The sequence below is a fragment of the Quercus lobata genome, chromosome 10 (assembly GCF_001633185.2).
Source record: "Quercus lobata isolate SW786 chromosome 10, ValleyOak3.0 Primary Assembly, whole genome shotgun sequence".
In the NCBI taxonomy this organism is placed as follows: Eukaryota; Viridiplantae; Streptophyta; class Magnoliopsida; order Fagales; family Fagaceae; genus Quercus; species Quercus lobata.
Genome location: NC_044913.1, coordinates 12,086,951 through 12,231,129, shown reverse-complemented (window position 1 = coordinate 12,231,129; position 144,179 = coordinate 12,086,951). Strand labels below are relative to the sequence as shown.

General features: G+C 37.7%; 9 protein-coding genes across 9 annotated transcripts; 4 read left to right on the top strand and 5 right to left on the bottom strand.

Moving 5' to 3' along the window:
• Nucleotides 1-25,042: 25,042 nt before the first annotated feature.
• On the bottom strand, nt 25,043-31,147 carry LOC115965642 (spermidine synthase 2-like). Its single transcript, XM_031084904.1, has 9 exons — nt 30,741-31,147; nt 28,679-28,755; nt 28,438-28,560; nt 28,133-28,237; nt 27,618-27,690; nt 27,449-27,520; nt 27,157-27,352; nt 25,432-25,558; nt 25,043-25,308 (listed from the first exon to the last, which is right to left on the bottom strand). The coding sequence occupies exons 1-9, from the start codon at nt 30,976-30,978 to the stop codon at nt 25,204-25,206; spliced, it is 1,116 nt and encodes a 371-aa protein (XP_030940764.1). The 5' UTR covers nt 30,979-31,147; the 3' UTR covers nt 25,043-25,203.
• An 18,814-nt stretch (nt 31,148-49,961) lies between these two features.
• LOC115964346 lies at nt 49,962-51,471 on the bottom strand. Its single transcript, XM_031083681.1, has 2 exons — nt 50,440-51,471; nt 49,962-50,360 (listed from the first exon to the last, which is right to left on the bottom strand). The coding sequence occupies exons 1-2, from the start codon at nt 51,469-51,471 to the stop codon at nt 49,962-49,964; spliced, it is 1,431 nt and encodes a 476-aa protein (XP_030939541.1).
• A 3,208-nt stretch (nt 51,472-54,679) lies between these two features.
• Nucleotides 54,680-59,849, top strand: LOC115965498 (probable cyclic nucleotide-gated ion channel 16). The gene is made up of 6 exons (XM_031084740.1): nt 54,680-55,123; nt 55,400-55,612; nt 55,871-56,181; nt 57,250-57,361; nt 57,651-57,887; nt 58,996-59,849. The coding sequence occupies exons 1-6, from the start codon at nt 54,680-54,682 to the stop codon at nt 59,746-59,748; spliced, it is 2,070 nt and encodes a 689-aa protein (XP_030940600.1). The 3' UTR covers nt 59,749-59,849.
• Nucleotides 59,850-75,669: 15,820 nt separating this feature from the next.
• Nucleotides 75,670-76,254, bottom strand: LOC115964345. Its single transcript, XM_031083680.1, has one exon. The coding sequence runs from the start codon at nt 76,252-76,254 to the stop codon at nt 75,670-75,672; it is 585 nt and encodes a 194-aa protein (XP_030939540.1).
• Nucleotides 76,255-76,678: 424 nt separating this feature from the next.
• On the bottom strand, nt 76,679-77,134 carry LOC115964344. The gene has a single exon (XM_031083679.1). It carries the CDS (start codon nt 77,132-77,134, stop codon nt 76,679-76,681), a length of 456 nt encoding a protein of 151 aa, XP_030939539.1.
• A 4,149-nt stretch (nt 77,135-81,283) lies between these two features.
• LOC115963329 (aldehyde dehydrogenase family 2 member B4, mitochondrial-like) lies at nt 81,284-85,752 on the top strand. Its single transcript, XM_031082294.1, has 11 exons — nt 81,284-81,571; nt 82,241-82,375; nt 82,526-82,668; nt 82,778-82,931; nt 83,023-83,252; nt 83,342-83,431; nt 83,698-83,871; nt 83,953-84,090; nt 84,457-84,594; nt 84,681-84,742; nt 85,020-85,752. Exons 1-11 carry the CDS (start codon nt 81,484-81,486, stop codon nt 85,291-85,293), a joined length of 1,626 nt encoding a protein of 541 aa, XP_030938154.1. The 5' UTR covers nt 81,284-81,483; the 3' UTR covers nt 85,294-85,752.
• Nucleotides 85,753-110,434: 24,682 nt separating this feature from the next.
• On the top strand, nt 110,435-112,805 carry LOC115962542 (U-box domain-containing protein 19-like). Its single transcript, XM_031081396.1, has one exon. The coding sequence runs from the start codon at nt 110,524-110,526 to the stop codon at nt 112,564-112,566; it is 2,043 nt and encodes a 680-aa protein (XP_030937256.1). The 5' UTR covers nt 110,435-110,523; the 3' UTR covers nt 112,567-112,805.
• A 1,452-nt stretch (nt 112,806-114,257) lies between these two features.
• LOC115963112 (protein DSS1 HOMOLOG ON CHROMOSOME V-like) lies at nt 114,258-119,349 on the top strand. Its single transcript, XM_031082007.1, has 3 exons — nt 114,258-114,367; nt 114,465-114,581; nt 119,052-119,349. The coding sequence occupies exons 2-3, from the start codon at nt 114,491-114,493 to the stop codon at nt 119,180-119,182; spliced, it is 222 nt and encodes a 73-aa protein (XP_030937867.1). The 5' UTR covers nt 114,258-114,367; nt 114,465-114,490; the 3' UTR covers nt 119,183-119,349.
• Nucleotides 119,350-121,402: 2,053 nt separating this feature from the next.
• LOC115962507 (RING-H2 finger protein ATL74-like) lies at nt 121,403-122,569 on the bottom strand. Its single transcript, XM_031081353.1, has 2 exons — nt 122,402-122,569; nt 121,403-122,041 (listed from the first exon to the last, which is right to left on the bottom strand). Exons 1-2 carry the CDS (start codon nt 122,458-122,460, stop codon nt 121,678-121,680), a joined length of 423 nt encoding a protein of 140 aa, XP_030937213.1. The 5' UTR covers nt 122,461-122,569; the 3' UTR covers nt 121,403-121,677.
• Nucleotides 122,570-144,179: the final 21,610 nt, after the last annotated feature.

Genomic DNA, 144,179 nt, shown 5'->3' with positions numbered 1-144,179 from the left:
TTAATTGTAATGAGTTTAGTCTTAAGTGGTGAAGATTTGATCAAGACAATTGAAGGTCAGATGAGGAGCACATGCTGGAAACTGAAGAGTCAGTGAATCTCGCGACTAGGCTAACTTGCGAGATGACCTGCGAGATGCACTGATAGCTGAGATTTTAAGTGTGACTCTTATATCCTTCATCCATACTATATATACTTTTATTACCCACAAAATCGTAAGGAGGTTATTAAGATGAAAACCCTACAGAGAAATTTTTACAACGCACACACCATTTTAAAGAGAGCTACTCATTCTTAAGTGAGAATTCTCTTGTAGTCTCTTCTCGTCCCCTCTCTTATTGTTATATCTTGAGAGGAGATTTGTATCCAAACACAATCCACACATATTCAGGGTGTAGAGAGTGTTTTGGAGCTTAGGAAGCATTGGGTTTTTGCCAAAATAAGCCAGTGAGGCTTGGCGGTGCAATCGGGCGGTATTGTGGGATCTGGGAAGTTAGTGAAGACAAGACTCCGAGAAGTCCGTTAGTAGCTGGAGCTTGGAAGGCTCAAGTACTTTGGGTAGATTAGGTTTGAAGGGTCTTTTTGGTAGCGTTGTACTTCAACTTATTCACTAGTAGATCATTTCGGTTTGGAGGGCCGCGGAGAGGTTTTTACGCTGAGTTCTTCTGTTTTCCTCTTCGATAACACATCGTCGTGTTATCTTGGGGCTACTATCCTTTTCCCTACTGCCCTTTCATATTTGTCTTGCACTTATATGTTCATCCATGCAATTGTTGAGTGCTTTGATTAATTAATTTTCTAATCACATATATTTTACATTAATTGTGTTTAGATTAAAATTAATCAAGTCGTAATTAAGAATTAGGGGTCTTAACAAGCTCTAGTAGTTTTGCACTATTGAGCTTTCAGTTTTACTAGCTAATAGAGCTTAATAATTGATGAGTCATCAATTATTAAATAACAAAACATTCAATTATTATGTGGTTGAAGCCAAACTATAATATTCATTGTTATATTAGATTGTAAACTTTATATAGTAAAATTTGTAGTACATTTTGCATTTTTATTATATAAAACCGAATATGTTTCACTTTCAGTTGACTTTTATGAAAGTTTGCCATATAACCTTTTGAAACTTCACAATTTTACACGTCAATATTCAAATATTTATTTCTTAATTGAGTTTAGATTCTATTCTATATTTAAACTCTCAATTAGAATTTTGCTAAATCATGTTTTCTTTAAATAAAATAATAGGTATAACATAGTTGCTAATAATTTTATAACTCAACTAGCACCTCATAGTATTTTCAATGAAAACGTTGAAGGTTCAAATGTTTTCACCTCTAATTATGGGTCTCCCAGCCTCCTAGGTGGGTTCCCTTTTATAGATCTAAGGTCGCTTTGCTATTTTTAGCATTTCATTCATTGGAGCCGATTGTTTGATTTCATGTTTCTTATTTATGCACTAAGTGTGTTTGTTATAGGGCTGTTTTTGTATTGGCTTTAATTTCTAAATGGTTGCATTTTGGTCTTTTTGATGGAGGTAACCCCTCCATGTTTTTGTTCTTTGGTTTTTATTCCCAAGTTATACATGCATTATACTTCTCATTCAATAAAATTCTACCAATTTTTCTCAAAAAGAGGGGAGTGGGGCCGGGTTTGAACCCACGACAATGAAGAGAGGGTAAGGGACAAAACATGTGTACAATAATTTAATAACATGTTGTAATACACGCATGTTCTTCTTAAAACATGTGTGTATTACATGGCAGCGAAATATTGACTAAGAGCATTAGCATCAACAATTCTATCTCAAATGCCATTTTCACCCATTAAAACTTACTTTATCTATTTTAACATATCATTTTACAAAACAACGTGCATCACATATTTTATTTTAACATTCTCATTTTCCACTACAACTCATATACCCAATAAAAAATTATTTCAACAACCCAAATTCACCCATAAGTCCGGCCACCAAATCCACCCATAACTTAACAATCGGCCACCATGACCACAACCAAAACCCATAAAAATCCAACCAAATTTGCAACAAAAATCATCTAAAAAACCAACCATAATTACACAAAAAAAAGCATTGGAGGAAAGTAAATAAGCCCACCACCACCGGAGGAACAAAAGAAAAAAACACAACACCATCACCACCTAAAACTCACCACAACCAGAGGAAAGTAAATCAGTTGCCCACAACCCACCAACCAGACACTCAGATTGGCGAGGGGAGAGATGGTGAGGCGACGATGGCGGCGGTGGCAAGATGTTGCAGGTTCATTAGAGAGAGAGAGAGAGAGAGAGAGAGAGAGAGAGAGAGGGTGATCGAGATCTAGACAATGGTGTGAGATCAATAGCTTGTGAGGTCGGCGGTGGTGAGGGAGGAAGCGAGTGAGAGACGAAGTGGGTACGAGAGAGAGAGAGGGAGAATTAGATTTGTACAAAAGGTAGAATAAAAAAAAAGAGTAAAATTTTTTTAGCATTTCATCTGTACCATTCCAATTTTGGAACAATATTGTTCAGCCATGCTAAAGTTTTTAACATTTAGAATATTTGATGTGAGATATTTTTTGGTGTTTGGCATGCCAAATGTCAAATATTTGGTATTTGGCATACATGATGTGAGTGCTCTAACCAAACAATTATAAATAATTATAACAAAAGAAGGATTAATAGAAGCATCATAATAAATGTCCCAAAAAAATAGGGGTAAGAGAGACATATATATGTTCTATCTAGGGATGGCCATGGGTAGGGTATGGATCGTGTATACCCATACCCTATCCGAAAAGTTTTCCCATGGATACCCGATTATCAATACCCATTAGTATTCATACTCGAATCTTACCCGAATATATTATCCATGGATATCCATACCTACCTGAAACCCATTTAATTTTTTTTAATCCAAAACATTTTAACGTAAAAACTAACTAATCTTAAAAAAGAAAAAAACTAATCAATAATATATATATATATATATATATATATTTTTTTTTTTGTATTTGCTTCTTTTTTTTGAGATAGACATAGAAATTTTATTAGATAAAAATTAAAAAATACTAATGCAACGGAGAGACAGAGATTTTACTCACATCCACATCCACATGCCACCAAACCAAAAATAAAAATGAACAAAACGTAGAAATTCATATTCCATTCATCATCACTTGGTTGCAAGAAAATTTTCTTAAGAACAAATGGAAGCAAAATACAAAACTTGCCGCAAATAACTGTTCATAGAGTTCAAAAATTCATTTTATTAAATCTCAAAATTCCAATAACCCCAACTAAACCCAACTGAAGCTAACTCTCTAAAAATTAAAATCAGGATCAACATTACCACAAACATAAAATTTCACAATTCCAATGACCCAAACTAGACGAAAAAAATGAAGCAGAGCTAACTCTTAAACAAAAAAATCCCCAGATACCCAATACTACAAATCCATCAGAATCAACATTACCACGACCAAAAAAGAAAAAGCCTCAAAATTTCAATAACCCAAATGGAACCTAATCATTAAAATCAAGCATAGCCAAATCTAAACAACAACAAAAACAATTAAAAATAAAAACATAAAATTGTAATAATCCATAAAAACCAAAATCCAAAAAGTGATAAGAACCAACATTACCGCAACAAAAATATGAGAACCCAAATGAAATCCAATAATCAAAATCAACAAACCCAAAATTCTAAAAATCCAACATTTCCACAGCAAAAACCTCAAAATTCCAATAAACCCAAAAGGAATCTAACAAAATTATGAAACAACCAATAAAAAACATCTCAATATTCTAAAGCGAAAAAAACAAAAAAAAAAACCAATAGACCCAAATGGAAACCAATTAACAAAATTACATAACAGCCACCTAGTAGCGAAGTGAAACAACGTTGTCGGAATTGTTAGAGTCATTGTTGATGAACTTGTAGTCTGCCACATCTGCATCGTCGTCGCTGTCGAAAGCAAAAGCGTTGGTGGTCTCACCATCTTCATCGTCGTCTTTGTCGCCGCTATAAAAGTCGTTGTCCTCAACCGAAATAGTGACGGTGAGGAGAGGTGGAGACTGGAGAGCTCTAAGAGAGAGAGAGTGACAGTGAGGACTGAGGAGAGGCAGAGAGAGTGTGAGCGATGGTGAGAGAGGTTTAGTGTTTTTTTTTTTTTTTTTTTTTTTTTTTTTTTAATATGGGTTGGGCTTGGATAGTATCCATACCCTACCCAAATAATTCGGGTAATATCCATACCCTACCCGGTTAAGCTCTACCCATGAAGAACCGGGTATTACCCGAAATATTTGGATTGGGTAGGGTTGGATATCCATTACCCAATGGGTATGGCCATCCCTACTCACCATCTCTCACACTCTCTCTACCTCTCCTTAGTCCTCATTGTCACTTTCGCTCTCTCAAAGCTCTCCAGTCTCCGCCTCTCCTCACCGTCACTATTTCGATCGAGGACGATAACTTTTATAGCGGCGACGAAGACGACGATGAAGATGGTGAGACCACCAACACTTTTGCTTTCGACAGCGACGACGATGCAGATGTGGTAGACTACGAGTTCATCAACAACGATTCTGACGATTCCGGCGACGTTGTTTCACATCGCTACCAGGTGGCTGTTATGTAATTTTGTTAATTGGTTTCCATTTGGGTTTATTGGATTTTTTTTTTTTTTTTTTTTTCGCTTTAGAATATTGAGCTTTTTTATTATTGGCTGTTTCATAATTTTGTTAGATTCCTTTTGGGTTTATTGGAATTTTGAGGTTTTTGCTGTGGAAATGTTGGATTTTTAGAATTTTGGGTTTGTTGATTTTGATTATTGGATTTCATTTGGGTTCTCAGATTTTTGTTGTGGTAATGTTGGTTCTTATCACTTTTTGGATTTTGGTTTTTGTGAATTATTACAATTTTATGTTTTTATTTTTAATTGTTTTTGTTGTTGTTTAGATTTGGCTTTGCTTGATTTTAATGATTAGGTTCCATTTGGGTTATTGAAATTTCGAGGCTTTTTTTTTTTTTTTGGTCGTGGTAATGTTGATTCTAATGGATTTGTAGTATTGGGTATCTGGGGATTTTTTTTGAATTTTGATTTTTTTTTTTTTTTTGGTTAAGAGTTAGCTCTGCTTCGTTCTTGTTTTTTTTTCGTCTAGTTTGGGTCATTGGAATTGTGAAATTTTATGTTTGTGGTAATGTTGATCCTGATTTTAATTTTTAGAGAGTTAGCTTCAGTTGGGTTTAGTTGGGGTTATTGGAATTTTGAGATTTAATAAAATGAATTTTTGAACTCTATGAACAGTTATTTGCGGCAAGTTTTGTATTTTGCTTCCATTTGTTCTTAAGAAAATTTTCGTACAACCAAGTGATGATGAATGGAATATGAATTTCTACGTTTTGTTCATTTTTATTTTTGGTTTGGTGGCATGTGGATGTGGATGTGAGTAAAATCTCTGTCTCTCCGTTGCATTGGTATTTTTTAATTTTTATCTAATAAAATTTCTATGTCTATCTCAAAAAAGAAAAAAAAAAAGAAAAAGAAAAAAAAGAAGCTGTAGGGACACGATTTTCGTTAACCCGGTCCTGGGCGATCAGGCCCTGGCCCAAGAGGTCCCACACAATGAAATTTGTAGAGTATGGGCTGAAGAACTCGGTTCCAGTTGGCTCAGACGGTTCGTTGTATGTCCTTAGTGGATGTAGAAACGTAAATCCAGAAAATGGATGTGAAAGTGGAAGTTTTATTCATGGACAGGCTTTCATACAATGACTTCTTGCGTTTCTCTCCTTTCTCCACCCTCTTTTTCTCTCTCCTCTTTCTGGGGGACTCTTACATATGATATAGGCCCTCTTTTATCATCTAGGCCCTACACTTGTTGATCATCCAAACCCCCACTTGAGCACCTGTCCCATCAGACGCCCTTACCAGTTCTTTGTGAGTTGCAGTGACCAAGGTAACACTGTTCAGGGGTCTTCTCTTCATTAATGCGGCCAGGAGAGTAGTTGTGGTGCATTTAATGTGGTGGTGACAGCCTTTGCTGAGATATTTTGAGCCTTCTTTTCTTTTTACGTGTTTGGAGTGAGGGTTACAGTAACTGGGATGCATCATTGATCTGGACTTTGGAATGTCCGAGAAGGAGTTGCTCCTTGGACGTGTTTTCTTCACCCCAATTGGCTTGGGCAGGGGTTATGGGCCGCGACGTCTCCTCGGACGGAATCTTCCTCGGATGGGCTCAAGGCCCAGCCAACTTGTTATTCTGGGCTGGTCCCCACAATAGTCCCTCAAAACTCCGGTTTTGATCTCCCTCCGAGGAGAAAAGCGGGGTTTTGACATTTATGAAGGATGGAACGGATGAACTCTTGGTCCGCGCGCGTGGGTGGTTACTTTTGACGCGCCACAATTTACGAGGCGCGGCCATTTACTCCAGACAGCTTTATGTCTCCTTCATCCAACGGCGAGTTGTGTGATCTGACGGCTAGCATTGCCCCTTGAATTCACGAGCGGGAGGGATTTTTTCTCTCTCCCTCCTGCTATATAAAGCGTCTGAGAGGCTCCTTTTTTCTTTTTTATCCGCACATCAGAACAGAGAGCTCCAGAGAACTCTAGCGCCCAGAAATCCTTGAGCACCTCCTTCCTTCAAATCTCCATAATCGTTTCTGCGAAGCGCCCTCCATAGAAGAGATTTTCGATCACCTTACCGGTTATTTGTGAAGATATCCGTAAGTTTCGTTCGCTTCGTCGCTTCGATTTTCTCCTCGGATTTTATTTTTCTCCTCGGTCTTTATTTCCATTCCTCCAGTTCAGCTTAGATGGGTAGATTCAAAAAACTAGTAGACACTCCGGCTGCTATGGAGGCTTTTAGGGCAAAATACCATATCCCCCCGGGGGTGGTTCTGCGGTACTGTCCCCCAGAAGGAGTACTGTTAGATAGAGGAGTGGGTGAAGTAGTCATTCCCATGATTGCCTTTATTCAAGGGGGAATGACACTCCCTATGCGTAGGATTACCCGGGACTACTTGTTCCACCATAGGTTGATGCCACACCAGTGTGCTCTAAACATGTTCAGGGTATTAGGCTGCATAGACGTCTTGAATGAGCAAATGGGTCTGGGCCTGACCAGGCATGACGTGGTACGCATGTACGAGTGCCACTACGTTGAGAATGGAGGGTATTACCTTAAATCTCGATCCGAGATGGTTAGGCTAATCTCCTGTCTCCCCATATCCAATAAGACTATGAAAGATGACTTCCTCATTGCCTTAGGAGAATGGAGCGATGGTCTTCATTGTCCAACTCAGGCAGGAACCCCAGGTGCGGCACCTTTAGGCCCAATCCTTTAGGGGAGGGGCTTAGCTCCTCGGACTTATTCTCTTTTCCTCTTGTCATAAATCTTTGTTTAATTCTAATTTTCTTCTCGGCTGTATTGCAGATAGAGCTTTGGTTGCTCCCAGGCTGAGCCATGTGAATGTTCCGGCCCTAAATTATCTTTTAAGGTCAGAAATCTACGTCCACGAGGACGGGCAGCTGCGTGCGTGTCATTTGGTCTTGGGCTATCGACCACTAACCCGTGCTTTCCAACCCATTGGCCACGCCATTATAGCTGGTAGCCCCCGGTTAGCCAGGATTGACGTGTCCAAGCCTGGGTGTTTGGCCCGAGTAGATCTTAAGCCAGTCATGCTACCTGGAGTTCGGGATCCTCCACCGGTCGTGCAACTGCCTCCAGAGGACCTTGAAGCCGCCGCGCTAGCTGAGGAAGAGGTCGAATCACCTCGTCTTTCCCTTGAGGAGGAAATAGACGAGTTTTATTTTGAGGAGGAGGTTGACAAAGCTCCCGTAGTTGAGGACTTGAATCCTGAAGGAGAGCAAGATCGAAACTCCGTGGTTGGCACTCCAATCATTATAACTTACTTGGACGATTCTTCAGACGAGGAAGTAAGCAATATGGCTGGCAAGGGAAAATGTTTACGAGAACTGATGTCCAGCCGAGGAGAGGGTCAGTCTTCAAAGGCGCCTGCTAAGTCACAAGCCCAGGACCCTCCCCCGACCGCCCCTCAGGTTCCTTCCGACCCTGGCCTCAAGGTTAACCTTAACCTAAAAAAGAAAAGGCCGGTTGACGTTCCTGAGGAAGGTGAAGTGGCCCCCCGCCCGGCCAAGCAGCAGAAAGCCACTCGGGGGCAGAGGAGTAAAAGGGCTAACTCCACGGAGAGCCGAGATGAGGAGAATCGGGCTGAGGTGCGCGTTATTCCCCGTGCATGGAGTCCGAAGATGAAGCTAGACGGGGTTGCTATCCCCTACACTACCTCGGTCCGAGAGTACAATAGGGGTAGAGTGGGCTACATAGCTGAGGCCCTGGAGCAGCCAGTGCTCCTTCCTCGGGATATGGAGGCCTACAGGCGGTTCTCCCAGCCCGAGCTTTTTCTGTCCCTTAAGAGGGACCTTGCGATGGTAAGCCATTCTTGCACCCTTTTATTAAGCCATCAACGTTGTTGCATTCTATCCTAACTTTGGTTTTGTTTTGTTGGCAGATCACCCAGCAGGTGTTTGTGGCTGAGGAGTTCTGCCGCAGCAACCGCAGCTTGGCTGAAGCTGAGGTTCAATCTCGGGCTGAGGTGGAGAAGACCGTGGGGTCCCTTAAGCAAGAGATCCTTGAACTGATGGAAAAGTTCAAAGAATCGGAGAATCGGCGCAAGAGCGCGGAGGCTGGCCTAAAGAATGCTGAAACCCTAGCCGAGGATCAGCGCCAGAAATTGTACGTAATTGAAACCAGTCTTGCTACTGAGAAGCAGAATGTACTGGAACTTAAGGCCGCCCTACAGAAAGCTGGGGACGAGATACGGCGGGTTAAAGAAAAGGCCCAGCTGATCCGAGAGGCCGCAGAGGCATAAAAGAAAGCTTCTCATCAGCTCGGGATCCAAGAAACGGAGGTTAGGCTATCCGAGGAGATTCCCGAGGTGTGTAGGGAATACTGCAGCATCTCATGGGCTCACGCCCTTGATGCTGCAGGAATTCCTGCGGATTCGGCGCTGAGACTGCCTGAGAACGTCTTCTATCCTCAGGAGATCCGAGAGAATCCTGATGGCGCTCAAGCAGCTTGCGAGCAGGACTTGGCGGCGCCTGATGCCGTCCCTGTGCTGGATAAAGCGAAGGATGCTGCCATGGACTCTATCTCCGAGGCTCCTCCTCCTCAGCCAGAGTAGAAGAAGGATCCTCCTGCCAAGGCTTAGCTTTAGGCTTTTAATTTTTGTACCTTTTTTTTTTTAAATTTTTTTTTTAAATGAGAGACGTCCTGTTTTTGTGTTCTTTTATAAGGACCTCTCTTTGTATTTACCTCGGAATATTAATATAGAATGTTCTCTCTGTTTTCTATGGATGTATGATGGTACCATCCCTTTATTCAACGTTTGCGACGATATAAATAAATATAAACGGTTGAGATAGAGAGGATGCCGTGCAGCGAATTTGAATAAGGGTTGCAATGATGCTAAACCGCGCGCACGCCTTGAAATGATTTCCCTTAAGTAATAATTTCCCCTAAGTCTGCGGTCCGAGGAGCCATGCAGGACTTATGTTCTATTTAAAACTTGGATAAATTTTCATAAGTAATAATTTCCCCTAAGTCTGTGGTCCGAGGAGCCATGCAGGACTTAGGTTCTGTTTAAAACTATGAACATATTTGTCATAAGTAATAATTTCCCCTAAGTCTGTGTTCCGAGGAGCCATGTAGGACTTAGGTTCTGTTTAAAACTATAAATACTTGCCATAAGTAATAATTTCCCCTAAGTCTGTGGTCCGAGGAGCCATGCAGTACTTAGGTTCTGTTTAAAACTATGAATAGTTGTCGTAAGTAATAATTTCCCCTAAGCCTGTGGTCCGAGGAGCCATGCAGGACTTAGGTTTTGTTTAAAACTATGAATAGTTGCCATAAGTAATAATTTCCCCTAAGTCTGTGGTCCGAGGAGCCATGCAGGACTTAGGTTCTGTTTAAAACCATAAATAGTTTCCATAAGTAATAATTTCTCCTAAGTCTGTGGTCCGAGGAGCCATGCAGTACTTAGGTTCTGTTTAAAACTATGAATAGTTGCCGTAAGTAATAATTTCCCCTAAGTCTGTGGTCCGAGGAGCCATGCAGGACTTAGGTTCTGTTTAAAACTATGAATAGTTGCCATAAGTAATAATTTCCCCTAAGTCTGTGGTCCGAGGAGCCATGCAGGACTTAGGTTCTGTTTAAAACTTGGATAAATTGTCATAAGTAAAAATTTCCCTAAGTCTGTGGTCCGAGGAGCCATGCAGGACTTAGATTCTGTTTAAAACTATGAATAGTTGCCGTAAGTAATAATTTCCCCTAAGTTTGTGGTCCGAGGAGCCATGCAGGATTTAGGTTCTGTTTAAAACTATGAATAGTTGCCATAAGTAATAATTTCCCCTAAGTCTGTGGTCCGAGGAGTCATGCAGGACTTAGGTTCTGTTTAAAACTTGGATAAATTGTCATAAGTAATAATTTCCCCTAAGTCTGTGGTCCGAGGAGCCATGCAGGATTTAGATTCTGTTTAAAACTATGAATAGTTGCTATAAGTAATAATTTCCCCTAAGTCTATGGTCCGAGGAGCCATGCAGGACTTAGGTTCTGTTTAAAACTTGGATAAATTGTCATAAGTAATAATTTCCCCTAAGTCTGTGGTCCGAGGAGCCATGCAGGACTTAGGTTCTGTTTAAAACTATGAACATATTTGTCATAAGTAATAATTTCCCCTAAGTCTGTGGTCCGAGGAGCCACGCAGGACTTAGGTTCTGTTTAAAACTTGGATAAATTGTCATAAGTAATAATTTTCCCTAAGTCCATGGTCCGAGGAGCCATGCAGGACTTAGGTTCTGTTTAAAACTATGAACATATTTGTCATAAGTAATAATTTCCCCTAAGTCTGTGGTCCGAGGAGCCATGCAGGACTTAGGTTCTGTTTAAAACTATGAATAGTTGCCATAAGTAATAATTTCCCCTAAGTCTGTGGTCCGAAGAGCCATGCAGGACTTAGATTTCTATTTAAAACTTGGATAAATTGTCATAAGTAATAATTTCCCCTAAATCTATGGTCCGAGGAGCCATGCAGGACTTAGGTTCTGTTTAAAACTATGAATAGTTGCCATAAGTAATAATTTTCCCCTAAGTCTGTGGTCCGAGGAGCCATGCAGGACTTAGGTTCTGTTTAAAACTATGAATAGTTGCCATAAGTAATAATTTCCCCTAAGTCTGTGGTCCGAGGAGCCATGCAGGACTTAGGTTCTGTTTAAAACTTGGATAAATTGTCATAAGTAATAATTTTCCCTAAGTCTGTGGTCCGAGGAGCCATGCAGGACTTAGGTTCTGTTTAAAACTATGAACATATTTGTCATAAGTAATAATTTCTTCTAAGTCTGTGTTCCGAGGAGCCATGCAGGACTTAGGTTCTGTTTAAAATTTAGATAAATTGTCATAAGTAATAATTTCCCCTAAGTCTGTGGTCCGAGGAGCCATGCAGGACTTAGGTTTTGTTTAAAACTATGAATAGTTGCCGTAAGTAATAATTTCCCCTAAGTCTGTGGTCTGAGGAGCCATGCAGGACTTAGGTTTTGTTTAAAACTATGAATAGTTACCATAAGTAATAATTTCCCCTAAGTCTGTGGTCCGAGGAGCCATGCAGGACTTAGGTTTTGTTTAAAATTTGGATAAATTGTCATAAGTAATAATTTCCTCTAAGTCTGTGGTCCGAGGAGCCATGCAGAACTTAGGTTCTGTTTAAAACTATGAACATATTTGTCATAAGTAATAATTTCCCCTAAGTCTGTGGTTCGAGGAGCCATGCAGGACTTAGGTTCTGTTTAAAACTTGGATAAATTGTCATAAGTAATAATTTTCCCTAAGTCTGTGGTCCGAGGAGCCATACAGGACTTAGGTTCTGTTTAAAACTACGAAGATATTTGTCATAAGTAATAATTTCCTCTAAGTCTGTGGTCCGAAGAGCCATGCAGGACTTAGGTTCTGTTTAAAATTATGAATAGTTGTAAATAGACCAGTGGGCACAGGATAATCACGAAACAAAACATGGGCAAAGCCATTTTCATTAATAATAGTATCTTTTTAGGTTATTTACATTCCATGGTCGAGGTACAGTTTTTTCATCCAAATCTTCTAGATAATAAGCGCCTATCCCGGCCACAGACATGATGCGATACAGTCCCTCCCAATTGGGCCCCAGCTTGCCCCAAGAGGGGTTTTTTGCGCTGCCGAGAATCTTTCTCATCACGAGATCACCCGGGCCTAAAGGTCGCAGTTTAACATTGGTATCATATCCTTGTCTCAGCTTCTGATGATAATAGGCCATATGGATCGTTACTTTTTCCCTTATTTCCTCGGCTAAGTCTAGACTCCTTCCCAATAGCTCGTCATTACTGCTTGGGATAAATGAGTTAGACCTCAGTGTGGGAAAGTTGTTCTCGATTGGGAGCACGGCCTCAGCCCCATAAGTCATCGAAAAGGGGGTTTCACCGGTTGACCATCGCGGCGTTGTCCGATAGGTCCATAAGACGTGTGGGAGCTCTTCTACCCATCTCCCCTTTGCCTCATCCAGTCTTTTCTTCAGTCCATTCACTATGACATTGTTCACGGCCTCGACCTGCCTATTTCCTTAGGGGTAGGCGGGAGTGGAGTATCGGTTAATGATCCCAAACTCGCGGCAATACTCCCTAAAGTTCTTGCTGTCGAATTGGAGACCGTTGTCCGAAATGAGTGTGTGTGGAGTTCCGAAGCGGGTAATAATGTTCTTCCAGATGAATTTCTGGGCATCTACGTCCCTAATGTTGGCCAAAGGTTCAGCCTCCACCCATTTGATGAAGTAATCGGTTCCGACTATTATGTATCGCTTGTTCCCCGCAGCTTTGGGGAAGGGACCGACAATATCAAGACCCCATTGTGCAAACGGCCAGGGGCTAGAGAGGGGGTTGAGGACCCCTCCGGGTTGGTGGATATTTTGGGCGAATTTCTGGCACTGATCACACTTCTTGGCGTATTCTTGGGCCTCTCTCTGCATGTTCGGCCACCAGTATCCTTGGGTGAATGCCCTGTGTGCTAGCGACCTCCCTCCGGTGTGACTTCCACAAATCCCCTCGTGTAACTCTTCAAGTAAAGACTCGGATTCTTCTGGATGTATGCAGAGTAGGTATAGCCAAGAGTAGGAGCGCCGATATAATTTGTGGTCCTCTGATAGCCAGAACCGAGGAGCATTCCTACGTATCTTCTCGGCCTCCAATTTTCCCTCTGGTAGGATGTCGTTTTGGAGGAAGTTTTTTATGGGATCCATCCAGCTGGGACTCTTTCTGATCTGATGGACCTGGGCCGGGTTTCTTCTAATGGGACTCGCTTGGGCCAGATCTTCGACGAGGATTATTCGCGGCAGATTATGCGCCGAGGACGTGGCGAGAGTGGCCAGCGAGTCTGCATGGGTGTTTGAGCTCCTGGAAATGTGCATCAGATTGAAGGACTCAAAACTCGACTGTAGGCGTTTGACTTGTCCTAGATACTCTTGCATCCTAACATCTCTGGCTTCCAACTCGCCCATCACTTGGCCGACGACCAATTTAGAGTCTGAGAATGCCTCTATTACCCTTCCGCCCAATCTTTGAACCATCGTTATCCCTTGAAGTAAGGCTTCGTACTCGGCCTCGTTGTTCGTTGCCGAGAACCCGAGTCTTAGTGATTTTTCAATGGCAGCACCGTCCGGCGATATTAAAACTATCCCAACTCCAGATCCTCTCTGGTTGGCCGCGCCATCCACGTAGACCTTCCAATGCAAGGTCCCCCCTGCTGAAATTGTACCAACCGATTTTCCATCCATGTCTTTCTTCTCGGTTATTGTTTCTATAGAGGGTTCAGCAAACTTCGCGACCAAGTCAGCGAGGACCTGAACTTTGATGGAGGATCTGGGTATATATTTAATATCAAAGGCCCCCAAAAGCGCACTCCACATGGCGATCCTTCCTGTGTAGTCACCGCTTCGAAGCACCGCTCGAAGGGGAAGTTGAGTTAGAACGATGACCGTATGCGCCTGAAAGTAGTGAGGGAGGTTTCGTGTGGCGTGTACTATCGCCAAAATTGCTTTTTCCAAAGGTAGATATTGCACCTCAGCCTCATGTAATGATTTGCTCACATAGTAAACTGGTCGCTGCACCCCATTATCATCCTGTATCAGTACCAGGCTTACAGCGTGGGGGCTATAGCGATGTATGCAAACAGTACCTCGTCTGTCTCAGGACTGGACATGATGGGTGGTCGTGATAGGTATTCCTTAAGTTGCTGGAAGGCCCGAACACAATCCTCCGACCATTCAAACCCTTTCCACTTATTTATCAGGAGGTAAAAAGGTCGACATCTATCCGCTGATCGTGATATGAATCGGTTTAATGCTGCGATCATGCCAGTGAGCTTCTGCACTTCTTTCAGATTCCGAGGAGCTTGTAGGCTGTTAATTGCTTTGATTTGATCGGGACTTACTTCTATTCCCCTGTGGGTTACCATATACCCTAAGAACTTCCCAGACCCGACCCCGAATGAACATTTGGACGCATTGAGCCGCAACTTGTGCTCCCTTAAGATAGCAAAGATTATTTCAAGGTCTTTCATGTGCTCGGACACCCTTTTTCTCTTTACAACCATATCATCTATATAAACCTCAATGATTTTGCCCAGCTGTGGCTTGAACATCCTGGTCATCATTCTTTGGTAGGTTGACCCTGCGTTCTTTAGTCCAAACGGCATCACCTTATAGTGATAATTTCCGATGGGCGTCATGAAAGCCGTCTTCTCCTGGTCTTCTAACGCAAGGGGTATCTGATGATAGCCCTGGAAGGCGTCCAGGAAACTCATTCGAGGGTGACCCATGGTTGCATCCACCAATCGGTCGATTCGTGGTAAGGGAAACGGGTCCTTTGGGCACGCCTTGTTTAGGTCTGTGAAGTTTACGCAGACTCTCCACTTCCCTGTTTTCTTCTTTACCACCCCCGTGTTTGTCAATCATTCCGGGTAAAAGACCTCTTTAATAGCCCCCGCTTTTTTCAGTTTTGCCACTTCGTCTCTTACGGCACTAGCATGTTCCTTTGAGGGGCGTCAGGGTGGTTGCTTCTTCAGAGTGGAAGATGGGTTAACGTTCAGGTGGTGACAAATAAGGCTGGGATCAACTCCCGGGGCGTCGTAGGCGCCCCATGCAAACACATCGACATTTCTTCTGAGAAATCTGACCAGTTCCTCTTTTTCTTGAGAAGGCAACTCGGAGCTGACCTGGAAAAATTTCTCTGGATCGCTGTTGACAGCAAATTTATCTAAACTTTCACACCTTATCTCCTCGGCTAGCCCATCGTCTTGCCTTGCCGAGGTGGCTGGTTGCTATAAGCTCTCAGGGGCCGAGGACCCGGCATGGGACTGATGTAAGATGGCGGCCACCATACACTGCCTGGCCATGGCCTGATCTCCACAAATCTCTTCTATTTGTCCTCTGGATGGGTATTTTACTTTTTGATGAAGTGTGGAGGAGACGGCTTCTAGGGCGTGGATCCATGGCCTGGCAACTATCGCGGTGTAGGGTGAATAAGCGTCGACCACGATAAAATTTACCTCCACCACCTCCGATCCAGTCTGTATGGGTAGTCTGATTTGCCCCTTTGGCGTAACAGTCTTCCCTTCGAAGCTGATAAGGAGGGAGTCATAAGCTGTCAAATCCTCCGGTTTCAGGTTCAGCCCCTTGTATAGATCAGGATACATTATCTCTACCGCACTTCCTGGGTCTACCAACACCCTTTTCACATCGAAACCTCCAATTCTTAACGTAACCACTAAGGCATCGTCGTGAGGTTGGATGGTTCCTCTCTTATCCTCGTCCGAGAATCCTAGTATCAAAGAGCTTCCCTTTTTTGACCTTTTGGGTTCCTTTTGCCTGTCCTCGGAGGGGAGCCGATCAACGGCCAGTACCCTGGAGAGGGGTGGTCCAGTTCTTCCGGGTGCGGCGAGGATGACATGTATTGTTCCGGTGGGGGGTCTTAATGACACATCCTTTCGAGGCTCTTACATTGTTTGACCGGGATGGCCGCTCGAGGGGTGCAGAAGATGGCGTAGCTTCCCTTCTCGGACCAACTGATCTAGGTGATTCCATAGATTCCTGCAATCCTCGGTGGTATGCCCATGGTCCTGATGATAGTGGCAGTACAGGTTCTGGTTACGTTTGGAAGGGTCTCCAGCCATCTTTCCTGGCTATCTGAAATAGGGCTCGTTCCTTACTTTCTCCAGCACTTGTTGTACTGGCTCCCTGAACACGGCATTCACCGTTTGCGTGTTACTCTGTCCAGTCTGTCTCAAAAAATCCCTCCTCGGCTGGTTATGGTTATACCGTTCCGACCTAAAATCATTTGCTTTGGGGGGGATGACCTTCTCCTTTCCCCTTCCTTGCAGCTGATCTTCCTCCACTCTTTTGTACTTGTCAATCCTATCCATCAACTGATGAACGTTGGCAACTGGTTTACCAGTGAGGGATTTCCTTAAACCATGCTCGGTGGGGAGACCGCTTTTGAATGTGCTGATAGCAACATCATCATGGTTGTCATCTAAGTCGTTATACACCTCCCAATATCTATCCGAATATGCTTTCAGGGTCTCTCCCTCGTGCATGGATAAGGACAATAGCGAACTGAGGGGTCGAGGGACTCTGGTGTTTGTAATAAAGCGGGAGCAGAAAGCCTGAGTGAGCTGCTTGTATGAGCCTATGGAACTTGTCTTCAGGCTGTTGAACCACCTCATCGCCATTGGTCCTAAGCTGGATGGGAAGACTTTGCACATCAGGGCTTCATTTTGCGAGTAGATAGCCATTTTTTGGTTAAACTGACTCACGTGCTCTACCGGGTCTGCTCGGCCGTTATAGATGGCGAATGCTGGTTGGTTGAAGCGTCGAGGCAGCTTAGCCCCTTCGATTCTATACATGAAGGGTGACTTTGAAATCTGGTCTAGCGCCCTCTTCATAGCATCGTTTCCTGAACCCTTGCTGGATGGGCTCTCATATTTCCGTACAGGGCGTGGTTCCCTTTCGTAAGAAAAGGTTTCACTTGGGGGGGTCCTTGACCTCCATCGGTAACTCGCATCCTCCCCATTAGAGGACTCATCTGAGCTAGAGGGAGATCGTTTTCGCTGCACATGTCGTAACTTCCTTTTCAGGTCATCTATTTCTCGCTGCATGGCCTGATGACTATTTCGCCTCTGGGATACGTGACTACCTATCTGAGTGTGACTCTGGCTCGTCTGGATAGTATGCACACTTCCCTCACGATTCCCTCTGCCACCTGGGTTGGCAGGATTATTTTGCCTCTGGGGCTCAATGGGTTGTGTCTATTGGGAGTTAGCCTGGTGAGGATTCTCCTGGTGTGGACCTAGTTCTGCCATGCTCGACCGTTGTGCTAGTTGATACCCTAGTTCTTCCCACAGACGGCGCCAATTGTAGGGACACAATTTTCGTTAACCCGGTCCTGGGTGATCAGGCCTTGGCCCAAGAGGTCCCACACAATGAAATTTGTAGAGTATGGGCTGAAGAACTCGGTTCCAGTTGACTCAGACAATTCGTTGCATGTCCTTAGTGGATGTAGAAACGTAAATCCAGAAAATGGATGTGAAAGTGGAAGTTTTATTCATGGACAGGCTTTCATACAATGACTTCTTGCGTTTCTCTCCTTTCTCCACCCTCTTTTTCTCTCTCCTCTTTCTGGGGGACTCTTACATATGATATAGGCCCTCTTTTATCATCTGGGCCCTACACTTGTTGATCATCCAAACCCCTACTTGAGCACCTGTCCCATCAGACGCCCTTACCAGTTCTTTGTGAGTTGCAGTGACCAAGGTAACACTGTTCAGGGGTCTTCTCTTCATTAATGCGGCTAGGAGAGTAATTGTGGTGTATTTAATGTGGTGGTGACAGCCTTTGCTGGGATATTTTGAGCCTTCTTTTCTTTTTACGTGTTTGGAGTGAGGGCTACAGTAACTGGGATGCATCATTGATCTGGACTTTGGAATGTCCGAGGAGGAGTTGCTCCTCGGACGTGTTTTCTTCGCCCCAGTTGGCTTGGGCAGGGGTTTTGGGCCTCGACGTCTCCTCAGACGGAATCGTCCTCGGATGGGCCCAAGGCCCAGCCAACTTGTTATTCTGGGCTGGTCCCCACAGAAGCAGATACAAAAAAAAAAAAAAAAAATTATTGATTAGTTTTTTCTTTTTTAAGATTAGTTAGTTTTTACGTTAAATTGTTTTGGATTAAAAAAAAATTAAATGGGTTTCGGGTTTCGGGTAGGGTATGGATATCCATAGATAATATATTCAGGTAAGATTCAGGTATGGATACTAATATGTATTGATAATCGGGTATTCATGGGCAAAGTTTTCGGGAAGGGTATGGGTATACCCTATCCATACCCTACGCATGGCCATCCATTGGTGAGAGAGGTTTAGTGTGTGTGTGTTTATTTATTTATTTTTTATTTTTAATATGGGTTGGGTTTGGAAATATCCATACCCTACCCGAATAATTCAGGTAATATCCATACCCTACCCGGTTAAGCTCTACCCATGAAGAACCGGGTATTACCTGAAACATTTGGACCGGATAGGGTTGGATATCCATTACCCAATGGATATGGCCATCCCTAGTCCTATCATAACCAATAATAACTATAGAAGCACAAGTATAAATAGGAGTTTCACTTGAGAAAGAGGGATGATCACCAAACAATACACAAAAATTCTGATTATTTACTCTTAAAATTTAGTTTACATTAAACATTGATTCTAGTTGTTCCATCACATTAATGCAAGTTTATTTCCAATATTTTAATTTTCTATTTAGCTTAGTTTCAATTGGTTTAATTTAAACTCGATTTACTTTATTGTCATCGATTGTATTATTTTAATTACGCATATAATTACTATTAAATTCACGTCCAATTTATGTTTGCATAGTTAAACATTGGCTTAAGTCTTCTTTGCTGAGACAATACCGTACTCTCAATCGTTGAAATTTTTTTTGCTCGTACTGGAAAAATCCTCATTCTCATAAAAGGTGTGGGTCCTACCATGAGTCCCACACCTATGAGAGGAGGAAAAACTTTTTCTGTAAGAGCATCTACAGCAGTGAAGTTAAAAATTTAACTATTTAGCATCACAAAAAGTTACTTTATCTATTTTATTTACTCACATGCTGCAGCAGTGAATTTATTTGAACTTTCAACACAATAAAATAATATAAATATCACAATAAAATAATATATTTACTACAATAAAATAATATATCCATTACAATAAACAACAATCACAACCATCCGCAACCACTACTGTTGCCACTACTGCCACCAACTCTTCCACCACCACCGCCACTGCAATCGCTACTGCTGCCACCACTGCCACCGACTCTTCCACCACCGCTGCCACTTATTCAAAAATCAACCATTCAACTGAACAACTCTTTAGAGAAACAACACCAACTAATTCCTTTTTTCTTTTCTAATCATTTCATTTCCTTGCAAATTGCTCTATGTAATCAACAAGACCAACACTGATAATAATTAACAATAATAAAAATGAAATCTTTGAAACATTAAAGAAACTTTCTTCACAACCATTACACAATAAACATCAAATACCCAAACTAAACAAAAATACATGTACCCATTACTGTATCAAACAAAAAAAATACCCAAAGGAACTAGAATCATTAAACAAAAAAATTAACATCAAGCATTTAGAATCATTAAACAAAAATACCCAAAGGAACTAGAATCATTAAACAAAAATTAACAAAAAAATTAACTCAAAAGGAAAAAAAAAAAAAAAAATACCCATTACATGAAGGGTCGCCGGTTGGGGTGGGAGGTGAAAGGTCGCCGGATGGGTGGGAGGCGAAGGGTTGCTGGATGGGTGTGAAGGGAGTGAAGGGAGGTGAATGGTCAGTGAAGGGAGGCAAGCCGAGGCTTCGGCGAGCTAGATCGGCAGCAACGGCGAGCTTGATCAGCGGTGACGGCGGGCTGGGGTGAGGCGGCTATGAGGGAGAGAGTTTGAGAGAGTGAGCTTGAGAGAGTTTTGAGAGAGGTGAGACAGAGGTGAGAGCTTGAGAATATTATTTTAATCTGGTTGAGAATAAAATATTATTAATTTTTTTTAGCTCTCAGCTATAGTGCATACCCATAGATAGATGTGCACGGTAGCAATGAAGCTAAAAAAAAATAGCTTTAACTTCACTGCTGGATGGAGGTTTTTTGTGTTTTGGTGGAGCTAAAATAGCTATATACCTATTTATCTCCATTGCTGCAAGTGCTCTAAGAATGAATAATTTCTCCTCAATCGCCCCATAGAGGATATTTTACCCATTAAGCTTGAGTCAAACAGTTAACCCCATGGTTTACCTAATCCATAATAATTATTATTGGTTCTCCATATTTATGATCTTTGTTAACCCCATGGTTTATTTTATTTTATTTTTTGGATGAAATGAATGATTTTATTGCAACCAGAACATATTAAGAGAACATATTAAAAGACAGAAAGGCAAGCTGCCTCCCTCCTGATAATAGAAACGAAATAGGGGGCTATTGCCAATATCAAAAGAACCAAAATATGCTACTATTCATGTACCATTTAGCAAGGATGTGAGCAGTCTCGTTTGCTTCCCTGGCGGTCCAGAAAAAAAGACAAATCTGGGAAATGGGCAGTTATGCCTTTTAAGCTACCACCATTTGATATATCACTATTGATGCTCTGGAACGTTCATGGTTTCAAGGACACATATGGGCATGGATACGTTGCTTAAACTCAACCATATATATATACGTTCATGGTTTCAAGGACACATGTGGGCATGGACACAATTGCTTAAACTCAACCCCACAAGCGCATATATATATTTAAACTATGTTACACCTTCAACATTTTTTTATTAGATGAGAATTTTAACAAATTCATTGTTAAAATAATATTATTTTCATATATTCTCTATGTTTGAAAATTTTTAAAACAATCAAAGATCAATAACTAAGCCATCAATCAAATATTTAAAGTTCAAGTTTTTGAAGTTTAAAAGTATGTATCAAAGATGAGTTTATAGATCAAATAGTAAATAAAGTCTAATTCTAGAATATATAGCTTCATAAATAAACTCAGTTCATAATAAACACCTATAAATAATTTACATAATAATAAAATTTCATATTTAGCTTCATATACAAGCACGATCATATTATGTTAAACTTTTTTATGCATTGCATAGATTACTTACTTTCTTTTATCAATTATTATATATAGTATCAAACTACTAAACTGAGTTCTATGATTTTCCTTCTATAAATACCAATATATTTGATGTGTTCCAATTAGTTTAATTGCTAATAAAGCTTCTTATTGTCAAATAAAAAACATGGGTTCAAACTCCGCCCACATAAAAAACTAATTAGTATCTTATATAAATGATAAAAATAATTATTGTGAAGTGGATATGCTATAGATTCAAAATCTTATTGTATCTTGCTCAAAAAAAAGAAAAAAAAAGAAAAAGAAAATCTTATTGTATCTTAAAAAGAAAAAGAAAAAAACTTTCTGGGCCAGTCCTCAACTAATCACCATTAATTTGGACATTTAATGCTATGTTGTGTGGGTCAGATCTAACTTGTAAACCTCTATTATAACATGGTCCATAGTTATACACAACTATGATACTTAATGGGCCCAAAATGTAGAGCTATTTGTAATTCCTTCTCCTTCAGTATATAATTCAGTACTGCTACTAACCAACAACTACCAGAGTCAGTTTACGACAATTTTTTTGTTTTTTTTTTTTTTGAGTTTACGGCAAGAATTAAAGTCCAGATTTCACATAATTTGTCTAGATGAGAAATTATTGCTTTGGTTAACATTATGATTGTGTTTTTTACCTTTTGGCAGCCTAACATTATGATTGTAACCATAGAAGAATCTATTTAAATGTTGATTGGGTTGGTCTAAATTTCCTTTTTCTCAATCAATGTTTGAATGCTATTACGTATCAATCCCATGATTCACGAGTTATTATTTCAGCCAAATAATATAAACACAAAAAAGGATTCGTGAGTTGGTAGGATTTGTAAGCACAAAGAAATAGTTGAATCTGTTCAGTAAAGCACTTGATGTAATCTAAAACTAAGATATCAATCTCATTCCTTTTCTTTGGGTTAGAAGTAAACCTTCATTGTTTATGCATAACAAGATATCTTACAACTCTCCTCAACATGTGATTCAATTCCATTTAACATCAAAAGTTTTGGATGTAATCTAATTTTAGAAGTATGGATACTCCAAAATCTCTGATGTGTCTTTATTTAAAATGCATCAAATATAGACATGTTGAGAACAATATTACATCATGTAACAAGAGGAAAAAAAAAAATATAATCTTGTTCATTTTAACAAAAATTCCTTTTGTTAAAGATTTTGATACTTATTATTTATTTTGAAAATTTAAAATAAACATAAAATATCTAAAAATAGTTAAAATACATCTAAAGATATAGTATATATAAATTGATTAATTGTCATATTTCCACTAGGTTGTGACATAATTTTTTTTGAAAATTTTCGTATCGCCACATCATGTCGTGTTCATGCTTCTTAGAGTATTTACAAAACATTTTGGAAGATAGATAGTGAATGCCACGACCCTTTGCTAGCTAGCTTTGATAGCATCCTATCACGATTCTATGTCCTCCCACCATAAACACCACAATTTTGCCAGTATTGGTACCAGTACTACCACCAACATCATCACCATTTTTATTAGGACAACTTCTGCAACAAACAAATGGTATGATTGCCTTACCACTTCACTATATATATTCTTAAAACGATCACAACCACACCATATCACCACTATATATTGTTGCTTACTGTCCTTTTGTGATGAGTATGCCTTATCTACTACAAATCACATGTTTCCTATCTGTATGGGGGTCATACTCAAGAGACACTTGAGAGACACAATGGACCCTGTGAATTGAACGTGGTTCCAGAATTTGATCACGTTCATGACATCAACTTGGATTCTGGAAATTTTTTTTTCTTAGATTCTTCCTTTGTGATAATTGATGAAATCCAATAATTAATGGTCCCATATTAATTGTTTTGACTCCTAATAGAAAGAGCCAAGTTTCAGGTTAGGTACTCTACCAACCATAATAGTCTTCACTAAGTCATAATCTGATAACAGGGCATTCAATCATTTGGTGATTCATGCTTCATGAGGGACATAAGCACTACCTCTATGGAGTATCTGCTCCCAATATCTTGTCGGCTGAATCACATATGAATTAGATGTTCACATCCAACTATCCAAGAGTTTCACATTTTATCATCTAAAGTACATATATTTTTACATATTCAACGCGTGGTTCTTCTATTGTACCTCTAAGGTAAGTAAGGTATCTACGGTAACACTCAAAATATTGCATCAAACTTGATATATTTTTGATTGACAGCGAGCTTGACATACTCTGCCTATGGTAGAGTAGTTTGACTTCTCATTCTAACTCTTTTAAACCTTATGATAAAATTCCTTCTAGAATGGCAAAAACAAGCAGTCTTGCCTTGCTTCATCCCGCGCGGATTTTCTTTGTTCTGAAAAGGTGATAGAGCAGGTACGGGTTTTGCTTGCCCTGCTCCACCTTGAATGTATATTTTTAATTATATATTTTTCTTATTTAGTACTATCTTCAAAACACTTGTGTCTACGTTTCTCTTAATGCTCTCATGGTCATCCTTTCCTTTTTAATTTCATTTTTATATCATCAATGTTGGAGCAATCTCATTAGGATTAGTAAAAAATTTCCAACCTGACCTACCCCGACCCACTACTGCCCAACACAGATTTTTCTCGCACCAAAGAGGAGATTGGGTGGGGATGGGGCACCCATGATCTGACTCCGCCCACCCCATTGCCATCCCTACGTCCTTCTAACCAAAGGTTAGAATAAAATTTTTGTGGGATTTTTTAGATTGGTCACAAGAATGGAATATTTCGATATTGATAGTGTATTGTTTCAAAATTACTAAAATATAAATGCTTCTTCTAAAATAATATAAAAACTACATAATTCATCCCATCTCATTAGCCAATATAAAAGGTTTATATAATAATATCATGAGCAAATGGTGAACAATAACCAAATCATTTCATATACTCATCTCAAAAATTATTCTTAAAAGAAAAAGAAAATTCAATTTTTTAGAAATAACCATGTTGAGGGACCACAATTCGACTCCTTACAATCGTTCTAAAAATAGGTCCGTGAGGTGTGATATTAAATGCCATAAAAGATTTGAGTGTGTCTTCCTCGTTACCAATTGGTTTTGAGGTGGAGTGGCACAACTCACGGTTTGACAAACCCAATTAAAACTTTAAATGTACTTGATTAGGTTTAATTTAGGGAGGAAATTTATCAAAATGTTCGAAGTTGAAAAAATGAATAAAATACAACTCAGTCCCAATTCCATTTAGATTTGAAATAGAGTTTTCGCTTGGAATGATTAGAATAACCTTAATATTAAACCCATACGAAATAGATGATTAGTGCGTATGTTGATTTATGCACCAATATGGCTCATAACCTTCGCAGCTGAAACCAGGAGTTAAGGCTTATGGTTCGGTTTTAGATGAGGCTTTATCTATCCTCATATATGGAAGGATTTTCAATGCAAGCGCAAAGCTTTTCACGCAAGGTATTACCTTCCTCGTGACTTTAATGAGAAAGCTTGGGAGCTCAAGCAATTAATTCCATATTAAGGTTAGAGAGTAAAGATTGGTTCTAGGTATTTGCATTGCTGCAATTCATATGTAGCAAATATTATGATATTTGCTAAGCTAAGTAATATAATATATATGCAATATAAAAGAAGTAATGTTATATATAAAATTCTCCATGTGGAATATACATGGATTGCATATATTGTGAATTTTCTGTTTTCCAGCCAACCAAATCGATAAAATTCTAGCAAATCTAACTTTTGGCAATACAATCAAAACACAATCATGATGTCTGAATTCGATAAGATTATTGTCGAGGAATGTCTATAAATTGTGGCAAACAATGCTACTCAACTTTCTTCTACTTGAACTTTCACTTATGTCTTAGTTGTAGTTGTACCCACTCCATTCATGGTGCTACCAACTTTGGAGTCAATCATCTTCTTAGCAAAAGATGGCAAACAAAATGCAGCTGAATGAACCTGAAACGGAATGTACTAGGAGTTAAAGAAGGAACATATCAATAAAAATTATGCCCTACATGAGGAGGGGTTGTCCTCCAAATTTGAGTGGCAAAGGAATTGTAGTATTGTAAACATTGATACCTCTGAGTTGTAAAACTTCAAGGGTCCTTTTGCTACGCCATAACTATCTGGATCAATTGGGTTGATTGGACTTTTGAAATTGACAGGCGGCCCCTCGGTGGAGCAAAGCAAAAAACCAATAACCCCACTGAAATTTAAAGGAAAAAAAAAGCACAAAAAAAGAAAATAAATAAATAAATAAAACAAATTAAGCAAGAAATAGAGAAAATCTTAATAGTCACATCCTAGAACGTTTACACATTTTTATTAAAATTATTATTGCTATAATTATTAAGATTTGATATTGAATTTGAGTCAAAGAAATTGAGACTCAACTTACTAGTATTATAATGGATAAGACACAAAATGAGCTTGGATTAGAATGAAAAAATGCAATAATTTAAGAAGAATATACTTGACAAGATCAATTGGAGGTTGTTAAAGCAGTCGGCAAAAAGTAGAAAGGAAGAGAGTAAAATAACAATGTTACAAAAGTAACTTGATCTTTAATTTTAATATGTCAAATTTAGTTATATATGCTCAATTATATTATGTATATTGATTGGTTTAATTTGTCTTATTTTAAAAAAAAAAAAGTTTGTCTTACCTCACAACCTATTTTAATTAGAACAAGTGATGATAAAAGTTCCAAACCCTTCAAGAAACAAAATAATAATTACTTTGACAAATTTAGGATTTATATATTCAACAAGAAAGTTGGTGTAACATCTGGTTTTGACCAATAATGTACTATTGGATAGCGATATTATTACATGTTTATTCTTTCACACCGTAAATTACAAGTTGAGGTCTCCAAGGGCGTGTAAGTAATAAAAAAAGAAAAAGGAGGAAGAAGTGGAAATGTGCGTTGGAAGAGGGGCAAATTTGGATATATTTTGGTGTAGATTTTTGTTTGATAAGAAAATACAGCACAGGCAGGGGCAGCTTTAGGTAGAGCTCATAGCGTTCTAGATTTTTAGCACAAGCAAGACTTGCAAAATATATATATGTACACAAAATTATTTTTAAACTAACCTATTTTGTCTATATATTTAATTCCATGATTTGAGAATCTCAAAAATTCGAGTTCAATAAAGTAATCTTGACCCCCTTAAAATAAAAATAAAAAGCTCAAATAACAACTATAGCCTAAACAAGAAGAAGATTAGACCAAACAACAACAAATGAATAACATATTCAATAAAAAGCCTAGGAAAAAACAAAAAATAAAATTTTCTAATCATTCATATTCATGACTTGTTTAACCTATTCCATAAATAATCAATAATTTCATTTTTCCTAAAAAATAGTACCAAGAAAAATACTTGGGCAATGAGTTCTCCTCAGTGAAGCCAACAGATCTACTCTTTTTGGCTTGTAGTGGTAGTAGCTCTGCTCTACTCAACGGCTCGGCTCATAGTCGCAACATGTATCATTCGTTGCTCTTTGCTCCCTTCTGTTTTTTTCTCCCTCCATTTTTCTCTTCTCTATCATCATTTCTCTCTCTCTCTCTCTCTCTTACTTTTATCTCAGTATTCTTAGTTTCACTTTATCTCTCACTAGTCCCTTTTTGTCTCTTCATTTTGTTAATAGTAGGGAAATTGTAAAACTTTATATATTTGCTTTTTTTTTTTTTTTTTAATTAGATTTTGTATAATTTAAGTTTCTTGATAGCTACTATAGAAAAATTCATAGAGCCACCACTGATGCTACATATGATAGAAATGAGAGTGCATGCATATATACCTTGGATATGCAGGAACAATAGTCCATGCATATTCAACCGAGCCTTTAAATATTTGGCGACATTTTGTGACAAGCTCTTCAATGTCAAGGGAGTGAAACCAAATGCTCTCTGCTTGGATGCACAATACTCCACCAGGTCGGAGAGCTTTTGCCACAAACTCGAAGAATGAGGTTTTGAAAAGCTCATGATCAGGCCCTGAATTGTATCACACACATATGACTTCTTTAAAACACTTAACTTGAAAGGAGAAAATAAATTTCCTGAGAGAAAGAGAAAGAGAAAAAGATATACTTATTGGGTCGAATGCATCCACTATTATTGCATCATAGTTTCCTCCTGGATTAGACTCCAAAAATGCAATTCCTGTAATAAAAAAAAAAAAGAAGACAAACTGTTACATACAAAGGAACTTCCAAAGAAGGCAATATAGCAAAGCTTGCGGAAACAAAATTGGACTTACCATCTCTAACATGAAGTGTGACCCGAGGATCCTCGTATCCAACTGCAACATCTGGGAAAAATTGTTTATACACCTGAAAATGACACCAACCTTGCATGCGTATCACACAGTTTTTGTCCAAACGAAGACAGATCGAGCTACATATATATTTACACTAAGTGGAGACAAAGCTACTTAGTTTATTCACGTAATGCTCCCATGTTTAAAGGCACTTGAAATTTAATAATGATTTAAATATACCTGAACATTTTTAAAGTTTTAAGTTCATTTTTTGAGTGAGATTTTTCTATGGGGCATGGTCTGATAGGTTAATGCTTGAACAAAGACATATATATTGGGTTCCAAGATAGCAATAGATTAAAAAAATTTTAGTTCACTTTGAGTGTTCTACTTTATGATACACCAATCGAACATCCATTTTGTATTATTTATTAACTATTTGCATGCTGTGAGAGGAAGAATGCATATATTCGACATATGAGATATCTTCTATACAACTGGGTGTTTATACTTACATCAACCAACATTGTGTCTATTTCACAAATATCAATCTTCTCCACAGAAGAGTGGCGAGAGATTTCTCTAAGGATGCCACCATCTCCTCCCCCAATAAGCAATACCTAAAGCAAAAGATGATGGAGTATATTATTACAAAGTTGGTACTATTACTAGCAAAAGCATGTTTTTGACTATCTTCTACATACTTTCCGTTGTCAAATAGTTTAAATGGGTCATATTCCTGAAAAGTTTATAAGATTTGACACATTGAGTTCCCATAAGATTTTCGTGCATATCTTGAATATAATATAGAGAGAAAAACCTTTTTTGGGTTTGGAATTGAGCAAAGTGGAAGATGGCTAATCATTTCTTGGTAAGCACATTCATCTTTCTCTGTGAGTTGTAGAGCTCCATCAAGGACAAAAACTTTACCGTATGCTAATGACTGCAATAAAGTAGTCAACAATGTTTTCAAGATATGTACTTGAGTTTTGCATTAATCACACACTTTTTTACATCATAGTACTAATTTAACTCAAAGCTTGGCAAAATATATTGCATACCTGAAACACCATCATACTTTGGTATTTGGACGATCCTTGAAATAAGATTTTCTCTACCTTTAAAAAGTGAGCTTGTCCTACAAGATTATATTCATATAAAATTTGATTATGCTCCATCTGGGTGCAAGTGGAATAGACAAATTTCAAAGCCAGAATTAATAGTTAAACAACTTTTACGTTGAAACTAAGAACGCATGCGCAAGATCTTCATCAAATGTGCGATTTTTTTGGAAGCTTTGTGAGTTTTTTTCAGTATATTCTAAAAGTTTTGAGGATAAAATATTAGTCACAATCAGCTGTAATGCATCAATTAAGTTACGTCTTTGTGACGAAATAGAGGAATAGTGATTTTTCATATATATCTAGGAGCAGCCACTTGTATTGCAATTTTCTCATTAACGAATGCAGAACTAGCACTATAAGTACCATATCTAAACGTGGGACACGTGTGACACATTTATTTTTTTTTTGGATGGCTATGTGTGGCACATGTTTGAGGATAAAACCAACTACATGAAACTTTACACCATCAAAAAAAAAAAAAAAAAAACTACTAGGAAAGATGGACATGAAAATAACAGGACCAAGGTGCTCCAAAAATATTCCATCATACCACAGTACTATAATAGTACTTTGGGGGTGTGATACACTAATTATATTTGCCTTTGTCAATTCTTTCTCCGAGATGCGATGTGCCTAGACATGCATAACATTGCCTTTGGTTGAGGTGAAATCTGAGGGAGAGAAGTAAAAGGGTGTTTGGTTGAGAGGAAAAAAAGGAGAGAAAATGGTAAGGTCTAAGTGTTTTCTCTTTGAACCTACCAAAATCTTATCTCCCAAATTGGGTAAGAATTTGCTGTAAATAAAATTGCTGCACTTTTTGCATATATATGTGTCAAGATATTAGTAGGACACCTGTCCATGATCAATTTAAAGAAAAATTATGTTAATTAAATTCTGCAACTTTGTTATGGGCAGGTGTCTAATATCTTGACACATATACCAATATGTAGAAATTGCTATAACTTTATTTGCAACAAATCCTTACCCCTCCTCCAAAATTTGGTAGAAAATAGGAGAGGGAGAGAGGTTTAGATAGGAAGTTACCTATTTAACCTTCTCCTCCCTTCAACCAAACCTAACATTGTTTTTTGGTTTTTTTTTTCCCCTTTTTTCAATGCATATGATTGAGTGTTTGTTTTTTTTTGTTTTTTGATATACTAACAGTTTTTTTTTTTTTTTCCTTTTAAACTATTAATATATATATATATATATTTTTAATGTAATAGGGACATGAGAGTAAATATATATAAGTTATATTTTTTATTCTCTTATTTTTCTTCTCAACTAAATAAAAAGGTTTTCTATCCCTCTACTTTCTTATCCTCCCAAACAAAAACATATGAGGAAAAACTAAAATTTTTCCATCCCTCACTTTTCTAACCAATCAGACACTAAATATATAAGAATCCAATTATATTCCATCATTGAAACAAAATTATATCCTGTTATATACATAAATTTAATATTTTGAATTTGTTGAAAGTTTTGTAACTCAACCAGTTAACGCCTCTTGATGTTTCCAATGAAGATATCTAGGATTTAAGTTCCCTTATCCCGTTGTAACTATCAAATAATAATAAAAAAAAAGCAAAAGAAAGCTTTGAATTTGGATATAAATAATGACTTACAGTCTTCCATAATGAGGGCATGCATGGACTAATCTCCTTTTTATGGACAAAGGGGAAATCCATCATGATAGAAATTAAATTAAGGAAGTATAAAACTGATGAGAAAGTAAAAAAATAAGTTATAACCTATAAATTCAGCTAAAATTTATTAACACCATAATTCATAAATATATGTATATGAACAAAGATATAATCCAATACGTTAGAATAAATTATTTCATAGATATTGAGGCCAAAAACCTTATAGCCATATTGCCCGATACTCCCATTAAGGATTAAGAAGAATCTAGATTCAAATCCCTTATCCCCACTTAATTAGTGTAAATAGAAAACCTATAGATTTTGCAAACATCATTGAAAGTGAAGCCTACCTGGCCAAATTGGACAATACTCTGAAAACCAACCAGGAATGCTAGGATGTTTAAGATCACCGGGATTTTTCTTCTCCTCCTCCAACATTTCAGCAGGGACGGGTTGAGCAGCTGAGAATCCATTTTCTCCATTGTTGCTGATGATCACAGCTTCATCTTCTTTTGTCATTTTCAAGTTACAAATCCTTGAAGAATGCCGTAGAACAATGCTTGTCGTTTCCGTGAGTTTTGTTGACATTATGTGGGGCTCTTGGATACTCTGAACCACACAAATATGTTAAAAACTCACTCTATGCGGCTTAAATAAGATATGGGAAACTATTGGACTCTTTGACTAAATTAATGTCACTTTCTTGTGTGATTTCGATGATGATTTGATGGATTCAATGTTCTCTTTGAAAGTTGAGAGATACAAAGAAGAATTTTATTGGAAAATGGGCAGCTAGTTGGGAGAAAAAAAGAAGTATCAAATGGATCACCAAGGAAGATGCTATATAAGAGACTAGTTATATATATCATGCTTTTCTTTCAGTCATATGGTTGATTATAAGTTAAGAAGTAATAATATTACACCGCACTGAATCTAAGTACACCAATCATTGCATGCCAACAAAATTCAAAGAAATATTGGTGACAGAAAATGATAACGGACATATGTGCATTCTTGCCTTCATGATTGCTTAGGTTTGTAAACAATGGGCATCTTACACCATTTTCCCTTGTTCTGACAAAATTCTATCTTGTTGATGATCTGGTGGAAACTGTTTCCCCCTTTTTTTTTTGTATTTGATATAATGAAGAATAAAAGAAAAAAAAAAGTTTTCTGTAGTTGAGGGAAAACTAAACCAAAAGAAGTGGGAAACTTATTGTCATTTTCCAATTTGTGTCCTAATTCCGTCCATTTCTTTACGATGCCAAACACCACTATCACCACCGTTGCCACTCCAATGACACCATCACTGCTACCACTGCCCACAACACAGCTACCACCACTACCACCATACTATCTTGGACGCAGGGAGGGCTCAAGGCCAAGGCCAAAGTGCTGGGTTGGTGGGGCCAGGACATTTTCTTTTCTCTCCTCAACCCACCCAACCCTCTCACTTTGCCATCGGTGGCCATCATGTTCATCACATCACCTTTTTCAACACTGTTGTCACCACGCCTCCATCAAAGATTTTTTTTTTTTTTTTGAAAAAATCTATTTGATTAGACTAAGTAAATAAGGGGAATGGAATCCATATATTTTTTTTCATGAAAAAATTGAACATAATATCACTAAGTTACAAGAGTTTTAAATCTTAACAAGTCAAAAATTTAATTAACATCTTGGTATTGACCTCATTTATAATAATCAAAAGCTTGACTAACATCTTATCGATTCATTTTTTTTTAAGCTACAACTTGATGTGAATTTAAAAGTGAAAACTCTGTTGAGAGGGGCTTGTGCATAAAATATTAATTATGCACATATAGAATTAAGAAAATATCTGGTTTTCATCTTATTATTGTTTTATTTACATTAAAAAATGAGTGATAAAAATTAAAGCAGTTGAAAATACATGGTTAGGAATTATGATTGTTATTAGTACCATACCCTCAATATATACTATTTTTATTGGTCTCCTTGTGCCAAAATTTTCTTCATTTAATTTTTTTAATGGAAAATTTTCTTTATTATAGAATTTAATAGTTACATGAGGATGTGAGATTTCAATCCAAAGACAAAATTATGGCACAAAAACTAAAATTTTTTATTCTCACACATTCACCATTTCAAATCTATATTTATATGTAAAAATGTGAACATTTTTGCCTATTATTGATATATATATATATATATATATATGTGGAATAATATATATAAACAAGTGTAAAAGAATAATTAGCCCAAAAACTGTCTCTATAGACAATAGTGTGAAAAAGTTGGTAGAGGTTTGGTCAATGGACTTTTACATTCCAATTATAGCTCTTACAAACTAAAATCACCGTCATTAAATAGTATCACAATTTAAGTAGTGTTATGAACACAACAAAAAATCTTAACAATCTCACAAAATTTCTAAATTAGCATACCACATCATTAAAAAAAAATTTAATTAACGGTTGTGGTGGACTCATTCATAAGTTAACTTGCCAATTTAAAAATATTGGGAAATTGTTGTAGTATTTATTTATTATTTATTAATGTTTGTTTGTTTGCCCTAACACTGCTTTCACATTTTTAGGAAAAAAAGAAGAAGTTAAAAGTGGCTGCATTTAAGAAGTCGCAATCCATTGACTTTCCTATGAAAACGATGCACGTGGTTTGCTCAGCTATTTGCCTATTTGACTATCTCCAATGTTTTTGTTTTTTTTGTGATTGTCTCTACCTAACAGTGTTCGAGTGGCTTTTGTCTCTACCGTGAATTTTGGATTTTTTTTAATGCTATTCTAAGCTTCTTAGACTTTTTACCCCCGAATTAAATGAGTATACAAATCCCTGTGGGCCAAACCCATCTCTGCTTTGGCAAAAAACCCAAGAGGGGATGGCAGAGATGGGAACAAAAATGTGGGCTAGAAGGTTAGAGACTATGAATAAAATTATCATTCCGAATTGAGCAAGATGAGTCCAAAAGTGATATGGTTTCAGCAACAATCTCTAATTTCCCAATCAAAATAATTTAGAACTTGATTTATTGTATTGAACTGTAAATCAGCCTCTCCAAGATTACATATTATATTGGACTTTTGAAATTGAAATATAATTCATGTATGTGAATGTCATTTTTTTAAACGTTTGGAGAGGAGTGTCATTTCGTAAAATATTGAGAGAGATTGACATGTAATTTGTCCTTCTTTCTTTTAGTTCAATAATCACTCAAAAGCTTATGAATTTCCCACTTCTCAAATCCTGCACATCTTCCACATTGAAGTCAAATTCCACACTTACAAAAGACATTTGTAAAATTGATTTAAGGTAAAGTTCATTGTTTTCACTTTCCAATATTGGTATCAGAGTGCACTAAGTGTTTCTCATTTTACTTGCGTCTAAATGTTTTCTTGACGAGAAAACATGAAAAGAAACCATGTATTTTTAATCTGCATTTTTTTTTCTTTCAAAATGAGTCTCACAAGCACACACCCAATTTCATTGAGTTAGCCCACAATACACACACGCGCGCACACTCACATATATATATATATATATATATAGACACACACACTGTGGATAATAATGCAGAACTATGCCCTTAAAAATTTCATGGCCATTTGTGGTGTGGTTTGAAGATAAATTAGACCCTATTTTTGCAACCCAAAACTTTGTGCCCCGTTTTTGATGAAATAAATCGGTTATTTTGGAAAAACAACTGCATGGCTAGAATCTACATCCTATAAGCTTTTCCAAAGGTATATGATTTGCTTGATTTGAATAAGAATTAAGAGAGTTATGATAGATCGAAGTTAGAGTCAAAATTTGAAAATTTTCTAAAATAAGGGATTCTAGAGGTTGAAGAAGACCATCTAGAATCATGCCCCCTCTTGGCCAAGGGAGATTATGCTCCACCCCCTTGGTAGAATGACCGAATGGTTGGCCTATCTAGATTTGTAGGTTCTTGATAGACTTTCATTTATTTTTTTCATAATTTTTATAATATATTATTTGTTTGAAATTAATTTATTGTTTATTACAATTAAAGAAAGGGCTGTGAGAGCAAGTGCAACCAGAAAAGAAAAATTAATATTTTTGCATGAAAATTTCAAATGTTTGATTCTAAATATTTTGGCAGTTGGGGGGCGGGGGGTGTAATATGTTAAATTAAAATTGTTCTTGATGTAATTTTGGAAGCCTAAGTTGATGAGCATTGTTTGTTTCTGACAATGCCCAAATATAATATTTAAAAATTGAAGAGTATCATTTAATGTTATTATACTCTTGTTGAGCCACATCATTGGCAATGCCACCATTTTTTCCTCTAATCTTTTTTTATAATATTAAAAAAATTAAGATTAATGAATTGAAGTAAGAGTAATCTTTTCAAAAAAAGAAAAAAGAAGAAAGTAAAAAAAGTAAGCGTAATGAAGAAAAAGAAAAGTGAAAGTAGTTCTTTTTAAATTAAAGTAGATGAATGTGTAAAGGTGTGGGGCTAGAGAATTTGTGGTTTCGGCCCACTTTCCATTAGGGCCCAAGGCCCGTGCCAAGGAGAGTCGTTGCCGAGGACCTGCAGCGAAAGTCCAAATGGCCTAGAGATATAGCCGAGGATGACCCTGTCCTCGGCATCCCAAGGCCTAGAAGGGAAGAACGACACGTTATCAAAGGCATCACCCAAAACGCTCATAGAAGAAAAGGCGAGTAGAATGGGACTCGCATGGGGGTATGTGAGAGACCGCGCCCCCGGCCCATTTTTATAGGATGTTGGGCTAAACCCACGTGAATGGGTGGAGTCGTGTTATTGCCTCTCAAAATGGAGGTTTGACTAGTTATATTTCCCTCTTTAGAGTAAGGGTTTTACAATGGAGTCTCCACTTATTTAATTATTGGAAAAATAAGAAAATCATGAATGAAAAATTCCTCATTTTATTAATTTGAAATTGAATTTACATTGACCATAGGAAAATTACATGGTTTTGGTCCTAGATAAAATCTAAGATAAAGTACATGGCTTTGTTTCCTAGTTACAATCTAAAAATAAAAAATTACATGGATAAGCATTTGATCTACTAATCCTTGATTTAAACTCGGGGGCTATGTTACAAGGTGGGAAGGTGTTAAGCACCCACCTTGCCCGGTGAAACCGGTCTTCTAGACTATGGTGGCCAACATTCATATCACATCATCCAATATGTCAATCAATTTGTATATTGAATTTAATATTTGTGCATGTGATAAACCCTAATTCAATTTATTAAGCATGACATTTGGATTGAAAAATAAACTCTAGTGAATGTGTGTGGATAGTGATAACCTAGATTCAAGAATTTAAAAGAATTACTAAACAAACATGTTTTTCATATTTTTGATGTGGATTTAAGATTAAATCTAGTGATATGCATGAACATGTGATGAACAACTAAGAACATGTGAAGAACACATAAGAACATTCAAACATATTCAAGGGAATTATCATGATTTAATCTTAAATTCTCATCATGGCAACATAAACAAACAGTTAGGGAAGAAGATTATACCTTTATGCAAGATCCATATGGTGGAGGAGGAGACTCTTGATGGAGGCCTTAAGGGTGGAGGAAAAGAAGAGCTAGGAGAGGGAGAGTGACTCTCACTCAATACATTGAGTCTCAGGAAGATCAAGATATGACAAGACTACTCAACTTCACTAGAATTCAAGAGAAGAGAAGAGAGGGGGGTTTTTTTTTTGTCTCTTGGAATGAAGGAGATGAGGGGTTTATATAGTAGTGGTGGAGGAAATATGAATGGAAGACCATTTAATAAGGGTTGACAAAGAATTATGAACCTAGACCTTATTTTAGCCTTAGGGGAAATTTGGTGCATTAAATGGAAAGATTGGTGGGAATGAGGAGCAAGTCAAAATTCGGTTTTCCCGTAGCTGCTGTAACAGCTTATAGAGCCAACTTTGAAAATCATATCTGTCTCAATTTTGATCTTAATTGTCTCATTCTTGTGCTCAAATTGAAGCCCTGGATGTCTAGTTTCTGGAAAAATTAACGTCATTCACAGATTCAAAATATTATGAGAGATATTGATGAAATGGTGAGCAGAGGTCATTTGTTAAAAAATGGTTTCAGCACAATTAACACCAATAGGTCTCAAATTAGCTCCCAATTAACATTAAATGACTTCAATCACTCCCATTTCAGACTGAATTGGTTCCAAATTTACTCTAATTAAAAGATAATTGCACAAATTACTCATTGAATAATTAATGTTTAATTATCTAGTTAATTAGGTGTGTGCAACCCTACCATAAAATGTAGTCCTAACCAATCAAATTATGACACATCATCGATTTCAAATTGATTATGCTTATAACCAATTGAAATCAATTGTTCATAATCACATATAGTCGGACTCAATTTGTGATAGTGCATTTCAGCCATTAAAACTTGATTTGATGATAATTTTCAATCTAATGGTCCGATTAGGGCTCATGACCAGTCGATTTGATCGTTACAATATCAAGATCACTTTGGTGAAATGAGATTAATGATCTAATGACCAGAATCAAGATGCATATTTTCAATGTGAAATTACCCTTTTACCCTCTATATAAGGTTAAATACAGGTTGCAAAATAGGGTGTCAACAGGGTACAGTGTGGGAGTGGTTCAAGGAAAAGACGTTACTTCTACATTGAATGCGCTAACAAACATCCTAGCCACATTGATGGGAAAAGACCCTTGAACATTGTGACTTCGGTTATTGCAACTTGTGAGAGACAGCACCCTCGGCCCGTTTTTATGATGTGTTGGGCCAAACCCACGTGAATGGGTGGAGTCGTGTTATTGCCTCTCAAAATGGAGGTTCGACTAGTTATATTTTTCTCTTTAGATTAAGGGTTTTACAATGAAGTCGCCACTTATTTAATTATTGGAAAAATAAGAAAACCATAATTAAAAAATTCTTCATTTTATTAATTTAAAATTGAATTTACATTGATCATAAGAAAATTACATGACTTTGGTCCTAGATATAATCTAAAATAAAGTGCATGGTTTTGTTTCCTAGTTACAATTTAAAAATCAAAATTACATGGATAAACATTTGATCTACTAACCCTTGATCTAAGCTCGGAGGTTATGTTATAAGGTGGGAAGGTGTTAGGCACCCACCTTGCTCGGTGAAACCGGTCTTCTAGGCTATGGTGGCCAACATTCATATCACATTATCCAATATGTCAATCAATTTGTATGTTGAATTTAATGTGTGTGCATGTGATAAACCCTAATTCAATTTATTAAGCATGACATTTGGATTGAAAAATAAACTCTAGTGAATGTGTGTGGATAGTGATAACCTAGATTCAAGGATTTGAAAGAATTACTAAACAAACATGTTTTTTCATATTTTTGATGTGGATTTAAGATTAAATCTAGTGATATGCATGAACATGTGATGAACAACTAAGAACATGTGAAGAACACATAAGAACAATGAAGAACATTCAAACATATTCAAGAGAATTATCATGCTTTAATCTTAAATTCTCATCATGGCAATATAAGCAAATAGTTAGGGAAGGGGATTATACCTTTATGCAAGATCCATATGATGGAGGAGGAGATTTTTGATGGAGGTCCTAAGGGTGGAGGAAAAGAAGAGCTAGGAGAGGGAGAGTGAGTCTCACTCAATACCTCGAGTCTCAGGAAGACCAAGATATGACAAGACTACTTAACTTCACTAGAACTCAAGAGAAGAGAAGAGAGAGAGATTTTTTGTGTGTCTTGGAATGAAGGAGATGGGGAGTTTATATAGTAGTGGTGGAGGAAATATGAATGGAAGGTTCATTTAATGAGGGTTGACAAAGAATCATGAACCTAGACCTCATTTTATCCATGGGGGAAATCTGGTGCATTAAATGGAAAGATTGGTGGGAGTGAGGAGCAAGCCAAAATTCGGTTTTCCCGTAACTGCTGTAACAGCCTGTAGAGCCAACTCTGAAAAATCATATCTGCCTCAATTTTGATCGGAATTGTCTCATTATTGTGCTCAAATTGAAACCCCGGATGTCTAGTTTCTGGGAAAATTAACCTCATTCATAGATTCAAAATATTCTGACAGATATCGATGAAATAGTGAGCAAAGGTCATTTGTTAGAAAATGGTTTCAGCACAATTAACACCAATAGGTCCCAAATTAGCTCCCAATTAACATTAAATGGCTCCAATCACTTCCATTTCAGACTTAATTGGTTCCAAATTTACTCTAATTAAAAGATAATTGCACAAATTACTCATTGAATAATTAATATTTAATATTTAACAATCTAGTTAATTAGGTGTGTACAACCTTACCATAAAATGTAGTCCTAACCAATCAAATTATGACGCATCATCGATCTCAAATTGATTATACTTATAACCAATTGAAATCAATTGTTCATAATCACATATAGTCGGACTCAATTTGTGATAGTGCATCTCAGCCATTAAAACTTAATTTGATGATAACTTTCAATCTAATGGTCCGATTAGGGCTTATGACCAGTCGATTTAATCGTTACAACATCAAGATCATTTTGGTGAAATGAGATTAAGGATCTAATGACCAGAATCAAGATGCATATTTCCAATGTGAAATTACCCTTTTACCCTCCATGTGAGGTTAATACGGGTTGCAAAATAGGGTGTCAACAGAATGCCCCTCATTGGTAGAGCTTGAAAAGTGAATGCCAATGTATGAAAGAGACACCTAACTTTGCAATCAGTATTTAACCGTGGTGAATGTATGATGCATGCAAATAAAAATGCAGACGGTCATGTTCTAGATCAAAATGTGGACCGAATCTCGAGGGAGATTGCCTACGTACCTCTTAGTGGAAGGATCAGGTCTAAACGTAGTTCATGCATGCAAATTTTTTTTTTTTTTTTTGTATGAATACAAGATATGCTTACCTGGAGGACGACGGATTTGGGCTTTGGCTCATGCTTTCAGAGGACCAAAGGTTCTGGATCCTGGCTCATATTTTCAGAGACTAGGATTTTTGGATCTTGGCTCATGTTTTCAGAGGACCAAGGGTTTTTTGGGCTTTGGCTCATGTTTTCAGAAGACCAAAGGTTTTGGATCCTGGCTCATGTTTTCAGAGGCCTAGGATTTTTGGATCTTGGCTCATGTTTTTAAAGGACCAAGGGTTTTTGGGCTTTGGCTCATGTTTTCAGAGGACCAAAGGTTCCGGATCCCGGCTCATGTTTTCAGAGACCTAGGATTTTTGGATCTTGGCTCATGTTTTCAGAGGACCAAGGGTTTTTGGGTTTTGGCTCATGTTTTCAGAGGACCAAAGGTTCTGGATCCTGGCTCATGTTTTCAGAGGTCTAGGATTTTTGGATCTTGGCTCATGTTTTTAGAGGACCAAGGGCTTTTTGGGCTTTGGCTCATGTTTTCAGAGGACCAAAGGTTCTGGATCTTGGCTCATGTTTTCAAAGACCTAGGATTTTTGGATCTTGGCTCATGTTTTCAGAGGACTAAGGGTTTTTTGGGCTTTGGCTCATGTTTTCAGAGGACCAAAGGTTTCGGATCCTGGCTCATGTTTTCAGAGGTCTAAGATTTTTGGATCTTGGCTCATTTTTTTAGAGGACTAAGGGTTTTTTGGGCTTTGGCTCATGTTTTCAGAGGACCAAGGGTTTTTTGGGCTTTGGCTCATGTTTTCAAAGGACCAAACGTTCCGGATCCTGGCTCATGTTTTCAGAGGACCAAAGGTTCTGGATCCTGGCTTATGTTTTCAGAGGCCTAGGATTTTTGGATCTTGGCTCATGTTTTCAAAGGACCAAGGGTTTTTTGGGCTTTGGCTCATGTTTTCAGAGGACCAAAGGTTCTGGATCCTGGCTCATGTTTTCAAAGACCTAGGATTTTTGGATCTTGGCTTATGTTTTTAAGGGACCAAGGGTTTTTTGGGCTTTGACTCATGTTTTCAGAGGACCAAAGGTTTTGGATCTTGGCTCATGTTTTCAGAGGCCTAGGATTTTTGGATCTTGGCTCATGTTTTTAGAGGACCAAAGGTTTTTTGGGTTTTGACTCATGTTTTCAGAGGACCAAAGGTTCTGGATCCTGGCTCATGTTTTCAGAGGCCTAGGATTTTTGGATCTTGGCTCATGTTTTTCAGAGGACCAAGGGTTTTTTTGGGCTTTGGCTCATGTTTTTAGAGGACCAAAGGTTCTGGATCTTGGCTCATGTTTTCAGAGACCTAGAATTTTTGGATCTTGACTCATGCTTTTAGAGGACCAAGGGTTTTTTGGGCTTTGGCTCATGTTTTCAGAGGACCAAAGGTTCTGGATTCTGGCTCATGTTTTCAGAGGGCTAGGATTTTTGGATCTTGGCTCATGTTTTTAGAGGACCAAGGGTTTTTTGGGCTTTGGCTCATGTTTTCAGAGGACCAAAGGTTCTGGATCCTGGCTCATGTTTTCAGAAACCTAGGATTTTTGGATCTTAGCTGATGTTTTTAGAGGACCAAGGGTTTTTTGGGCTTTGGTTCATGTTTTCAGAGAACCAAAGGTTCTGGATCCTGGCTCATGTTTTCAGAGGCCTAGGATTTTTGGATCTTGGCTCATGTTTTTCAGAGGACCAAGGATTTATGGATCTTGGCTCATGCCGATGTATGTGGCCTTTTACACTAGTACCTGCAAAATAAACGTTTTCAATTAGTAACAGAGTTATTCATTGAAAAGAAGTTGGCATACCTGGCGAATGCCCCTAGTTTTGGACATATTCCATGCTTCGATGAATGCTGAGGGTGGACAGTTGACTTGATGTTGCACCACTGGAAAATGTGGAAGAAGATCATAGCTTTCTGTTCCTGGAGAAGAATTTAATGAAGATTTTTTTTTTTTGAATTTGGAAAACTTGAATTTTCTTGAAGGAATTGAAAATTTTGATTAATGAATTTTTTTTTTTGAAAAATTTGGAAATTTTGAATTTTTTCAAGGAATTGAAAACTTTGATTTTTTTTTTTCTTGAAAATTTTGTCTTTTGTCTCCTTTTTTTTTTTTTTTTTTGGAAATCTTGAATTTTTTTCAAGGAATTGAAAATTTTGATTGATGATTTTTTTTTTTCTTTTTGAAAGCAACCTAAGAAGTACGAGCCCAATGCCCCTAGTCCGAAGGCCCTTTTTGAAAATTTCCTCTTTTTTTTTTTTTTTTTTTTTTTTTTTGAAGATTTGTTCATTATCAAAAAGTGAAGAAGAAGATGAAGATGGAGTAAAAGTGATGAAGATTTATTCATGATGATGTTTTTTGAAAAACCTATCCTTTGAATGAGAACAACTTTGGTTGGGAGTTGATGCAGATTGCTGGATAAGTCCTTGCTTAATTCCTGCAAAAAGATAATTTCAATTAGCAATGGATTTATTCATTGAAATGAATTGGAAGTATTTACCCAATGCCCCTAGTTTGAGGCATATTCCATGCTTAAATTGAAGTTGAGTTCATTTGATGTTGCGACAATTGGGGAACATGAAAGAAGATCACGGTCCGTCATCATTGGTTCCTGCAAAAAGGCTTTCTTTCTCTAACTTGTTAGAAACCAATTAGAAAACTTGCATACAATATAAATAGGCCAATGCTCTAAGTTTAAACATGCTTAATGCAAAACAAATGAGTTTAGCCTAACATGCACCCAAACAATTTTGTCACATTATTTTGACTTTGTTCTCCAAGGTTGTTTGAGTGAAAGGGACCGAGCCTCTGCAAGGCTGCCTACGTACCTCTGTCATAGAGGATCAGGTCAAGACGTAGTTCAAGAGAACTGGATTTTGAAAAAGAATGATTTTTTTTTTTAAATTATGAACAAGAGGTGATCCTTTGAACAACCATTTTGGCAAATCAAAGTGTTTAAGAGTCAAACAAATCTCTTTGATTAGGAAGGATCAAGATCATTAAACTCATGTAATCAAATTTGCCTCTTCCTTTTGAACATCGTCAGATTAAGTCTCCAAAGGCAATCAAGAAATGAAATGTGATAATATTTATGAATCACATTGTTGGGTGCAAACAAGGAGAGTGCTCCAGGTTTGGAAGTTCTTTTGAGATTTTGAGGATTTGAGAAATTTTTGTCTTCGGACATATCATCTTGTGGGGTTTGACAATTTTAAGCATTTTTCCTTTTTAATTCAAGAGAAAATATTATTAGAGTTTAAGATGCGCCTACAACTAGCAAGACTTCAAGGAGGTCTTTACTCATGGGTTGTAATGTAGGCTGGGTTGGTTATGAAATGAAAGATATAAAAGGCTCAAAATTCCCTATGATGTTTCCCCCAAGTATGCATTACTCAAAAATCAAGTATTGGAGGAGTTGTCCCATTTCTTCTTTGTCATCTTCTCACTAGTCTTCATTGGTCACTTGTATCAACATTTGTTTTTATGCTCATTCATCTTGAATCATACCTCTAGACTTTCATCTTGTAAAATCCTTTTCTTTTTAGATTGCATCTTCAAGTTTCCAATTTGCTAGGATTTTCCATTTTTTTCTTTTCTTCTTCTTCTTTTCTTTGGCCCTAACTTTTGCCTAGATCGCCCTTTTGGGTTTTCAGCCTAGCGGTTTTTTTTTTTTTTGGGCTTTTTTTCAGCCTTTTTTTTTTTTTGGTCTTTCATCTCTTGATTGAATGAACTTTTGGGGACCTTTTGCCCTCCTTGTATTTCTTAACTTAATGATTTTCGATCATTTTGATGCACTCTCTAGAGTTCTTTTTTGCCTCAATGCACTTGCACCTTTTTGTGCTTGATGAATCTTTTCTTTTTTTGATGAACTTTCTTTTGGATGAACCTTCTACTCTTCTTGGCATGATGAATTTTAGGTTTTTCAAACTTGAAGCAAATTTCATTTTTCTTTGATGATCTCTTATCCTTAGCTTAATGAATTCTCCACTTGTCTTTCATGTCTTCTAGGAGAGCTTTATCAATTAGCTTCAAAGCTACAAGATCGACTCCTCCTCAACATGAGATTAAAGCATGCATACTTTGAATTTTCCCACCCTAGGTTTAGATTTTAGTAGGTTCATGCAAAAAAGAGGCTAAGTGTTTAAAGGCTCAAATGGGCTAGCAATGGATAATGACCATTCTTGGTAATAGGAAATCATTTGGTTTAACCAAAGATGGCCTCCTATCCCTAGTAATGCTTGCTTGTAGGCACAGTGACTCTAGCTCTTTTAATAAATTCATCTTAAAGAAAAAGAACAAATGCTCTAATGTTGTGAAACAAAAGACTTTTGAAAATTGGATCAAGTGCATGGATTCTTGGGATTTTCCACTGGATGGATTCTTTTTGATTGCCTTTTAAGACCATTTCTTCTTATATTCTAAGTCAAGTAGCAAAAGTTTTTACATGGATCGAATGAAATTAATCATTCCTTGGTACAAGTTGAATGCTTAAGCCTTTAGACATTAAGATTTAGAAAATGTTTTGTCAAAAGGATCCTCATGTACCATTTTGAAAAGGAGACTTTTAAGAATCTTGAAATCTTTGAAAGAAAAAAATGGGCCTTTTTGAAAAAGTCACTAGGAAGACCAATGCCCCTAGTTCAAAGAAGTTTTTTTTAAAAAAAATGACTTAAGGGCTCAATGCCCCTAGTCCAAAGACTTTTTTCATTTGAAAAATTTTCTCTTTTTTTGGGAAAAATTTGGAAATCTTGACTTTTTTTTGAATTTTTTTTGAATTTTTTTGTTTTTGTTTTAATATATATACACAAACAAAGCTCATTAAATGCTACATGAAAATTTTGAATTAAAAAAAAAATATAGAAACATGGAATAAACAAACAAACTTTAAGCTTAACCATGATGTTGCAAACCAAATGTGGAGTGAGGCAAAGTTGGGCCACTTGCTTCCTCTTGGTCCATTTAGGATGCTTGAGGCTTGGTGTGCTTGAACCTTGATTATGATGAAATGACTTGGGCTTGCACTTGGAAGGCTTGAACCTTGATTATGATCTCTTGGTATTTGCTTGAAACGGCTTGGGCTTACACTTGGAAGGCATGCATCTTGTGAGCTTTTGGGCTTTGATGTTGATCATGTGTATACACCTTTGATGGGCTCAAGTGTTGGGCTTATACTCATTCAAGAAACAAATTGGGCTTCCATTTCAAGTAGAGTTCAATCTTAGGCTTTTGGGTTTGAGTTCATTCACAACATACAATTTTCAAACAATCATGATGGGCTCAAGCGTTGGACTTGAGTCATCATGGTTCAAACAACGGCCAAACAAATGCGTAATGAAATGCAAATTACATGGACCGACCTAAAGGTAGGTTTTATGGGTCATTACAACATGGGTAGAAGGTAGGTTCAAGATCCCCACAAACTAGGACGTTGTACCTCCCAACTTGTGACGCCAGGAGCGCCGCGTTGGTCCGAACGGTACAGTTTGTCCCTATGAACCACCATGGCATAACCATGATGATCATTGTCGCGGTGGGTGGTAGGTTCACCGCTGGGTATGTGAGTCTCAGGAAGACCACAATCCATGGCTAATACTACCGGGCTTTCGGGCTAGCACACAAATAAAATAAATTTCATTCAAGCAAATGATGCATGAAATGCAATATAATGACATATTAGACATATTATATACAAAAAGTAATAAACAAACAATGACATGGTTGACCACTATAACCTAATTGAAGCTCAGCCCTCAATGTCCCCAGTGGAGTCGCCACTGTGAGAGACAGCGCCCCTGGCCCGTTTTTATGATGTGTTGGGCCAAACCCACGTGAATGGGTGGAGTCGTGTTATTGCCTCTCAAAATGGAGGTTCGACTAGTTATATTTTTCCCTTTAGACTAAGAGTTTTACAATGAAGTCGCCACTTATTTAATTATTGGAAAAATAAGAAAATCATAATTAAAAAATTCTTCATTTTATTAATTTAAAATTGAATTTACATTGATCATAAAAAAATTACATGGTTTTGGTCCTAGATACAATCTAAGATAAAGTACATGATTTTGTTTCCTAGTTACAATCTAAAAATCAAAATTACATGGATAAACATTTGATCTACTAACCCTTGATCTAAGCTCGGAGGCTATGTTACAAGGTGGGAAGGTGTTAGGCACTCACCTTACCCGGTGAAACCGGTCTTCTAGGCTATGGTGGCCAACATTCATATCACATTATCCAATATGTCAATCAATTTGTATGTTGAATTTAATATGTGTGCATGTGATAAACCCTAATTCAATTTATTAAGCATGACATTTGGATTGAAAAATAAACTCTAGTGAATGTGTGTGGATAGTGATAACCTAGATTCAAGGATTTGAAAGAATTACTAAACAAACATGTTTTTCATATTTTTGATGTGGATTTAAGATTAAATCTAGTGATATACATGAACATGTGATGAACAACTAAGAACATATGAAGAACACATAAGAACAATTAAGAACATTCAAACATATTCAAGAGAATTATCATACTTTAATCATAAATTCTCATCATGGCAATATAAGCAAATAGTTAGGGAAGGGGATTATACCTTCATGCAAGATCCATATGATGGAGGAGGGGATTTTTGATGGAGGTCCTAAGGGTGGAGGAAAGGAAGAGCTAGGAGAGGGAGAGTGAGTCTCACTCAATACCTCGAGTCTCAGGAAGACCAAAATATGACAAGACTACTTAACTTCACTAGAACTCAAGAGAAGAGAAGAGAGGGGGATTTTTTGTGTGTCTTGGAATGAAGGAGATGGGGAGTTTATATAGTAGTGGTGGAGGAAATATGAATGGAAAGTCATTTAATGAGTGTTGACAAAGAATCATGAACCTAGACCTCATTTTATCCATGGGGGAAATCTGGTGCATTAAATGGAAAGATTGGTGGGAGTGAGGAGCAAGCCAAAATTCGGTTTTCCCGTAGCTGCTGTAACAGCCTGTAGAGCCAATTTTAAAAAATCATATCTACCTCAATTTTGATCGGAATTGTCTCATTCTTGTGCTCAAATTGAAGCCCCGGATGTCTAGTTTTTGGGAAAATTAACCTCATTCATAGATTCAAAATATTTTGACAGATATCGATGAAATAGTGAGCAAAAGTCATTTGTTAGAAAATGGTTTCAGCACAATTAACACCAATAGGTCCCAAATTAGCTTTCAATTAACATTAAATGGCTCCAATCACTCCCATTTCAGACTTAATTGGTTCCAAATTTACTCTAATTAAAAGATAATTGCACAAATTACTCATTGAATAATTAATGTTTAACTATCTAGTTAACTAGGTGTGTGCAACCCTACCATAAAATGTAGTCCTAACCAATCAAATTATGACACATCATCGATCTCAAATTGATTATATTTATAACTAATTGAAATCAATTGTTCATAATCACATATAGTCGGACTCAATTGGTGATAGTGCATCTCATCCATTAAAACTTGATTTGATGATAACTTTCAATCTAATGGTCCGATTAGAGCTTATGACCAATCGATTTAATCGTTACAACATCAAGATCATTTTGGTGAAATGAGATTAAGGATCTAATGACCAGAATCAAGATGCATATTTCCAATGTGAATTTACCCTTTTACCCTCCATGTGAGGTTAATACGGGTTGTAAAATAGGGTGTCAACACAACTAACAGAAAGTGGGGGTTGGCGGCTGATGGGACAGGCACTTGAGTAGTTACCCACCTGATCAACAGATGGAATGTCAGGATCAACTGAGAGGGGCTATATAATGTAAGAATTCATGCGCCAAAGAGAGGGGGGGGGGACTCTTGAACGGTTGTAACCAAAAGTGAAAGGAATAATAAGAACATTAAACTCAATGGACGAGGTCCAAGGACAAACTTAGCTCACCTCTGTGCGCCCAACATGAACACCATGACTAACCACTGTCCGGTGACCAAGACTTAGCCTTTTAGCCCACTCTCTACAAATTTATTATTTGGGCCTTTAACATTCAAACCCAATAAACCAATTTGGGGTCGTTACAAATTGAGTCCTTACAATTAGCGCCGGTGGTTAGTCATGGTAGGATCAAGCTCCTGTCAAATAAGGGTCTGCGGAAGCTCCTTCATCATTTCCAGCAGCACGGGGTTGTCGTCCTAACTTAGCTCCCACTCAAGGCTGCACTTCGAAGTGCCAGTGGCGCGGGCGGTTCTAGGGGCTTCCAACATAAAGTTTATGCCCTACACACCTTTGTCAAGGGGCTAATCCCCGCGGGTCCAGTAGCCCGATTCACCGAATTCCTATAAGTTTTGGACAGAATCAAGGTCTTGTATGGTCCTCGGACTCAAACCTATGGGGAAACCAACTACTTAAGGAAAATCTAAGTTTTGGACAGAACCAAGATCTTGCATGGTCCTCGGACTCAAACCTATGGGGAAACCAACTACTTCAAGAAAAACTATAAGTTTTGGACAGAACCAATGTCTTGTATGGTCCTCGAACTCAAACCTATGGGGAAACCAACTACTTAAAGAAAATCTAAGTTTTGGACAGAACCAAGATCTTGTATGGTCCTCAGAGTCAAACCTATGGGGAAACCAACTACTTTAAAAAAATATAAGTTTTGGACAGAACCAAGGTCTTGTATGGTCCTCGGACTCAAACCTATGGGGAAACCAATTACTTCAAGAAAAACTATAAGTTTTGGACAGAACTAAGGTCTTGTATGGTCCTCGGACTTAAACCTATGGGGAAACCAACTACTTAAAGAAAATCTAAGTTTTGGACAGAATCAAGGTCTTGCATGGTCCTCGGACTCAAACCTATGGGGAAACCAACTATTTCAAGAAAAACTATAAGTTTTGGACAGAACCAAGGTCTTGTATGGTCCTCGGACTCAAACCTATGGGGAAACCAACTACTTCAAGAAAAACTATAAGTTCTGGACAGAACCAATGTTTTGTATGGTCCTCGGACTCAAACCTATGGGAAAACTAACTACTTAAAGAAAATCTAAGTTTTGGACAGAACCAAGGTCTTGTATGGTCCTCAGAGTCAAACCTATGGGGAAACCAACTACTTCAAAAAAATATAAGTTTTGGACAGAACCAAGGTCTTGTATGGTCCTCGGACTCAAACCTATGGGGAAACCAATTACTTCAAGAAAAACTATAAGTTTTGGACAGAACCAAGGTCTTATTTGGTCCTCGGACTTAAACCTATGGGGAAACTAACTACTTAAAGAAAATCTAAGTTTTGGACAGAACCAAGGTCTTGCATGGTCCTCGGACTCAAACCTATGGGGAAACCAACTATTTCAAGAAAAACTATAAGTTTTGGACAGAACCAAGGTCTTGTATGGTCCTTGGACTCAAACCTATGGGGAAACCAACTACTTAAAGAAAATCTAAGTTTTGGACAGAACCAAGGTCTTGCATGGTCATCGGACTCAAACCTATGGAGAAACCAACTACTTAAAGAAAATCTAAGTTTTGGATAGAATCAAGGTCTTGCATGGTTCTCGGATTCAAATCTATGGGGAAACCAACTATTTCAAAAAAATATAAGTTTTGGACAGAACCAAGGTCTTGCATGGTCCTCGGACTCAAACCTATGGGGAAACCAAGTACTTAAAGAACCACTACAAAAAGAAAGTGCTAGACAGATTCAAGGTCTTGCGTGGTCCTTGGACTCAAACCTATAGGGAAACTAGATACTCCAAGAAAATCTAAGTACCAGACACGGCCCAACAACACGCACTGCACCTCGGATGATGCCTTTAGTTCCCCAGAAGTATGTTTAGATACAAATTCAACACCCCATGGGCGCGGGTAAGTTAGAATTCTGGGATGTGACCCCAATTATATCATATATACAACCATTCATACATGTTAAGATAATTAGTTCAAAAACCATGAGATTCGCAACAATAGTAAATATCGGCAAGGGCAACGAACATGTAATTTAAAGGAAAAAGGAAGAAAAGAATTTCATACATATGGTCAACGAGTTTAATTATAAGCAAACTCTAAAGTCCTCAAAATAAAAGGGGAACTAATTAACAGTTAAACTAGAAACAAATACAAAAGTTGGCCGGGGCTTCTACTTCTTTAATTTCGTTTTGGCCACTTCCTGGGAAGGCTGAGCAAGATTAGCCTCGGGACCTTGAGAGACATCCCCTTCCTGGGAAGGCTGAGCAAGATTAGCCTCGATGCCCTCGGAGACATCAGCAAGGGGAATGGACTGAAAGGGCTGAACAAAGAGGGCCAACTCCTCGGCATCAGAGATCTGAGCATTGACTGTAGACTTGGTAGCCTCCTGAGGCATCTTAGGATTCAGACCTCCAGGTGCCTCAGTCACCTCATGAGGCTTTCCTCCCTCAGTCGACTCGCCAAGAATGACAATGAGCTGAGCAGCTTTATACTGAGCAGCCTCAGCCTCCTGTGGAATGCTCATAGCCTTGGAGCTGGCAGATGTGGTCTCACGGATGGCTGGAGGATAAAACACGCTCTCTGCATTCCATAAGTCGGACGAAACCTCCACCCCAGCTCATTGGAGGGCCTCATTCCAAACCTGAGAGCAGTATAGCCTGCATACACTAGGAATTTGAGCTTTAAGGATGGCCTGGGTTTCAGCCACCCCCGCATCGTAAGCCTCCTCCTCGGCCTAGTCCTTGTTAGTTTCGGCCTCAGTCTTAGCAAACTCAGCCTCTGTCTTGGCCCTCACGGCTTCATCCCTGGCCCATTCCGCCATGCCCTTAGCATTGTCTGCCTCGATCAGTTTCTTCTTTAAATCACTGATCTGCTCTTTGGCAATCTCCAATTGCTCCTCAGTAGCAAGTAGGCGCCTCGTCTGTTCCTCGGCCTGTTTTTGGGCACCAGTTAAACCTGCCTCAGCACTATCCCTGGCTTTAGTTACCTCCTTTAAGTCCTCTCTGGCCTTCGCGAGGCCAGCTTCGGAATTTTTGAGGGTTCGCGCAGCCTCTATACGTTTATTGCGCTCAAGCTCTGCGATCTTACTCTGCCCCTTAGCTTCTTCCTCCATCCTATAGGTGGTCTGGACAGCCTGCCAATTGAGACAAACACATTATGAATGAGAATCTAGGAGCAAGAGTCGACGGAGTCATAGGTTTTAGGAGCCTTACCATACCTAGGTACCTCTTCACGCTGAGGAAAATCTCCTGCATCCTCATATTCTTCATCTTTTCCATATCAGTGGGAAGCAGCAGGGCACTCTTTAACGCGTCGGCCACATAAGTGCCTTCGCCGTCTCTAAGGTTCCTCATGGATACATCTTCCATCAATGGCTCCCTGTGGAGCATTGGGGCAGGAAGCCAAGCACTCGACGTAGATTGGGCATCGATCCCTTTCCCCTGGCCTTGATGCCCGATCTTTAACTGTTTTTGAGCTCGCGGGGCTTCGTCCTCCTCTTGAGAGGATTGGGATTTCCCCCCATTCATTGGTTCCTTACCTTTGGGACTCCTCTTTCTCTTTGGGCCGGTGGGCTTAGGCCGAGGAGGCAGAGCTGATTGGGGAGGAGCAGGAAGTTTGGGGCGGGGAGATTGTGGCTGCGACCTGGAAGGAGAAGACCTATTCTTGACAGGCTGGATCTGGGGTGGGGAAGTTGGAACATTGGATTGCGACTTTCCCTGTGCACCCTTCCCCGGCTGACCCTCAATGAGGTCGAACAAGCTGGTCGGGGGCTTTCTCTTAAGGCCCATCTTTGCCCGAGAAGAGGTTCCCATTGACAACAGTTCCGCTTCAGACAAGTCAGGGTCACCCAGATCACCGGAAGGATCCTCGGATGGGTCAGCTTGGTCAAATACCCCGAATCCCTCCTCGGACAGACCCAAATCACCTTCGTCCTCCGCTGCTTGGTGAGACGGGGAAGAGCTCGCCAACGGGATGCCCTCCGGGATAGGAGATTCTTCAGAGATCAAAAACCCGTGCTCGACTACAGTGATTTTCTGAAGCCGAGGATTGTTAGCTCTAATCACGTGCTTTGGGGCGACAAATGACTTCTGGATAGGATCGTACCCTAAGATTTTGTGAGTGGCTCTGACTTGACCATCCTTGTCATTTACAAAAACCGCTGCTTGGAGAACAGTCTCCAAGTCCACCTGGTTGACCAGATGAAAGTGTCGGTGAAAGGCGTGTGGATCTGCAAAAAAAGGCATGTTCATAGTTAGTAACCGAACCACACAAAATTAAGACGTCGCAAAAGATTGGCCCCCTCTTACTCTCCACACCCCACCTGGTTCTCCTTCCACAATTGGGCAAGGAAGGCCATCATGCCACTCCCCAGATACAATAAGAAAGTCCTTGTTCAATCTTTTATTGGACTCAGGGAGGCACTGGATTAGCCGAACCCTATCGTCTCTCGTCTTCATGTAGTAGGATTTTCCCCTCAAATATTGGAGGTTGTAGTACCAATTCACATCATTATGGGTTAGTCTTAACCCTATTTTTTCGTTTAAGGCATCCACACAACCCAGAATCCTAAACACATTAGCAGCGCACTGGGTGGGAGCTAATCGGAAATGCCTAAGGTAACTCCTCATTACCGGCCCCATGGGGATTCTCATACCCCCCCTCTATGAAGGCGAGAAGGGGAATTACCACCTCACCCATCCTTCTCTTAAGATGCCACTCCCCCTCCTTGCAGTACCTCAAACTTACGTTGGGGGGTTCCTATAGTCGGCGATGAACTTTTCCATCGCCTCTTCGGTCTTAACCAACTTTTTCAATTTAACCATCTCTAGGAACTACTAAACAAACTCAGGGGATGACGGGAGAAGGAGAGGAACAAGAGAAAAATAAACCCAGAAGAGAAAAAGTACGAGTCAGTGAGAGCAGAAAACTTATAGAAAAAAGGAAAGGTTCCTCGGACAAGCTTTTTATGTTGGAGATAGACTTGAATTTGGATGAAAGTTTGATTGAACCCAGGATATGTGCGCTAGAACTCTTAAGTGCGAAAGTAAAGAGACAAATCAGTTCTAAAAATTATTTATACCTCTCATCAAAAGTAACTGCACGAATTTTCCCTCCTATAAAGGTAAGGAAATCTCCACCGTAAGATTACTATCGCGCCGTTGAACGTGGGAAGCACAGAGCCGCCCGCATTTAATGAAAACACGTTTCACCTACCAAGGCTCCAAGAACGTTTCTCGGGCAGACGAAGAGTCTCTGGAACTGATAGGTGACAAGAATTGACAAGTTATGATAGAGGCTTGATGTCATCAAAACCCTCCTCTCCGTTCGAGGATCCGGACAGTAGGATTTTGAGGGGCTATTGTGGGGCTAGAGAATTTGTGGTCCCGGCCCACTTTCCATTAGGGCCCAAGGCCCGTGCCGAGGAGAGTCGTTGCCGAGGACATGCAGCGAAAGTCCAAATGGCCTAGAGATGCAGCCGAGGATAACCCTGTCCTCGGCATCCCAAGGCCTAGAAGGGAAGAACGACACGTCATCAAAGGCATCCCCCAAAGCGCTCCCAGAAGAAAAGGCGAGTAGAATGAGACTCGCATGGGGGTACAGTGTGGGAGTGGTTCAAGGAAAAGACATCACCTCCGCATTGAATGCGTCAACAAACGTCCTAGCCACATTGATGGGAAAAGACCCTTGAACAGTGTGGTTTCGGTTATTGTAACTAACAGAAAGTGGGGGGAGGCGGCTGATGGGACAGGCACTTGAGTAGTTACCTGCTTGATCAACAGATGGAAGGTTAGGATCAACTGAGAGGGGCTATATAATGTAAGAATTCATGCGCCAAAGAGAGAGAGAGGGGGGGGGGGACTCTTGAACGATTGTAACCAAAAGTGAAAGGAATAATAAGAACATTAAGCTCAATGGACGAGGTTCAAGGATAAACTTAGTTCACCTTTGTGCATCCAACATGAACACTATGACTAATCACTGTTCGGTGAGCAAGGCCTAATCTTTTAGCCCACTCTCTACAAATTTATTGTTTGGATCTTTAACGTTCGAACCCAATAAACCAATTTGGGGTCGTTACAAATTGAGTCCTTACAAAAGGTAACACATATATAAAGTTAAAATTTTCCAAGATATTATTATTAAAAAAAAATTGTCTAAAATGAATGTGTAAAGTCAATTAGTTAACATATTTAATACTAGCAAAAAATTCGAAGAACAAATCAATAAAAAAGAAATGGTGATGTGGCCGATGATTTAGTCCATTTGGTCTAATTCGGTCCACTTCGGTCCATTGCAGTCCACAGTCTATTTGATCTATTTCATTGCACTTACTCTTCTTCGTTTTTATTTTATTTTATTTATTTTTTTATAGAATAAGTGCACTTACTTAAGAATGAGAAAAACAATATTTGAGTTGAGGGTACCTATTCTAAATCCAAATTTATTAAAAAATATAGATGACAAAAAGTAATAATATTATTTTTAATTGTTTAACTTAATGATTTGTAGTATTATCATTCTTTATGTTTTTTTTTATGTATGATATTAGTATTTTTAGTTTTTGAGTGAATTATACAATTTTAGTGTTTTCTTATGATATAATTTGAATTTGAAGATCAATTGATGATTTAAAAAAAATATATTTATAAAGGGATAAGAAATTTTTAAATTTATGATATTAAGTTTAGTATCAAGTTTTTGATGAGTTTGATATTTTCACTAAATGAAACCTTTTAGTTGTCGAAAATATTTGTTGAATAAAAAAAAGGTAATAATATTCAAGCCTATAGATATGGAAAGCATAATTTACCAAAGTGTATCGATCAAATTTTGGACTTATTGGGCCAAATTTATGAGAAATTATTAGGTCCACCGAAGGATTGTTGAAGTGATTCTCCCTGATCTTCTTAACCAATAAAACGTTGTCATTTATTCAAATGTGACGTCACTTAGTAATTTATTATTTATTATTTAGATTAGGAAGCTGACTTACACATTCACATAGGTGGCTTCATTTCATTGGTTGGAAAGATCACTTCGACAGTCCTTCCAATGGATGTAATAATTTTTTCAAATTTAGATGTAGGTATAAAAGAAATTGTTAAAATGAGTTCTAATTAACTCAACTGGTAAATTTTCTGATAATTAAATAAAAAATCTGTAATTCAATCTACACTTACATAAAAAATTAATTAGTATTTTGGTCTAATATTACAAAGTGAACAACCATTCAAAGCGAATACCATACTTTGAAATTCTATAATAATAATAAAAAATGTTGAAATAATTAATGAGTTTACATTAACAATTACCTTATTAGTTAAGTTAGCTATTTTGGCGGGCAATCCTCGTTCAAGACATCTTAACTGTCGTTTGAAGAACACCGAGAAAACCTCTGCAACTTCCATTTGCTGTCCACAATCTCTCTCTCTCTCTCTCCTTCAATGGAAAATGCATAGCATTCGCCCTCTACCCGCTGCTTCCCCTCACGTCCGACGCTTCCCGAAATCCTTCTCTCTCCGCCGCAAGGTCCCATGGTGGCACCAAGTCCTCGACCCTGGTTCCGAAATCGTGACCCGATGGAACTTCATCTTCCTCGTCACCTCTCTCCTCACCTTATTCCTCGACCCTCTCTACTTCTTCCTCCCCGTCATCGGCGGCCCCGCCTGCATGGAAATCGACTACAACCTAAGCATCGTCTTCACTGTCTTCAGGACCATTGCCGACCTCTTCCACCTCCTCCACATGATCATGAAGTTCCAAACCGCATTCGTCGCCCCAAGCTCCCGTGTCTTCGGCCGCGGCGAGCTTGTTATGGACCGTTCCGCCATTGCCGCCCGGTATTTGAAGTCCAACTTCATCATTGATCTCGCCGCCACCTTGCCTCTACCTCAGGTGGGTCATTCAATTATCATTCAAAGTTTACAAATTTAGCTGATTTTGGTTACAATGTGGTACCTAGTATCTAATGCTTCGATTCAATAAGCAGTGTTTTTTTTTTATTGCCCAGGTGGAGATTATGTTAATATTAGTAATATACAACAGATAAACAGCTTTGCAGATCTAATGTGCACCTGACTGTATCACATTTGTTAATTTGTGCATACCAAGATAGAGGAATTTTACCACACTGTTGAATTTTGTATTCATACTTTGTTTTTGATTTGGCAGATTGTGATATGGTTTGTAATTCCAGCACTAAAAACCCGGACAGCTGATTATGCGAACCACACTATTTCTCTGATTGTTTTCATCCAGTATGTTCCTAGATTTTTTGTTATTTTCCCTTTGCACCGGCGGATTATTAAAAATTCTGGAGCTATAGCCAAGACTGCTTGGGCAGGGGCAGCATACAATCTCGCTCTCTATATTTTAGCTAGCCATGTAAGCACTAAATTACATTTCCTCATTTTTGCTTCACTCTTATATGAAAATGCTGAAGTTACTGCCATTTTTTTTTTATTACAAAAAGCTTACAAATTAATGTGACAATGAATGTGATCAGTGCCAAATCAACAATAATGGTACACAAAGTTCGAAATTACTATTTTGTTGTGAAATTTATAATAGCTGTAGGATCACTCGACTTATGTATATATCTTGCTTAGTATCTCAATACAATCTCCGACTCTGTCAGTGCAGATTTTTGGAGCTTCGTGGTATGTCTTATCCATTCAGCGGCAGCATCAGTGCTGGAGTATGGAATGCAGCAAGGAGAGGAATGCCACACGCTCTCCATCTTGTAATCCTACGTTTCTTGATTGCAGTAGCTTGAACAATCCTGAACGCCGTTTTTGGCTGAGTGTCACTAAAGTGCTCACTAATTGTGATGCTCAAAATGATGACTATTTTCAGTTCGGACTGTTTGCTGATGCTTTCACTAATGATGTTGCTTCTTCCTATATCATTGAGAAGTACTTTTACTGCCTCTGGTGGGGTTTGAGGAATTTAAGGTATGCTTAGCTGATCTCACATGTTTAAGTACTGGCTGAACCTGATTTAGTTTCTGTTTCCTTTAATGCAGCCGAGTTTTATCTATTTGGATACCTTACTGTTTGTTTGTTGAGAAAGCCTTTCACAACTTCTTACGAGTGTTATTTTTTGGGTTCTGCATTTGAGTCATTGACTAAAATCAGTAGTCCTTCAATAGTAAATTGGCACTGATATAGCATAAAGAGAATTTTAGTAGTTATTTGAGAATTCATGGATTATGTTATTCAGGGCAATTTTAATGCATTTTTGGTATCTGACCAGTCCTTTCTTGTTGGTTCTTGAATAACTATATCATGATGTGTGGTTTTTGTGGTATTTTCTTTTATCAGCTCATATTGATGGAATTATTCTCATAAACTTTCAACTTTGGCACCCAGAATAAAGTGGTTATGACACAAATGCCTAAGGGTCCTTGGGTTTCTATGTCAGATTTCAGCTTGGTTTGAGGATTAAGATTCAGGGAGAGAGAAATTTTTTTACTTTTCAGTTCTTGGAATTGCATTTCTCATTATCTGATTAGAGGTTTTTTGGATGCAGTTGATGGTCAAATTTAGGTTCAACTCAGGATCAAGAAGCAAATAGTGGATGCGTATTTACATGCTTAAGCCACAAGAGTTGGTTAAAAAAAAATCAAAAGTTGTCTTGCTGATTGCATTGACTTACATTTCTAGATGCACTTACACACACTCTGGAAAACCTATGCATTTTTGTAACTTAGTTATTTAATCAATACATCTGAATTTATTTCCTATAACTGGATGATTCACAATTTTCTCAACTTTAAAAGACGTTTGACAATTATTAAAGAAAATAATGAAACCAAAAGAGTATATCGCAAATGATTTCTAGGTTTTATTGTTAAATTCAATTTGTGATTAGTTCTTAGCTTCATCTGAATTTCCAGTTTGTTACTAGAATTTCTCTCTCTCTAGCTGTCTTAGGTCTGAGAATCTGAAATTAACATCGTTGAAATACCACCTTATTTATGGTTATGCTAATAGATTGCTCAATGATGTTGTCATATGCAGTTCATATGGACAAAATTTAGCAACAAGCACTTTTATGGGTGAAATATTGTTCAGCATTCTTATTTGCTTAGCTGGTCTTGTTCTATTCTCACACCTCATAGGAAACATGCAGGTATTATTTTCCCTCTGTTGAATAATTTATCTATATCGATATGTTTTTGCTTATTCATAACTTTTGGACCACCTTCATCTTTTAGTATATGCTAGCTGAAGCTGGCATAGCACAGTGATGCAGGCATTGCATCTGAGAGAAAGGAGTTGGTAGGGGGCTAGTTTAGTTTTGAAAACAATCAGTTCCCTTCATGACACTGAAATACTAAATTTGGTGAAACAGATGCGATTATGATTTTATTTCAGTTCTGCTAGTTGTGAAATTTTGATTAATTCTGGTTTTCTTGAAGAACTATCTACAATCTACAACAGCAAGACTAGAAGAATGGAGGGTCAAACGAAGAGATACAGAGGAGTGGATGAGGCACCGTCAACTACCTCCAGAACTACAAGAACGTGTTCGTCGGTTTGTTCAATACAAATGGATTTCCACCAGAGGTGTAGATGAAGAATCCATTTTACGCTCGTTACCTTTGGACACACGGCGTGATATTCAAAGACATCTATGTTTAGCCCTTGTTCGCCGTGTAAGTCTTTTTTGCATGATATTCTTTGCAAGTAACAATGGTTTTGAGGAAAAATATGTAACTAGTAGCTGAAATTTCATTTGCACTACTTTGGCAATAATACCTTTAAAATATTAAGAGTAACAAAACCTAGCTCTATCTGTATTTTAGACTGCAGGGGAAAACTTGCTGTAGCTCATTTGTAATGAGATTTTCAGTAGCATCTTATATCATAAATGACTTTTTAAGTTGTTAAGCAACTACAAGGAAATCTTCTTTAGCGGCAACAAAAATTCATTAGCAATTATTTAATACAACGATGAAACTGAAGAGCTTAATGTACAGCCTGCTTGGATGTTAAATAAAATAGATACTAAAAAGCATATATGATAATCAGACACCATATACTTCTAGTGTCTATATAAGGTGTTTTGGTCTTATCTACTTTTGTCTACTTAACCATATAAGCTTGTCCTGCAAAGGAGGAGAAGAGTAGCTTTCTTAATTGCAAGTTCCCCAAGATTCTTGTTCTTAACAACATGGAGTTACTAGACTGTCTCAACTACATGTATCTGTCATGCTATATTACGAAAACAGCCTAGGACATGGAAGAAGGAATATGAACTTTTTACTTAGTATCCTTGGATTTGGCTATTTGGGAGTTAGAGGAATTTGACATATTGAACATGCACATGCCCGCAAAGTTTTATTTGACTGAGTAATGTTAATGTCAGCCGCAAATTGGGGGAGGATTTAAAGCTATTTAGAATTTGTATAATCCTGATCCACAAATACAAGTGGAAAGGAAAAATTCATGTATCAGATATCTAAGAATTATTTAAGTCTGATCATGACTTTTATTTTACTTGGGGGTAGCCAAAACACACTATAGTGAATTTCAGGTGTACAAATTTGTGCTTCATCCTTCACATTTATGGCAATATCATCAAGGTCCATTACTGTGGACAACTTGTTTGAGACACTAATTCACCATTTGGGTATTCGATTTGTTTAAGTTTATACCAGAACATATGGGGCAATACCTTAACTTATGTAGTTCACTCTTATTATGCTGATGATATTGCCTATCTGGATCCAGTGAATCAAAAACGAAAGTTTTATTTTTCAGGTTCCTTTCTTTGAACAAATGGATAATCAGCTCCTAGATGCCATATGTGAACGCCTTGTCTCATCCTTGAATACCAAAGAAACATACATAGTTCGGGAGGGTGACCCAGTGAATGAGATGCTATTCATCATCAGAGGCCAACTAGAGAGCTCCACAACCAATGGTGGAAGGTCAGGATTCTTCAACTCGATTACCCTCAGGCCTGGTGACTTTTGTGGTGAGGAGTTACTGACATGGGCTCTAATGCCCACCTCTAGCCTCAACCTTCCGTCCTCAACTCGAACAGTCAAGTCCCTAACTGAAGTTGAGGCATTTGCGCTCAGAGCTGAAGACCTCAAGTTTGTTGCCAGTCAGTTTAAGCACCTTCACAGCAAGAAACTCCAGCATGCTTTCAGGTACTACTCCCACCAGTGGAGAACTTGGGGAGCTTGCTTTCTGCAAGCTGCATGGAGACGGTACATGAGAAGAAAGAAGGAAATGGAGTTGGCAAGACAAGAGGACAACTACCATGGACACGTTTGGGACCAAGAATTCAGCTATTGGGATGGATCAAACGCTGATTATAAGGATGATGGCGCTGGCAGATCATCAGTGGACAAAGCACAGCAATTGGGAGCTACGATATTGGCTTCAAAGTTTGCAGCAAACACTAGAAGAGGGATTCAACAAAAAGCTGATGCCACCACCTTGCAAATGCCCAAGTTGTTTAAGCCAGAAGAGCCTGACTTCTCTACAGACCAAGAAGATAGTTGACTTGTATAAGAACCATATTATTATCACAAAATAGAGTATCCAAAATGCTAGTAATATTTATATAATCTTCTGTTCTGCATACCAAGAAGATAGCTGACTTGTACAAGAACCAATTTTTATTCATTCTCCTTGTTTTGGTCATTTACAAACAATAGAACCCTTTCACTTCTTACTTCAATTATCTTCCATGACAGGTGATTTTTCTTACATGGATATTTATATTCACATCATTTTAGGCAAAAGGAATTGTTTGGCAAAGAAGATTGCAAGATATGTGATCATCTTGATGTGGATCAGCCATGCATATGTTAGTTTTATCTTTGAAATCACTTTTTGCATTCTAGATATTCCTTTCAATGCCTTTTTTTTAGATGAATGAGAAATATTTTTATAAACTACTAAAAACTAAAAAGCAATGTACAGTTACTATCTCAACTCACAGACCAAAAGAACTCCTAGTAAAGAGCAGCTATACAATTGCATGTCACAGTAAAGGACAAAAAACACACATAAGGAAGAGGTAGCCTTTGTAAAATCACCCTACCAGCAACCAAAATCTAAACAAACCCCATTTAAGAAATGCTCTGCAAAATCTTCAAGCTGAAACTCCAAGTATTGCAATGACTCTGTTCGAGAGAGAGCCTTCATATTTCAAAATGATTTCCTCTGTGCCAAAACCCTTTCCATGGATAATTGCATTTCTCTGATGCCAAATATCGTAGATTGCTCCTAAAGCTAGCTTAAACACCACAGCTTGGAGAGATTTTCCCCTACACTTCCCCACATGTGATGTCTTCCCATACAAACTTGGGAGCCCAGAGATGGCAGTACCTCATTAACTCTTTCCAAATTCTGCTAAATAAAGAGCACTAAAAAAAAGTGATCTCTACTTTCAACATTATTTCTACAAAAAACACAATTCTGATCACCCTTATAGCCCCACTGAAGCATTCTTTCTCGAGCACTAAGTCTGTTTCCATAGCCAGCCAACGATGGAAGGACTGCCTTGGTATTGCTTGAGGGAACCAAATTAACTCCCACCATTTAACAACTGGAAGTTTGGCTCTAATGTTTTCCCAAGTCTCTGCACTTGTGTAATGACCCGATTTTGAGGGGATCCACACTGCCTGATCTGAGTCACCAATAGAAATCAAATTAAGATTGCTTTGTATTAGCACCGAATTGTCTGATCTTTCAGGCTTCCAATACAATTCTTTACTTCTTATCACACTTGAGACCCTTGCAAGTAAAGTACTAGCAGAATCATATATGATTCTTGTGCCATATTTCTGAATTAGAACTCCATCTGGATGCCACCAATCATGTCAAAGGAAAATGGTGCTACTTGTCCCCGCTTCAAATCTCACCAAGGGTCTGACTAAATTTCTAAGATTCAAGATTTTCCTCCACACCCAGGAACTATTTTGAGGAGCTTACACACCAGAAGCTTTTTCCTTTTACAAGATAGGAGTGAACTCAGGCCACCCAGATGGAACCAGTTCTTGCAAACAGGTTCCAAATGTGTCTCAGAATTGCAGCTTTGTTCTACTCCTCCACCCTTTCCAGTTTTCAAGCCTAAACCCCCTTCTCTTTTGGCTTGCACGCTCCATCCCATGAGACTTTAGCCCCAAGAGCCAAGGCATGCTTTCCATGCCACAAGAAGCTATCAAAATTTTGTTCTAAAGCTTTAACAATCTTCTTTGGCAAATTAAAGATGCAAGACCAGTATACCTGAAGGCTGAACAGAACCGATTGTTACAACTGGAGTCTTCCTGAAAATGATAAGCTCTTTGCTGCCCATGAGTCAATCCTTCCTGCTATCTTGTCCAGGAGAGGCTGACAATCTTTAGCATTTAACGTTCCTGAAATTAAGGGAACCTGAAGATATCTCACAGGTAATGAACCTACCTTAAACTGGAGAGTATCAAGAATTTATTTCTTTAAACCTTCTGTCAGTGCAGCACAAAAGACATCACTTTTCTTTGCATTTGCAGTCAGACCAGACAGATTTTTAAATTCCTCTAGGATAAGTTTTATAAGCTGAATGGACTTTAGATCAGCACCTGAAAAAGACCATTTAATCATCTGCAAAACATAGATGTGTTAGCTTCAGATCAGCACATCTTGGATGAAATTTAATCTGTGTTCCTGTACTGATTGCTGCATCAGGCTGGAGAAGACTTCCATGGCTAAAACAAAAAGAAAAGAAGGTGATAATGAATCGCCTTGTCTTAAACCCTTTGCACCCCCCAAAAGAACAAGCCAGACTACCATTAAAAGCAGCAGAAAAGTTGGGAGTTGTGATACAAACCTTCACCCAATCCACTAACCTGTCAGGCACCCCATTAGCTTTCAAGCAGTGCAGTATAATTTCCCAGTGAACAGTGTCATGCCTTCATGAGGTCACTTTTTTCTCTGTGATAATTTTTTACAAGCTCTTGAGCTAACAACACATTCTCAGAAAGACTTCTGTTAGAAATGAAAGTTGTATGGCTGCCGCTTGCTACATCATTCAAACACATGGCTTCATCCTATTAGCAGGAAATTTGGTGATACAATTATAGATGATGTTGCAGCAGGAAATAGGTCTGAATTCACCCATAATTGAATATTTTTTTACCTTAGGAATCAGGGTTATTATAGTGGCATTCACCTCTCCTAGCAACTTACCAGTTTAAAGAAAGATTGAATTGCACTCACAAAATCCTGCTGAATAATGGACCAAGCCTTTTGAAAGAACAATGCAGTAAATCCATCAGGCCCTGGGGACTTGTATCCATTAATTGAAAACAAAATTTTCTGGATCTCAGAAGGATAACCTCAGCAATCATGCATTCTCAGTGTCTGCTTGAAAATCTGCCTTGCAAGAGAGAAGATACTCTGTTTTGCATCCTCAGAAAAAAAACATTCGAAGGAGGACCCAAGAGATTTTTAAAGAAATCTACAGCCTAATCCGTCAATTGATGAGGCTCATCCACTTTAGCACCAGCACTGCCATAGAGATACCTGATAGTGTTTCTTGCATTCCTCAACTTGATCACCTTGTGGAAAAAAGAAGAATTCTGGTCACCTAAGTTTAACCACTTGTTTCTGGATTTTTGCTTCATGAAAGCCTCTTCTTCATTTCTAATGGCTGTATACTGATGAAGACACTCCTTTTCCTTATTATTAAGCTCAGCACTACCAGGTTTTAGCAATGAATTGTTATGACCCGGGATGATGTGCTGGATAATAAATTATTTTTTGAATTAGAAGTATTTAAATTTTGGCTTAGTGATAGATCTTTATCTGAATAAGGTAGTAGTAGATTAGTATTGTTATTTACTTGTATTCAAATTGATTCCTATGTTTTAAGATTTGTTGATGAGGTTCTCTCATCTTAGTCTATTTATGTAAGTTGAACCCATAATGAGTTTCAAGCAGAAAACTAACCAAAACATCTATTCTCTCTCTCAAAATTCAAGAGGGTAGTTACCTCAAATCGACTAATCTATCTTTTAACTATCCCGGTTCACATCATAAATCCTCCTGTACAAGGTCCAGCTGAAACTTAGCTTGCTCAAATTTCTGAGAAATGCATCCAAACTCGTCCTTGTTCACATTTTTTAGGATCCCTTTAACTGCTTTCAGCTTCGAGCAAAACTAAAACATAGGCACTCCAGTGACATTTATCTCCCAAGCAGACCTAATCCTGCTCAAGAAATAACAGTGATCATGCCAACAGTCGAAAAACTTAAAAGGCTTAGGACCAACTTGTAGCTTTTGACCAAAGGAAATAAAGGCTGGGGCATGGTCTGATATTCCAGGAGCTAGGAATTCTACAGTAACATATTTAAAGCAAGGAAGACAGATTGTTCAGTTTGTCATTCTAGTTCTCAAGGGGATACGTGTAAGCAAATAATATATAGATTACAATCAAACAACAATAATGATGATCAAAAGAAAGCAAGAATCATATCATGCATGCAATTGGGAAAAAGAAAGTAAGGAACTTCAAACAAAAGAGCAAAAATCATATCTTGCATGCAATTGAGAAAAGAAAGCAATGATTCTCAAAGGGAAACATGAAAGCAAATAAAGTTACAATTAAAATCTAATGAAACCATATTTAAAGCCATTATACAAGATGTCAGATTACCAGTTGAACTAATTAGAACCCACTGTATTTGACCATTAGTTGTTCTTTGTTTTTGGATTGATGTTGCTCGTAGTGCATGTATATAAGTTAAAAACAAATAATATAAATGTTTGTTACAAATGACAATTTTTTTTTTAATAGAGTTTCAACCTATAACGTTCGTTTTTAATGATTATACTCTTTATCATCGGGTCAAGACATCAATTGGTTTTTGGTGTAGGTAAAAATTGAATTTCAGATATCTTAATCAACCATTAGAGATAAATTTTATCAGTTAAGCTAACTAGAGTCCACTAACAAATGACAACTTGAGTTCAAAGAATATATATATGTCATTTGAGTTCAAAGAATATATATATATATATATATATATTTTTTTTTTAAATAAGATAAAAATTCTACTCTAACTTAATCTATGTGTATATGCGTGTGAAGCTCCCTCCTGAAGACTTGAACTCCGATCCTTGCCCCCTACACCCCACAAGTACTTATACTTGTAAAGTGACCATTGCACCAAAACTATTAATTGCAAACGTATAAGAATAGCGGCCCCTAAGGTAAATTTATGTAAGAGAAATGATATGTCCACAACATTTTTACAACAAATCCTAAGTGACAGGTTATTACCGGTTGTTATTGTTGGGACAAAAAAAAATCTTAGTGTTAGGTTCAAATTTGAACCAATAATAGCCAACCACCTGTGATTTGTTGTAAAAATGTTGTGGACGTAGCATCTGTCATTTATGTAAAAAACTATCCCGATTTTTCACAACAAATCGTAAATGGTAAGTTGTTATTGATTGTTATGGGTGGGTAAAAAAGTAATTTAAGTTATAAATTCAAATTTGAACCAACAACAACTTACCACCTATGATTTGTTGTGAAAATATTATGAACATAGCAATTCTTATTTATTTATTTATTAAGTTTGAAAAAATATCGAGGACTCAATTTAATTCCTACGGGTTGGGTTGGCTTTTAAATAATAATGGATTGAATTAGATTGTGATGGAAATTTCTCAACCAAAGACGATCGGGTTGAGTTGAAATATGTCACAAACTTAACCCAATTTGACAACAAACCGTAACTTGGACATGCCAATCACCATGATGAAAAGTAAGTCAAGCTGAACTACTTATATTATAAACATATATAATAGAGTCAATTTGTCTAAGTCAAGCTCGGGCCATTCAACACTCCCAGAACAATTTTGTGAATGCTTCTCCAATGTCCAGCATGTTTAAGAAAATTGGGTCATTCCAAATTTCTTTAAAAGACCAACAAAAACTCCCCAATTATATACAAAGCCAAAATCCATGACCTTACCTTAGTGGGCCTTTGCTAAGGAATGGCACAGTGCACCAATTAATTGCTACAAAGAAAAAAAAAATCCTTTTGGTCCACAAAAATCTCAATGCCTTTGTTTTCATTCACTTATGATGATAAAGATTTGATGTGAATTCCAAAATAAAATCCATAATGTCCACGACAATCTTTTCATTTCATATGTACAAGGGCAAATTACAACTTACCCTTGTCAGGGTGGTTTTTTGTGCGTAACCATGTGTCTCCTGTTGAAAGTGTGACTTTGCTAAGCCCGGATTTGTTTTAGGGAGTTCAACCTGGAACTCGACATTGGGCCGCATAGACCAATGACTTCCGGTGTATTTTTAAGCCTACAAAATAAATGAAACCCAAAGTCTTAGAATTATGATAATGATTGAAATAAATAAATAATATGCTTAGCATGATAGCTTTGATTAAATGGTGAGTTGATACGTTATTATTATGTATGTTAAGTGATGTCCAATATTAGAAAATAATTAATTAGGTGTCAAATGTCCAACAATGGGATGAGTCCAATAGTCCATGTCTAGTTGCGGTTTATGGTTCATGTTCAACATAACAAGGTATGTCCGGCAATGGTCCATGTCCAAATAATATATGTCCAATGATAGGTTATTTCCAAAAATATGTGTTCAATGGTAGTTCATGTCCAAATAATATATGTGCGATGGTGGTAGATCGATTTATTAATATGAATGTTCATTAATGAAGTATTAGTGAGATCATGTTCATTAAATGGTGAGATGATATTAAAATGACTTGCATCTAGCGGTAAAATAATAATGAATTAACATATACTTAATGATGTAATTTCAAAGATGGAGAAAGATTGATTTATCTTCATAGTTTGTAGCTCCAGCCGTAGAACAGCAGTGGACTTAACATTTTAGCAACATGAGAAACTTCATATTTTGCAACCGTAGAATAGCAGTGGACTTATGACATTTTAGCAGTGTGATGAAGTAAATCCTTTCATGGTGATTTCATATTTGAAAGGGGAAAATGGGTGCAACTGGAGGGAGATAGAGCATGTCCAGCTGTGTGCATCGGTTGGTTAAGTTTGTCCCTTTAATCATGCACTTAAATTATTTTCTCTATGTAATACTCTTTTAGTTTTTAGTCAAGTATAAGTGATATTGTCTTTCATAAGAAGGACTTTTAATTTCATAAGTTTGTGCTTTTCATAAAAATAGCTTTAAGCATTATAAATATATGTTTTCCATAAGAAAGGGCTTTTAGTAATAAGTTCTTGGAAGAGTGTTTGATATGTTTAAAGATGTGTGGAGATGGTGAGAAATATATATTTTGTGAGATATGGTGTTTGTAATATGTATAGGAATTATATGTAGATACTTTGTTAGATATGGATCTTGTATATGTATACTTCGTGAGATATGGAGTTAAAAGATACATGAGAAGTATGTATGGGTATTTTGTGAGGAACATGTTTGTAAAATATATGGAAATGTGAGATAGATAATATGAAAGTTAAATATAGTAAATACATGAGATTATAGCTGCTGCTGGAGTGTTTTTTGTGTGTTATGTCATGGGTTATGTTGCTTTCAAGAAGGGAGATCTTGTATGAGAAATAAAGAATGAGATGGAGATGTGTTTTTGGGCAACAAAATGATGAAATTTCAGAATATTTAGGTGTGGGAGAGATGAATAGTAATGGATAATGGTGTGTTGTAAATATGTGTGTTGTGTTGTTATTTATGAATAGAGATTTTATAAGAGAGATGAAGAAAGATATAAAAATCTTTAGAGATATGGCAGCAAAATGAATGAAGTTTCAAAATATTGAGGATGAGAGGGGGATGGATCAGCAAAGGGGATCCCTATGGTGTGTGGCTTGGTCCTCTTTATATAAAGCCAAACATGTAACTAGATTATAACTAGTTGAAGGGAAATTTAGCAAATAAGGAAAAGTCTTGGACAAAGTAAGTGGTTTCATTAGTGGGATTTTGTTTTTTAGCCAAAAGAAGCAAAGTTAGAGACTTAATGGTGCTGTCACAGCCGTTACAGTTGTTAGCTGTCAAATGATACCATCTGAAATAAAATCTTTTGCTTGGAGGGAAACTATTTGGCATTAAGTTCATAGTTTGGCTAAAAATGGTAAGATAATCTTTATGAGATCCTTCTATTTCTAGTACCACAGTTGAAGCTACTGTAGAATGTGCTAGAGCTGTTGTAGCTTCTACATAAGTTGTTTCTGCAGAAGTTGTTTCTACTTTTGCTGGAGCTGTTGTTGGTATTTTTGGCTAATTTTCTTCTTTTGGAAAATTATATGTTTAGTCCATATATAATTTCGGTAAGTTTTAGAGATGTAATTATGGTCTTTTTGTATTTTAATCAAATCTTGGAGAGTAAGGAGAACACTTTAATGCTAGATATGAGATATTAATATATATTTAGCCATGTGCTTGGAATTGATTTAGATGATAATAATATAATTTATATGAAATACTATAATTACATTTTTAAACTTATATTATATGATGAATATTAATTTTTATGTAAAAAGTATGGGGAGTATTATCATTTTAAGTGTTATATAATATGAGAGGCTTACCAAATGTTACCTATTGCACACTGACCCGTCAGAATTCAGGGAATTGGGGAAGACATGCCACGCAACATGCTTTCTTTTATCAACTTTCAACTATTGGAACTTTATTGAACATACTTCTTGGCCCTCCAAACAATGACTCCCAAAATTCCCCCGATGAGACTCATGAGTTTGGATCATGAGCCAAAAAAATGAGATGATGTGCTATGAGCTTGAACCATGGGCTTTGACGCCTTTTTGTGTAAATATGGGTTTGTGCGCACCGGAAATGAGGCTATTGGGCTTGACCTTACTTGGGCTCACAACTTACTTATAAGGTGGGCTTAGGATTTCCTACTTTGGGTCGTTCTCAGCACAGAGACTTGACGTAATTTATCCTCTCTCTTTTTGAATTGTTGTTTTGCTCTATTTTCTATCTTTTTTTTGTGAACCTCTCAAAACCCCCCCTTTTCCTTCCCCAACTTCTCATATTTATAGCTCTAAATTAGTGGAGAGATCATGATTACTGCCATAGTTAGTGCAATTGAAGGTCCAATATCATCTGTCGTAAGTGGATGTTTAGGTGAGAGTGGAGTGTGGCAAATGTGGCCTTGGAACTTGGTTCCAACTCAAGTGAATATGCTCGGTAGGGATGTTTCCTGGAAACTGCCGAGCATGCTATGGTGTGTTCGGATCTCAGTCTTTCTTTATTATTCGGGCATTTCACGCCGAGCAATGGTTAGGTGATGAGACTTGGACTTGTAGTTTGTGAGGGTAGAGTAAAAAGGGATTGAGAGTGTGGGCCGTGCTACTGGGCTTGAATCCAAGGCCCAATTGGGTTCGGGAACCTCGGTGCCGTACATTAAACCCCCTTGATTCATGCCCGGCTATCGGGAAGAATCAAGGAACCGAAAAGGCATTCTCATTTTGGGAGATGAACAGGTAGAAACTTGGGCGGTTACGGCGTCCCATTAATGCTCTCTCAAAAGACGTGTTATTCCGGGGCGCCAGGTTCAGTTGTCATTATTACCTGACGGTTCATGAATCGAGGTGACGCACGTGTCGGTTACCACTGGCATTCGTAGAATTTTTCGTTAATCGTGCCTATTTATTGCTGATTAAACGTCTCTTTGTCCTCTTTGGCCTCTATAAATAGTTCATCTTAGAACATTCTTTCACTTTTTACTCTCCTCTTCCTGAGCTTACTCTCTGCCGAGCATCCTTTTGAGTGCTTACTCACCAGTCTAGAGACCCTTCCTTCCTTAGAGCCCAAAGTAAGTTTTCTACCCCTTCCTTTTACTCCAGTTTCTTTCTTTGAGTTTCTTCCTATAGTATTAGGCTTTGAAATAGGTTTCGCCTTTCTTTTAGATACCCCGGCATTTTTAGCCACCTTTAGGCAAAAGTTTAAGATCCCCAATGATGTGGAAGTGGCATACTGCCATGAGAGCGAAATTGCTCTCCATAGAGGGCACGGTACTGCTTTCTTCCCCTTTATGGCAATTCTAGAGGGCGGGGTCAAGTTTTCCGTAGACCCTTTTTAGTCAGTACACTTAGGTATTATGGGCTGTGCCCCGACCAACTCCCACCCAATTTTTACTGAGTAGTTAGTTGTGTCAGTAGATTGAACCACACATTTGATTTGCAACTAGACCACCATGATATAAACCACATGTACATCTTTGTGGGAACAAAAATACCAATTATTACTTAAAAACTAGAGATACATAGGTACGGCTGATATCATGCCTACTTGATTCAAATAGAAATTCAGCCGGAGAGTTTGTCCGGGTGCGCGACAATTGGTTTGTCGGAGAAATTCCCTGCCTCCTCTCAATGCATGAAGTGGGTTCGTACCAATTTCTCACTTAACCATTTTTCTACTTGTGGTAGTTTTATCTGTTTGGTCACTAATATTGTATCTCGTTTTCTTGTATGAATGTATAAATATATATTTTCTTTGCAGAGGGTAAAGTGTTTGTCCCGGACGTTAGGACAGTTCATGTCAAGGACCTGAATTTCATTCTTCGGTCTGAGATATACGTGCATTGGGACGGGTAGCTTCGGGCATCACATCTAATCCTCAGAGTCGAACCAGTTTACTCCACCTGGCAATCTTTCAAACAAGCGCTCTTGGTTGATAGCCCCCTTCTGTCATACATAGACGTTCGACATGCGAACTTCCTTCCGTCGAGGTTTACAGTTGGTGAAGCTAGGGAACTGGGTAGGCGATACACTTGCTCGGACGAGCTTGCACCATTGAAGGACGAGTTAGCGGAGCGTGTGTCCCGGCATCTCCAAGAGCTCGCTCACAAGCCAGTCCAAGAAGAAGCTCCCGTTCAAGAAGAACTCGCACAGCCTGAGGAACCTGTTGAACCCGAGGCTCTCGTAGAGGAAGCCGAGCAATTTGTAGTTGACATAACTGATCTTTTAGACACTGAGCCCTTCCTTAGCGAAGACATGGTGACCTGGAGGGCCATGACCATAGATCGCTTCGTGCCCGGTGCGAGGCAAGCTACGCAGCAGCCACCCTCTCAGAGCCAAACTCAAGTGCCTCCTCCTCCACCTCCTCCTCAAACTGGACGAGTCTAGAAGAGGCAGAGGGTTACCGAGCAAATGACTATGGGCCTGGGAGATGCAGTAGCCCAGACTCCTCCCCGACCAATCGAAGGCATTGTCATCTAGGAGCCGCAAACACAAGTCGGGCCAAGCGTAGCATCCTCCTCTCAAGCTGCACATGTGTGGAAGCGTAAATTTCTGTTGGACGGCAAGCCACTTCCTGCAATCGCTTGTGTGCGGATGTGAGAGAAAGGTGAAGGGGGTTGCATTGCCCAGACTTTGGCAAAGGGCCTCTTTCTGCCTGATGATGTGCATGCCTTCAAAGAAAGGTCGGAGGAGTCCATGGAGCGAAGGCTATAGTGGCATACTGTCGCGGTAACTCTTTGCTTACTAATTCTTTACTGTCCTTTACACATTTATTATCTTTCATTTACCTTTCGTTTTGTTGCTGTACTAATTTTTGTTGTTTTGTTAGACTGCTAAACTGGCCCATATCTTGGATGGTCGCACAAAGGAACTTGCCGAGGAGGCTGACCGGGAGAGGGAGGTGCAGGAGACGGCTGTCAAAACAGCTAAGGAGAAGATAAATGCAGTTGATACTACCGAGAAAAAAGTTGCTGCTGCGGAGAAGAATAGAGCAATGGTGGACAAAGGTCCGCGAAACTCTTGGCTAAGCAAAATGAGACAGATGTTAAGCTAGCTGAGGCAATCAGTCTGAACACGACTCAAGCCGAGGAACTTGACGACTTGAGGGTGGCTTTGAAGGCTTGCGAGGAGAAATGGTACAATGAAGGGGTCGCTGATGCCGAGAATTTCGCGGAGCCAGTTGTGAATTAGGCTCGAAGGTTGGGTTTTGAGGCTGGGTGGTTTGATCCTCTGCAGATTTTGGGGGTCCCCGAGGATTCCCCTCTAAGAGATCCAGGCCAGATTCCCTTCCCGAGCTAAATCGCTGCTGCGCAGAACCCCTCGGTGCCCATTGACGAGGAAGAAACGACAAGCATGAGAGAATTGGTGGAACAGATTGATGCACATGCGAAGCCAGATGAGACAGAAGCCACCAGCATCCTAAGTGCCTAAGATCAGCCTGGTGGGGACCTGCATTCTCCTGTGGCCGACCAGCAGCAGACCGACGCAGCAGATCAGACTGGACCCTCCGTTCCATCAACTTAATTGCCAAACCGACTCTTCAATGCTTTTATTTCTTTTTTATTGCCTTTTAGTATTATTTCTTTTTTAGTAAATTTGCCTATGTCACCAGGCTGTGGTGACTGAACAATTTATTTATTTCCCGGGGATGACCCGTATACAGTTGCCGGGTTTGGCGACAAAACATTGATTCTATTTTTTTGTTAACTTTATTTGGATGATGATTTATTCGTCTTATGTATGCTTTGATCATGCCCGTGAATGCTTGGTTATTACTTTGTTCCGTATTGTTTTCTTCCCATCTTTTTTGTTGTTGCCACTTATCTTCTTGCAGGTATGGCCGGGGATGATTTACACGGTGGGATAAATCAAGTCCCCATATATTGTGTGTTTTACACAACACATTTGCTTTCTTGAGAAGATGAACGACAAGATGCCTCATGTTCTAGCTTAAGGTTTCCACCTGCTCGGTGATTTTGATCGAACCGAGAATGAGATTTTCGTCCTTAGAATTTTTTATAAGAATAAGGTTTCCACCTGCTTGGTGATTTTGATCGAACTGAGAATGAGGTTTCTGTCCTTAGAATTTTTTATAAGAATAAGATTTCCACTTGCTCAATGATTTTGATCGAACCGAGAATGAGGTTTCTATCCTTAGAATTTTTTGTAAGAATAAGGTTTCCACTTGCTCGGTGATTTTGATCGAGCCGAGAATGAGGTTTCTGTCCTTAGAATTTTTTATAAGAATAAGGTTTCTACCTGTTCGACGATTTTGATCGAACCGAGAATGAGGTTTCTGTCCTTAACGAAATCCATTAATACTAAATATGCAATTAATTAATACTTAATGTGCAATAATGAAATTGAATATGACTGCAAGAAGGAGCTTCATCATTATATTGACTAGAGCGGTATACAAGATTTAGACTTACGTTTCCGTGCACGAATGGTTACTGGTAAAACTTCTTTAGGTTGTGGACATTCCATGGCTGAGGGAGTGGCCTCTTGTCAAGGTCTTCTAAATAGTACGCTCCCGCACTTGCAATGGCAGTAACTCTGTACGGTTCCTCCCACGTTTGAGCTAACTTCCTTGCACCTACATCCCACATGTTTCCCACGCCCACATCCCATATCGTTAGGCAAGTTTCTGCTGGTATTCTGCGAGCCGTATTGTTGTTGCTTCCCGGCACTCTTCCAACCAATTCAAGTGCTCCAGCATTTAACCATCGTTTTGGATAGGGTCAAATCCTGCAACCCGTGCACTGCACAAGTTTACTTCGGTCGGTATCACGGCTTCTGCTCCATATGTCAAGGAGAACGGAGTCTCCCCTGTGGACCTTCTGGGGGTTGTATGGTAAGCCCACAAAACGTTAGGTAGTTCCTCGGTCCATCTTCCCTTTGCCCTATCCAACCTTCTCTTCAACGCATTCAAAATGGTCTTGTTCGTTGCCTCAGCTTGGTCGTTGCTTTGGGGATACGTCGGAGTAGAATACCTGTTCTTGATGCCAAGATCGCTGCAAAAGGTTTGGAAAGCTTTGCTGTCAAATTGTAGCCCATTGTCTGATATCAATGAGTCTGGCACCCCGAATCTCGTGACTATGTTTTTCCATACAAACTTCTTCACGTCCACATCTCGGATATTTGATAAGGCCTCGGCTTCCACCCATTTCGTGAAATAATCAACTGCCACCAACATGAATTGGCGGTTACCTGTTGCTCGGGGGAATGGGCCGAGGATGTCTAGCCCCCATTGTGCAAACCGTCATGGACTATTGACGAGGTTTAAATGACCTGTTGGTTGGTGAATCAAAGGAGCGTGTTTTTGGCATTGTTCACATTTTCGCGCATATTCCGTTGCATCTTTTTGCATCTGCAGCCACCAAAATCCTTGAGTCATCGCTCTGTATGCTAACGAGTGCCCCCCAACATTACTACCACACACCCCGTCATGCAGCTCGGACAGAAGCTCATTTACTTTCTCGGGATGTAAGCATAAAAGGTACGGACCTCCAAAAGACCTCTGGTACAATTTGCGATCTGTCGACAACCAATACCGGGAAGCCACCTGACAAATCTTTTTGGCCTCTTTTTCATCATCCAGAACTCTATCCTCAGCCAAGAAGTCAATGATCGGGTCCATCCAACACGACTTGGTTGTTGAAATCACGACAACGTCGACCCTGGCCGAGATACAATTATCTTCCATATCGATACTTGGCTCTCTTATAAGTTCTACTTTGATAAGCCAAGGAACCTCCTCGGTCATTGACGAGGCCAACGTGGCTATTGAGTTGGCGTGTCTGTTTTGTGCCCGGCCGACCTGGGCCACCTTCACTGTTCCGAACTTGATAATGATTTGCTTAGCTGCGCTTAGATAGGCTTTCATCTGAGAATCCCGGGCTTCAAAGCTTCCTTGGATCTGATACACAACCAGCCAAGAATCTGAATAATCTCCACATCCTGTGCGCCCAGGCATAAAACGGTCCTCAATCCGGCAAGAAAGGCCTCATACTTAGCCTCGTTATTAGAGGCTTTGAATCCTAATCTGAAGGAATGCTCCAGTCGTATACCTTCCAGAGTGATTATGACAATTCCGGCTCCGGCCCTTATAGCACTTAAAGCGTCGTCCATAAACACCTTCCACGGGCGACTCTCTACATTACAAATTATGTTCCTGTCATTCCTAGGGGAGAACTCTGCAATGAAATCAGCAAGGACCTGCCCCTTCACTGAGCTTCGTGGCCTGTACCTTATATCGAAGGAACCTAGCCGAATCCCCTACTTAGCTATTCGGCCCGTGAAGTCTGACCTTTTTAACAACGACTACAAGGGATACTCGGTCAGGACAAACACAGTATGAGCCTGAAAGTAATGCAGCAACTTCCTTGTGGCGTACACCAGAGCCAACACTAACTTCTCCAAAGGTAGATATCTCATCTCAGCATCTACCAAAGTTTTGCTTATGTAATACACCGGTTGCTGTATTCCTCGATCCCTCAGTAGCAAAGCGCTTACGGCGTGATCGGATACCGAGAGGTACATGAATAAGTCTTCTCCGGAATCTAGGGCCGTTAACATGGGCGCTTGCGTCAGATACTCCTTCAGATCTCGAAAGGCTTTGTCACACTCCTCATCCCACCGAAATCCCTTCCACTTCTTCAGAAGCTGATAAAACGGTCTGCAGCGATCAGCAAATTTGGAAATGAATCGATTAAGTGCGGCTAACATCCCGGTTAATACTTGCACTTCTTTGAGATTGCTCGGTGGCCTGAGGAGATTCACGGCTTCGATTTGGTCGAAATTGGCCTCTATCCCCTGATTAGAGATCAGATACCCCAAGAACTTACCAGCCCCTACGTCGAAAGTGCACTTCTCAACATTTAGGCGTAGCTTATGTTGCCGGAGCACCTCAAACACGCCCTGAATATCTTCTACATGCCGTGCTTCCTGTTTACTTTTCACTACCATATCGTCGATATATACTTCTACCGTGCACCCAATTTTTTCTCGGAACATCCTTGTCATCATCTGTTGGTACGTGTCTTCGGCGTTCTTCAACCTAAATGGCATTACGTTATAGTGATAGTTTGCATCCGGGGAGATGAATGCTGTATTTTCTTGGTCCTCGGGTGCTAGGGCAATTTGATGATACCCTTAAAAGGCATCCAAGAAGCTCATTCTCGAGTGTCCGTATGTAGCATCTACCAATTGATCAATCTTCGGCATTGGGAACAGGTTTTTCGGGCATGCCCGGTTTCAGTCTGTGAAGTCCACACAAACCCTCCACTTGCCATTCTTTTTCTTCACTACCACTGTATTTGCTAACCATTCTGGGAAGAATATTTCTCTTATTACCCCAGCTTCCTTCAGCCTTTGGACTTCCAACTTGACCGCGTCAACATATTCTTTCGATGCTCTTCTCGGCTTTTGCTTCTTCGGGGAGAATGACGGGTCCATGTTAAGCTTATGGACAATGAACTCGGGGTCTACTCCGGGCACTTCGTACGGAATCCATGCAAAAACATCCACATTCTGCAAAAGGAATAACAATATTTCTACCTTATCCCAGTCTTTCATACTTGTCCTTATTTGAAAATACCTGTCAATGTTTGGAAAAATTTTGACCTTCAAAAGCTCCTCGGCACAACTTGCCCCTACTTCTTCTCGGGGCTTCTGTAATTGCTATGAAGATGCTCTTTCGGTGGTTTCCTTCTGTTCAACTTGCTCGCCTTTCCACCTGACTGCGGTGACCAGGTACTGCCTAGCCACTTGCTGGTTTCCTCGTACCATGGCAATTCCATGCTCGGTAGGAAATTTAACTTTTACATGTAGGGTGGACAGAACAACCTTCATTGTGTGAATCCACGGCCTTACCAAGATTGCCGTGTATGGGGAGAACGATCTGACTACTATGAAGGTCACCATCACTTCCTTGCCCTCCATATTCACCGAAAGAGAAATTTGACCCTCGGGGATCACCGCTCTTCCATCAAATGAGACCAATGGCGTATCATACTTCATCAAGTCCTGATTTTTTAATCTAAGCCCCTCGAACAGATCTGGGTACATTACATCAGCTCCGCTTCCTTGGTCTATCATCACCCTTTTCACTAAGAAGCCGCTTATACACGCTGTTACTACCAATGCATTATCGTGGGGTTGGATCGTTCCCTCCAGATCTTCCTTGTCAAAAGAAATTGCCAGCTGGCCAACTTTCATCCTCTTTTCGAGTGATTGTCTTTCCGTGCAGGTTTCTTTGGGCGTCATTGTTAATACTCCTCCTCTGGTTATGGTCGCATCCCCAGGGCAGCATGGATGACCTCGATCACTCCTAATGGCGACGGGAGGGGGTACCCTTTCTGTTGAGCACCATGGCCGGCATCCTGGTTACCGGAATCCACTACGAACTCTTTCAAATATCTTGCCTTTACTAGTTGTCCGAGATGATCTTTTAATACCCGGCACTGCTTAGTGGTGTGCCCTTTATCTCTGTGGTATGTGCAGTACAAGTTTTGATTCCTCAGGGACGGGTCGCCCCCATCTTGTTCGGCCACCTGAAGAATTACTCGTTCTTAATCTGGTCTAAAATTTTGTGTACCAGCTTTTTGAACACTACATTCACCTTTCCAATTTGTACTTTTGGTTCCTGCATCCTGAAATCCTTCCTTGGTCTTATTGGAAAAACACCCTGTCAGGAGCAACTAAGCAACGGGGCCTTACCCTTATTCTGCAACCGATCATCTTCGAGACGTTTATACTCCTCAATACATCTCATAAGTTGCCTCATATCATCAGGAGGTCTTTTCGTCAACGACTCCCGTAGTTCAAAGTCCTCGAAAAGCCCTATCCTGAAAGTGCTTGCCGCAATCTTCTCATCACCCCCACCGATTTCATTGTATAGCTCCCAATATCGACTGGCATAACTCTGAAGGGTTTCGCCAACCCTCATTTTTATGGAAAGCAACGTGTTCGCCGGTTGTGGCACCCAGCTACATGTAACGAATCGAGCGCCAAACTCCTGGATTAGCTTGGCAAAATTGTGAATGAAACCTTTTTGTAACCCATTAAACCATCTCAAAGCCGTGGAGTCGAGACTTGAGGGGAACACCTTACACATCAGCGCATCATTGTGTGCATGCAAAGACATCATATGGATATAATGATTGACGTGTTCCACCGGGTCTGTTTTCCCATCGTAGGAGTTAACGGTGGCTGTGTAAATCAGCTCGGCATAGGGGCCCGTTCAATTTCGTTTGAGAACGGTGACCGAGTAGCTCTTTGTAAGGCTTGACTCATTGAGTCCGTGGCAGCATTGTAGGGTTGCCGTTCCTCCGGGGAATCCAAACCACGGTTAACATATCCGCGCGATCGTGAACGGTTCCGACGTTGACGCATCTCGAGGGAATACGTGTGGTTCTTGTGTCGGTGTGATTCTCGGGAAAGTGAACGGTCCCGGAATCATCGGGGACCGGACTGGCTAGACCTTTCCTCGCCTCGATTTCCCACACTACCATCCCTCTTTTCTCGGTTGTCTCAGTCCCTTCTCTGGCACCAACCCCTTGCCTCCAACTCCAAATCCCTCACTAGTCTGCGCAACCGCTCCAGCTCTTGGTCTCTTTCATCACATTGCTTGTGCCCCGAGGCACCTAACATTGTTCGGTGAGTCTGGTTTGACCCCTCCCCCAGGCTAGATTCTTCTTCTCCTCGCCCACGCTCCCTATCCTCACGCCTTTTCTGCCTTCTTTCTCGCCATGTGGAGTCCCGAGAAGATCCTACTGATCCGTTCTTGGCTTGGCCTCCCAAATGCCTTTCGGACATTTCTCGTGCTTGAGTCTCAGTCGAGCCACAGCTTCGTAGGATAGCCCCACGGTGGGCGCCAATTTTGCACACCGGAAATGAGGCTGTTGGGTTTGACCTCACTTGAGCTCACAACTTACTTATAAGGCGGGCTTATGATTTCCTACTTTGGGTTCAGCACAGAGACTCAACGTAATTTATCCTCTTTCTTTCTGAATTGCTATTTTGCTCTCTTCTCTATCTTTTTTTTTGTGAACCTCTCAAAAACCTCCCCTTTTCCTTCCCCAACTTCTCATATTTATAACTCTAAATTAGTGGAGAGATCATGATTATTACCATCATTAGTGCAATTGAAGGTCCAATATCATCTGTTGTAAGTGAATGTTTAGGTGAGAGTGGAGTGTGGCAAATGTGGCCTTGGAATTTGGTTCCAACTCAAATGAATATGCTCGGTAGGGATGTTTCCTGGAAATTACCGAGCATGCTATGGTGTGTTCGGATCTCAATATTTTTTTATTATTTGGGCATTTCACGCCGAGCAATGGTTAGGTGATGAGACTTGGACCTGTAGTTTGTGAGGGTAGAGTAAAAAGGGATTGAGAGTGTGGGTCGTGCTGCTAGGCTTGAATCCAAGGCCTAATTGGGTTCGGGAACCTTGGTGCCGTACAAGGCTCTTTTGGGCTTTAGAAGAGATTTTCCCAAAATCCATGATAGTTTTGACGTGGTGCGGGTCGCCAATGAAATGAAGCCATGTGGTGTGAAAAATTTGTCCTCAACAACCCTACACGTGATTTGACTAAAATTTAAGTTGCCAAACTGTAGTTTAAAATTTGACAATTTACCCAACTGAGGTTTGACCAAAATTTAAGTTGCCTATCTATAATTTGAAATTCCATGATGCAAGTATTCCAATGGATAGTTTTTTTTTTTTTTTTTTTAAATCTTATTTGATCTTGTATTTTTATGTTTTTTGAGAAGAGAGATACAAAAGTGAAGCAAAATTACATATTTAACTTTGTTTTTAACAGAGGTGGGTTATAGAAATCAAACTAAGTTAACTTCGGGTGGATAAAGTGTCAAATTTCAAATCACAAGTAAGCAATTTAAATTTTGGTCAAATTACATATGAGTAAATTATAATTTACCCTATTTACATTATTAGTATCCCCTTTTGATTTCTTTGGTTTGTCTAACCTTAAATTTCTGCCACATATCGTAATGTCTTGAATTTTTCGTTGCAACCAAGATGTCGTTGTCTCGTTTTCAAAAACAAAAAGATGTCATTGTCTTATTAGTCAATAACATTACCTTATCTCTCGAGTACGAAGACCACATTTGTTATTGGAAAGACAAAAAATCCTTATCAAAACCTCCATGTTTTCATCCATGATACTTGCAATTTTATTCTTCAAAAAGTAATATTAATGTACATTGTTTGTACACATTTAGTATAAACCATTTGCTTCACGGGAATTAATTATTGCATATTTAGTGTATATCGTTTATATGCATCACTTCACACGTGGGACTGTAATTGAAATCTCTTTTCTTTTCTTTTTTTAAGCTGTCCTTGGCTCCTCAACTTAGTTTTTCATCGTTCTCCATCAATAATCACTAATTTCATCTCTGCATAAAAGACAAAATGGACCCATTTGGGTCATTACGTTACTACCTAAGCTATCATGGAATTTCACCTTTTTTGGGGAGTAATTAAAGGGAGTCTTGACTCTTAACTGAGTATAATTAATAGTGGATCTAAAAAAAAAAAAAAAAAAAGAGTATGATTAATAGTGGGTTCGGTTTGGATGTCACTTTCAATTTATACGAGTCCATTACTATGAGTTCTTTTGTGTTTTTCTTTTTTTGTTTTTACATTGACTTTTAGATACTTAAGTTGATTAAGAATATATATATATATATATATATATATATATAAAAGAATTGTAACTAATGTGAAAATAAAAAAAGGCATCATAAGTAAGTTTCTTATTATTATAGATATGCATCAAAGATTAGCATTAAATTCATATATCTTTGCACTAGTGATGGATGAACTCACTAAGTTAGATTCAAGAGAACGAGCATAAGTTATGTGATAGATTGATTAAACCGACAATACTTCTAAGATTATATATTTTATCACATATTTTTTCATAACTTGCATATATGTCAATTTATGATTGGTGTTCGGTGAAATTCAGGCCATCAATAGCCTAAAGTCGGTATAATATAGTCCTCTAAATAGAGCAAAACTATTCACATGCAAGATCATTTTGGGACTATAATGACACTCTCATTAGTGGGTCAATCCAAAATAGCCTACAGCCGAGGTGCCCATCAAACTCACAAGTGATAATTTGTGCTTAGCATTATTTTGTTGATTGAAGTGAAATGTAATTGTCTTTATCCCTTCCATAATATTTAATAGTACTATTCTCATGGCTTTTCTCTCCCTTGACAAATGTGTCTCTCCCCATAAATAAATAAATTAGAATAGGTTGAAGGACAATGAAGTGATGAATCAAAAGTGGTCCAATGTATACCAACCCTTTCTTCGTGATCATCTTCCAACAACTTTACACTAAAATAAACGAATGTACAAATATTATGATAGGCCACCTTATCTCTTTTATATGTAAGCCCATGTGAAACTTACAAAGTTCCAAGCAGACAACTAGACAAGCACTAATTGGCTGTTAAAGTAGAAATTTTCTTCTATAATATTCCACTCCCAACTCTATACTAGTTTCTTAGTACTATTCACTGAGTCCTTTACCTTACAAACTAAATAGCCAAGTACTACTCTTTCTCTACCATTTTTCCATTTTTCTTGTTTTACAAACAATAAGCCAATATACTTCCTACTCAGAAATTTGGCTAAAACCAAAGTACTTATACTTATTAGTATTACTCAAAATTGTAAAATACTAAAACAAAACTAAAAACCCAGAAAAAAAAAAGTACTAGAGAAAGCAAAAGTTTGCCACTCATATGATTTGGAGGAAAATTAAAAAAAAAAAAAATTCCCCAACTTACTAGGATTAATAAAATCATCTCTTACTTTTTAGTCGGTCGATTTTTTTTTTTTAACAAATAACACGACTTTTTAAATAATATATGTAGATTGTTTTATTAATCATCACCTAATAAATCGAAGGAAATTATTTTAAAACTAGTTTGAAAAAAAAAAGTATATATAATAAAATAAAATACAATATAAATTAGTTTTGGACCTGCACGTGTAGAGAGCACTAGATAAAGATGCAAACAGACCATATTCCACAGTCTGTAGTGTGCACTATGCAGGTGAGAAACACCATTGTCGTTTCTGAGGTTTCTCTCTCTACTTTGATTATTTCTATTTCTAAAAGTCTATATTTATTTTTCCAATATATTGGAGGCCCAAGTGATTGTGATATCTAATCTATCATATTTATATACCAATAGAACCACTTCCCTTTTTTTTAAAGTTATCTCTATCCAACCCAATAATCATAGTCACAAAACATAACGTCTAGAAATGATAAAAAGTCACATTCACATTTCTGGCTCGGAGTGAGAGAGAGTGCTACATGTGACAATACATGAGTGTGAGCTCTCTGCCAACTTGAGCATAAAAACAGAGCACACTCTGTTTTCTTATCATTAAAAAAAAAAAAAAAAAGGAAGGAAAGAACTTTGAGGTAATTCTGTGTGGCCATGGCAGCTCGCAGACTCTCCTCCTTGCTTTATCGCTCTCTTGCTGCTTCTTCTTCATCTGGGTCTGCTCCTCTGCTTTCCTCTCTAGGTGATGATGATGATGATGATAAATGATGCCTTTTCTGTAATTTTGTTGCCTTTTCTCTTTCTGTCTTTTTGGTTTCACTTGCTTTTATGTTTCCTTACATGACTGATAATTATAACATCTTTGTATCTTCATGACTTGTGTTTGGTGTCAAAATTTTTCTTCTACTTATTTTCATTTGTATAGAAGATAGTTTAGAAAGCTAAAAACTTCATCGTGTGAGGGAAAACAAGATAAAATTTTTTTGAATCTGAATAATTCCTTTTTTGCTTTTTGAAAAGTCTTTTTCACTGTATAAGGACTGAGAAAAAGGAATTGTATATAACTTTTGAGTAAGCCTGGCTTGGTTGAGGTTTTGACGATGAACAAGATCAATAAAGGACTAGAGTCAACAAGTCATGGTTTTTGAGAGATGGGGTTCCTTCTTATTTGGAAAGTTTATCTAGAATGATAGAGGAAACCTATTTTTCTATTTGGTGAATATAACAAGAAGGGAACGTGTAATTTGGTGCCGATTGGAAACAAAACAGTTACCAAAATTCTTCTCCACCACTACATGCAATATTTAAGCGTTTTCCCTAGTTTTCCTTATTATTCTATAGTTTTAGTTTTGATTCTTACATCTTTTACCAAACTTGTTTGATGAAGTTATTTACAAAATTTGATCCTCAGGAAGAAGTTCTGGCTGTGGGAGAAGCATCAACAGGTTTAGCACAGCTGCAGCAGCTGAGGAATTAATCATTCCACCTGTTCAGATAAATTACACTCAGAATCTGATTAATGGGCAATTTGTAGATGCTGTATCAGGTAATTGTTATTATTTTTCTTTGAACAAGACTAATAGTTTACTTTCTTTCTTTGTTTTTCATGGGGTACTTTTACTAATTGGTATTTTACAATATTTCTGTGACTGATGATTCCTGATGGAGCTAATCTTGGACGTTCTATTGGTCGCAGGAAAAACATTTCCAACATATGACCCTCGTACTGGGGAAGTGATTGCTCATGTTGCTGAAGGTGATGCAGAAGATATCAACCGTGCTGTAGCCGCTGCCCGCAAGGCATTTGATGAGGGACCATGGCCAAGGATGACCGCTTATGTAAGAAGAATACGCCTCTGGTTTTGTTTTGCTATTCAATTAGTATGTGAGTGATTCCTAAATGTATACAAATTTTATGATACATTTGCAAACCATATATGGGTTTCAGGAAAGATCAAGGATATTGTTGCGCTTTGCTGATTTGGTTGAGAAACACAGTGATGAGCTTGCTGCTCTAGAGACATGGAACAATGGGAAGCCTTATGAACAGGCAGCCAAATCTGAATTACCACTGTTTATACGGCTATTTCACTACTATGCTGGTCAGACCACTAAAGCTAATTCTATATTTTTGCTTTTATTTCAGAGTGCATTGTGTTTTTTTCTAATAATTTTTTATTATAAATTATTCAGGCTGGGCAGATAAAATCCATGGACTAACAGTTCCAGCCGATGGAGATTATCATGTGCAAACATTGCATGAACCAATTGGAGTCGCAGGGCAAATCATTCCCTGGAACTTTCCTCTTGTCATGTTTGCTTGGAAAGTTGGGCCTGCTCTAGCATGTGGTAATACCATTGTCCTAAAGACAGCAGAGCAAACACCATTGACAGCACTCTTTGTGGCAAAGCTGTTCCATGAGGTGGGCTTGTTGATTGTTTACGCATTATTTTTCTTTGCTTTGTTCGCTCAAGAATGATCTTGTAATTTATTCTGCATCCTTTGTGACAGGCCGGTCTTCCTCCAGGTGTTCTAAATATAGTTTCTGGCTTTGGTCCGACTGCTGGTGCAGCACTTGCCAGCCATATGGACGTGGATAAGGTATATTGGGATCACTAGTATTCAGGCTACATAAATTTATAGCTGATGAATCAGTTATATAGAGAGCAACTTAACCTGTTCCTTGAAATCATTTTTCTATTCCTGCCAATATTCATTGCCAAACAGAGTTTGAGTCTGTGAAAATTCTGGCCAGTATATATTTCGTATCACTTGTCAAGGCCTTAAAACTACTGATCTGGGAAAACCTTTTTTTAATTTGGACAATTGCACCACTTGTTTTGAAACTATTACCAATGCCTTTGCAGCTAGCTTTCACAGGATCAACTGATACTGGAAAGATTGTACTTGAATTGGCTGCAAGAAGCAATCTTAAGCCAGTAACACTAGAGCTAGGAGGGAAATCACCATTCATAGTATGTGAGGATGCTGATGTTGATAAGGCTGTGGAGCTTGCACACTTTGCTCTATTCTTTAATCAGGTTTGTTCAAGTGGTTTTCCACAGCTGGATTTGTAAGACGTGGATGCTTTATTTGATAGATGAATGCTATATTGTCTCCAGGGGCAATGCTGCTGTGCTGGTTCTCGTACATATGTACATGAACGTGTACATGATGAGTTCCTAGAGAAAGCAAAGGCACGTGCTGTGAGGCGTGTTGTTGGTGATCCCTTCAAGAAGGGTGTGGAACAAGGTCCTCAGGTATGTACCTGAGGATGAAATGGTTGTCACATTCTTATTAATTCCAAAAATTCTGGTTTATCTATCTTTTGCTGTCCTTGGCAGTTTAAATTAGACCTCTAGTAAATTTCTCCAGTTCCTGATTCATAGTTTGACGTGGGAATAATACCCATGGCTTTCAATAATACAGCAGCCTTCTCTATTTTGTTTTGGCTCAATGGGATTGTGAATATAACAAAACCTAAGGACTTTTTAATTCAACTGAACATAAAAATCCATGGGAGTAATACATTTTTCAAAGGTGTTGAGACATGTTCTATTTCATCTTAGTCATGTAATGTCTAACAAATCAAGTGATGCTGTTTCTGGACCTTATGAAAATCCCAGATTGACACGGAGCAATTTGAGAAAGTCCTTAGATACATAAGAGCTGGAATCAAAAGCAATGCCACCCTTGAATGTGGAGGTGACAGATTTGGCTCCAAAGGCTACTTCATTCAGCCTACTGTCTTCTCAAATGTTCAGGTACTAATAATTCCTCTCCAATAATTTCTCTATTATGCATGAAATACCAAATGATGTAACATGAATTTGATATTTTCATCAATCAGGATGATATGTTGATAGCACAGGATGAGATCTTTGGCCCAGTGCAATCTATCTTCAAATTCAAGTGAGTCTTAAACTTCCTGCAATCTGCTAAAATTGTCATGAACACTTCCATCTTTTCCATATTCTAAGCTGATGCTATGGAAAAAAACATATGTCCTACCTGCAATGCTATTTGGTCAACAGTAAAAAACAAAGAACAAACAAAGGGCTACATTTAAAACACCATGAAAAAGAAAACTTAAAACTGGTCTCTTTATGTACATGCCAACAAAAAAGAATAATGTACTTATTTGTGTTCATACTTAAAAGTCTCCTCCAAATTTTGTACTCTATACCAGGGATCTTGATGAAGTAATAAGAAGGGCGAATGCAACACGCTATGGTCTAGCTGCAGGAGTTTTTACTAGAAACTTGGACACTGCGAACACCTTGACCCGAGCTCTAAGAGCTGGTACTGTATGGATTAATTGCTTTGATGTGTTCGATGCGGCGATTCCTTTTGGTGGGTACAAGATGAGCGGTATAGGCAGGGAGAAGGGAATCTACAGCCTTAATAACTACTTGCAAGTCAAGGCTGTTATTACTCCTTTGAAGAAGGCAGCATGGTTGTAAGTGTCTAAGTTCCGCCTTATTGTAATAGTCTCATTTATCCTAAATAAAGGAGAGCATACACAGGCCGGCTTGTAAAAATGCAAAGAAAGTATCAATTTCCCCAAGAAAACTTGCTTGTTTGAACTTGACTGCTCCAATGTTGCTGTTTCATCTTCGTCAAATCCTGGTGTTCAGTTGCCTAGAGTTGCTGCATGACATTTTGAGTGATGATGATTATGATGTTATTTTGTGTTATCATTCTCATGTGAATGGTGTTGCACCTCTTCTACCGAGTGTGAAATTTATCATGTGGTTTATCTTTAACCTGACTGCAGTTATGGCTAACATTTTCTGAGGCAAATGCCATTGACTCATTGATGTCAGGCTTAAGACATTTATTAATCTTGCTTTCCAGTAAAAATTGTACACAAGGGTTGTTTACAGTTCAAAATGGAAAATAAAGTACGCCTTGTTGGTGCAGGATCTCTCCATTTTACTTAAAATTGAGAAAGTGCATTTTAAGGTTAAGATTTTATTTCTTAGATCTTATTATTTATAGAATTTCACAAACTCCCAAAAAGTGACTCAGTTAAATTTCCAACAGTGGAAAAACAAAGAGAGTATAATTTTCCTCTTCCTCTCATTCCCCCAGCCAAAAGTTTGTTGGGTGGAAGCACCGTGTGGGTCCAGCCCACTTGTTTGCCACTCTTGTCAAAGCTCATTTATGAGCTTGTCTTCTCAAGCCCACAAAGTCTGCTCTTTGGTTTAATGCAAATCTGAGCATGCATGGGAAGGTCTGACTTCTCTTAACGAGAAGTGATGCAAAGTTTCCAAAGTCAGCATGCCATTCCTTGGGCAGGGACATAGGCGTGAGACACGCTGAAACTGAAAAGAAGAAAAGAAAGAAAATGAAAAGAAGAAAAGAAAGAAAACAGAGGCCATTCGGCCTTGAGTGGTGAGCTGAGGCACAAAGAGCAATTCGGGAGTTTTAGAGTGAGCAAGAAACACAAAAGAGAGAGCTTCAGCTCAGAGGTGCAGTCCGAAAAGATAGAGAGAAACACAGTGAGAGTGTAAGAGAGTGAAAAAGAAAAATGAGATATTTTTCTTTATTCAAGTTACACACAAGGAAAATAAATTGGTAGAGTTTTCATAAAGCTTTTGAGTGCTACAATTATAGAGAGTTGGATTATTAAGAGGAAGATTTTGCTACTGGTTTTATGGTGAGATTGTATTTACTCATTGAGATTTATTTGTTGTATATTTAATTTATTGTGAACTCAAGTTTAGTATAAACTTGATAATTATTGTAGTTGCACGATTTTCCTGGCCCAAATTCGATTGATCAGGCCCTGGCCCAAAGCGCAACCCACAATAAATATTTGTAGAGGATGGGTCAAAGAACTTGGCCTCAGCGAGTCTATTCAGTCTGATGCATGGGCAATATGGTTGCAGAAAATAAAGACACGAAAATGGATCTCTCACGTATAAGTTTATTTCTTTAGCTCCTCATACAGAATTTTTCGTCCTCTTCTCTAAGGGACTCCACTACATTATATAGTTCCCTCCTCTCATCTCAACCCTACACTTGTTGACTATCTAAGCACCTACTTGAGTGGCTGTCCCATCAGACGCCTTCATCTCTCCCCATGTGAGTTGCAGAGGCCAAGGCGGTACTGTTCAGGGTCATTTCCTCATTAATGCGGCCAAGAGGGTGGTTGGGGCGCAATTAATGTGGTGGTAGCTCTCCATGGGATATTTTGGATTTTATTCATTTTATATGTTGGGAGGATGAACTGAAGTGGTTGGGGAGAGCTCCTCGTCTGGGCTTCGTGAGGTCCGAGGAGTAGTTACTCCTCGGACAGGTTTCCTTGGCGTTTATTGGGATTGAGTAATGCTTCATACGTGGTTTCTCTTCGGACAGGACGCTCCTCGGACGGGCCTGAATTTGGAATAGCCCATCATTTCTGGGTCGGGCCCCACATTAGCCCCTCAAAACTCCGGTTTCTATCTCCCTCCGAGGAGGAAAAGACGGGGTTTTGATATTTGGGAGAGGGTGGAAATAAGGAGAGCGTGTGGCGCGCGTGCGGACCGTTACTTCTAACGCGCTGCAATTTACGAGGCGCGGCCATTAACTTCTGGAGGCGTTATGTTCCCTCATCCAACGGTGTGGCGTAGATCGAACGGCTATCGTTTTTTTCCGTATTTTTAGGCAGGAGCGATCTTTTCTCTTTCCTCCTGGCTATATAAGACGTCATAGGGGTTCAGTTTCTTCTTTTATCTGCATTTCACAAACCTTAGAGGCTTCCAGAGAACTCCATCGAACCCCAGAGATACACGAACACTTGCGACCGTTATGCCATCGTAGCCGTTTTTGTGAAGCGTTTCGTCCACGAGAGATTCCCAGGCGCCTCATTGAACGTTTTGTGAAGGTACCAGTACATTTCGTTCATCTTGCTGTTTCAATTTCCTCCTCGGAATCTACTTTTTTTTTCTGAGTCTTTACTTTTGTTCCCCGGTTCAGTCCAGATGGGTAGATTTGAGAAATTAGTTAACACCCCCGCCGCTATGGAGGCCTTTAGGGCTAAATATCACATTCCCTCGGGGGTTGGGTTGCGGTACTGTCCTCTTGAAGGAATATTGACAGATAAGTGTGCGGGAGAAGTCGTTATCCCCATGATTGCCTTTATAGAGGGAGGGATGACACTTCCCATGCGTAGGATTACAAGGGAGTACTTGTTCAACCATAGGTTGACGCCGTACCAGTGTGCCCCGAATATGTTCAAGATACTAGGCTGTGTAGATGTCTTAAACGAGCGGATGAATCTAGGCCTTACTTGGCACGATGTGGCTTATCTGTACGAATGTCATCGCCTCGGGGATGAGGGGTATTATCTTAAATCCCGGAACGAGGACGTTAGGTTGATCTCTTGTCTCCCAATATCCAATAAGACAGTGAAGAATGATTTCCTTATTGCTTCTGGGGAGTGGTTCGACGGTATTCATTGTCCAACTCGGACAGGAAATCCAGGTGCGGCGTCTCTAGGATCGGTCCCTTTTGGGATAGGATTTAGTATTGAGGGGTTACACTTTTTGCTTTCTTTATACTTGGAAGATTTCGTGGACTAATCCTCTTTTCCTTGATTGTTTGCAGATAAAATTCACGTCGCCCCTCGGCTAAACTTTGTGAACGTGCCAGCGCTGAACTACCTTCTTAGGTCGGAGATCTACGTTTCCGAGGACGGGCAGTTGCGTGCTGCCCATCTGGTTCTGGGCTATCAACCCCTGAGCAGCTCTTTCCAGGCTATCGGTCACGCCATAAGGGCTGGTAGTCCGAGGTTGGCTAGGATTGACGTGTCCAGGGACAGGCTCCTAACTGAACACGATCTGCCACCAGTTGTGTTGCCCGGTGTTAGAGATCCCTACTTGGCAGAGCAGCTACCTCCGCCAAACGAGCCTGGTGCTGCCGCTCAGGTCGAAGGGGAAGCTGAATCATCTCGTCTTTCCCTTGAGGCAGAAATAGACGAGTTTTATTTTGAGGAGGAAGTTCAACAGACCCCTTTGGTGGAATTTTCTGATCCCGAAGGAGAGCGGGACCGACATTCTGCAGTTGGTGTTCCTTCCATCGTTATCTGCTCGGACGATACTTCGGACGAGGAGATAGAGCCCATGGCAGAAAAAGGAAAAACTCTAAAGGAGCTGATGGCCTCCCGAGGGAAAGGCCGGTTGCTGAAAGGACAGTCCTCGAAGGCGCCAACTCCACCACAGGGCAAGACCCTCCCTCCTGTGGCTCCTACGGACACCTCAGACCTTGGCCTTAAGGTTAATCCGGACTTAAAGAAGAAAAGGCCGGCCGACACTCCTGAGGAGGGCGAGGTGGTTGCCCAACCGACCAAGCAGCAAAAAACCACTCGCGCGCCAAGGAGCAGAAGGGGCAACTCCTCGGAGAGTCGAGACGAGGAGACTCTTGCGGATGTACGTGCTACTCCGCGTGTATGGGGCCCCAGATTGGAACTGGATGGGGTGGCCATTCCCTACAATGCTTCGATCCGAGAGTACAATCGAGGCTGGGCGGGCTACGTGGCCGAGGCCTTAGAGCAGCCCCTACTCCTTCCTCGGGATATGGAGGCTTATAGGCGGTTCTCTCAGCCCGAGATCTTCCTATCCCTTAAAAGGGATCTCGCGATGGTAAGTAATCCTTTTACTGTTTCATTAATTTATTTGACCTTAGATTACAGCAATCTTGTTTCGTTTGTAGATTACCCAACAGGTGTTCGTGGCTGAGGAATTTTGCCATGGTAACAGTAGTCGGGCTGAGGTCGAGAACCAGGCGCGAGCGGAGGTGGAGAAAACCTTGGGGTCCCTCCAGCACGATTACGCTGAACTTATGGACAAGTTCAAGGAGTCGGAGAACCGGCGCAAGTCTGCAGAGGCTGGTTTGAAGAGTGTTGAGGCCCAGGCGGAGGACCAGCGCAAGGAGCTGTTCTCGACCCAGATTAACCTTGCCACCGAGAAACAGGCAGTGCAGGATCTCAAGACCGCTCTGCAAAGGGTCGAGGATGAGCTGCGACGGGCCAAAGAGGAGGCCCAATTGATCCGAGAGGCCACAGAGGCTGAGAAGAGTGCCGCACGCCAGCTCGGGGCCGAAGAGACGGAGGCCAGGCTATCCGAGGAAATCCCCGAGGTATGCCGGGAGTATTGCGATATCTCATGGTCTCGTGCCCTCGACGCTGCAGGAGTTCCTACTGACTCGGCGCTGAGACTGCCCGAGAGCATCTTCTATCCTAAAGAGATCCGAGCGTATCCTGATGGTGTCCAAGCTGCCTCTGAGCAGGATCTGGCGACGCCTGATGCCGTCCTTGTGCCCGATATGGCGAATGATCCCGTCGTAGACTCTACCATCGAGGTTCCGCCTCCTCAGCCCGAGCAGAAAGGAGATCCTCCTGCTGAGGCTTAGCCTTCTAGGCTTTTGATCTTTGTACTCTTTCCTTTTTTGACCGAGAGTCGTCCAATTTTCCCGCTCTTTTGTAAGGACCTCTCCTTCTAATGTATTCGGAATATTAATATAAAATGTTCGTTTTGCTTACTATGGATGCACGTCAGTAGCGCTCTTCTTTAAACATTTGCAACTATGTAGATACAGATAAACGGTCAAGATAAAAATGGGTTTTTGGGCTGCGCATCTGAGGGTTGCGATGGTGCCAGACTGCGCGCACGTATTAAAATGGTCTCCTTTAAGTAATGATCTCCCAATCTACCATAAGCAATAATTTCCCCCAAGTCTGTGGCCCGAGGAGCCATGCAGGATTTAGGTTCTGTTTAAAGCTATGAATAGTTGTCTTAAGTATTAATTTCCCCTTAGTCTGTGGTCCGTGGAGCCATGCAGGACTAGGTTCTGTTTAAAACTTATAAGTAATAATTTCTCCCAAGTCTGTGGTCCGAGGAGCCATGCAGGACTTGGGTTCTGTTTAAAACTATGAATAGTTGCCTTAAGTATTAATTTCCCCTTAATCTGTGGTCCGTGGAGCCATGCAGGACTAGGTTCTGTTTAAAACTTATATTAGTAATAATTTCCCCCAAGTCTGTGGTCCGAGGAGCCATGCAGGACTTGGGTTCTGTTTAAAACTATGAATAGTTGCCTTAAGTATTAATTTCCCCTTAGTCTGTGGTCCGTGGAGCCATGCAGGACTAGGTTCTGTTTAAAACTTATATTAGTAATAATTTCCCCCAAGTCTGTGGTCCGAGGAGCCATGCAGGACTTGGGTTCTGTTTAAAACTATGAATAGTTGCCTTAAGTATTAATTTCCCCTTAGTCTGTGGTCCGTGGAGCCATGCAAGACTAGGTTCTGTTTAAAACTTATATTAGTAATAATTTCCCCCAAGTCTGTGGTCCGAGGAGCCATGCAGGACTTGGGTTCTGTTTAAAACTATGAATAGTTGCCTTAAGTATTAATTTCCCCTTAGTTTGTGGTCCGTGGAGCCATGCAGGACTAGGTTCTGTTTAAAACTTATATTAGTAATAATTTCCCCCAAGTCTGTGGTCCGAGGAGCCATGCAGGACTTGGGTTCTGTTTAAAACTATGAATAGTTGCCTTAAGTATTAATTTCCCCTTAGTCTGTGGTCCGTGGAGCCATGCAGGACTAGGTTCTGTTTAAAACTTATATTAGTAATAATTTCCTCCAAGTCTGTGGTCCGAGGAGCCATGCAGGACTTGGGTTCTGTTTAAAACTATGAATAGTGGTCAGTAGCCCAGCAAGCAGCGGATAATCATGAAAGAAAACGTGTGCTAAGCCATTCTCATTAATAATAATATCTTCTGAGGTTATTTACATTCCATGGTCGAGGTACAGCTTTTTCATCTAAATCTTCTAGGTAGTAGGCGCCTATTCCGGCCACGGACATGACACGGTATGGTCCCTCCCAATTGGGCCCCAACTTGCCCCAAGAGGGGTTCTTTGCGCTGCCAAGAATCTTCCTCATTACCAGATCACCTGGCCCCAGAGGCCGTGGTTTGACGTTAGCATCATACCCTTGTCTCAGCTTCTGGTGATAATAGGCCACATGAATCATCGCTTTTTCCCTTCTTTCTTCGGCTAGGTCCAGACTCCGTTCCAATAACTCATCGTTATCGCTTGGGGTAAACGATCTAGACCTCAGTGTGGGAAAGTTGTTCTCAATCGGGGGCACGGCCTCAGCCCCGTAAGTCATCGAGAAGGGGGTCTCACCGGTCGATCGTCGCGGCGTCGTCCGATAAGTCCATAAGACATGGGGGAGTTCTTCTACCCATCTCCCCTTCGCCTCGTCCAACCTCTTCTTCAGTCCGTTCACTATGACCTTGTTCACGGCTTCGACCTGTCCATTTCCCTGAGGGTAGGTGGGGGTGGAATATCGGTTGATGATTCCAAACTCGCGGCAATACTCCCTAAAGTTTTTACTGTCGAACTGCAGACCATTGTCGGAAATGAGTGTACGCGGGGTCCCGAAGCGGGTGATGATGTTCTTCCAGATGAATTTTTGGGCGTCCACGTCCCTAATGTTGGCCAATGGTTCAGCCTCCACCCATTTAGTGAAGTAGTCCGTTCCGACTATTATGTATCGCTTGTTCCCTACGGCCTTGGGGAAGGGTCCAACTAGATCAAGGCCCCATTGTGCGAACGACCATGGACTCGAGAGGGGGTTGAGAACTCCTCCGGGTTGGTGGATATTCGGGGCGAATCTTTGGCACTGATCGCACTTCTTAGCGTATTCTTGGGCCTCTCTCTGCATGTTCGGCCACCAGTACCCCTGGGTAAGTGCCCTGTGTGCCAGCGATCTCCCTCCGGTATGACTTCCACAAATCCCCTCGTGTAACTCCTCAAGCAGAGATTCGGATTCTTCTGGGTGTACGCAGAGTAGGTACGGTCCAGAATAGGAGCGTCGATATAGTTTGTGGTCCTCTGACAGCCAAAACCGAGGAGCATTCCTTCGTATCTTCTCGGCTTCCAATTTTTCTTCCGGCAAGACGTCGTTTTGCAGGAAGTTCTTTATGGGATCCATCCAGTTGTGACTCTTTCTGATCTGGTGGACTCTGGCAGGGCCTCTACTGATGGGACCTGCCTGGGCTAGATCTTCAACCAGGATCACTCGCGGCAGATTATGTGCCGAGGACGTGGCGAGAGTGGCCAGCGAGTCCCCATGGGTGTTGCCACTCCTGGAAATGTGTGTCAGATTGAAGGACTCAAAATTCGTCTGCAGCCGCTTGACTTGTCCCAGATACTCTTGCATCCTAGTATCTCGGGCTTCCAGCTCACCCATCACCTGTCCGACTACCAGTCTGGAGTCCGAGAACGCTTCTATCATTTTTCCGCCCAACCTTTGAACCATCGTCATCCCTTGAAGTAAGGCTTCGTATTCGGCTTCATTGTTCGTAGCCGGGAATCCGAGCCTTAATGATTTTTCAATGGCAGCACCGTCCGGGGATATTAAAACTATCCCGACTCCTGACCCTCTCTGGTTGGCTGCGCCATCTACGTAGACTTTCCAATGCGTGTTCCTCCCTGTTGAGATCGCACCAACCGACTTCCCATCCATGTCCCTCTTCTCGGTTATTGTTTCTATGGAGGGCTTAGCAAACTCCGCTACCAAGTCTGCGAGGACCTGCCCTTTGATGGAGGATCTGGGCATATATTTTATATCAAAGGCTCCCAAGAGCGCACTCCACATGGCGATCCTCCCTGTATAGTCAGCGCTTCGAAGCACTGCTCGGAGGGGAAGCTGAGTCAGAACGATGACCGTGTGCGCCTGAAAGTAATGAGGAAGTTTTCGGGTTGCATGCACTATTGCCAGAATTGCCTTTTCTAAAGGTAGGTATCGCACATCGGCCTCATGTAGTGATTTGCTCACATAGTACACCGGTCGCTACACCCCATTATCATCCCGTATCAGTACCAGGCTTACAGCGTGGGGAGCTACGGCGATGTAGGCAAACAGCACCTCATCCGCCTCAGGGCTGGACATGATGGGTGGTCGGGACAGGTAGTCTTTAAGTTGCTGGAAAGCCTGAACGCAATCCTCCGACCATGCAAACTCTTTCCACTTGTTTATCAGGAGGTAGAAAGGCCGACATCGATCCGCCGATCTCGATATGAACCGGTTCAATGCCGCAATCATACCAGTGAGCTTCTGTACTTCCTTCGGATTCCGAGGAGCCTGTAGGCTGTTAATGGCTTTGATTTGATCGGGACTTACTTCTATTCCCCTGTGGGTGACCATATACCCTAGGAATTTCGCAGACCCTACCCCGAATGAACATTTGGAGGCATTCAGCCGCAACCGGTGCTCCCTTAATATGGTGAAGATTGTTCCGAGGTCCTTCACGTGCTCGGACGCCCTTCTACTCTTGACGACCATATCATCTATATAAACCTCAATGATCTTGCCCAGTTGTGGTTCAAACATCCGAGTCATCATTCTTTGGTAGGTTGAGCCTGCGTTCTTTAGCCTAAACGGCATCACCTTGTAATGATAGTTTCCGATGGGCGTCATGAAAGCCGTTTTCTCTTGGTCCTCTAGCGCAAGGGGTATCTGATGATAGCCTTGGAATGCGTCCAGGAAGCTCATTCGAGGGTGCCCCACGGTTGCATCCACCAATCGATCAATTCGGGGTAGGGGGAATGGGTCCTTTGGGCATGCCTTGTTCAGGTCCGTGAAGTCTACGCAGACCCTCCATTTCCCTGTCTTTTTCTTTACCACCGCCGTGTTTGCCAGCCACTCTGGGTAAAAGACCTCTTTGATAGCCCTCGCTCTTTTTAGCTTTGCCACTTCGTCTTTTACGGCACTAGCATGTTCCTTTGAAGGGCGTCGGGGTGGCTGCTTCTTCGGAGTGGAAGAGGGGTTGACGTTCAGGTGGTGACAAATAAGGCTGGGATCGACGCCCGGGGCGTCGTAGGCTTCCCATGCGAACACGTCGACATTTTCTCTAAGAAATCCGACCAGTTCCTCCTTTTCTTGAGAGGGCAATTCCGAGCCGACCAGAAAGAACTTCTCCGGGTCGTCGTTGACGATGATTTTATCTAAACTTTCACACCCTATCTCCTCGGCCAGTCCTTCGTCTTGCTCTGCCGAGGCGGCTGATTGCTATAAACTTTCAGGGGCCGAGGACTCGGCATGGGGCCGATGTAAGACGGCGGCCACCATACACTGCCTGGATACGGCCTGATCTCCTTGGATCTCTTCCACTTGTCCTTTGGATGGGTATTTCACCTTCTGATGAAGTGTGGAGGTTACGGCTTCCAGGGCGTGGATCCATGGCCTGGCGACTATCGCGGTGTAGGGTGAGTAAACGTCGACGACGATAAAATTCACTTCCACCACCTCCGTCCCAGTCTGTATGGGTAGTCGGATTTGTCCTTTTGGCGTAACCATTCTTCCCTCGAAACTAAGAAGGGGGGAGTCATAAACTGCCAAATCTTCTGGCTTCAGGTTCAGCCCCTTGTATAGATCAGGGTACATTATCTCTACTGCACTTCCCGAATCCACCAACACCCTTTTCACGTCAAAGCCCCCAATCCTCAGAGTGACCACCAAGGCATCATCGTGAGGTTGAATAGTTCCTCTCTTATCCTCATCCGAGAACCCCAGTATCAAAGAGCTTCCCTTTTTTGACCTTTTGTGTTCCCTCTGCCTGCTCCTGGAGGGGAGCCGATCAACAGCTAACACCCTGGGAATGGGTGGTCCCGTTCTTCCTGGTGCAGCGAAGATGACATGTATCGTCCCGGTGGGTGGTCTTAAGGTCACGTCCTTTCGAGGCTCTTGTGTTGTTTGGCCGGTGTGGCCACTCGACGGGTGCAGCAGGTGACGTAACTTTCCTTCTCGGACCAACTGATCCAGATGATTCCACAGATTCCTGCAGTCCTCAGTAGTGTGCCCATGGTCTTGATGATAGTGGCAGTACAGGTTCTGGTTACGTTTGGAAGGTTCTCCAGCCATCTTTCCCGGCCACCTGAAATAGGGTTCATCTCTTACTTTCTCCAGTACCTGTTGTACGGGCTCTCTGAATATGGCATTCATTGTTTGCGGGTTACTCTGCCCAGCCTGTCGCGAAAAATCTCTCCTCGGCTGACCATGATTGTGCAGTTCCGACCTGAAATCATTTGCTTTGGGGTGGATAACCTTCTCCTTCCCCCTCCCTTGCAGCTGATCTTCCTCCACTCTTTTGTACTTGTCTATCCTATCCCTCAACTGATCAACGTTGGCAACCGGTTTGCCAGTGAGGGATTTCCTTAAGCCATGGTCGGTGAGGAGGCCGCTTTTGAACGTGCTGATAGCGACAGCATCGTGATTATCATCCAGGTCATTATATACTTCCCAGTATCTATCGGAGTATGCTTTCAAAGTCTCTCCCTCGTGCATGGACAAGGACAATAGCGAACCGAGGGGCCTGGGGACTCTGGTGTTGGTGATAAAGCGAGAGCAGAAATCCCGAGTGAGTTGCTTGTAAGAGCTTATGGAATTTGTCTTCAGGCCGTTGAACCATCTCATCGCCATTGATCCCAAGCTGGACGGGAAGATTTTACACATAAGGGCCTCATTTTGCGAGTAGATCGCCATCTTTTGGTTAAATTGACTCACATGCTCTACCGGGTCTGATCGACCGCTATAGATGGCGAACGCCGGTTGGTTGAACCGTCGAGGCAGCTCAGCCCCTTCAATTCTATACGTGAAGGGGGACCTTGAAACCTGATCCAACGCCTTCTTCATGGCGTCGTTTCCCGAACCCTTACTAGATGGGCTCTCATACTTCCGCACAGGGCGTAGTTCCTTTTCGTAGGTAAAGGTTTCACTTGGGGGGGTCCTTGACCTCCGTCGGTAACTCACATCCTCCGCATTAGAGGACTTGTCTGAGTCTGAAGGAGATCGCCTTCGCTGTGCTCGTCGTAGCTTCCTCTTCAGATCATCTATCTCTCGCTGCATGGCCTGGTGACTATTTCGCTTCTGGGACACGTGACTACCTATCTGAGTGTGACTCTGGCTTGTCCGGATAGTATGCACACTTCCCTCACGATTTTCCCTGTGGCCTGGGTTGACGGGATTATTTTGCCTCTGGGACTCGGCGGGTTGTGTCTGTTGGGAGTTAGCCTGCTGAGGATTCTCCTGGTGCGGACCTAGTTCTGCCATGCTTGACCGTTGTGCTAGCTGATGCTCTAGTTCTTCCCACAGACGGCGCCAATTGTAGTTGCACGATTTTCCTAGCCCAAATTCGATTGATCAGGCCCTGGCCCAAAGCGCAACCCACAATAAATATTTGTAGAGGATGGGTCAAAGAACTTGGCCTCAGCGAGTCTATTCAGTCTGATGCATGGGCAATATGGTTGCAGAAAATAAAGACACGAAAATGGATCTCTCACATATAAGTTTATTTCTTTAGCTCCTCATACAGAATTTTTCGTCCTCTTCTCTAAGGGACTCCACTACATTATATAGTTCCCTCCTCTCATCTCAACCCTACACTTGTTGACTATCTAAGCACCTACTTGAGTGGCTGTCCCATCAGACGCCTTCATCTCTCCCCATGTGAGTTGCAGAGGCCAAGGCGGTACTGTTCAGGGTCATTTCCTCATTAATGCGGCCAAGAGGGTGGTTGGGGCGCAATTAATGTGGTGGTAGCTCTCCATGGGATATTTTGGATTTTATTCATTTTATATGTTGGGAGGATGAACTGAAGTGGTTGGGGAGAGCTCCTCGTCTGGGCTTCGTGAGGTCCGAGGAGTAGTTACTCCTCGGACAGGTTTCCTTGGCGTTTATTGGGATTGAGTAATGCTTCATACGTGGTTTCTCTTCGGACAGGACGCTCCTCGGACGGGCCTGAATTTGGAATAGCCCATCATTTCTGGGCCGGGCCCCACAGTTATAATCTCTATTTTATAGTAGATATTTTTCGAAATTGTCCCATAATTTTTCCTTTTACACTAGAGGGTTTTCTACGTAAGATTTGGTGTTATTTTGTGATTGTGTTTATGTGGTGCTTGTTGGAATTTTTTTTTGTTTCCATAATATTGTTATTGCTTGGTAGTCATTAATCTTAATTCACACATAGACATAGAGGGGATTAGGATTTTTTCCCAACAAGTGGTATCAAAGCTTTTGGTTGCTTGGGTTTGACTGTCTTGTGTTGGATTAAATGGAGAATATGACCATGAATACTATGTTTAAACTCTCGGCGTCGAATTATTCGATATGGAAGCCGATGATGGAGGATGTCCTTTATTGCAAGGATTTGCATGACTCTATTAAGGGTGATAGTGTCAAGCCTAGTGATATGTTAGATAAAGACTGAGAGAAATTAAATAGAAAAACTACTAGGTGTATTAGACAATGCATCGATGTCGGTGTTTTTCACCTTGTGTCTCAGGAAACAAATGCAGAGGCTCTTTGAGAAAAATTAAGGAGTCTTTATGAAAGAAAGATAGCTTAAAATAAAGCTTTTATTGCTAGAAAACTTGTGAATTTGAAGCTTAAAGAGGGTAAGTCCATTGCCGAGCACCTTAGTGAGTTCCAAGACTTGGTTAATCAGATGGTTACAATGAAGCTAATAATAGATGATGAGTTGCAAGATTTATTGCTTCTGAGTTCCTTACCTGACAGTTGGGAGACTTTGGTAGTGTCACTTAGTAATTCTGCTTCGAATGGTGTGTTACAATTTGCCATGGTTAAAGATAGTTTGCTTAATGAAGAAACTAGAAGAAAGGATATGGGCAAGGATATTGCACATGCTCTTGTCACAGAGAACAGGGGGAGAAGTAAGTTTAGAAATTCTAAAGGGCAAGGTAAATCTAGAAGCCGGTTAGAGTCAAAAGGAAAATTCAAGTGCTTTTATTGTGATAAAGATGGTCACATAAAAAGGCATTGCAAGGCTTGGAAGAACAAACAGAAAAAGAATAAAAAAAAAAGGTGGATGATGAGAACACTGCTGTTGTTATAGTGTTGGAAGATGAGGTCCTAGTCATAGGACAAGATGATTGTTGTACAGTTTCAGATCCTTATGTTGAATGGGTGATTGATTCAGCTGCTTCTTGCCATGTTACTCCTAGAAAGGAGTTATTCATTTCATACAAAGGGGGAAACTTTGGGAGAGTGAAGATAGGCAATGATAGTTATGTCGACATTGTGGGAATTGGTGATATATGTGTTAGGGCTAACACTGGATACACCCTGATTTTGAAGGATGTGAGACATGTTCCGAATATTCGCCTAAATTTGATTTCCACTCATGTTCTTGATAAAGAAGGTTATGACAATTATTTCCATGACGGAAAATGGAGGCTTAGCAAAGGATCATTGGTGTTTGCTAGAGAGAAAATTTGTTGTGCACTTTACAAGACACAAGTAAAGTTGTGCAAAGATGTTGTTAGTGCAGCTCAGGAGGATTCTTCGCCTAACTTGTGGCACAGGCGGCTGGCTCACATGAGTGAAAAATGGTTGCAAATTTTGGCAAAGAAGTCTCTCATTCCCTTTGCCAAAGGTACATCACTAAATCCTTGTGACTTTTGTTTATTTGGTAAACAACATAGAGTTTCATTTAATATACACTCTACTAAAATACCCAATGTATTAGATCTTGTTTATTCTGATGTATGTGGTCTCATTGATGTTGAGACTTTAGGTGGCAATAATTATTTTGTTACATTTATTGATAATGCTTCACGAAAGGTATGAGTTTATGTTTTGAAAACTAAAGACCAGGTTTTTAAGCACTTCAAGAGATTCCATGCCATGGTGGAAAGAGAAAAATGGAAGCCTTTGAAATGTCTCCATAGTGATAACGGAGGTGAATACACATCTAATGAATTCAAGAGTTACTGCTTCTAGAAAGACGTTAGACATGAGAAGACAATTCCTAGTACCCCACAGCAAAATGGTGTGACAGAAAGGATGAACCGCACTATTGTTGAGAAGATGTATGTTGAGAATGGCTAATTTGCCTAAATCATTCTGGGATGAAACTGTTGTGATTGCATGCTACCTAATTAATAGATCTCCATCAGTTCCTTTAGGTTTTGATGTTTCAGAAAGAGTATGGACAAGAAAAGATGTTTCTTACTCTTACTTGAAGGTATTTGGGTGCAAGACATTTGTACATGTGCCTAAGGAACAAAGATCAAAACTTGATAGCTTGAAGGTATTTGGGTGCAAGACATTTGTACATGTGCCTAAGGAACAAAGATCAAAGCTTGATAGCTTGAAGGTATTTGGGTGCAAGACATTTGTACATGTGCCTAAGGAACAAAGATCAAAGCTTGATAGCAAATCCACTCCTTGTATATTTGTTGGATATGGAGATGCAGAATTTGGCTACAAGCTATGGGATCCAAAAGAAAAGAAGATGATCAGAAGTCGAGATGTAGTTTTTCATGAGAATGAAAACTTGGTAGACTTTGAGAAAATTGAAAAGCCTAAAACTACAGGTGGAGGTGTTCCTGATCTTACACTTCTTCTTCCTTAAATAATGCCACAAATAGGGAAGAGGTACAAGATGAGAATTATGGTGATGAACCAACTGAATTTGATGTTGATGAGCCAGGAGGTGTTGATGGTGATGATGTGACAAATATAGATGATGTTGGGCAAGGGGAGTAGCCTCCTCCACTAGTGGTGGTAGAACCTCAGGTGAGAAGGTCTACTAGAGAGCATCGTCCATCGACTAGATACCCCACTTCTGAGTATACTATGATTACTGAAGAGGGGGAGCTAGAAAGTTTTCAGGAAGTACAGTCTCATGAGGATAAGCAAAGCTGGTTGAAGGTTATGCATGAAGAGATGAATTCTTTGAACAAGAATAAGACTTATGACTTGGTGGAACTTCCTAAAGGCAAGAAGGTACTGAGAAACAAATGGATATTCAAGCTAAAAAAAGATGGTGACAAGTTAGTGAGGTATAAAGCTCGATTGGTGGTCAAGGGTTTCAGTTAGAAACAAGGGATTGACTTTGATGAGATGTTCTCTCCAGTAGTCAAGATGAGTTCCATTCAGGTAGTTTTGGGATTAGTAGCTAGCTTGGATCTTGAATTTGAGCAACTTGATGTGAAGACTGCTTTTCTTCATGGTGATTTGAAAGAAGAAATCCACATGGATCAACTAGAGGGATTCAAAGTGAAAGGGAAAGAACACATGGTTCGTAAGTTAAAGAAGAGTTTGTATGGCTTGAAGCAAGCTCCAAGACAGTGGTACAAGAAGTTTGACTCATTCATGGTGGGTCATGGGTACACGAGAACAAATGCAGATCATTGTGTGTATGTTAGAAAATTTCCCAATGGTAAATTTGTTATTCTTCTACTATGTGTAGATGGTATGTTGATAGTAGGACAAGATGCAGGTGTGATTGGAAATTTGAAGAAGGACTTGTTCAAGTCATTTGATATGAAAGACTTGGGTCTAGCAAGGCAAATATTGGGTATGCAGATTCTACGTGACAGGAAAGCTAAAAAACTATGGTTATCACAAGAGAAATATATTGAGCGGATTCTTGAAAGGTTCAATATGAAGCATGCCAAGCCAGTCAGTATACCTCTTGGTTCTCATTTCAAGTTGAGAAAGAGATCTTGTTCTTCATCAAAGAAAGAGAAGGGAGACATAGCATCAACCATTTATTCCTCAGCAGTTGGGAGTTTGATGTATGCTATGGTTTGCACACGACCAGATATTGCTCATGCAATTGGTGTTGTTAGCAAGTTCATGGTTAATCCTGGTAAAGATCACTGGAAAGCAGTGAAGTGGATCTTCAGGTACTTGAGAGGTAGCTCTAAATTGTGCTTGACTTTTGGTGATTCTAAACCAGTTTTGGAGGGTTATGTAGATGCAGATTGGGCAGGTGACTTTGATGGTAGGAAATCTACATCTGGGTATTTATTTACCTTTGCAGGGGGAGCTGTATCATGGCAATCAAGATTGCAGAAGTGTGTTGCCTTATCTACAACTAAAGCTGAGTATATTGCAGCTAATGAAGCAGGTGAAGAGATTCTTTGGTTGAAACGGTTTCTCCAAGAATTGGGTTTGAAGCAAGATGGGTATGTAGTTAATTATGATAGTCAGAGTGCTATAGACTTGAGCAAGAATTCTATGTACCATTCATGCTCAAAGCACATTGAGGTGAGATTCAATTGGTTGAGATTAGTTGTTAAACAACAGTCATTTGAATTAGAGAAGATTCACACAGATGAAAATCCAGCTGACATGTTAACTAAGGTTGTGTCTAGAGAGAAGCTAAAGCTTTGTGTCGGGTTGGCCGTCATGAATTCTAACTGAAGAGTTGGGTTGAAGATCTCCTCCGTAGTGGGTTGGAGGGGGAGATTGTTGGGTGCAAGCACCGTGTGGGTCCAGCCCACTTGCTTGCCACTCTTGTCAAAGCTCATTTATGAGCTTGTCTTCTCAAGCCCACAAAGTTTGCTCTTTGGTTTAATGCAAATCTGAGCATGCATGGGAAGGTCTGACTTCTCTTATGAGAAGTGATGCAAAGCTTCCAAAGTCAGCATGCCATTCCTTAGGCAGTGACTTAGGCGTGTGAGACACGTTGAGACTGAAAAGAAGAAAAGAAAGAAAACAGAGGTCATTCGGCCTTGAGTGGAGAGTTGAAGCACAGAGAGCAATTGGGCCATTTTTGTGTGTGAGTTTTAGAGTGAGCAAGAAACACAAAAGAGAGAGCTTCAGTTGAGAGGTGCAGTCCGAAAAGATAGAGAGAAACACAGTGAGAGTGTGAGAGAGTGAAAAAGAAAAATGAGATATTTTTCTTTGCTCAAGTTACACACAAGGAAGATAAATTGATGGAGTTCTTATGGAGTTTTTGAGTGCTACAACCATGGAGAGTTGGAGTATTTAGAGGAAGATTTTGCTACTGAATTTGTGGTGAGATTGTATTTACTCCTTGAGATTTATTTGTTGTATATCCAATTTATTGTGGACTCAAGTTTAGCATAAACTTGATAGTTGTAATCTCTATTTCATAGTAGATATTTTTCGGAGCTGCCCCGTGGTTTTTCCCTCTACACTAGAGGGTTTTCCATGTAAAATTTGGTATTCTTGTGTGATTGTGTTTATGTGGTGTTTGTTTGAAATTTTTTTTGTTTCCATAATATTGCTATTACTTGGTAGTTATTAATCTTAATTCACACATAAACAGAGAGGAGATTAGGATTTTCCCCCAACAAAGTTCATGTGAACACATCATAATATTGAAGTCTCTAGTTTTTGTTTATAAGCTTGGTCCATAAAACTTAATTAATAAATAAATAAATAAAATTATGAACACATCATAATTACTATATTTCTATGCAAGGATTTTAGTATAAATAAAATAACCATAAAAATAAGAAAATAATGTCTTAAAATCTAAAAACTAAAAGTTATATAAAATATGAAAAAGTAACAAACCATCATTGAGGCTTTTTACCTTATTTTCTTACATACAATTTTTTTAGAGACTCACTTTTCCATCCCTTTTATAAACCCATAATTCGACTACTATATTAGACATCATGACTAACTAGCAAGTTTCAAATTGCAATGATTTTCTCACCTTTTTTTCCACATTGAAAGGCAGGCCCATTATGTTTAACTTGGAGATATGGATCTACAAGAGCTAGAGACGTGCTATTAACTGAGACCTGTGTGACCTTTCCTTTATGTGGCTGTGGTTGTTGGCATTCAGATTCAGTATTAACCCCGAGTGAATTTATAAAGAAATCAAGGCGACAAGCTTGTTAAAACAAGAATGGGACATGTACAAATCAATGGCCTAGACAAAAACCCGAGTTGCTCTCATATAGGACCTTGTCAGAGAGAGAGAGAGAGAGAGACACTGACTACTCAGTCTATGTCAAGATAATTATACCATCCTCACTAGTGAGTGTGGCGCAGCAGTGTGAATCTCTCCATAAGACCCATCACTTCGAACTAAGGGTGCGTTTGAATCGACTTCAAACGATTTTCGGAAATCAATTTCCGGAAAATGGAGCGTTTGGCTGTGACGGAAAATATTATTTTCCGGAAATCCTTTTCCTGTTGACCGAAATTTGAAGCCTTGACCACGGAAATTAGAATCTGCCTTCATTTTCACTTCATTTCATTTCCGGAAAAAGAGAGAGAGAGAGAGAGAGAGAAGAGAGAGCCCAGATCAGAGAGAGAGAGGGACGATCGCGCCGCTCGTCCGACGATCGCATCGCGCCGACGAGCGGCGCGGTGGACGATCGCGATCGTCGATCGAGCGACGCGATCGACGATCGCGATCGACGAGCACAGACGAGCGCGCTCGTCTCTCGTCGATCGCGATCGTCGATGGACGATCGTCGATCGCGATCGTCGTCGTCGATCGACGAGCGCGCTCGTCGATCGACGAGCGCCGCTCGTCGATCGACGAGCGCCGCTCGTCGGACGCTCGTCGGACGAGCGTTTCGCCGAATTTGATGTATTTTTGGTAAACTGATTAAACGAACCAAACACCAAAATTAATTTTCCGTAAAATGAATTTTGTGACAGCCAAACACATGAAAACGTTTTCCTTTCCGAAAAATAGCATTTCCGGAAAATAGCATATTTTCCGGAAATGATTTTACGCGAACCAAACACAGCCTAAGTACCAAGAAGTCTTTGAGTTCGAGTAAACATGCAAGTCGGTGAGTACATATAGAACCTTGTATTATCCATATATAATTGTTGATAATTGTACTATCAATAAGTACACAAATAATTTCTCCCTAAAAAAAAAAATTGCACAAATAATTTAGCACCTATTTAGTTGGCAAATTATTAATGGTAAATAACAAAATGATGTTAATGATAAGCTCAGAAACCAGTAAAAGTTTGTCAACTCAACTATTATGGAAGAAGCTCTGAATATTGTTTTGTATGTAGCATTACTCTTGTACTATACTAGAAGCCCCTGAAGTTTTGGTATTTTTGTAATAGTAAGATTGTTACATTGATTGTGTTGAAACTAGAAAAGGAGAAGCAAAAAAGAAAGATAGAATATTAGGGTTACATGATTTGACTTAACGACCTATGTCCACAATGAAAGCCTTTGATGCATAGTTATTAAACCCAATCAGGCCCAACAGGTCGAACTAGTAACCCATTGAACCGGTACCTAAGTCGATCTGGTTGTTTAATGGGACTACTTATGCAATTGAATTGGTAAAACCTGATAAAACCTAGAGGGTTTTTTGTGACTTGTGCAATCTAGACAAGTTGTTTCTAAACAAGACATAATGAAAATAGAAATTTTATAATGAGATTGATGTTATGTTGGACTTTTTAATGAAGATATATAGAGCTTCAAGTTTTAGCTTAGATCATAATCCATGGGATTTGAGTACAACCAATGAGATATGTAATATGAATAGAATGAGATTTTAAATTATCAGATATACTATTTTTTTAGTTAATGTTATAGGATTTTATTTAGTAAAGAATTAACTGTTATTATATGACATCCTATTAATTTATGTTTTCTAGTGTTGTTGCTTTTGGAATCTTGATTTTGAATTATATAGGTGGCTAGTTTTTAAGATTTAATTTTAACTAGTTATTTATGTATTTCCATTTTTCAATTTGCATATTTATTTTATGAGTACTCAAACTTATTTTTATATTTTTTTATCTTTTATTTTCCCTTGCAGTTCAACCAATAATCTAATGACCTAGCTCCTAAATCGGGTTAAAATCTGATCCAAGTTTAATAACCATGCCTTGACGACTACATTTTTTTTTTTTTTTTTTTTTATATAAGCTCAGGTGTATTTACAATGAACCCTAATATAGTATATATAAAGACTATTGAGGCTAAAGTTAGGTGTACATGAGCTTACAAAATAATTGGGCCTCTTGGTCATTACACATAATTAACAAAATAACCTAATATCTATAACAGATAAAATAGTAAGACAATGATTAAGTTCTAACTTCTTTTTTTGATTCAATTGAGTTCTGACCTTAATTAGTATGGTTCTTGGCTTTTTACATGCCAAACAGAGCAATGATTGGAAGCTCCTCTCACGGTAAGTGGCTAAAAATCATTTGTATGCACTTGTTATATTTATGTTTCTTTTTAAAATAGATAGATAATAGGAGAGAAGAAATGAGATTTAAACTATAGACACGACACACTATAAAAGATTCCATTATTACTAGATTATCAGTTGCAGTACACCCAATTAACATTGTAGTTAATTTTTAGTAATTTTATGCATGTCACTTTAGTTGTTATTGCATAATTATCATAGGTGATCACGTTATGATATGGTATATATACCCCTTGCACATACAATAACCCACATTATGGGTAGTTGTGGCTGTCTATAGATATTGTGACTCACATTATATTATGTGATCACCATTCTAACGAAATTGCTATCAACATTTGGGACCAATAGTTACTATATCTTTATCTTAATTAAGGACGAGTCAAAAAGTGATCAAGGTAGGTTTCAAAACTTGCATTTAGAGCCTTTAATAGCTTTTACTTTGTGAACCTGTCAAACTCTCAATCCATCCTTGCGACTTGGGCAAGCCAATTGAACCATTGGTTTTATGTCTTTATTATATGATCGAGACGCGTAGATATGTTATGCATACTGACTTATATTATCACAAAGGTAGGGTTTATTGCACGACTCTTATCTTGTCTTGGCATTATTTATTACTTCTATTGTTGTCCATTCACATCTTGTTTCCTCCGAAAACAACCTGAAACGGTTAAATAGATATTTTTATTAAAAAAAAAAATCTAAAGAATAATTTATTGATCATATAATATATATTTAAAAAAAAAAATTCAGGGTGCCATTAGTTAAAATTTATAAATAGCTTCTTATTTATTTTTTTATAAATAAATATAGAAAGAAGTGGGATGATTTTCAAAAGTCAGGAGGCCATGCTCCCTTTTTAGGGTTGGCTTGATACAATTTGAGTTATAATGCACAAATTTTGAGTAGGGTATTTTTTATTATTATATATATTTAAAATCAATTTAAAATTAAAATTTTGTACTTACGTTTTATAATCATTTACTGATTTACTTTTCAATTGATAAAATGATTAATCGACTTAAAACAAGAATAATAGAATCTAGTTTATCATAGCCACCATTGTGACTTCAATTTTTTTTTTTTTTTTTTTTGAGAGGTCCATTGTGACTTCAATTAGTAGTAGAATTACCCAACACAACCAACTGATCTAAAGAAAGAATTTAACACATAAGTCGATAAATTAACACTAACTAAACCAATATCAATTTATATAGAAGGGAAAAATCTATTGCACATAGTGCATTTTACACATTGCAAAAATACATTGAAAACGTGACGTTAAGTTACGTTTTCAAAGTTGAAAGCGTTAGTATATTTGAACAGTGTGTATTGTACACATTGTGTGTAATAAACATTGCTTTATATAGAAAGTCTAATGTCATGATCTAGTTTCTCAGCTAAAGAAAAATTTTCATGATCTAGTTGTAAAATTTAAAAAGTAAAAGAGTTTTAATTTAAGAGAGAGAGAGTTTTACTTTGAGAGAGAGAGAGTTTATGAAGCCTGGAATCTCTCACTAGATCATAGATTCATAGAATAACGAATTTCTCTCAAACAGTGAATTGGCTGCGCTTGCCGACGAACCTGTAGCAGAACTTGGGTGGTAGGTGCGAGAAGGCAAAAAGTATTGAGACAAAGTAAGCTAATATCCCATTCATAATAAACTATATTATTAATTTCTCAGTCAAATTATAGTGATGTAGGAAAAACGAGCGCGTTATATTTGTCAAAAAATAATTGGTCCACGTTAACAAATATGTGCCATCTCATTAGTCAGCATCATGCTTAATTTGTTTAAATGAAGAATCACCAGCATTTTTTGAAGGATCAAGGGCCACATATAAGAACGATTTGTCAAAGTTCCAGCTTTGAATGAGCAATGAGATTTAGATATGCATGACTGGTTGTAGTTAGCTTAACTAATAATGTCTTTAATAGTTGAATAAAAGATGCGAGGTTCAATCTCTGTTTATATTAAAAATCAATTAGTGTCTTAGTATGATGATAAATAGTATAATCATCAGAAGGAAAAAATTGGCTTTTGCCCATTTCAAAAAAATAATCCAGCATTTTACCCTCTTTCCCAAATTAATTAGAGAAATGCCCTTCTTTTGAAACTCGATTTTCTCAAAATTGAGTTAAGCCTTATAGTGACGTTTTTAAGGATTCTATAGTGATGTTTTAAGGACCTATAGTGGCATTTTGTAATCCAATTTCCATGAAGTCGAGTTATAGGTAAAAAAAAAGAAAAAAAATTGCATGTAACTCGACTTCATAGAGATCGGATTACAAAACGCCACTATAGGTCCTTAAAATGTCACTATAGGCTCCTTAAAACGCCACTATAGGGCTCCAGATTTTTTTTTATTAATTTTATTTTATAACTCAATTTTGAGAAAATCGAGTTTCAAAAGAGGAGCATTTCTCTAATTAGTTTGGAAAATGAGGCAAAATGCTAGATTTTTTTTTTGAAAGGGGCATTTGCCCATTTTCTCTGTCATCAGAAAGATTCCATAAGTTTGAAACTCTATTAAAAAAAAAGAAAAAGATTTAGATATGCATGAGATATGGACCCAAATGACTTTACTCTATATAAACGTGACACAACCACATGATCTGTACAATTTTCACTAAAATTTATGTAATGGGTTTATGTTTAGTCTTATTTTCCCACCATGCTTGGATGAATGGCTGTTTCTTATAAGAATTGTTTTTTTCGTTATGTATATGATTGCGAAGTGATTATGATTTGTGAGATTAATTAGTATTTGCAGCTTAGTTGTCAATTGTTCATATCTAGTTGTAAAATTAATGATTTTGTAAAAAAGAAATTAATATTTTATAAGAGTAACGTTGAGTACTATCATACAAATATTAAAAGAAAAATTGAAACTACAATCCACCAACCCTTTAATGTCACGTACCATACATAAAGTCATAATCATGCACCAGCATGCTTAACATCACCATCTTCCACCGACCATAGATAGCTAATTTATCCATGCCTTCGTTCTAGCTGAGTAAGTGTTATGCAAGACATCAGATTTGCCTATTAGTTTTTCTTAATATATATTCAATTCACTACTTTCAATAACATTTTCAAATTCCTATAAAAAAAAAAAAATTTAGTTATTTCAAATAACGAAAATATTTTTTTCCCTTTAATATGATAGAATTTCAATTTATAGTATTTGTTCTATGATATTAACTAGTTTTGACGTAGTTGGTGTTCAAACTCGGAATCTCATATTCAAAAGACAAGAAACTATATTAATTATAAGTTAACCGGAATCCTATGAAAGATTGTTTTAAAGAGCGTTTTTAAATATAGCGAAATTAAAAATTCTATTGGATAGATTGCTTTTTATTTAATACAACATCGTACAGTACACTGAAAGTGTTATAAGTATAATACCATTTTAAAATGTTACCTTAGACAGAACTCTAAGCTAGTATATTGCATGAACTGTACATATAAGACTTAACTATTAGTTTAGAACATAATTTGGAAATAAGACAATCTTAGAATCTTTTTCTCAAAATACGCAAAATACTTGAATACAAACAAAACTTGATCTTTAACCTTACATGTATGATGGACCATTTAATTAAAATCCGAGTTATAGCTAGGAGCAGAAACGTAGAACTACTAAAACTGTAACAGTTCATCTGTGCATGTAACACTAGTTCTGGAAAAGTAGTAGGTAAGTAAAGCTGAAATTATAAGAATGGAGACAAAACTAGCACCATCTTTAATCCTGTTTAAGCATGTTTAACAGCTAATAACATATTAAAATAATACCCAGATATTTATACTGATAAGTTTTCCTTCTCAGTAAAGATTACAACACTTTGCCAGTAGTATTTTGTTACATAATTTGAAAAATGATCTGTTCAGCTGTTTAGTTAAAAAATTAAGGTTAAATAATCACTTTCACAAAACTATTAGTTGCCTATAAACCCACCAATTTTTCTCACTTCAATTGGAAATGTCATCAAGTTACCACAAAATGTGGCAAAGTATGTGTATGCAACTATCAACTATGCATACTTTTTTTTTTTTTTTTTGATGGTCAACTATGCATACTTTCTCTCTTTACTTCTTGAAGCAGAAAATACACGTATTTTTGCTTTAAAAAATCAATTACTATATGATGATATATCCTAGTCAGCTTACGTTGGTTTGAATCCTTGGAAATCCCTATACCCTAGGCACCATGTCACTCCCCAATACGTCCACGTTTCAGTGTCGGTTTTAGGGACCCACAAGCCCATCACTTGAGGTTAACAGACAAACCGGTCCCTCCGTACTGACCCAGAAAACAAAATCCAAATTATTACTTCAGTTTTTTCATAAAATGGGCAAGATCCAAGAAGCAACACCTGCCCAATCCCACATCTCCACGTGTGCACAACACGTGTTGCCTTATTCTTTTTTTGAGAAACCCGTGTTACCTTATTCAGTTGCCAAAATCTATCCACTCCAGTCACCCTCGAAGTCAAAGCTCAGCAGTACATCAAACACCATGACCTGCCACGTGTCCCCCTAGATTTTATGCAGCCCACATTTCTCTATATAAACCAACCCAATGATAGATTGAGATTTGTATGTCAAGATAAAAACAGAGAAACATCTATGTTCTTAAAACAGAGTAAAAACAGAGCAAAACCAGAGCTCCCCTGTTTTTAATTCTCAAATTGCTATGATTCAAAGTTTCAGTCGGAATGATCGCCGGGTTTTGAAGCTTCCGGCGGTTCACCCTTGTGAAGGTGTATCCCCACAGACGCTTTTGAGCTCTTTGATCACTCTCTCAAGCAGCATATGCAATTACCAATCCAAGTTCTTTGCTACACAGCGTCGAAATGCCAGAGAAACAATTCGTGAAATCGGGATTCTTCGTATGTTTTTCGAGGAAATTCAAGACCGGAGTTTAACATTATCTTATTCCAGTGTGCTCTGCTTCTCTGAGCTCCACCTTACATTCCAGAAAATTCAGTTCTTATTTGAAGATTGCACGCGGGAAGGCGCTCGGCTTTGGATGCTAATGAAGTCCGAATTTGTCACCACGCAATTCCGGGTGCTTATACGGGAGGTAGCAACAGCTCTTGATGTTATGCCGTTGAATTTGATCGATGTTGGTGAGGAAGTGAAGGAATTTGTTGAATTAGTAGCTAAGCAAGCGTCGAAGGCCAAGTTTGAGCTCGACCCAGATGACGAACAGAGAGCAAGACTAGTTCTTTCAATATTGAATCAGTTTGAGAAGGGAATTGAGCCAGAGTTTCAAGCTATAAAGCAGGTTCTTGATTATCTTGGTATTAAGAGATGGAGTGATTGCAACAACGAAGTCAAATTCTTGGAAGAACAAATTGGCTTCCAATGCTCTGACTCCGATGAGAAAGAGGTTCCATTTCTAGGCAGCTTGGTGGGGTTCATGAACTACTGCAGGGCAGTGGTGTTTGAAGAACTGGATTATCGAAACGCCAATCAAATGGTCAATTCGGAGACGATAGGTTGCTTGAATCCTGAGGACTTTCGGTGTCCAGTTTCGCTGGAGCTAATGATTGATCCAGTTACTGTATCGACTGGTCAGACTTATGATCGTTGTTCAATTCAGAAATGGCTCAAAGCTGGAAATATGCTCTGTCCCAAAACAGGGAAGAGGCTAACAAACACGGAGTTGGTCCCCAATACCTCACTCCGAAAGCTTATCCAGCAGTTCTGCAATGACAAAGGCATTTCGCTTGCCAAGTCAAGAGGCCAGAGTCATGACATAACAAGGACTATTGCACCGGCTAGTCCCGTGGCCGCGGAAGCTATGAGGTTCCTTTCTAAATTTCTTGCTAGAAAGCTGGTTTTTGGAACAAGTGAGCAGAAAAACAAGGCTGCTTATGAGATTCGTTTGCTTGCAAAATCGAACATTTTCAATCGATCTTGTTTGATAGAAGCCTGCACAATCCCGTCTTTACTAAACCTTTTGTCTTTGAACAACATGTCAACCCAGGAGAATGCTATTTCAGCCTTGTTGAAGCTCTCAAAGCATACTATTGGCAAGAGAGAGATAATTGAAAATGGGGGATTGAGACTAATTCTCGAGGTGCTTAAAAAAGGGCTGAGTTTAGAAGCGAAGCAGACAGCGGCTGCCACATTGTTTTACCTTTCTTCAGTGAAGGAGTACAGGAAATTGATCGGAGAAGAACCTGAGGCAATCCCAGGTTTAGTAGAGCTTATCAAGGAAGGGACTAGTTGCGGAAAAAAGAATGCTGTGGTTGCAATTTTTGCTCTTCTTTTATCACCCAAGAACAGTAAAAGAGTGCTTGAAGCTGGGACTGTTCCATTGCTGATTGATATTTTAGCTTCTTCAGACAAAGCCGAGCTTGTCACAGACACTTTAGCAGTTATTGCATCACTGGCTGAGAATGCTGAGGGTGCAGTGGCTATTCTTCAAACTTCTTCTTTGCCTCTAATCACTAAAACTTTGCAGTGTTCCACATCAAAGGCAGGGAAAGAGTATTGCATTTCAACTTTGCTATCGTTGTGTACCAATGGTGGAGTAGAGGCTGTTGCTGTTTTAGCCAAGGACCCTTCTCTAATGGCTTCTTTGTATGCAAATTTAACAGATGGAAACTCTCATTCAAGCAAGAAAGCTCGCTCACTCATGAAAATTCTGCATAATTTTCATGAGACAAGCACTTCTGAATTGATGGCTTCTGCAGTTCCACACGAACGATCTGTTCACGTTTGGTAGATTTAGTTAAATTTTCCCATAAATTTTTCCTATGCGTTCTTGTAAATACACACATCCAATTCTGGTGTGAGAATGTTTGATTTAATTCTTTTGGCTTTTCATTTTAAATGTATGAAATTAGCTCAGTTTTTTCAGAAGCTAATTTCTATGTCAGCCTTTGTTTTTATACCAGGCATACATGTAATCTTTGATTCTTTGTAATGATAAATAAAATGGTGTGAGAAAATTTATGAGGATTATTGAATTTGTTTGAGCAGAGTCTAGATGTCTAATGCTATTCAATCTCCTAAATTCCAGTCCTACTTTACTAATTAGTCTTGGCCTAGCAGTAGCAGTCAAATTCAGAACTGTTATGGCTTTGTCCTTTTTTTTTCTTTTTTTTGGGTAAGTGTTTATGCAGGGGCTAGAACCCCTGAGCTTAAAGTCACTGACTAGGTACCACTTGGGCCAGCAGGCCCGGTGGTTGTTATGGCTTTGTCTAGAACTTACTAGATGGATGTTTGTGCATTTATAACTCTCCGTGAGTCCCATTTGGAAATGCATAGGAAATTTCTAAATGGGCAAGAAGATTGGGAGTAGTTCTATCCAATTTGTTACTATGACATCAACATTCTTAGTCTCAACCCATCTCTCATTGATTAGATACTGACACTTCAACTTACCTTTTTTTCTCCAAAAAAAAAAAAAAATCTGGTTCTTCAGGATGAGCTCACTCAATAATCTGGGAGTTCCAGGCTGTTTGGGATTTAATGAACTAATATATTTGCGATTAAATGGCTTGATTACCATATTACCAAATCCACAAGATTTAGAGGTGTGCATGGAATGGATTGGTTGAATTTGAAGTATTTTTTAATCCAATCCAACCATTTTAGATTGAGAAATCCTCAATCCAACACAACCTATGGTTGTTATAAAAACCAATCCAACTCAATCCGGAGGTCAATGGGTTGGATCATCACGTTGGGACAAATTTTTCATGCCCAATAAAAAAAAAAAAAAAAAAAATAGACATTCATTATACCATTTAAGTCCATTATTCAATAAATTATTACAATTTATATAATCAAGTCAAATATTCCTATTTCTTTTTTTTATAGGAAACTTCTTAAATTTCGTTGACAAGAGCTAAAAGAATTTATGTCGTTTGAAAGAGCATGTTCTAAGAAACAAGTGTTCTCCTCAATCCAAGTAAAATAATGCTCAATACCCTAAGCATGTTTTGCTAACAAATGACCTACATAATTACCATTCCTACATACACGTGAAACTTTAAAACTAAGAAAAGCATGTGCAAGGGAAATATTCCTATTTCTTTAAATTAAAACTATCCCTCAAATCTAAAGCAAATCAATCTAACAAATTTAAAATACATATACTTTTTTAAAATCATTTGTAACATGGATTTGAGTCATATTAAAAGGCTCAAAATTTTTTCCAGAAAATCCATAAAAAACTTACCCAAATCATAAAGTTCAATAAGTTCGATAAGTTGGTGAGTTAAATGCATGTCCTATAATAGATCCCATATATGTTAAAAAAGCCCCTGACTTTCAAAACAAATTTGACCGATTGGGCTCTCTCCTCTTATAATTATTCTTAAAACAAATTGGCCCATTGTTATAAACGACAAGCGTTTAACCGCACGATTTAAAAAATAGTCGGTTAGCAACAAACAAAAAACGACGCCGTTAACCGCCTCCGTTTCCTATAAATATCTCTCACTGTTTCTTTCTCTCCTATTCGGGGAAAAAAAAGTTTTAGGGTTTTGTTTTTCTCAGATCTCACTTTTACATTCTCTGTAAGTAAAAAAAATCCAAAAATCAAAGCAAAATTTTTGTTTCCTTATTCAGTTTTAGGGTTTTTTTTTTTCTAATTGGATCTTGGTTTGGTTGCAGAAAACTAGTGTGTTTGAGCTTTTGCAATGGCGGCGGAGCCCAAGGCAGTGACTGAGGACGCCAAGATCGATTTGTTCGAGGACGACGATGAGTTCGAAGAGTTTGAAATCAATGAAGGTAAAAATTTTTATTTTTTATTTTATCTTACTTCTTGTAGATGCTAATTTTATTTTTAATAATTTCAATTCCGAAATTTGTTAAAGCTTTCATCTAATTTTTGAAGCATGATGTCAATTGGGTATTGCATTTTGGTCAAAAGAGGTTTATTTAGGGTGCTGTCATGTTATAATTTTTCAGAAATTGCTCGAGTCACTGTCTCGTACCCGTGTCCGAGTTCGTGCTTCCTAGTATTTAGAGTTGTTAGTAGGTTAATAATTTTATTAGAATTGGTAAAATCTCATGAGTCACTTGAATTATTGCTAATTGTAAAATCCCATGTTTACGCAATGACAACAATTAAAAACATATCTAAAAAAGGCATTGGTGAAGAAGAACAGTAAATGCTGCTAATAACTTTGTTAGTTGGAGAAGTCTGTCTTCTAAACAGACTAAACTTCCCGTATGGTCTCCCCGAACTTTGGATAATGTTAATGTTGAGCAATGTTTCAATTTTTTTTGCCCCTAACATAAGAGAGGTAAGAAGGTTTCATCAGAATAAATCAAGACATTATAGGATTTCATCTCTTTGTCTGCTGAAAGTGCTGCCTGCATCAAGAAGATTAATAATCCACAATCATCCGATAGAGCTGTTGAGCACTTGGGTTGTTTGTGAAATTGCTCGAATGGACCACTTGGGCTTTGTTGGTGGCATTGGCAATATGTGATTTGGTGGCGGTATTTGATGTAGGACAATATATGAGGTTTAATTTTTATGGTTGGTTTGTAACTTTATGTAGTTTTCGTTATTTTAGGTTTAGGGTTATTATTTTGTGTTCAATGCTTTTCTAGTCAAATTAGATTTCTATTATAGTAGAGTATCAATTATGATTTCTTCTAAAAGAGATCCTAATTGATACCCTACCATTATAGGACCCTGATTTGACTAGGAAAACTTTGAATACACCTAAAATCAAGGAAATAATAACCATAAACCTAAAATTATGAAAATTACATAAAAATGCACAATTAACCAACCATAAAAATTAAACCCTAGACCCCATATTTTGTCCTCCATCAGTATTGGCACTTGATGGGCCTCTTAAGTTGTTGGTGGAATTGGCTAATATTTCGCTGGATCTACCAGACTCGCATTGATCCAAAGAGTGAGTTTGGATAGGTTGCGATTGTAGGTCACTGTTTACTCTGTAACAGTAACCTTGGCGGTTTGGGGTGGGTCCCATTTGTTGCGTCCATGTTGTATAAGCAAATATTTTACTAATAATTTATAAACGGTGCGTTTGCACCTTTTTTTTTTTTTTTTTGGAATTTCGGCCTGACTCGGCCGTTTCGGCCGATACAGGCCGATACGGCCGATACAGGCCGCGTCGGCCCGATTTCGGCCGCGTCGGCGTCGATTTCGGCCGTATCGGCGCCGAACTGAGCCGCGTCGGGCCGAATCGGTAAATGCCACGTGGCGGGACGCGGCACCGACGCGCGGTCTGTGGCGTCCCTCCCGCGTCGGACGCGGGTGCGCGCCCCTGGGAGCCGCGTCCGTGCATCCCAGTTCCTAATTTTAATTTGAGGGTGTTCCTAATTTTTTTTTTTTTTTAAGGATAAACAAATAAACAAAATTTAATTATTATATATAATTTTTTTTTTTTTTTTTAAAGTTCAGGGTGTTCTTGGGAACACCCTGGGACCAACGTGGCATCACCACTGGTTGAGCCTCTGCAATTGCAGTTGTTGCGCATTGCGGCTACTGTCCAGGAACAGTAGCCGCATTACTGAGTGAGTGAATCATGTGATATGGTTTTCCATGGCTTCTATCTGGAAATGGGAGATATAGTTTTCCAGTACCAACTGGTAGAACCAAAAATGGCCTCTGCTTCCTATATAAAAAGGAAGCACCACAAGTTCTCAACACCTCACCCAAGTTCTCAAGTTCTCCTTCCGATCTCTCTCTCTCTCAAGTTCTTCTTCTTCTTCTTGAAGAAGAAGAACTGAGTTACAGACCTGAGTAGAGATCGGAAGGAGGCGTACGAACTTGAGAGAGAGAGATCGGAAGGAGAACTTGAGAACTTGAGAACTTGGGTGAGGTGTTGAGAACTTTTGGTGCTTCCTTTTTATATAGGAAGCAGAGGCCATTTTTGGTTCTACCAGTTGCGTACTGGAAAACCATATCTCCCATTTCCAGATAGAAGCCATGAAAAACCATATCACGTGATTCACTCACTCAGTAATGCGGCTACTGTTCTTGGACAGTAGCCGCAATGCGCAACAACTGAAATTGCAGAGGCTCAACCAGTGGCGACGCCACGTTGGTCCCAGGATGTTCCCAGGAACACCCTGAACTGAAAAAAAAAAAAAATATATATATATATATATATATATATATAAGAATTAAATTTTGTTTATTCTTATTCTTAAAAAAAAAAAAATTAGCCTTAATTATTGTCAAATGTGCGAGTGTAGAGATGAAGGGGGAGGTCCACATTGGCAATCGTTCACTAGAATGGTGTTCATTGAGTGGTGACTCATTGGAGCATTAATCTTGGATGGTATTTTCTTGGCTAGTGTCCATATGTTCAACATTGCTATTGGGCGTGTGAGGAGTATTAATCTTCTTTGGCGTGGGCTGCACTTTCAACTGACAGCAGGATGAAATCCTTTGTCTTGAATTTTATTTATTTATTTTCCGGATTTATTATACTGAAATCCTCTTACGTTTGGGACACAAAATTGAAATATTTTTGAACATTGACATTGTCTGGAGTTTGAAGAAGGCCATACAGGGGAGCTTAAGGTGTTGAGGGTGACTTTTGTAACGATGTTGTTAGTGGTTTTTCTTGCTCTTCACCAATACTTTTTTTTTTTTTTTCATTTAAAAAAAAAAAATGATCACATATAAATTTATTATAATTGAGTAAATTTGTTTTTATTAGGATTGTTATTGTGTATGGTTCTACCTATTCTCTTATTAATATTTTATTAGAGGATATAAACATTGACTTTTATACTGAATTTTTATAGAATTTATTCTCTTATTCCATATCTTGGGGGTAATACTCCCTCTCACATAAAACTAGGTCCCACAGGTACAATTTATGGCATGGGTTGATTATTCATGTGAGATGAGAGAGTATTACTCATATTATTGAATAATTTCCCAATTTGGAGGAGAGCTTAGTGGGATATTGCATTCATACATTTGATTTCGCATATAAGGGTTAAGGTGCTACTATAATTGTAGTAGAAGTAGGGTAGTTGTGATATTAGCTGAAGAATGGATTTGCATGGGATGTTGTTATTCTGACTAAGTATGAAGGCCTTTATCCTCTTTTTTGTTTAAAATTTTTTCTGTAAGTGACTAAGTGCTCCTTTATAGTCTAGAGCCATTGTTCCTTTTAAAATTCTAGAAAGAAAGATACAAAATGAAAATTTTTTGTTTTCTGGATTCAATTTATTAGTGTTAAGATTGTACTTGCACTACTGTTGTATTGATGAGGAGGCCATCTAAGTGTAAGGGATTCAATGTCATATGTTTGCGTTGGGACTTGGGAGATTAGCAACCATGGTAAAAATAAAGGACTTGCATTTTCATCTAGATCATTATGCAAGCTTTTGTAAGCCACTGGAGAAATGGAATATATATAAGAATCTCTTCTTCTTTTACAATCTTTTTAGCTTTTGTTTGGTTCCCCACTGTAGAGATGCATGTGCAACATGTATCTTGATGCACGCTAGAAATGGAGAGAGAGAGAGAGAGATCTTGGGTTGGTTTTTAGGAATAAAGTGACATGATGATGGTAACATCAGAGAATTTGTAAGATATATATACTAAAGGGCTAGCTTAAGATTATCAATACCCTACAATTTTAATAAGGTTGTTAATTTGCAAAGTTTTATGTAGATATTTATACTAAAGGGCTGTCTCAATATTATTGAGATTATGATTGTTGCTAGATACAGATGGATGCCAGTATCTGTGGAATTTTGGTTAGATTGATTGAATTTTATCTTCTCATGTATTATTAGAAGTTGCTATGATAATGTGAATGAAACTCTTTACCTCTTTTAATATTTATGAATTTTATTGTCTTTTATTCCTCTCCCTCTCTCTCTTTCTCTCTCTCACACACGCAACCATAAACTTTTTTTTTTTTTTTCTGGGGCATTTCAAATTTTCAAGAAGTAGTTGATTTAACGCGCACAGCTTTACTTGACTTTTCCAAGAGATAGATCTTTGGATCTAGTACATGCATTCATCTCTTTGTTTCATTTTCTTGTCAGTAGATTGATTCCATACTTTCATTGTCCTGTTTTTTTGTTTTTTTTTTTCAATTGGATAACTGAGATCTTCTCCTTCCTGCCATTACAAAGAAGATAAAATTTTATGCGACTGGTTTTAGTTGCCTGTTTAACATAAGTTGTGCCTGATTTCTGAATATTTTTTCTTCCTTCTTTCTTAACTAAAATTATGTATGACAGAGTGGGAGGACAAGGAGGAAGGAAAAGAAGTGACCCAGCAGTGGGAAGATGACTGGGATGATGATGATGTTAATGATGACTTCTCTCTGCATCTGAGGAGAGAATTGGAGAACAATACAGAGAAGAACTGATCTAAGTTTTTAGACTCACATCGTTGTGATAATTTGAGCTCAAGATGGTCTTTTTCCTATCTTCTTGAACCAGGATTGTATGAAAATTATACAGTTAACAGGTCTGTATAAACTTTTATCAGATAAATGGGAAACAAAGAGTCCTTAGCATGAATTTCTTTATACAATCATTTGGGTTCTTTAGGATAGGTAAAGAACGATGCCAAATCTATTGAGAAAGTCTCTCGTGAGTCTGGTTTACGCAATGTCTCTCTCACATTTGGAGGATCTCATACACTTATGTGACTCGCATGTTATGAGGAGGCAATGTGTAAACCTGTCTCATCTTATATCCATCATCTCATTGGATTGATGTGAGCGGTAGCTCGCATGAATTACACTGTCCCGTTAGAATTAGGACACTGGGAGTGTTAATGATCAGCGGGGCTAGTATCAACTACAACTCGTATCCAGTAGTAATTCATAAATGCCATGGTCTCATTTTAGCATTGCATGGCTTGAGGCCCATCAGTTGGGTTGAAAGGATAAGAGCATTCACATTGGTGGTGTTAAATAGCTATTTTGCTATTTTTAGCACCATCAAATACCAAAATGTGCCCTACAATGGTGGAGCCAAATCTATATTTTTCAGCTCCACAGCTATAGTGTACAGTTACTTTTGGTTGTGCATTGTAGCTGAAAGGTAAATTTTATTTTTTATTTATTTATTTGTGCGTTTACACTGTTTTTTATTATTTTACTCATTTTTATTCTTTCTTTAATTCTTATTTCTCTTTTTCTGTGTTCACACTGTTATTGTTCTTTTATTCTTATATTTTTTTCTTTTCTTATACATTATTTTTTTTATTTGTGTGTTCACATTGCTATTGTAGTAGATATATTATTTTATTATGTTAAAAACTAAAATAGACCTACTGATGTTAGATGTCTTGTAATGATGTTAGATGTCTTGTAAAGTGAATAGTTAAAACAGATAAAATAACTTTTTGTGGTGTCAAATAACTAAAAAAATAGCTCCACCAATGTGGATATGCTAAGGCCTGTGTGCTTGAAGGGCTTGAACTCATAAATGCCCCACGCTTTCTAATTTTTTTTTTTCTTGTGGTTTTCCTTTTCCTCCTCATTTTTCATGCATTGACATTGTTATTTCAGGGACATGGCTCTTCTTTATTAATAAGTTTCCATGTAAATCTTTCTGAAATGATATCTGCAACAGTAACCAAGTGTTCTCACTGATTTCAAAACAATTTCGCTTATTTATACTTCAGACAATGCCCAAAAACACAGACACACACAGTAAACAATAGAAACAGTTAAAGCAAAGCAAAAACCGTGGTTTGGGCCTTTGGTGGAGGCAAGTTTCTAAAGGCTTTCATATTACTTTTGATGCTCCTTACAGCGGTCTAGGTTTCAAGTTTAGAATTGTTCGGCGTCCCATTGTTTTATTCTATACCTCACTCCCATTCCCTAGGCTGGTAAATTGTTCATAATAAGCTCCGGGTGGACTAGCAAATTGAAGCAACTTGCTTTTACTATATTTATATATATATATATATATATATATATTTGGATGTAACAGAGTGGAGTGAAAAGTTTTGGTACCCCTTATCAATGGTATCCCATCATGACCATGAATCTTAGACTACTTTGTGAGGGAGGACTTGGAAATCCATTAACTATATTAACCAAAAAAAAAAAAAAACTATCCAATATAATGAGGATATAGTAATTGCTTCCAAAAGCTTACCTCTTATCATGCAAATAATAAGTCTAGTGACACAAGATATTTGGCAATTAGTATATCATGATTAGTACATAATAAAAGTAGTGCTTGTGATAGGGGTATGTGAAAGTGACATGTTATCAATCACAACTTGTCACCATAGTATTTGTGGGGGGAAAAATTGTATCCCTAGCATTTCTTGCAAACAATGCTAAATTATGCTTGATTTCTCAAAACCTAGAGAGCTTTAGATGATGTTTATTTTTTCCCACCCTAAAACTTGTAAATTTTAAAATTTACACACCCCTAATAGTTGCTCAAATCTAATAAAAGACGTGATTAATCTTGTGATTAGTGTCTTAAGCGTATGGTTCACAACTATCAAAATGCAAGGCATCTATCACAATACAATTTCACAGCCTAAATCGAAACCTACTTATCAAAAAATAAAACTAAATAAATAAATACAAATTCACAACCTGAAATGCCATTAGATGTGAAAATATGAAAACCCACTTAATGGATTTGATTCTGCTTCAGACAATGTTATCACCACAAGAAGAAAAAATCTGAATGTTCATCAAAGCCAACCAAAAGATAGAAGGAAAAAGGAGGGCTAAGCAGACCTCATGCTCTAGTTCTTTTTGTGAAATTTGAGTGGGCTTAGGAAAACAAGATCATCTCTCTATGATCAATGGAACAAACTACTAAACATAAAGCCAAAACGACTGGGTATTAATTGAAGCTAGTATGTTAACAAAACAACCTTGCTCTATGTCAATTCAACTGCAATATTATCTGAAACACTACTTTCCTCACTTATAATCACTTCAACCTTGAGAGGAATAATGCAAGTTCGACAGATTGGACAAATGGGTGTCTTCAACAACCATGAGTCTATGCACTGAATATGGAAGCTGTGCCTGCAATTTGGCAATAACCTGCACTTATCACCCATCTTGAAGTTCTCCAAGCACACAGCACAATCAACACAGCTAGTCCCTTTCTCTGCTGCCTCATAGTCAAAGCAAGGCAGCTTTTTCAAGTCCTCATTGGAAATCATTTTGGCCCCAAATTTTCTACTTCTTTGAACCATAATATCACCATGTTGATTACTCCCTCTCCAGCTGAAAGATCTAACAATACAAACATGTATTACCACCAATACAGCAACACCCACTAACAATAGTATCACAGAGGTGACTAACTCCATTACCATACTTTTATTATACAAAAGCAGAAGAGGTGAAACTTATAGCTCTCGAGCCAATAAAAACAAAACCCAGAAATTCTTTTTTCCTCTCGTCCTAGGCAGAAAATAACAAAGTTATCTCATTCACGCTCTGTACTTTACAACTACAATGACCCATAAGCACAAAGCTTGTGAGGAATCACTGTCATGCATCAAAATCACCGATCTTATTCCGACTTGGCCTGTACAAATTTCATCAGTTAAGAAAAAAACCACACTGAAACAGAAATTCGAGAGAACTTACATGTGTTCTCCTTGAGGAATGTGTAAGTTTGGTAGGTAAACGAAAACTGAAGGAGGCATTTGGTTTCAAGTGGGACGGTTCTGTCTTTGTGTGAAATCCAACCAATAATACTGAATTTTTAAGTAAGTGCACAGAAATGTACACATTGACCCTATAGGGTTGAGACAGGTAAACTCTACTCCTCAGTGCCATGTTCAAGAACATTGAGTAAATTAAACGTACAGGTGCCGCCCAAATATAATTCACATCCAAGGTCAAACAAAAAACAAGTATTATATATTAGTAAATACTATTTGATTTTGACATATATGTATATAAAATTATGGATTAACAAATATTTTAAAATTTTGCATAAAATTCAAAACAAATAATATGCAGTATAAAGTATAAACTATGGAAAAATATTAGTTACTATCATTACGGACCTTACCCATAAATGCAAGTCATTTAGCATAAAAATATGATGTAAATTTATAAATTAATATGAAAAAGTTAATGCTTGTATTAGCTAGCTTGCATTTACTAGTGGAATAGGAATACCATGTTTGTCTCTACTTTAGGATTACTTAGGCATGTTTGCTAGACTATAATAGGCATTGTAATGTAATTATTATTTTTATGATTTAGCTATTTTGTAGTTTAGTTATTTTTTTATTATAGGAAATGGTCATTCATTATGAATAGCTATTCTTTAAAATGAGGAATAATTATTCATCTCTAAAATGATTGTAATAGCTATTTCTTAGTAAAAAATGCTATAGACACAAACTATTTTTTACAAATTATGGTGAATGGTTATTGATATGTAAAAAAGTGATGTTTGGTGGGCTTAGATGAGATCTAGTTAAATTTTTTCATATCAACAGTTTGTAAAAATGTTATAAAATAATTTGTACCAGTAGCATTACTCATTTTTAATAGGTGTAATAATTTTTGAAATTAATATATTTTTCAAATAAATATATTTTCCATATGCATATGACAAATATGAAAATAAAAAATTATCAAAAAATAACTCATATCTCTCTCAAATTTAAAAAAAATATTTTTTAGTACGAGTAATATTATTTAAAAAAATATCTCACTCTTCCTTAGTACGAATAAGATATTTTCTAAAATAAATCTTAAATTTATTTAATGTTACAACTTACAACCAAACTTATGAATATGATGAGTTATTCTATTACACCATGTTTATTCCTAATAATAAAGATTACATTTTATTCATAAATTTTCTTTGAAAAAAATAATTACTCATAAATTATAGAGAAAAATTGATTTTTTTAAATAAAATAAGGAAATATTAAGAATTATTAATATTTAGAGTACAAAGTAGGGGGGTCTATTGTACTATAGGCGGTGCATGAATACAGTAGAGATAATCATAACATGCCACTTCGAATGCCACACATCTCATACATAATTAAACAAACCAAAAAGGCAGGTCTTTTTGTTAAAATCTCATTCCCCCTCTCTTATATGTGTAATGTTTGTTTTTCAAAATCCACTAAGATGGGCTTCTTCCTTTTATTTATATATAGAAAAGCAATTTCAATCTGGATTGCATTCTCCACCCAAAATGCCGAAATAAGCAATGTAGAGGCTGGAATTTTCACTTAAAATTGAATAGAAAGTTTAATACACCTGTTTATGTACCAAAGAGTTTAAGACTTTTGAATACTTTACCTTTCTCTCAAGAAAAAACCAGAATTAGTTTTGAATGGAAGCCTAACAGTCACACCATTCACACCCAAATGGGACAAAGCAACAATTTCAGGTGATGAGTGAAAATGATGAGTTTTAGGTTGCGTATTGCCATCAATCTCCTGTGTGAGAGCTATTCCTAAAAGGCCAAAACTAGAGCATACTTTCTTGCTTGACAATCAATCTCACTGAAGAAGTTCTTGAATATAATTGCAGCAACACCAAAAAATGAATAAATCTAAAATCACCAACTACCCCAAAGAATAATCTTCATTATTGTTTCAATCTCTGTGATTGAGTTGGGCAATTGATTGAAAAAAAGTTGGTATGTGTCAATCTCAATGATGAATATTTTTTGTAAAAAATATCAAGTACCACACGTCATCATCATTTTGTGAGGTTCCAAAGATCATAATCTTAATATTATCATTGAATTGAATTGGGTGTTTATTTATTTTAGTATTTGAATTTGATAATGTTTACTCTCACTCCAATTTTTCACAACCTGATATGTCACGCAGGGAACAAGTGTCATGTTAATTTTGTTCTTGCTGATCAATTCCGTGACCTTTTCACATGAGGCGTTACATGCTTGGGAGTATAATACTATAATTTAATTACTAATTATAGCATCTTTCTTACAACTTCTTATAAGTATAAATTTTTTAAAAATAGATTACCACAACCTACTACAAAAGTGAAGTATCCGAATAAAATATATTCAACATTATGACTAATTCTTGATTCAATATAGTCAAAAATTGGAAAAGGTAATAAGCTATTGGATCAACAATTAATCAAATGTGGCTTAAGAGTTATCATGGTTTTTTAGTAGAGTTAGTAGTGTATTTTTATGTTAAAAACCTAGATATTCCCTCTCACTTTATGTGTATTTGCTTTAAAAAAAAAAAAAAAAAAAAGACGTGGCAAACAGGTTAGGCCAATTGAGTTTACGTTGAAAATGGGTCATTTAAACAGGTTGCAAACGGGTTGAGTCAATTAGTATGGGGGCCAGTTATCTAGAATGTACTATTAAAACTGTATGAATTGGGTCTATGGCCCAATCCGAGGATGGTCAAATAAGGTTATGATGAGAATGGTATAAGAAGAAGAAATAAGAATTGTATATAATAGTCCAAAATATGTCCGAGGAGATAAGTCGTCTCGGAAACAGAGATTCGAGGTCAGTAAGAATGTTTTATCATCCTAGACATCCTTCAAGATTGTATCACGAATAGAAGTCAGATATTGGATAAGGGATGAGTAAAGGAAGGCAACGAATATTTTCAAAAGCTGCTACCTCCACATTAAATACATCCCAGCTAACTCTCTAACCGCATTAATATGGAGGTGATACCTGAACAGTGGTTAAGCAGCCTTATAGCTGCTAGTTGAAGGTTTTGGGAGGTGTTGGATGGGATAAGAAGGAGTTCCTAGAACCTAACCTACATGTGTATGGTAGAGATGATATTAAGATTATAGTATATAGCATAGAAAGGTGGCCAGAAACAAGGCATCCGAAAAAACGAAGAAATCTTTGTAATAATCCTTTGAACTTCTGTAACTTTGTTCATCAATAAAACATTATAACATAGCTCCTCAGGCCGTGCCGGGGACATATTTTCTTACCTTAATTGTGTTTAATGCTCTTAAATCACAAACTATTATCGTCTTCATTATTGAATAGAACTAGTTCTTTCACCCACGTTCTACAAATTCATTGTTTGGGCTTATTAGACCAAACCCAATCCTATATTGGGTCCAATCCAAATTCAATCCCTACAATTAGATTGTGGATTGGATTGTGGTTGAACCGTAATTTTTCACATGAATAAAAAACTTTTTTTTTTAAATTTTTTATTTTTTTTATACAAGATAGAATTTTACTCTAGCCTAATCTAAGTGTATATGTGTGTGAAGCTTCCTCCTGGAGACTTGAACCCCGGCCCTTACCCCCCACACCCCACAAGCACTTATACTTGTGGAGTGACCATCACACCAAGTGTGTGCGGTGGTATAAAAAAAAAAAAAAAAAAATTTGAAAACATGTATTTGTCACTTAGTAAGTAATGCAACAAATTACCTGGTGTGAAATGCATTAATTTGGTTTAATTCATATCAAGAAATAGTACAGATCAACAAATTAATACTTGTTCATTAATAATAAAATTATACAAATTACAACATTACTGATCAAAACGAAATAGCACAAACACAAAGGAGTTTGGTTTACCGTTTAAATATCTAATTAAAACAATCACACAATATCAACATCCTAAAATACAGAACATAATTAAAAATATCTAATTGTATAAGCAAATTTGAAAAACAATAAAAATAAATAAGAAATTTACAATCTTGAAAACCTATTTCATCAAGATCTGTACATAGAAAACACATAAAAGCTCCATTCAACTAAGACTAATTGAACACAATGCAAATGATTCAAACTTTAAAATCTTTTTCTTTCATTCATTTAGTTCTCTCATCAACCAAACAGAAACTAACACATTCAAAGCTAAAAAAAAGAATTACCCAATCAACGCTTTATCTGAGGAAAGAGGATTTACGCTCTCTAATGACAAGTTGTAAATTTTAAAATGATTTGTTTGTTAGTGTCAACTTTTCATGCATCTAACTACATTTGACAAGATATAAGAACTATCAAATTAAATGAGTATTTTATTTATTTATTTATTATTAATGTTGATTGAATTCAAGGAATGCATTTGTTAGATACAATGAAATCATTGCACTCGTCACATTGTCCTTGTTTTTAGAGGACAGAGAGTTTCTCTTCAGCTTTGTCTACTCTTCCAATTTAAATAAGAACAAACACAGTAAAAAAAAAAAAAAAAAATCACAAATTATTTTACAACTTTTTATCGCTCAAGACAGGCACTTTTTTAGCATTGCAGAGGCATGGCCCCCCTGGATTTTAGGGGGAAAAAAATTTTCTGCAAGTATATTTAAGGTTCAATTAGAATTGCACCTCAAATTAAAAAAAGAAAAAAAAGAGAGGTTCAATTAGAATTTGGGCCTAAATTAAACTCCCCCCTCCCCCTAAACATATTCCTTAGTCACTTAAACCAACAAACATTAGTCCAAAAAATGCAACAAGATCGGCCCAAACTTCACCACAACGTTAGACACGAAGCCCATTTTTTAGCCTTTCAAAAACAAAAAAATTATAGTAAAAAAAAAAACCATTTAATCAGCCAATGCTTCAGCGTTCAATTAATTTCAATACAAATCCTAAAATACTAGTGCTGAATAAAGAGGGAGTCTGAGTGTGACTGTGTGAGTGTGTTTCGGTAACACTCTTGTTTGGTCCAAAGCACAGAATGTCATGCTGCTTCATCGTTCAATTATTTTATTTTTGTATCAGAGATTAATAGATTATACTTTATACAAGTTAATATATAAGGATCAACCTGTTTTGACCATTTTAGTGCAGATAGACACTAGGCACTAAAACAGAACAAGAGTGGACATGTGTGAATTGTGATGTGTGTTAAATTAAAAATTACAATACATCTATATGTCAAACTAAGAACCAGTTGGAGCACAATTGCTACTTGCTAGATTCATTCCTTGCCCAAAATTCATACACCCTCCTACCCAATACGTAGTGACTTGTGAATTCTATGATGATCCTGAAGCAGAGCAATTGCCACCACACTTGTTCTCTATATATGGTGATCCTAGAACCAACATTGTTGGACATTCACACGTTGAATCTTTGGTCATTAGGAACTACTCTACTACCAACGATCACCTGCAGGGATATTTATGAAATTCTTACGGCATTGTATTTTGCTATGACATTAACCCACGCCTTTGTAAGGTCGGATATTTTTCTTTGGGTTCGGGTCGGATTGTCGAGTCCAGGCCAATTTTGCCACTTCTAACAATTATCTTGTGATCTTGTAGTATTTCTCTCTCTCTTTCTCTTCTTTTATTTATGGAAAAAGCTTAACTGATGTCTTATGGAATTGGTTTAGAAAATATTTTTAGAAATTTTGTATGGGAAAATGAAAAAATAAAAGAAAATGTTAGAGATACAAACTTTTTTACAAAATTTTTTACAAACTACTGATGTGGTGAGTGATTATGGTAAATAAAAAAATGATGTTTTGGTGAGCCTAGATGAGAATTAGTAAAAAGTTGATCACAATAGCAGTTTGTAAAAATGATGTAAAATAGTTTGAAACTGTAGCATTACTAAAAAATAAAAGATTTTTTTACAACTTTTTATATTTTCCATAAAAGTGGTATAATTTTTTTTTCTTTCTAAAATGGTCTATTAGTAAATGCTCTAAGGTCTCCCGTTAACCGCATACTTTATCTATTAAACTTACTCAAAGATTCAATGTATATGAAATTCATGATGTCACCTTCCACCAAACACTTGTAAGGGAAAGATGTTGGGAGAGCTTTACCTTTCAAAGATTGGAATTACACTCATGATAAAGAGAGATAAATCATATTAGAAATTTATTCTATTGATTGGCCAATTTTTTTAAATAAAAAATGCCTTATGAATATTAGTGGAAATCTTCCCCCCCGGTCCCCTCCCTTTCTAAATAAGAGAATGTATTAAATTTATATTATAATAGGTGAAGTTGAGAGAAACTTAAATTAGAATTTCAAATTAGAGTTCTAATTTTGCGCCATGTGTCCTAAATTATTTATTTTTAAAAAGTTTTATTTCTTAATTTTGGAATCAAATGTGAGACCATATCATAAATATTCATCCAAGTGAGTTATTAAGTACTGTAAGGACACGATTTGGTGACGAACCTAAACAGTATTGGGTTCGTACGTAAAAGGCCCAGACAATATGATTTGTAGAGCGTGGGTGTAAAGAACTAGGTTAACTGTGGTATCTACCTCCAAGATTTTCTCTCAAGCCCATACAAGGTTTTCCTTCTTTTTCGTTGGTATAATCAGCGTTTTTTTCTTAAGTCCCAGTGTTACTCTCTCTCTCCTCCTTCTTACTTCTTTCTCTTCAGTTTTATGTGTGTTCTTCTTTTTTCTCGATCCCCCTCTTCATGTTCTTCGTTTAGTTTATATACTCCCCTTCGCGATCCATCCTCGCCGAACACGTGTAGATTGTGTCCGGGGGATTTCTTTCTGTCTCATCTGGCACCTCCTGGAACTTCCTATGGGCAGCTGTAAGGCTGCTTCCCTACTGCTCAGGTATCACCTCCACATTAATGCGGCCAGAGAGTTGGTTGAGAGGTCATTAATGCGGAGGCAGCTATAGTTTCAGATATTTGTTTGCCTTATCTCTTTCATCTTTAGTCGGCTACTCTACCCTTTGAGATGACCTAATTCTGAGATCTGATCGCGGTGAGACCACGTCCTGATCGTCGTCGGACTCGATCGTCCTCGGACGCATACTGCCGAGGAGCATGACGTCCTCGGACGGGTATACGGCCTCGGATGGGCCACTGGCCCCACAATCCTCAACCAATTCTGAATCCTATAGGCCTATCAACTGAATGATCCCCACAAGTACAAAAACCAAAGAGTCTAGAATAAATGAATTGTTAAAAAAAAAAAAATAGCGCTTCAAAAGAAAATAGACAATTTACATTTTATACCTAATAATATCTTTACAAATATTTTTAAAGAGTTAACAAAATATAAAAATGACTGATGTGCATTGATAATAGCTTAATTTTGCATTTTTATATCATTGTTAGAAAGCATTATCATACTTATTTTGAGTTAATTCATGCATTTTATATTTGGTTTTGGAATAATGCTGAATAATCAATTTTGTGTTTAATTGAATTTTATTGCGTGAATTTGTCTTTTGTAGGAGAATGGAATTAAATAATTGGATTTGTGCAAAGAATAATACTAATGGACTTTACTTTTACAAGGGCCATGATGAAGTTAAAGAAGGCCAACCCAATTAAATTTAAGTCCAATTAGAGTAAGGAGTCAAAGGAAATTTGCACCAAATCAAAGTCCAATTCGGATTAGGATTTCAACCTGCACATCAGTTAGTATTGTTGGCATAACTTTCGGCTTAGATGTCCAATCGAGATGATTCAAGTTAGGCTGAAAATTTAACTTAAAGGGCTACAACTTTGTAGTTTAGCAAAAGTCCGAATTCTGACGTTAAATGGGCCAAAACCGTCGGTTAAGTGAAGCCTAAAAATCTGGGATTTTCTCCAAACGAGAATTTAACTTGTAATAGGAGTCCTTGACCTATTCAAAGGCTCTTTAGGGCAAAATTCAGGGGGGCTGAGGCTAGTGCTAGGGCTGAGGGCTGAATGTATAGAGTGCGGCTACTTTTTTGGTTTTCTTCCATAAGAGTTAGTTTTATTTTATTTGTCTAGTTTAATGTTTAGTATTTTATTTTTTGTGTTTTCTTTCAATTACCATGTGTAGCTAAATTTATAATTAGGGTTGAGGATGAAACCTTGTTAAGGATTATTAGTAATATTTATGTGATTTTATTTTTCCCACAATAGTTGTTCTTGATTTATATCAATTGACTAAGATAGGATTCTAGATATGAGTTTAATCATGTTTTTCTCATGATTTAGGATTTGTCTTAATTAATTGAATGCTTGGTTTATTAATTCTTGATTTTAAAATTGGATATCGCTTATGATTTGTCTTTTAATGGATACAATTTATGATTTGATTTTTAGAATATCTTGTGATTTGTTTGGCTACAGATACAATTGATAATTTGGTTTTATACTTAAGAAGCGAAGAAGAATATGTTTTAGATTTTTAAACATAAGTTTTAATGATGATAATTTCCATGATAGCAAGATTGATTTCTAGATTATCATATAGTGAGTTGGGAAAAATTAATGATCATAAAAATATGTTGATATGACTTACAAGGCAAATTCCAAAACCTTAATTCCTTTCCCTTGATTGTTTACATCTTTTTATTACTTTATATATTTTGCTTAGTTTAACTATTTGCTTAATTTTATTATTTGCTTAGTTTATTTAATTGCAAACAACCAATTTTTATTAAACTAGATTAGGATTAATTTGGTTAAGGTTTAATTAATTTTCCTACGTTCATACAAGTCCCTGTGGGTTCGACCTTGTTCTTGTCCAACTATACTTCGGTACGGTTCGTACACTTGCGAGTATTTTAAAATTTCACAACAAGTGTACGAACCGTACCCAAGTATAGTTGGATAAGAACGAGGTCGAACCCGTATGAACGTAGGAAAATTAATTAAACCTTAACCAAATTAATCCTAATCTAGTTTAATAAAAATTGGTTGTTTGCAATTAAATAAACTAAGCAAATAATAAAATTGAGCAAATAGTTAAACTAAGCAAAATATATAAAGCAATAAAAAGATGTAAACAATCAAGGGAAAGGAATTAAGGTTTTGGAATCTGCCTTGTAAGTCATATCAGCATATATTTATGATCATTAATTTTTCCCAACTCATTACATGATAATCTAGAAATCAATCTTGCTATCATGGAAAATATCATCATTAAAACTTATGTTTTAAAATCTAAAGCATGTTATTCTTTGCTTCTTATGTATAAAACCAAATCATCAATTGTATCTGTAGCCAAACAAATCACAAGATATATCCAATTCTAAAAATCAAATCATAAATTGTATCCATTGAGACACAAATCACAAGCGATATCCAATTTTATAATCAAGAATTAATAAACCAAGCATTCAATTAATTAAGACAAATCCTAAATCATAAGAAAAACATGATTGAACTCATATCTAGAATCCTATCTTAGTCAATTGATATGAAGCAAGAACAATTTAAATCATTAAAGAACAACTATTGTGGGAAAAATCAAATCACATAAATATTACTGATAATCCTTAACAAGGTTTCATCCTCAACCCTAATTATAAATTTAGCTACACATGGTAATTGAAAGAAAATACTAAACATTAAACTAGACAAATAAAATAAAACTAACTGTCATGGAAGAAAACCAAAGAAGTAGCCACACTCTCTATACATTCAGCCCTCAGCCCTAGCACTAGCCTCAGCCCCCCTGAATTTTGCCCTAAAGAGCTTTTAAATAAGTCAAGGACTCCTATTACAAGTTGAATTCCCGTTTGGAGAAAATCCCAGATTTTTAGGCTTTACTTAACCGACGGTTTTGGCCCATTTAACATCAGAATTCGGACTTTTGCTAAACTACAAAATTGTAGCCCTTTAAGTTAAAATTTCAGCCCAACTTGAATCATCTCGATTGAACATCTAAGCCGAAAGTTATGCCAAAAATACTAATTGATGTGTAGGCTGGAATCCTAATCTGAATTGGACTTGGATTCGGTGATTATTTCCATTAATTCCTTGCTCCAATTGGACTTAAATTTAATTGGGTTGGACTTCTTTAACTTCATCATGGCCCTTGTAAAAGTAAAGTTCATTAGCATTCTTCTTTGCACAAATCCACTTATTTAATTCCATTCTCCTACGAAAGACAAATTCACGCAATAAAATTCAATTAAATACAAGATTGATTATTCAGCATTATTCTAAAACCAAATATAAAATACATGAATTAACTCAAAATAAGTATGATAATGCTTTCTAACAATGATATAAATATGCAAAATTAAGCTATTATCAATGCACATCATATACCCCCACACCTACATTTTGCTAGTCCTCGAGCAAAACAGATAAAGAGTAAAACAAAACAAAGAAATTTAAAACAAAGAAAAAGGAAATCCTAACTAATCCACTTTCGTTGGAATTTTTGATTGCATTTAGCGTATGCAACAAGCCTTTAAACCTCTAGCTTACACTAGTGGACGAGTTGTAGTCTCGTGAGGGTTTGCAGGGAATATACCCACAAAATTATGAGAATGAATACTAAAATAAACAAAACAAAGAAAATCAATTATTATTTTTTTTTCAATTGCCTTTTGCAAAAGAGGATTAGTTCAAGTTTAAAAACACTACAAATGCTAAAGAAATTTCTCATGCCATCAAAACTCAATGTGAGTGAAAAGTGGTAGCCAACCCAAACATACTCTTAGTTTTAGAATAAACTTGACTCGAATCTCTATTTGAAAGTATGCTCCAACTCAAATCTTTCCGGTATTATCACTCAACAAATGAAATCACTCTGAAATGGGGTGTAACACTCTTAACAATATATGTGAGCGGAATACTGTAAACAAAATCAAACACCTCACATATAAATCACATGAAAAACGCTTAATCAAGAAAGAACAAGTAGTCTCATGAATGACTATCAATAGTATTTAAATTATATATATAGGAATTATATTATACATCTTATCGTATATCTTTAAGTGTATCCGTGTATATGCATGGAGTTACAAGCTAGTAGAGAAATAAAATATCAACCCATCTAAAATTCTCAATCTTGTGACAAAATTCAGTTGGGGAAAGAAGAAATGGGTGAGGGGCCCTATGCAGAAGAAGGAGAAAGCCCAAGCACCTATCGTGAACTAATACATCCATCGATACAGACAAGTAGTTAAGTATGCATAAAAATTCCCTAGTTCTTCCATGGTACTCATTATGATTAAAATAATTTATTTAAGTGTTTTAAATATTTATTTATTTATTTTATAGTAAATATTTTTGTAAAAACATCTAGTATCCCACGTCATCATCATTTCTTGAGATTCCGAAGATCATAATTTATTGAATTGGGTATTTATTTATTTTAGTATTTGAATTCATAATGTTTACTCTCACTCCAATTTCATAACCTGATATTTTGACTAATTCTTAATTCAAAAATAATCAATTTGAAAAAGCTAAAGGATCAACAAATATCTTGTGTTCTGGTAATGTTTTTTTTGCCTCTCTTCCTTTATTTATTTTTAATAATAAATTACACACTCATTTAATGTATCCTAAATTCACGATGTCACCTTCCACTTTAAGAGATATGTTAAGTTAAAGAGTAATGCTGGTGCCATATCAAATAACACAATTTGTGTCACAACTCATCCACGTGATAAGTTGTGGGTGGTAGAGGTGTGTCCCCACATGGATCCACCATCACACCTCTACCACCCATAACTTGCTTACATGACGAGTTGTGCCATTTGATGTGACACCATTATTAATCTAAGTGAGTTAGTGCTTCCCCTTTTAAATATTGGAATTCCCCTCATGATGAAGACAGTTAAATAGGATTATAAATTTATGAACCTACGATACTTCTCTTTTTCTTGTCATTACATTTATTCTCACCATCATCTGATTCAAGTATTCAACCCATCCGAAGGATTTGGGTTCCCCGTATAGGGTAAGATATCAATCAAAAGAGAATACCATTGGCATTTAGTGGTAGATGTATTCTAAACAATTAATTCTCAAAGTGATGTAGATTTGCAGAATTTGTTCGACAACGAAATCCTCCACATGGGCATTTGAACTGGAAGTACAATAAGTAAATGGTCTGATTAACAGGTACTTTTAAGGCATTTGTTAATAAATATTTTGAGAAAGTTTTGATACAATTTTTATGAAAATATAAATGACTATCAAACAAGCTAATTGCTCTTTTCCTTTCTCATAAAAAGTTTCTAAAAGTATTTCATAAACGAATACCCTTAAAGTATCCGTTAACAAAATCTATAAGAAAGGGATACCAATAGCTAATTCTTTTTGGAGAATTAACTCCATCGCATCATCTAGGTTAAAAACTCACAAAGGTTTTGACTTTGTAAATATGATATGAAAAGTTCTCAACTCCTTTGGTTCCCCTAGATTTTAGACTGAAAGTTCTTGACCTTGCGAATATTTATAAAAATACTTTGATGTTAAATCTCAAACATTATGTTCTAGTTATGATTGTGTTTATGTGCTAAGAAAATATTGATTTAACAAAAAATTTTGAAACTTTTTTCACAACTGTTAACATAGCTTATTATGATTAATGTATTATAAAGGTGGGATTAGAGATAAACCCATATGAAAGTAATGTTCCAATCATAATCATCTTAACAAGTGAAAAATATAGTGAAAAATTGCTTCTCTAGCATTACTTAGTAATGCAATGCTCTTGGATTCGTGATGTTGTATGGGCTAGCAGGTGAATCCTTTTTACTTGCCTTGACTCATCAAACAAACACAATAGTTGTTAGGGTTAGTTTTATACATTGGCACATTTGAGTTAAAATGCACTTTATATGTAATTGAGTCTTAGTTTAAAGTGTATTAAAAGACACATCCATGTGGTACGATTTGAAGACACAAGACTGTTCAAGAAAAGTTGCTGACACAGGACTTTGGTACCTCTCAATACCTATCGATCTATCAAGAATAAATGAATCTTGACACCTCTCGATTTATTGAGTTAAGGGAAAACTGAATAGTAATTTCAGTTTCAGACCATGATGACTTAGTCTAACTTGGAATTCATGCACTAGGGTTCTAGAACATATGAAAGGGATATTTTATGGCTGTCATCATATATATAAAGAGATTCACGCATGCTTAGTGCTGCTGTGACGATTTGTGCATCTAGGGTTTTGTACCAAGCTACTATATATCGATTCATCAAAGCACAATTTGAAAAAGATTGCAAAAGCTACATTAATCAATTGGTTATTCTAGTGTTAGTCATGGATATGGAATTTGTGCAAAGAAAAAGTTTGTTGCAAGAAGTAGTTTAATTAGGATTAAAAATGAGCTTCCTTATAGATTAGTAGGTTTTACTATAGATAGGTACTTCGGGATAGCATAAGATTTCTTGTAACCTCAAGTTGTTTTAGTAAATTCTTTGAGAGTGGTAATCAAAAACTCACCCAATGGGGTTTTGCTTGCGAGAGTTTTCTTCATCGTGATCAAATAATTGTGTTAAACTTATTTTCCACTGCACTTACCTTTAATTTGGTGATTTGATTGTGTCTTAAGGTCTGTTTGGAATCTGTTTATTTTGCTGAAATTGAAAACTTTTTGTTGAAAGTACTGTAAATAAAAGTAAAAGTTAGTTGAAATAGTATAGTGAGACTCACGAATAGTACCAAAAAGTGCAATGGGACCTACGAATAATAGTAAAAATAAGCTGACTTTTTAATTTGAAACCAAACGCACACTTAATTGAATTTGTATGTAATTTGGTTTAATTAATCAACTTAAATAATTGGTTAATTTAACTGGGTCAATCTTTAACTTAACAATGGTAAATATGCAAACTCATTGCCTGTTTTGGTTGCAACATGCATTAGAACCGTGGTGGGTTGCACCGCTGCTATGCCAGACCCCAATGATGGTTATTGGCCTTTTGTATTTTACTTTTCTGCTGAATAATCATATTTATTTCACAAAAACACTCAAAGGGCCACGTCCATCTCTGCCTTTTAAGTCCAAAGCAGAGGAGGGTAGAGAAGATGGTGAAACTGGCCTATCAGTATGAGAAGACAAAGCCCATGTGGCCGCACTAATGACTATGGGCCGAAAGTACATTAACTTCTCGGCATGATGGACAAAGTCCCAGACAACAAAATTAGAGAGAAAAGTTTTGATATCATTTACCATACTAGAGATAAACCATGGTAGCTGATATGTTGTAAATGAATTGAGCCGATTATTAGAAGTTTAGATTTGTTTTTTAGATTTATTTCAAAGAGTCGAGCTCAAGTTTCATTACATATTTAAACTCGCTTCATTTTCTCATTGAATAAATTTGAGCTTGTTAACGAACTACTTTATTAATTTTTTTCATTATGTAGTAAAAGTATGCCTAAACTTTTTTACCCCTTTATAAATCTATGAATTTTTACTATAAATTGATTTTTTTATATTATCAATAAACTATAAATAATAATTTGATATTATATGGACCTATCTAATTACAAACTTACACAATCCATTTCTAAGTCTATATAAGTATATTTTAAGACAAATGTATATTATATATAGTTAAATTGAGTCTTATAATCATGAGTTTTTTCATGAATATATTATTATATTTGAGCTAGGTCTATTTAATAATCAAGTCTAAATTTGGATTTAAGTTTGACCTGTTTGCAAAACAAACAAACATAAGTTTTTTTCCGAGTGGAGCATGAAATGTTTATAAACACTTTGTTTCATTTACAACCCTAAAACGTAGTACGTGTTCAAGGCTTCCACAGACAGCTTTGACAACAATGGCCAAATTAAATCACCTTCAAAAATGCCAAAGCTAGAATCAAAATCAAGATCAACTTCAATTGCAACTGCCTTTTTCGATGAGTGGTCCGCTCCCCCTTGTGTTATTTCAAAGTTCAAACCCACGACCACGAGCGAGTATTTAATATTGGAACTTGCATAAACCTCCTGCCTTTCAAGTACTTTTGACTTTTGAGTTCATGGTTTTAACCCAAGTTTTATCTTAGTGTCTTTTTTGCATGGTTCATTGGTTTGAGTTGGGTTTAGATCTCTGATTCAATTCTTTTGCTGGCACTGTAAGTATGTATAGAATAAACGTGGAAATATGTGTTAAAAGCTAATTGCGATGGGTGATTTTACGTGTTAAACCATGGTTCTCAAAATACAAATAGTATTATGAATCGATTTTTTTTTCCTTTATAGAATTTATAAAAAATCATAAATAAACATATAATAGTTTTATTTTTATTAACATTAGACATTTTTTTGGTGGGAATAAACATGAGACATTAATTAAAATACAATGGGTCAATTTAATCAAAGCTTGTGTATAATAAATTAACACTTGTACTATATATATAGATATGTGGAAACACACATTTAGTTATAAAAAAGTACATTAAATATATATATATATATATATATATATATAAAATACAGTATGAATTTATTATAAACAAGCTTTAATATATATATATATAGATAGATAGATAGATAGGTAGGTAGATAGATGTTAATGGTTTAGACAATAGTTGTGAAAATGTGAATCTTATTTTCAATTGATTTTTTATTTTTCTATATCATATATTGTATCGTATTGTTTATCATAAGATATATAAACATCTCAAAAAAAATTATTAAAAAATATGGATATACATATATAAAAATTATATTTGTTATAAATTCAGAAAATATTCAGCACATGGCTAATTTAATTATCTCTTATGTAATAATATTTAACAAAGTTAACTAAATAACATAAAATAACATATGTTTATAATATTAATATACACATTTAAATTGATTAAATTCAAAAGTGATAATAATAATATATGACATATAAGCCAAAATAGTACTATTTATTTTCATCATATTTATCATCTTCCCTAATTAACTTCATCTAAGTTAATGTTATCACCATGTTCATTATCTCGCAAAATTATTTCTTCATTGATATTTTCTTCTTCATCATCAACATATAGTACCTCTTCTTGTTTTATTTATTTATTTATTAATTATTTAATTTTAGTAATTTTTTCATTATATTTCTTCTTCATCTTTTAGCTCCTTATACTTATAACTATAGTATCAAAAGGAAAACAAAAAGTATATTTTCATTTAATACCTTATTCATACTATAAAAATGAAGTGTTAGGTATGTAGTTTAAATTTTGTAGGACAAAGAAGGAAGGGGAGAAAAAAGTTATGAACATGTTATATTATTGGGCTCAATCAAGTAGCCTAATAATTGTGTTAAAAACAAGTCTAACAACTTGTTGGGTTTAAGCAAAAGTATAAATTTTAATTAAAAATCTCATTTTAAACCTACATATTAATGTATTGTACAATACAAACAATTTTATAATAGGATACAATTCATATAATATACACTTATGTATTGTATGATTCATAAGTACTTATGATAATTAGTGCACAATACGATATGTATTGTTATATGATACTAACAACTATGGTTAGACTCCCCTGTCAACTATATTTGCCAAAATCATGATTTATAGTCAAATTTACTAAAGAATTTTGATTCTTTGGTTTGACTAACCAAGACATTTTCTTTTAGGAGTAAAATATCCATCAAACTCTAATTGTTCATTAAGCCTATTAATGAATCTATTTATAATATAATACAAACAGATTTATATAATACAAGCTTACCTTACAAACTCCTTAGGATAATGTATAGGTATGCTTTAGATACTTTGTACTTATTTACAGAACTCACAAGAGTAGTAGTGTTTTAAGTGTATATACAAGTAGGTAGGAGACTCTGTACTAGTTACAAAAACAAAGCGATAACAAAGAAAGGATAAGAGAGAACTAAAGAAAGACTTGCAATATTAATCATTGCTCTTCACAAAAGAATGATACTCCTTTTATATCTCAGCAAAAAAAAGATACTCCTTTTATAAAAAAAGAATGAGAAGCTATTAAACAAAGGGTCCGGTTAATGTGTGTCCTTAGAACATACATTAAGCCATCCATTTTTTGAAATATTTTCTCGGAAATTGAAAAAGCTGTCAATACTTTTTCAATTTCCTACTACGTTTACCATTATTCCTACAATTATCTGACAATGTTCTTTGACCACAAAAGAATGATACTCCTTTTATATCTCAGCAAAAAAAAAGATATTCCTTTTATAAAAAAGAATGAGAAGCTATTAAACAAAGGGTCCGGTTAATGTGTGTCCTTAGGACATACATTAAGCCATCCATTTTTTGAAACATTTTCTCGGAAATTGAAAAAACTGTCAATACTTTTTCAATTTCCTACTACGTTTACCATTATTCCTACAATTATCTGACAATGTTCTTTGACTATATAAATTGCATTGATAGGAATAAAACTAATACGTGTCCTATATTACAAAATGGGTATCTGCTAAATTTATTGCTTATTTTGGTCTAATATGTCTCATTTGCATTTTCGATGCTTTTAAATCAAGTCTGGACTATGTTCATATGCATTTTTGTCATAAAAAATTACATGCTGTGCTACAATTTTGTTTTTGCATTTTTCTAGATTTCAATTCTTTCTTGATTCTTATTCGACTGATCAAAAGTCTGATTCCTAAGATCCTTGGCCACAGGTATTTATGAACTCTTTAAGTTCATTCTGATTTAGTTCTCTCTCTCTCTCTCTTGAACCCCACACCCACTCAAGTCAATTTTGTAATTTTCTAAGACAAATCTTTCAAGGGTTTTGTTTCACTACTCTTGGTGTGCGTTTAAATCTAAATTAAAATGTCAGCTTATTTTACTATTTAACTTATTTTTGCTATTATTTATGGATCTCACTGTACTTTTTGGTACTATTCATAGGTCTTATTGTACTATTTCAGCTAACTTTTACCTTTATAAACAGTACTTTTAACAAAAAGTTTTCAGTTTCAGCAAAATAAGCGGATCTCAAACAGACCTTTGGTATGTCTTTTCTAACCTTTGTTTCCTTGTGTTTATCATGATTTCATGCATAAATCATCCTAAACCTAGAACTTTCGGACTTATAGCGAAATTTGGGAGTTTTGATCCTTTTGTGTTTAATTGGTTAAATTGAATATTGAGTTTTTATATATGCTTGTTTTGAATATGTTCTTTACCCTTTATATCTTTCAATTTGATGATTTGTGGAAAATTGCAAAATTATGGTTCATATGTTCTTGACAAAATTTGTGCCTTTTTGTTCTAGTTGGTTATTTCACTCAATTGACATTTGGGTTTTGTGCTATATTGGTTACTAATGAGTTTTAACCATTCAGATGTAATTTTTTTTTTAATATATAAAAAACTTGTGTGGTGGGGAAAAATTGGGTCTATCATGAATCATAATTTTGTTCAGTTTGCATAGAGCATATGGTTGCACTTAGGAGTTAAGACACGCATTGCAATTGTGTTTTTGTCTGCATTTGTGTTTTAATTCTTCCAGTTTCAAACACGTGGCCTCTAGAAAAGTTAATCCTCACAAATCTACTCGTGCTGCTTCCCTTGTTCCTCTCTTTGTTGATTGTGATCATACTCTTTTTCAAACTGTTAAGCAATTTGAAAATTTTCAAGATGATCATTGTCTTAGGAAGATTTGGGGTGAACAGGAAATATGAGTTGATGAGTTGGTGATGTTCTTGCTTCTTTGAGCTCTTGTATTGTCTAGTCCATATTGGAGAGAGTGCTACTCAAGGGGAGATGCTGCAGTCCTTTTTGTCTTCTCAAGCTGCACATGTTCAGTTGTTGGAAACACTTGTGGCCTTATGGGAGATGTGGCTGCTTTGCGGGTTGACTTCCATGAGCCGAGGATTTTTTTATTCCCTACACCACTTCCAACCCCTTCTGATTGATCTTATGTCTTTTTGGCAATAAGTAACAAAAAGGTGTTTTTTTTTTTGTAGGTTGACAAAATAATAGAATATGTAACAAACAGTGAGAGTAGTTGTCATTGGTGTTTTTAATGGGTTCTTGGTTTTAGGGGAAGTTTCTAGTTTTTAGTTTATTTTATTTTATTTTGTTTATGCTTTGGGTTTTGTACCTATTTTTATTAGTTTTGATACATTTCTTATTAACTAATAAGTGGAATCAAACTTGATTTATGTTCACATGCTTTATAGTCTGTATTGATTTTATCTTTATTTTAAAGAATTGTGAAACATTGTGTTTATCTATTTTTGTTTCCACATGTACCTTGATGTTCTTTTTAAGTGTTTCAAAAAAGATAAGTAAATTCTAATTAAGATTGACTGCCTATTCTTGCAACTTCTAGGATAATTATTTTTGGTCGGGATTTGTTATTGGGCAAAATTTTGTAATAAGAATGTCTACTGTATTTGAGCATTTCTTTATATTGTACGTTTTGTCACGAATTTCCAAACGAGGAAATTGTTAGGATTTTAGAATCCTTGTTTGTATTAGCAAACATGTGAATCAAAATATGTCTTATTATAGTCTTTAAATTCTATAAGTGTGTCAAGACTGATTCTCAAAATTCTACAATTTAGTATGTATGAAAGAGAATTTTGGAAACTTACATGCTTGATCAATTGAAATGAATATAAACCAATCAAACTACGCCTTCAATGAAACAGATTTTCAACCCACTAGCCCATTAAGTGATTAGGGATTACAGTTCTACTTGACCTAATATATAAAGAAAACCCTAATGCATGTTTATTAAGACTTTGAAGATGTTGTTTTTGAGATCTAAAAGATTGCGTGTCTTTTGTATTCAAAGTTACTACCAGTGTTTATTTTGCATTCAATCTAAACTGGTAGATCTAAAGTTGCTACATACCAGTCAAACAAAGTGCCAAATCTAAACTGTCAAGGGTGATCTTGAAGTTGTGGATTGAGGGTTCACAATATTGCAGTGAGTTGCTATCATAGACATTTATGGATTTTAGAACTCGGTTTGGTAACTATAGTTAAATTTACAAATAATAGGGTTATTTAGTCTCTAAACTTCTATTTGATAGTGAATTTTCTTCCTAGGGATTGTAGGTCAAATCTCACAAGGTTTTTACTATGAAACGGTTCATTTAATTGGTTTTCCTAGATCATTATATTTTGTATCCATTTATATTTTCATTGTGCATAATATTGATAATAGTTGAAGTAACCTAAGGCTTGCATAATTGATCTAATTGAAAACTCAAGCTTAAAACTGGTTAATTATTACTGCTTTGACATGGGTCTAAAAGAAACACCTTGAACTATGTTTCATCTCATGCCAACCAGTATACTGAACAGACACACATTCAATGGCATGGAATAATTGGAGGCACTTATTTTCTGTTTCGTTTTATATGGATGTCAGATATGAGATATGTTATGTTGTACGTTTATCTAAACTATTGTTATTTATTGCTTTAAAATTTATATATGTTTGTGAGCTGTGTCAGTTCTTGTATTGCTAGATTTCATTATATGAATATAGTCATATAGATATATTTGTATGTAATTTTACTGTTATTTACTCTTTGTCTTTCTTACTTCTTTATTCCTTTTTCCTGGGCCGTTTACATTGAAACTCATTTAAGTTTTAAACAATACAAGTTAATTTGTTGCTAAAGACTATGTGACTTACCGGGTTGATCATCCGGTGATCATGGAAAAAATAATAAATAGATGCTATTTTACAAGAGTACAAGAAATCATGGAATTGATATTATACAGTTCATGGATACAAGAGATCAAATTATCATTCCCAGTATAATGAGATTTATTAAATTATTTAAACGAGTCACGTTTATTAATCTATTAGCTAGATAAATAGAGCCAAGAGGCTAAAGAATTGTAATTTTGGTTTAGTCAAGTTTTGGAGGCATGTTATACTTCCTACAGGGACTTTGGTTTGGTCAATTATTTTGGTAAGCTAGCTTTTCTTTTTCTTTTTCTTTTTTCTTTTATTTTTAAGTATACTGGTTTAGTTTGAGCTTGTATTTGTTTTTTATTTTTTAATATTTATGTGTTTATTTTGGTTTAAGAGTTTTTATACTAATAAAATAAATTGTTACAATAATTTCATAATTGTAGAGATGCCAGTTTCTTATAGGTTAAAAAAAATTAATTATAAAATGAGATTGTGTCCAACTACAACTAAAAATAAAGATATTATGAAAATGCTATGACATAGGTGTTAATTACTTATAAATCAAAATAAAATAAAATAAATATCATATCAGGATCCACTACAACTAAAAATAAAGACATTGTATTGTAAAAATGTCATGATATTTTGTTGTTATCAAACTATTTTCATAACTATTAAGGTATAAGTTCCTTATAGGTTAAAATAAAATAATAAAATATCAGATTGGGATTCAACACAATTGAAAATAAAAATATTGTGAAAATGTTGTAGTATGTTGTTGTATTACTAGGTGGTAGCTTGGTTGTTTTGATTTAGTTAAATTTGGAGAGTCAAAATTCACTATTTCATGCATAGTTTTTTTAGGCTAGCTTTTTTTGTTCCCTTTTTTTTGGGTAAAATTCAAATTACACCCCTAAAGTTTGGGGTGACTGGATTTTACACTCCAAAATTTCAGAAACTTGATTTTACACCTTGAAATTTGATTCCGTTAGCAATTCACACCCTACGGTTAATTTCTGTTGTTAAGTGACACATGCGCATGTTAACGTGTTTTATTTTTGCCAAATCAGCCCAAAAACTACGTCGTTTCAATGAAAAATAAAAACTTACATGGCACTATGCAAACTGTA

Excerpts from the sequence above, each read along its gene's own strand:
- LOC115963329 (XM_031082294.1), top strand. The coding sequence starts at position 81,484 with ATGGCAGCTCGCAGACTCTCCTCCTTGCTTTATCGCTCTCTTGCTGCT. Across the intron at positions 82,669-82,777 it reads GGCCAAGGATGACCGCTTAT|GAAAGATCAAGGATATTGTT; the intron begins GTAAGAAGAATA and ends TATGGGTTTCAG. Across the intron at positions 83,432-83,697 it reads GCCATATGGACGTGGATAAG|CTAGCTTTCACAGGATCAAC; the intron begins GTATATTGGGAT and ends ATGCCTTTGCAG.
- LOC115965642 (XM_031084904.1), bottom strand. The coding sequence starts at position 30,978 with ATGTCAACAAAACTCACGGAAACGACAAGCATTGTTCTACGGCATTCT. Across the intron at positions 28,238-28,437 it reads CAATTCCAAACCCAAAAAAG|GTATTGCTTATTGGGGGAGG; the intron begins GTTTTTCTCTCT and ends CTTTTGCTTTAG. Across the intron at positions 25,309-25,431 it reads TGAAGTTTTACAACTCAGAG|GTTCATTCAGCTGCATTTTG; the intron begins GTATCAATGTTT and ends ATTCCGTTTCAG.
- LOC115963112 (XM_031082007.1), top strand. The coding sequence starts at position 114,491 with ATGGCGGCGGAGCCCAAGGCAGTGACTGAGGACGCCAAGATCGATTTG. Across the intron at positions 114,582-119,051 it reads AGAGTTTGAAATCAATGAAG|AGTGGGAGGACAAGGAGGAA; the intron begins GTAAAAATTTTT and ends TATGTATGACAG.
- LOC115965498 (XM_031084740.1), top strand. The coding sequence starts at position 54,680 with ATGCATAGCATTCGCCCTCTACCCGCTGCTTCCCCTCACGTCCGACGC. Across the intron at positions 56,182-57,249 it reads TGGGGTTTGAGGAATTTAAG|TTCATATGGACAAAATTTAG; the intron begins GTATGCTTAGCT and ends TGTCATATGCAG. Across the intron at positions 57,362-57,650 it reads ACCTCATAGGAAACATGCAG|AACTATCTACAATCTACAAC; the intron begins GTATTATTTTCC and ends GTTTTCTTGAAG.
- LOC115962542 (XM_031081396.1), top strand. The coding sequence starts at position 110,524 with ATGATTCAAAGTTTCAGTCGGAATGATCGCCGGGTTTTGAAGCTTCCG.
- LOC115964345 (XM_031083680.1), bottom strand. The coding sequence starts at position 76,254 with ATGACGCCCAAAGAAACCTGCACGGAAAGACAATCACTCGAAAAGAGG.
- LOC115962507 (XM_031081353.1), bottom strand. The coding sequence starts at position 122,460 with ATGCCTCCTTCAGTTTTCGTTTACCTACCAAACTTACACATTCCTCAA. Across the intron at positions 122,042-122,401 it reads ATTCCTCAAGGAGAACACAT|ATCTTTCAGCTGGAGAGGGA; the intron begins GTAAGTTCTCTC and ends TTGTATTGTTAG.
- LOC115964344 (XM_031083679.1), bottom strand. The coding sequence starts at position 77,134 with ATGTCTTTGCATGCACACAATGATGCGCTGATGTGTAAGGTGTTCCCC.
- LOC115964346 (XM_031083681.1), bottom strand. The coding sequence starts at position 51,471 with ATGCCTTTTTTTGCAGATCCACACGCCTTTCACCGACACTTTCATCTG. Across the intron at positions 50,361-50,439 it reads TGAAGAGGTACCTAGGTATG|GCTGTCCAGACCACCTATAG; the intron begins GTAAGGCTCCTA and ends CTCAATTGGCAG.